Genomic DNA, 134,263 nt, shown 5'->3' on the forward strand with positions numbered 1-134,263 from the left:
AGGGACTATTTAATATTTATAATATTTCTCTATCTTAACTCTGGAGCAAAGGTCTGACCCAAGGAAATTCTTAGTTAGTGTACAAGATTTTCGTGACAATAAGTATTTTTTGATATGCTTGTAGAAATTGGATTGGGATTCTTTTTTTGTTCATTGACACATGATCTAGCTAATTATATATGAAAATTAGGTGTGTTTGTTTGTGTCTCTCATTGATAGTGATGTAATGCAAAGTGCATAGTTAAGTCTTGGAAATGGTGGTAATTGGTGTGAGCAAATGAGTTTGAAATTCTGGTTATGGTTCCCCTTCTCCATTCCTTTCCCTAAAGAGAGACTGAGACATTTATCAGAATAAACATCCAGCTAAGCCATCATTTTATCCAGGATGGGGGAATAATCCTTTCTAGCAAACTGTCTCAGGGACTTCCAGAGCTATAATAGGTGGTTGCTATTGCAATCATTAACCCTGATGAAAACCCTTTGCTTTTTGAACCCGGGTAAATGTACCAGCCAAGATGTATTTCTGCAGACTCACCTTCTGCCTGTTTTTTTAACCTATCATCTTTGATCTTCACTTGATCCTTGTTAATCTTTTTATGAAAATGTTTTAGAAAGGTGAATAGCTGCTCCTTATATTTTTTTAAGTTGTTTTAGACCACAGTGGCATCACCATTGAATCTTTCCTTTTTGTAGGCTGAAGAATCCTGTTTGTTCAGTTATCATACGGGTTTCTCAGTCCTCTTTACTGACTTCTGTACTTTTAAAAATTTGACAATATAATTGTTTTGAGATGAGGGGGTCAGAAGACGGTGTAATAATTATATTTTCTGGTTTATTCCATATTTTCCATAAGGCAAATATATTCTATTTCTATAGAATATTCTATATTCTATTTCTATAGAATCCTAACATTGGGGGTTTTGGCCATTGTTTACCACTGAGAGGCATTTTATAGAAGTCTATAGTATCTCAAAATATCCCAAAGATATTTCTTCAGTTATATGAACTAGTTTAGGTCCCCCAAAATATATACTTAAAACTAGAGGTGGGGGATGTTTCTTGGTATATGTCTCTTTTGAGTTTTCCTGTATCAGGCTTCACCTAACATTTCATCTCCCCATCATCCTTTTGCTACACAGGTTAATAGGATCAGGAAATATATGATCCCAACATTTACTTCTGTTTTCAGGATGTTGAATAGCATTTTACCCAGGAATCATGGGTATTAGGAATTTCCGTCCAAAGGGAAGTTACAAAGTGAATTTTCATTCTGTGCAACCTGTTACTGTCTATTTTGTTATGCTGTCCTGGAATGTCTGTAATGGCTTGAAACACTACCGGTAATTTCCACATAATACTGTGTTCTGATTTGGAAATGTCCATACTCTGTGAATACACAAAAATTCTCTTCAACTGTTTGCGATTACCTCATTTTTTCTGCTGCTTTAAGAAATTTTCTCTCCTACGGGCTTCTTTTTAGGTTCACCTGCTTATAAGGCATTCAGAAAGGAATATAAATTTTATACCTTTACTTTAGAGATGCTTTAGCTTTATTTTTGGTCTATGTTGTTAAGTTTCAGATCCAGCTTACCACAGTTTGATTTCCCCTCTGCTTCTGGCATGGACCTTTGGAGGAGTTGATGGCTTCCTTGAAAAGGTTTACTCTACTACCTGATACTTGGGGAAGGTTTTTACTTTAAGGTTTGGATAATGTTTAATTTAGGTTACTTTTATTTTTTTAGTAGTCTTTTTTTGCTTAGCTAGGGATTTTTCACATTTTCTGGCCAATGAATTTAAAAAAATCACTATATTAAAAATATCTTCCCAGGTTTTACTTTGCTTTATAGGTGAGAGATACAAATGAAAGAAAGAAAAAACCGGTTCCTCTTACCCTCATGTCAGTAGGAAGTTTATCTACTTCTGAAAAAGTACAAATTCTTCAGTTTTATCACTTAATTAAAAGGTTAAAGGAAATAAGTCTGCTGTTTACTTTGCTGTTTTACAAGAAGAGATGACTGAGTTTCTAAGTTATGATAATCTAATGCAGTCTCTTTCTCTCACTTCTAAAGCTCAGAAAGGCCTAGTAAGAGTCTTGCAGATGTTAGTGAGCTTTGAAACAGAAGTGAGCAGGCACAAGTTCAGCTCTTTTCTTTTAAAACCCCAGAAATCACTGCAATTAACTTCACAATAGTTAATGAAAGACAGCTTTGAACTAAAATTTAATACTTCTACTACAGTTGTTTGCATGGTACAAGAAAGATGTTTAAAATGTATTTTCAACTTAACCAAATGTGCTGAGACACAAAATTTTCAGTTAAAAAAATGAATAAACCAATGGAACATCATAAATCAAAAAGGAGAGATCAGACCTTATAAAATAGTTTCTTAATGTTATTCTGGCTTAGATTTAACCCTTCATTGCTTTTTTTCATCTGTTCACTTAAGTAAAATCTGTGAATTGGAATAATCAAAACTAAACCTATTGTGTTACTGAATTTTATATTTGGTTGGGCAGATGATATTCCATTTGTAGTCATTAACTTCTATGAAAATAAAAATATCTGCTGAAAGACTTAAAATGTGTATGTGTAAAGTTGTTATAACTAAAGGTTTTGAAGGTTTTCACTGAGTAAATTGCTGCTGTTATTTTCGCAAGTTGCACAAGCAAGTAGTGAACAGTCAGGTTGGAAATAGCCATTACAAATACTGAAATCTGATTATAGAATGGGAAAAAGTGCTAATTTCCTTTTTTTATTCTGTTTCATATCTCTGTGAGGATCCTGATATTTCTCTTTTCAAGTCAATTCTTTTTAGAACATTTTCTCAGAACCAGTTTTTAGTTCCTCATTTTAAACCGAAGATACTGTTTTGTATCAAATGCAATTTAGAGGATATTAACCTCAAAACTTGGCAAGGTAGGCAGATATGAATGAATTTACAAATGAACAAGGCAAACTATTCATAGACAAATGGGCATACAGATTTCAAAATCAGAAAAATAGTTTCTGAATAGGGAAAAAAATCAATTTCTAAATTAATAAACTACATTTCACTAATTTCCTGGGCTTTGTCCTGCAAGGGCAAAGTTAAGTTTTATTTGTAGCTATTACTGAAATGTTACTAGTGTTTTTAACTGAACTGGTATACTAATGCTAAAAAACAAATAAAAGCACCTAATGAAGGAAGCTAGGTCAGTCCTGGTTTTCTTATTGTAATTATTTTTTATATTTGCTTCACATATTCTTCCACATTTATTTCCTGTGGATTCTGTGTGTGTTCCTAGTTCTGTAATATGAAACACCTGTACTTCAAATTCTTAAAGCGCAGAAATATTCTGTATGAATTAGGGAGAAATTCATGTTAAGTCTGTTCCAGTGAATTTTATGTGTCATTTCTGTCATACCTTGTTGCAATTATTAATGAAGTCAAATGCTTTTCAGATGACAGCATGTGGAACCAGGGAAAATTGGATATCTGGTAGACATTCTACTCAATTAAAGGCTGATGATACAATGGGACTATGAGGAATACTTCAGCTGATCATTTAATCAGGATAGATACTGCTTTTTGAAGGCAGAATTTTGTCTAAATATGATTTTGTAAAATGTTTGGCTTAGCTTATTTGCTTTAGTTAACTTCATTAAATTGATTATCATTACTCTTCTATTGCCACAGATATGTCTATGTATATATGTATATCTGTGTCCATTTTGGCATGAACTTTTAAATTATTTTATAGGACTTCAGCATACTTTCTATTGGCTTAAATACTTTTCCAATATACTGCCCTTTTCTAGATTTATTACAAGAATTATGAAATGAGGACATTACCGTTAGAATGTTTCTTGCTATTGATGCTCTAACCCAGAAATGTAGTGCTGCTTAGCAGAACTGTAGTGAACTCTCACCCTGAGAAATCTGATTCCTGTGGCTTCTCATTAGCAATCCTGATTCTTCACAGAAGAAACCACAAAAATATTGCCCTTAGAAGAAACCACAGAAAAAAAAAAGCAGCCTCTAGATGTCATAGTAGAAATTGTACAATTGCTGTTCACACAGCAAAACATACTCATGCTGAGCTTCTTAGGAAATAGGGATAAGGGAATTATTTTTTTTTAATAATACAAGGTCTAATCTAACTATGCCATTTTGCAATAGCACAAGAGAATGGAATTACGGAGGATCCAGATGCATCACTGTCGTACCAACTTGAACAAAACAGTTGCTCCAGTATGTACTATGGTTTTTCTAACAGAATATTTGCTATTGCAGTACTGGTTGAAATACACTGAAAAACAGAGTACTGTAAATACTACGAGTGTTTGATACAGCATACAAAAATGAAAAATATTTACCTTTGAGCAGCATTATTATTATTATTATTATTATTATCATTATTATATTTTCAATGAACTTTATCCATCAATAAAATTTAAGAGTTAATTCAGGTTTCTTGTTTGAAAATGCTAGAAAGGAAGTGAGGATTGAAAAATCGAGCATATACAGGAAAAATTGACAAAAAGAAACAGCCAGCTACATTAAGATGGTACTATTTAAAATTAAAAATAAAAATCATTGGTAATATTAAGATGCTAGTTGCTAGTTTAATGCTGTCACTAGCAATTAAGTGATGAGATGTTTAAACACAAATGTCTTGAAAATTGGTTAAAATGCATGAAACCAATGACACTGCTCTGAAATTGGGATGAGTGGACAAATTAGTGAAAAGATAGATGAAAAAACAGTACAGCTGCACTGCAGTTTATTAGTATGGTATATGAGAAAAATCACTTAAAAAGACATATAATAATTGGGGTTTGCTGAATAGCAAAATGGGTAAAATAGTCAGTCTCAAGCAAACCTTCTAACTGGAAAATACTGTCTGTCTTTTCACATGCAGAAGTATCTACAGTCATTCCTTGGGTTCATGCTTCTGTTAGACTAAGAGCCAGAGTGGAACAATGACAATTTTGAGTTGTGAATTCTTGGAGATGCAGGTCTGCTTGTATCTGTAGTTACCTAAGTCCAGCTCAGAGATCCAAGTACCAAGTGTAGATTCAGGATAACTGAAATTGCAGTGGATCGATGTTTTTAGCCTCCCACAATATATGTGAGCATTTAATGTGTAAGTACAGATGTGTGCATATACACAGAAATGAAAGTGCAGTTTTAAAACCATCTGTTCAGCTCCTGTTGGTTTAAAAAAAAAAAGAAAGATAAAATAGTCATTTTTTTGGAAGGATTGCCAGGGCCAGAGTTGATTCCAACAGAGATCATAAGCTTTTTTCTACAAAGAAAATGTTTTTCCCTGGAAGCTTAAAGGACTGAAGAATGAGAGGTTCTGCCAAGGTTAGCCAAGTGTTATCCAGCTGGTGTAGAGCTGGGAAATAGCTTATTGCTTTGATGAACTGCATAAAAGCATGGTCTACAGGCCCTTCACTCTTCTATTTTTGAGACCTCAGTAGGATGTGTAACAGTTCTTCCAGAAGTGAGAGCGTGAGTCATGTATGGCACAAGCAAGTGAGCTCTGGTGGGGTGTGCACTTTTGTATGGTTAAAAGGTACACAACCTGTGTAAACACAGCCCCTGAGTGGAACCAGAATTTCACCCCTTATCTGTCCCTGTTGGTTTGTGGTTTGGTAAGCTATTGTTTGCATCCCATAGGGAATAGAGTTTTTCTGTAAGGTGATGGGATAGATTTTCACTGATGCAAAGGTTAGTGGCAAGTTTTGTCTTAGCCAAGGGAAAACAGATTTCATGCTGGTTAATTGAATCATCTGTGCTTTCAGATACCTAATCAAGAAACAGAATGGAAAAACAAAACAAAAGAAAAGTAGAAAAATAATTAAGTAAAATATGGATGAAAAGTCAGAGACACCAAAGCATGGCTGTATAAAAATCTGAGTAAATTATGAAAGTAATATTTCATGCTTCCAATTTTTGCACTTTTGAGCCTCTTAACAGGTAGTAATTTATGAACAAAACAGAGCAGAGGTCACTGAGGTTCTGGTCAGGATTATGGACGCTGTTGGCTGCAGCCATGATCTGAAAGTTCAGGTGTGTGACAACTCTGCCAGTACACGGGAAGCAGCTTGTACTGAGCTCAGGAAAATGGAAGGTGACATTTTCTATAAAGCTTCTTCCACTCTAGTGGAAATAAGTCTGGCCTTCTAATTCTGTAGTTTACAATGTGTGTTGATGCATTAGTATTCTGCAAGGAGGCCATGGCTTGTCACATACCTTTACAAACTTTTCCTAGCACATTTTTTGATTTAGTTGTTTATATGCTCATTCTGCACAGGCTTCATTAATGCAGAAGGACACTTGGGAGAAGTAGTCCTCTTACAGTCTGGATACCTTTTCGAAACATGGGACAGAAAAGTTTGAGTTTCTTCCTTCATGATTATAATCAAGGTGTAGGTTGCATAGAGATAGAAGGATCTCAGGCTACCAGATGGGTATGTATTTCCAGTTACATTCCATGGTGAAAAAAGTGAAGCACAAAAAGGGAATACTACAGAAAAAGGGTGGCTCTCACAGCAATGTTCTCCTCCCTTGGGATTCTCTTTCTGCCCTTCCTTGAAAAGAATTGTTAATTGTATGCATCGAAGAAGAAAATGGCTTTGTATCCTCACTGAAGACAAAAGCCCTTGCTGTATTAAATCTGGAATACAGCATCAGTTTTCAATTTGACCTGTATATAAATAAGCAACAGAACTGTGACATAAGTCAGTTTATGAGAAAATGCAACAGGGTGGAGCAGAAAAAAGCCTTCTGTTAGACATAAGTAAGGAAGACTGAAAAGATTTTAAAGAAATAGTACATATTTTTCTCTTTTGGAAATGTGACTTGTGCTAAAGAAAGTACATTTTTCTGTCAGATAAACTCCATCTCCCCTGTGGTTACTAGTTATAGCTCAATATACCAAAGTCTTGGGGAAAAAGAAAGGCCTCAACCTCCTCCTTCAGGGCCTTCCTAAGTGCTAGAAATCTGCTTTATTGTCATATTTCAGTATAAAAGATCAAATTATTAGAAAAAGGTAATGAACAAGAAATGAGTATAACAAGTTTGGCCAGCACAGCAAATTACTTCTATTTATTCTAGTGTTATTTATTAATAAGATGAACTCTTAAAGATACCTGTATAACAGTCATTATCCCAGGGCCTACAGACCTGCCTTACTAAGAATTTAAATGTTTATTCAGTTCTGCTGTGTGTATTAATTAATGTTTCAGTTTATTGGAAAATTTTGTAGTTTACAACTGGCTGCTGTAGGATTGGATTGTTGATGTTCTCATGAAGGTAATTATCAAGACAAAGTACTTTAGTAATGCCAGCATCTCTACTAAAATCACTTTGTACAGTAGGTCTCCAGCACATGAGACTTACTATATGCTGATGTTATGATGCATTTATAGAAAAGCCTGAAATCATAAATGATGTAGTGGTGTTTTAACTTATCCTCAATGATGCCATTTTGCACTAAAATTCTCAGTCTCCCTCCTGTGTCACCTGACTATCAACTGGTTTTTTCATACATGTGGCTCAAAGCCACATGGCAGAGAAGTATTGAAATGCTGTGTCCTTTCCCTAAACAGGTTGATCACCTTTGTTCTTCCCACCTTATCCAAGCTCAACTTGTGAAATTTATAGAAATTTCTATTTTAAACCTTTACCTTCTTTTATTTAGGTTGAAACTGGTAAAGGGTTTAGTATGTGAATGGAAAGCAAGAATGCAAGACAGGAAATACAGCTTCTGTCACTGTGCAAGTCCTATAACCATAGGAAAAAAAGCAAGTCACAGGGATCTATGGACAAAGCACAAATACCAAGCCTTCCCTAGCCCAGGTCTCTAAAAATACAAGACATGTTAGGAGATGCTTTTTTATAATAGCAGGACATAGAACACTTCACTGATAAAGCCAGTAAATAGCATGATAATACCTTAAACCTAGTGGAGAACAAGGGCTGCTAAAAATAATAATGACAACAGTTAAATAGAAATTGTAGCCACTGAAGAAAAAGAGCTAAGACAAGTACAGCCTGATGGGGGAAAGTTTATAGTCAGTTTGTCACAGCCCCAAACCGATTAAGGAATGACATAATGTGGTAACTTGATCCAATACCTTGTGATTGGCTGTGATTGTCCTCAGCCAAAAAATTCTGAAGTACGAAAGGGAGCATTTTAGAGATGAGAAAGAAAAAAATGTTTGAATCTCAGACAGAATCAGTTTGTGTAATAGTTCAGGACACTGGAGACCACGATTGTGTATCCTTGCCACATGTCATGTCTGACCAGGAGAATTTTAAGCTTTCTCCAGTTTATTTTCTAGTCTGCAAAATGAGAATAATTCAGTAGCAAATAGTATAAACAAATATTTAGATTAGATCCATTTTCTATGCTCACTTCGAATTTGAAGCAACTATTTCACAGCATTACAGTCAAATGATAAAGTTAAATAATGTCATTAAATTATAGAGATAGATAAAGCAGAAGGACCAACTAGAACAAAAAGCAATAAATATACCAAAGATTTTATGTCACTAGACAGAGATATAAAAATACATAAGACAAACTAATAGGTAAAATAGATGTCAAGTTCTACTGGGCAACTGATAGGCCTGCTTATCTCAACAAATACCCATATATTATTATTACAGGTATTACAGCTATTACAGGTCTCATATTATTTTTACTTACTAGTTCTATAGTTCTCATGGGCATCCTCAGTTTTAAGTGACTTTTGTTTGACTGCCTTTTGTGCCACATGATAACGCCAACTGCTTCTGAAATGCAGCCAGCCTTGAGAGTAGAGCAGTTGCTTTTGTGCAGAATTGCAATCCAAATTAGGTCTGGTTTGGGTTAGCTCAGGTGTCTCCAGCCACTTTGCACAAATACTCCAACTGAGAACACAGTGAATGGGCCATCTTATTGAGTCTCTAATAAGGGAAGAGAAGACAATAAAAATAGAAATATGCTTAGAATTGTAGAAGGAAATGTTTGAAAGCAACACATAAAATATAGAAATATAGAAATAGAATCTTTGAGAGAGTTTAATAAAATCGAACTATTTCCTTATATGTTTGTTGAGAATCTATTGAACCACTTTGGGCATGTTGTGAAAATTATGATTTTCACATATGAAATGTGAAAATGTGACTATAAACTGTCACATTCAGGGTTTAAGCAAATTATTAAAGACCACTTTGTGATAAATCACTAAAGCAGATTAGGAACATGCATGATTTCATTCAAGGCAGTGGAACTGTTAGTATTCAAAGATAAAGAGTAAGTCAGGGCTCCACTGGTTCAGAAGCTCATAGTTCAGTGGTAGTAGTTCAGCTATGGGTAGGTTCTTTTGAGGGTGTCTATTATACCTTTCTGTTACTTCCCTCCAATGCATAAGTTACTATCAAATGCAGGATATTATGATAGATGGACAACTTGTCTGATCCAATAGGCTGTTCATGTTCTTATATTTTCCTCAAGAGCCAATTTTTCAATGTTTTGCTTTTCTTTCTCTGTAGTGCATTGAGGAAAAAGGAATTATGAGCCCTATCTTCTGCACGGTCTGTTTGACCTCTCTGAAAACAGAAAACTTGTTTCCACTGGGAAATGTCAATTACTAGACATGTATATCCTAGGAACAGAAACTTGAAAAAATTTTATATAGTATCCAGGTTTTTTAATAGCCAGGAAAATAATTTCATTCTTCAGCAATTATGTCACTGAGCTTGTACTCCAAATGGTGTTCTCATTCTTGGCAAGGAACGTTAAACAAAGAATGTATGGTTTTCAAATGCTACTCAGATTCAGTAAAAAGCATTTACACAAACAAAAGATGTTGTTTTGTCTAGAAACTGTTGTTTATCTTTAGAATGGAGCCATGTTAATAGTTTTAATATGCTAAAATGTGAGATCCTGGATTCATAGAATAATCAAATTCTGTTCATCTACCTAAAAGCTGTTATCCCGTGACCTGAATTAGGACTGTGCTGAAGCCTCAGGCCCTGAGTAATCTGTGCAAAGTAAATATCATAGAAGGTTTTTTTTTCATTCTTACTTTCTATGGAAAGTATAGTTGTCTCTGGTAGTATTAACTGTATTTTTTTTAATGTCTAGAGAAAATATATGTATAATACATATAATACATAATACATATAATTGTCATCATGCCGCATCAATATATAAATTTACTGATGTATTTTTTTTTTTTTTAATGCAATCTTGAAGAAGGTTTACACTGAAGAGACACTGTGAGTTTTGGTTCAAAGTGATTTATGTCCACATCCAAAAGTATTAAAGTCAGCAGTGGGATCTCAGTACTTTTGGTATTTGTTTTTTTATCAAGTGCTTACGATTTAATCAAAGGGTATGATGGTATTGAGTGTGAACATGTAGAATTACCTTTATATTCATGTCACAGAAAATAAACAGACTGAAACTTTCGGTTGAGAGCTTTATCCCTAAGAGTAGGCAAGAATACACAGATAGATATGAAGTAAAATGAGCAATGTATTCTTGTGATGATTTACTTGACTGCCAACTTGAATTTTCAGTTTTAGCTTTTCTGGGTTATTTCTAAACATTTCTTATTCATTATAGGACAGTGTGCAGTGCCATTTTGCATGAGGCTGTGCTTTTGTACTTGGAAGTCATTCCCAGGAGAATGTTAGAGCACTCTAACAGATTGCCCAGAACAGATGAGTTTTGATTCTCAGAGATACTCAAAATTAGTCTGGGTACAGCCCTGGGTGACCAGCTCTAAGTGGCTCTGTTTGGCTGAGGGAGTCTCTACATGATTTTCAGAGGCTACTTCCAAACATAACCATTCTGTAATTTTGTGATTTAACTTCTTGCCTCTAAAAAATGAAGGGAATATATTTTCTCTTCATTTGAAATAGTCCTCTTTGTATCTAGGTGTCTTTTATTTCAATATCACTGTGACATTCAGAGGAACAGAGGAGGACCATCTGTATATCAGCTATGTACCAGACAATTCTAAAGCACAACCTCAGGGCCATTTGGATAACTGTGTAATTTAGCAAAGCATGTGAGGGTTTATAAGCCATTTCTGAAGTAATATACAAGCAAAATAGATTGTTAGTTTCCATAGGTTGGTTTCTCCTTGCTTTCATTTGTTCTTTTGTGTTATTAAATTAGTCTCAAAAGTTATTGGACAGAGAAATGAGAAAGGAAAAACATAAAATAACAAAAGGGAGGAGAAGGAAAAAAAAAGAAGTAAAATGAAAGAAATGTTAATTTAATACTGTAATAAAAGTAATGCTGTCCACTGAGAACAAAAGACTCTGATGGAATAAAATTTTTCTATGTAAAACCAGGAAGTTTTAATCCTTTCTGGGAAGCGTTTAGGATTCCAAAAGTCTTGTGACATTGACAAAATCTACTCAGTAGTGTTCTGGGCAGAATTAATCAATCTACCTTCATAATGAGTCAACCCATATACAAATACATATATACAAAGTGTGCATTTCCTAAGAAATTCTCCGAAATTACACGTTCTTGGTAGTTTCAGCGGAGTAGAACCAATATCTTTCTAGCTTTTAAATACAAACGAGCACTGCACTGTTTTGAAGGCAAACCAGCAGGAGGAATTAACTCCACACAAATATGTTGCGAGAGATTCCAAGTCAGAACTACAGTTTAATAGGAAAAATTGCAATAAAGGCAAGAGTCCAGAAACACTGGCTTAAACCGACCATGTCAGAATACAGCCTGGCACCCTGTTGGTCAGGGTGGTGGCAGCAGTCCAACTGGAGTGATAAATGTGATCCTGTTGAAGCGGTGGTCCTGTAGAAAGGTCTGGTCTTTCTCTGGAGGTCCAGTGGTAGCAGTTGAGAGCTCTTGTCCTCTGGGCACCCAACGGTGGTATTGTGGTGTCCCAAGCCCCAGATTATATACAGGTAGGAATGTTGGGTACCAACCCCGCAGTTGGGCATTTCACAATGGGATGGTGTAATTCATTGAGTCATTCTGGGAAGTCCTTGATGGCCCCCCCTTTAGGCTGGGTGTGTTGAGAAGCTGATGTGAGGACCGACCCATAACAGCTCATCAGAAGGTGATATAGGTGTGATAGAATACACACCTTACATTGTAACCTAAGACAAGCACTCCAAGGTGCATAAATAGTACTAACAGACTGCAACTGAAGCAGTCTTATGAGACATAGAAGGAAAGGTACCAGTGCTTGGGAGACAGGGAATGTGGTTTTTTTGTCCTCTCCCACTGTGACATACTGTTCTCCTCCAGCTGAGGTAGAATATTACAAATTATTTTAGAATATGAAGAGCAAATCTATAACCCTGTGGATCCCCACCTTCTTGAGAGTACAGAAACCATATCACTTACAATTTGAGGCAGCCATTAAGATGTGTAGATTCTGCACAACTTGCTGTTTAAAACTGTGAGAAGAAAAACAATCCATTTTCTTCCATCTTATTGACTTGTGCTTTTTGTATTCAGTGACAGACTCCAAGATCTAGTTGCTTATTTTCAGTTTTTTATCAAAAAATATTTTTGGTCTAAAATATTAGCAAAACCCAACATCCCCTATTTGGTCTATGTTCAGCAAGTAGATACTCAGTTCCCTGTAACATTTTATACCCAGATGTAAGAACTGAGTGTGGAAAGATGAACCTTTGTTTTAACACCCCTGTCAGCACAGACTAAGCAACTGTTGTTATAATAGGCCTCTTAGACAAAAATGTCAATTTGCCCGTGTCACATTCCAGTCTACAGACTCTTCCCAGGGATTAGGAAATAATAAACTTTCCTAGAGCATGATACATAATATTTTTATCCTCTATAATGCAATCTTCCTCATGTAGATCTGAAACTTCTGTTTCTGAGAATCTGAGGCAATTGTGTATGATCATTTTGGAGTTTGCTATGCCAGTTCCTAATTTAGCAGTAATATATTTTGAAAAAGTGCAAAATAACAAGCAGTGATGCTTGCTTCATATTGTCAGGAGAATTAACCCACAAACAGCAGAGGTTTATGTCCAAAAAGGAGACAGAGGAGTCCTTTTACTTTATTTGAATAAAGGGAGAGGCCATGGGGTCTCTCAAATTTTTGGAGGACACAGCCTCCTTTTTATCCTAATTTCCCTAATTTTTTTATCCTAGTGTCCCTTCTCTCTTTCCCCATTGCCTGAGGTACTTGAGAGGTACAGACTTCCCGGAACGCCTGGTAGCTAAGATTCCCCCCTAATGTATAACCCTCCCTCTTAATTTTTAATTCTTATGGAATTTATGTTTTTTCCCCCATTGTTTCTTTCATCTTTCAATATCCAATTTCATTTATCAGCAAACCTGCAGTTTGTTGCTACAGGCAAATATCTTTTTTTCCCATTCATCAATCAGTGGAACCCTTCCCATTGTTTCTTTTATCTCTCAGTTCTAGTTTTATTTACTTGTTTGTAAAGACAAATCTGTCATTCCTCTCAGTATGTATTTATATCTCAAATTTGGACTGTCAGTTTTTGCCCAAAGTTATTCTTTCTCTCACTGGCTCCCTGTCATGTAATAATTCTCTGTCATCTAATTAAGTAGTAACCTGAGATCAGATAAGGCCATTCAATGTGTCTATTGAATTTGGCCCAGTCTATGAAAATAATGTATGAGAGAGATGAGTGAAAGCACTAGGAGCAATTTAATTTTGTTTTAAAAAGTATTTTAGGCAATCTAGCTTCCTTTTTGTCTCTATTTCTTTATTTTTTTAGCCTTTGATATTTGCCCTAGAAGAAGACTTCTGATGTACAAAGATCAACTAGATCTACCAGTTTAACCAGAAATCACTCAGCAGAGTTAAACGTAAAAGGAAGTTGCAATAATGCCTATGGAGTAACACAGAGCAGGAATGGGTAATTTTGATGTGCCAAGCTAAAAACTGGTTTGAAAATGTGACAGTGTGCAGAACAAAGTAATGTCTGACACATTCCCCTGACACTAGCTCCCTGGGATGGAACAAAATGCAGGAACATCACCGTGGGAAGCATTTGCCATTCATTGCTAAGATGGGTTGGGTATTTTATTGTGCATAGAACAGTATTTACCTCATGATGCGGTGTGGCATTTGTACTTGGAGTTACTGTGTTTGGGTAGAGAAAGAAGGGATTTCTAATAGAATTCTTCACTTATAGAAGTTTCTTCTTAGGAAGACTCTTGTCTTTTGGAAAATTCTTTCATCCAGTATTGTATGGTGCACTGAAGAGGTGGGTAAACTGATTTTCAAACTTTCACTAGAGGGAAATAAGCATCTGTTATCAGACACCACTGAGTGTTCCTGATGCAGCAGTTTAGTAGAAGCATAACTGGTGGAGAATTGAAGCTTAGTCTGTGCTCACAGGGATGTTAAAACAAAGTTTATCTTTCCACACTCAGTTCTTACATCTGGGTATAAAATGTTGCGGGGAACTGAGTATCTACTTGCTGAACATAGAGCAAATAGATTGGGTGGAGAATGGACACTGACATGGCTATTTGATTTATTGGAATGATATTAAATGGATGTTGGTTTTTGCTAATATTTTAGACCAAAAATATTTTTTGATAAAAATGTTTTTGTTTGAGATACCCTGCAAACAAATCTTTAACTCATTGCAGTCTCAAATGATTGCAGCAAATTTTAAGTTAAAAAAAACAAGTAGAAAACAAACACACCATTTTTTTATATGCGATGGTGCTCAGTTGTATTATTATTTTGACTGCTAAAGGCCAAAAAGCTCTTCACTCATGTGCACAGCTCTTATTGACAAAGCCCCAGCAATTGCCCCTAAAATATTCTGATTTTCAGCCTGTTGCCTTTCATCCTGCCTTGTATCCATGCCAACTGGACTTACGGCTGTACGGATGCTGTAACAGGAACATGCTCCCCTCTGTCTGAAGTAGTTTTCAGAGCAGTATTTTCCAAGTGTTTGTGACACTTACCATATGGTTTCCAACTTCAGTGCTGGCCAAGGCCTGGCTGTCACCACAGACATGAACAGCACAGCTTCAGAAACTCACGTTCTCTATTCCTTGTGTCTTACATCAGTTCCCTTTTGCAAAATATCTGCACTCAATTACTCTTCATTAAAAGAGGAGAAATTGAAATCAAGCGTTCTATGCACGTAAAACTGCTGCCCACACACAAGACAATGACCTGCATCTTCTCTATGAGCCCTGTTTATCCTTTTACACCCCTTGAATTTACTTTACAGTTCTTTTGATGAATATCTTAGGGTTGATACTGATAAATGAATGAAAAACCAAAGATAGTAAGAGGGGGTAAGCAACTCAACTATTATTACAAACAAGACAACTTAATTCTGTGAATACTGCCATCTTTCTGTTAGCCTGTGCTCCATTTGTGTGTTTACCTCTCACTGCAGTTTTCTGTCCTAAATTTTAATCAGGAGTATTTTGGCCCATGTATACTTTTGACCTCTAAAAGGAATTCTGTTTCACATTTTATCCTACATGGTGGAGTTTTAAATACATTTAGGTGCTAATTCATGTTGAATGCAGAAAGAATATAAATACAGCAACTCAATATAAATAATAATTAGAAATTTATCAAATACATTTGGAATATCATGATCCAGACAGTATTTTTTTTACTCATTGATTTTGCACCATAGGGAGCTTTCACGGATGGGCTTAGGAGACTTGATATCCTTTAGATAATAGAAAATGAGTATCTGTTTGGGTCAGGCTTTCAGGTGACTATGAGCCAGTGTTTACAGAGACAATACAGGGTAGTGGAGCTGGCTGTGGAACACTGGCTGTGGGTATCACTTAAAAAAGGTAACTGTAATGAATGCAGTTATTTTTAAGTAAAATTCTTTCATAGGGAAGGAAAATATTCACAGTTAAATGCTTTTTCCTTGAAAGTTTTTGCAAGAAGTTTTTTTATCTGGCTAGAAAGGGTTCAAATAATGATATGAGTTTTCTTCTTAGACTAGTTGGTCAGGTTTCTAGATTTTCCTAATGAATTAATTAGTCCTTTTTCTGCTATGAATTAAAGAAAAAGAATGAATCATTTGACTTTACATTTTTGGTGAAACCTGTGATTTTGGCTTACAGAATGGTAAATTCCAGTTAAAGTAAAAGCCAAGCAATCCAGTTTACCACTGATATAAATAGAATCATTAAGGTTGGAAAAGGTCTTCAAGATCATCAAGTCCAAATCAAGGCAGCTTCATATAATCATGTAACTCTAGAATGTTAAGGGGTTGGAATGCACCTTAAAGATCATATAGTCACAACCTCCCCTACCATGTGCAAAGACACCTCCCACTAGACCAGGTTGCTCAAGGCTTTATCCAACCTGGATTTGAGCACTTCCAGGGATGGGGCAGCCACAACTTCCCTGAGCAACTGCCTTTCTTTCTTTGCCGTATTGCCCTTTGTAAACAGTTGGGTTTGGAAATACTATCTTGTTCCTCTTTATAATGTGCAGTGATCTGTTCCATGCAGAATTTAGTTATTAAATAATAATAAAAATTAAAATGGGGAAGCCTAACTCAATATGATCTACATAGAAAATCAAGAGACTTTTGCCTTATGGGTCTCTGGGTGATCTTTCAGAAGATAAGTGCAGTTGTGGACCATGTTGTTTCCTGCATTTTGGCCACACTAACCCCCTGCAACTTTATAGGCTATTGTGGCCAGCAGGAGCAGGGAGGTTGTTCTTCTGTACTCAGCACTGGTGAGGTCACACCTCGAGTTCTGTGTCCAGTTCTGGGCCCTCAGTTTGGGAAGGACGTTGAGACTCTTGAGCACGTCCAGAGGAGGCAACGAGGCTGGTGAGGGGCTGGGAACACAAACCCTGTGAGGAACGACTGAGGGAGCTGGGGTTGTTTAGCCTGGAGAAAAGGAGACTCAGAGGTGACCTTATCACTCTCTTCAACTTCCTGAAGGGTGGCTGTAGTCAGGTGGGGTTGGTCTCTTTCTCCAGGCAGCAACTACAGAGCAAGAGGACACAGTCTCAAGCTGCTCCAAGGGTTGGATATTAGGGAAAAGTTTTTTATGGAAAGAGTGATAAAGTATTAGGATGGTTTGCCTGGGGAGGCAGTGGAGTCACCATCCCTGGATGTGTTTAAAAAAGACTGGATGTGGCACTCAGTGCCATGGTTTAGTTGAGGTGTTAGGGCGTGAGTTGGACTCGATGATCCTGGAGGTCTCTTCCAAGCCAGTCGTTCTGTGATTCTGTGTTATTTCAGGCCATAGTCTGTGTAGATATGCCGTGCATTTAAAGAGGTCTGTCACTGAGCGCTTTTAAGAAAATTAATTGGCACAGATCAAAAAGTAAGGTCTTTGCTTAGCTAAACAGTCACCTAAAATATTGACTAAGGAGGATAAGTCCAAAATGTTGTTTTTACAATGAATCATCATTTGCAAATTTCAGGAGTGGTCTGTACTAAGATCTACTCTCTTCAATGTATTCATAAATAACCTAAAAGCAAATGTGAACATTGAGATTAAAAGTTTGGAACATACTAAGTTATTCAGGAGAGAGAGAAGAAGAGAAGAAGAGAAGATGGTAAAGAAGAGCTTATAGAACTAAATGACCAGGCAACAAATTGGCAACATTTCAGAATATATAAATGTGAAATCAAGCACATGGCAAAAACAACTCTGGGGTCACATAAAACTGAACCAGCTGTTCCCACTTATGAGCAAGATTCTGAGGTTATGATCTTTAGTTTCATAAAACATTGATTCATTGCTCAGTGACAGTCATAAAACCAAATCAACTGTTAGACTTTTCCAGGACTGAAAACAAAACAGAGAACACCATTATGCCACCTTGTACCATTTTAGTTCAATCATGGCTTTTTGGATATAGTGCAAGTTCTGATCCCTTGATCTCAAAAAGGAATGTATTAAAACTTGAAAATATTCAGAGAAGGCAAAAAAGGTAACAAAAGTATGGAGTTTCTCTAGAAAGAATGGACTACTAGGCTAGCCATTTTTAACTCAGAAAAGGGTAATTTAGAGGGCTGATAGGAAATCCACAGAATCCTGGCTTTCACAGGGATTGTTGATGCAGGTCAGCTGTTCACTATCTCTTTTCTCAGAAAAACTAAAGACCGTCAAATGAAGCTGACTTCAGAACAAATACAATATGGCAGTTCTTTATGCAAAGAGTAGTAGCCCCATGGAACTGCTCACCAGGAGGTATTGCAGATGCTCATATTTACATGGATTTTAGGGGGAAAAACACTTAGAAGAAGAATCCACTAAAGATTACTAAACAGAAAAAAAAATCCAGCAAGTTTAGAAAATCATGTGACCTGCCTATAATTGGAAACTGGGGGACTTCTGAAAGAAAAGTCGTTTTTTTCTCTGTTGCTCTTCACTGAGCATCCACTTACAGCTATTGCTAGAAAAAGGATACCAGTCTAAATGGCCTCCTGGCTTGAATTCCTGTTCCTAAGAAATGCAAATAAAGTGTTTCTTTTTTAGAAGCAATGAAGACCAAAATCACCTGTTTGGGGCATGTGGTGTGCTGTAATTTTAGACTATTTAGATATCCGAGCAAGAATTTAGAGCTGATGTTTTTCACAAAATACTAAGGAACTTAATGACTTCCAAAATTACTTAAAAGGACTTACTTAATGGCTTCCAAATCTGACCAAATTGCAGTTAGACCTGGTTTAGACATTTCATTGTATTTTTGTCCTTGAAAACTGGGCCATAAAAAACTATACAGACAATATCAGAGAGTACTGATCACAGTAAAAATTACACTGACTTTGACATTTTAATTAGGGATTTATGTCTTCTGGGTTTTTTAAGGTTTTGATCTGCCATACAAACTTTCAGTATAGCATGAGTAGAAACTCTTGTCTCTGTTTTAAAAGCCTGGTATGAGAAAAACTAGTTCAAAACCAGTTGATGTAAATTGTGATTTTCTGAGAAACATGACTGTTCCATATAAATGTATTATGTTGCTCATTCAAGCAGAATAGTGCTTTCTTAATTTGCTGCTATATTTGCTTCTCATTGAGGCTGCTATAACACTCTAGGATGGGAAACCCTTTTGAAGGGTTATTTCTGAAGGATTCAGAAACCTGAAATTCTGAAGGATTTCTGAAGAACCAACTGAGGCTTGGGGTTTTTATGTTTCAGCTAAAACTCAACAAAAAAATTTGTGATTCCTTAAGGCATATATTTCTTAAAAAACACCCAGTTTAAGGTTGAGAAAAATATTGCTGTACAAGATTATAATAATGCTTTCAAATATTTCATCTGAGAATTTATGTATGAATGGGCATTCCCAAAGCACATGTGTTAGATTAACATTCAGTCTACCACAGCCACAATGCAGTTTCCTTTAATGGATTCCAGGGATTTAAGAAAAGTATGTTTTACATTATTAAATTCAGCTTAGTTCTATTAACAGCAATTAATCCTCTTTTTCGTTCAACTTCATGTGATTTATGCAAGTTTAGGATTTTGAAAATAATGTTGTTATATTAGCATAAAGCTACTAAGGTATAAATAGGGAAATCACTCTTCACTGTCAATTCAGTGAAAATTTCCTGCTGCTAGCATGCTGTCCATCATTAACATACCTGCTTGATTTACAATTAAATGAGCTTATAGCTGCCACCCTAGGATGCTGAATTCACCTAAAGATTCCTGCTGACTAATTATGAAATTAATGTATTTTTATATATGTACAAGTATATGTTATATCTAGCAATTCAAAAGGTAGGGATTTTCTTACTACACTAATTCTTTTACTTATTTTTTGTTTGCAGAATATATTTAATAATAATAATAATAATAATAATAATAATAATAATAATAATAATAATAGTAAATGTTCTGTAAAGTTAGCAAAGCACTTTAGTTCTTAATGTCAGACTGATGTGTAATGAAATAAAATCATGTTGTATGCGCCAGCCTATTTCATGGTCTACCTATCTAGTAAATAATAAAATGCAAGAATACAAAATTTTTAAGTTGGAATAAGAGTATTTTTGAAGCTTGGAGTGAAGAAGGGAATATTCACTAAGAATTTTGCTCCCAACATCAGTGCATCTAAGACTCGAGTCTCAATTACAAGCAGCATAAATCATAATTTCATTATTTTAATTTTTTCTCATCCTTTAGCTATGATAAACAAAGGCAGTAGCCGTTTTGCAGCTGGCATTTAGTTTTTTTTTTATTTTATTTTTTATTTTTTTTTATATTCTAGCATATTAGTTCAATCCTCAGACAGGTCGCATCACTTCCTGTGTTTTGAGCATGCAGTCATTCATTCAAACAAGTTTTCTTGTTCAGTTAAGAGCACTGTTCAGATACTTTGGAGCCTCACTTGTGTTTAAATTCCTGCTGCAGAGGTTTGTTTCCTAAAGTAACATATGCCACTTTTGACATAACCAAACCATTTCTGTCTTGCCAACAGATGATATGTGTTTGGATTCAGGCAAATTGCCAAAGAGGCTCCACTATATTACCTTTCTTGTACTGTTTAAAAGTTGTCCTGAATACATCAGAGGGGCTAGGCTAATCTGTTTGAAATTTAGATTCTAAAGGGGCTGTAAAGGGCTGGTTTAGGAGCAATGAAAATTTTAGTCTAGAGAAGAAATTGCATTTCATTTTCTTTGCCCCACAGGAGAGATTGGATACCTGTGCCTGTGTGGATATCTTTTATGAACTGAATGTAGTCTGAGAACTACATTTCTGATCAGCATAGCAGATTTGTTCTCCCTGTTCCTCACTGGGAAGCCAAACTGGCTGTTTAGGAGACACAATCGGTACAAACAAGAACATTTATTTTGAGATGTTTTGGTCTGTTTCTTCTTTGCTTTGTACTTCAGGAAGTTTGGGAGAATAGTAAGAATGCAATGATGATTTTCATTCTTATGGTAATCTCAGTGTTAATTTCTGTAATGAATTTAATGTACAACTCATAACTAATTGTAACTTCTACTAATGCTTTGAGCACTCTGGATGCTTCAAAGCTAGACATAGCACTCCTCCCTAAATATTGAAGAGGAGATATTCTGAGCTTCAGAGAGTACTTGGGGCATTTATTTTGAGACCCTGAAATATCCTCTGAGAAAGCGTAGTAAAAACTTAGTGTCCTTACTTGCGTGTTCTATGCAATGGTTACAAGAAGATGGCAGATTGCTTTTCTCCATTTCACATACGTTGTTAAACCTCCTGAGCTCTTCTGTTTGGAGACTTTATATGAATCCAATACAGAACCCGGGGATTAAATGAACAGAAAAATTACAGAATAGTTTTAAAACAACATGAAGATGACTCCATGTTAGAATTCAGTCGCAGCTTCTGATTGCACTAAGTGAAAAAATTTACATTGATTTTCTTTTAAGAGAAAAACTCAATTTTTTGGTGGAAGTTAATTTCAAGTGCTATCTCTCCTTCTCCTGAACTGATGCTTCCAAAGGGATATACCTTCCATAAAGACCAGTGGCTGCCTGGCTCCCACATTACATCACAGTATGCCAAAGACCTCTCTAACAGGAAAGGGAGTCAGAGCCTCTGGTGTTACCTGTCAGAATAATTATAATGAGCTATGGATTTGGTGACAAAAAGTGATCTTGAAAGCAAAAATGGGATCTCACTATTTAAAACTTTTCTTTTCAAAACTGGTGATTCAAACATGAATCTTAATACTCACAAGACCATGAAATTAAGAGTAAAAAGAGTAAAAAGTTAATAAATGACATGTTAATAATTATATGGTTAGTTAGTATATGCATACGTATTAACTACCTGCTAGTTTTCATTTTATTTGAAGGGCAGAGTATGTCTAAAGTAATCTCCACAGCAGAAAATGTTTCGTATAACTTGGATTGGACCATATTTCCTATGAGGTAAGGAGAATTTAGCAGTAGATTTCAGTGGACCCAAATTCTTATATAGTCATTTGAGACAATGTAAAGAAAATTAAAGAAAACACCTACTGTTTTTCTGTCTTACTCACAATTAGCACCAGGTCTAATGACTAACATGAAACACAAGGAAATGGATAATAAGGCTCACAAAATACTGTCTTTGGGAGCATGCCAAAATTTGTATGTGCAATTAGATTATTGTATTGTAGGAAAAAAGCCTTATAAATTGGAAATAAACATTTCTAATGGAGCACAAGTGTTAATATCTTAGTTAAATAATTGGCCCATAGTGAGTGCTATCTAGCAGTTTCAACCACTTGAAAAGTGTTGAGAATTGTTAGTTGACTTCAATGGTCTCTGGACTAGGCTTGCATGTAAATGGGAAGAACTGTCTTGACTATTTGTAATTTGATCATTTTATTTTTTAAAGACTAGATTTCAGATTAAGTGCTTGTGTTTTAACACAGTGTTTTAAACCTGTGGGCAGGAATTATTTCTGTTTATACATTTAGTGCCACTGTCATGTACTTCGCTCAGTCTTTCTACCCTTGAAATTAATGGCAACCTTCCTCCTGATTCCAGCACCAAAAGCAAGTCTACATCATAACTAACCACAATTCTCTTTACTCCTCCTTCTCTCTCCAAATATTGTGTTTATTAGAAAAAATTAATTTTGAAATGTTCTTGAACTAGTAATCTGCTGAAAGACATGTAACTCCTTAAATTTAGTTTTTAAATGTCAGATGTTAAGAAACAAAATACACAGATTAATGTACTTCTCTTTTCAATTTGTGCTTATGCTGAATCCCTGGCTAGAAGGGAGATATTTACCTTGTACTTGGTATGTTACAAACACTAAGAGCTTTTAGAAAGATCTATATTAATAGAATTTCCCTGCTTAAATGTGTCCTCTGTGCTTTGTGTGGTACCGGTTAAAGCTTATTATCATACAACGGAATGAAACAGCCCAGTGAAACAGGCTGTTGTCAGTTCCCACATGATGAATTGTAACTTCAGGCATCTCTGCATAAATCTCTCTGCTAACCTGTTCCCAATTAGTGACATCTGGGACCAGATTTTCTTGTATTTGAAGCAGAGGCTGTAAGAAGTTTTTACTCTGAAAAAAAAAGACCAAAAAAAAAAAAAAATTAAAAAAGGAGGCTGTAAGAAGTTTTTACTCTAAAAAAAAAAAATAACAGAAAGAACTTTAAATCCAAGTCCTATATATGATTTTACAAGCAGTGTCAAATACTTTTAAGCGTCACATCTCAGTGTAGTGCATTATACCTTGAAGTGTTAAAGGTCTGACTTTACGGTGATTGGTGTTATTCCAAGTTTCAACCTTTAAAAGGCTTTTTTTTTTTAAATAAAGAGATGAACTACAATATTTTTGAGGATGCACTAATAAACTTCCTGCCTTACATATAGAAATTCATGGGATACTGCACTTCCTTTGTTTCCAAAGAGTTGGTAATCCTCTTCTGTTGCAAATTATCACAATTTTGATAAAAAGAGTGGAGCTGTGATGATTTACATGAGCCACGACACTGAGAATCTTTACATATAGATATTTGTGCTTCAATTACATTTTTGGTTATGATATAACTTTTGTTTTTCTTCATGCCATGGATGAGTTTTTTGACTCTGTATATGTTCAGTCTTTCCCTGAAATTATGGTTGGAATGTAGGAGTCTAAAGGCAAAATCATGTAACTTGCTGAAATGTACAAAGGGTCTTTTAAACAAGAATTTTTCATTTTGAGAGACACTGAAAATTAACCTCCTGAGCTTTTCCACTGAAATTTGGGATATGTTGAAGCAAGAACCAGGCCAGCATAACAATGTATATATAGATACATAAATAAACAAAAAAGGAAATGAATACATGCTCAAACTTTGCACTTTTGTGGTGTTTCACTAGTAATTATGTGTGCTTTCCATAGGCATTAGGGTCAAAAGAGAAGGTGGTTGTGTTTGTCCCAGAAAACACATACCCTGTTCTTGAGATAAATAAGAGTGCCTAGACAATTCAATATCTAAATGTAATTATATATGCTATAGTGACAGTTCCTGTTCCATGTTACAAAGTGCAAAACATGCATTCCTTTGCTGAGTCCTCTGAAGTAGAGAGGAGCACTGTGAAAATGCCTCCAAACAAAATACAACTTGGGTGGTACATAGGAATGCCAAAGCCAAACTTAGTACAAACACAAAAATGGGAGTCAGACAAACCCACACTGCCTGAGCATTTTCTTATATTCTAAATAAATTTTGAAAAAGTTTACATTTTGAAGAGTGTCCTGTGGGATAGAGAAAGAGAGGAATCATTGTGTGTGCATTCTGGTTCTCAAATGCTTATAATACAGAACTTAAAATTGCTGCAGGCTGATGTGTATGTTGCTCATCTGCGTCTGTCAATGTGTTGGTTTTGCACAGCCTGGTTTTTGGTAACTGTGGTTTCTGTGAGAAGCTGCTGGAAGCTTCCACCACATCCAGCAGAGCCAATCCCTGATGGCTCTGAAGATGGTCATGCTGCTGGCCAAGGCTGGGCCAGTGAGAGATGATTGGTAATGCCTCTGTGATAACACACTTAGAAGAAAATCAAAACAAAGGTAGTGGGGAAGTTTTAATTCCAGATAGACAGGAGGAGGAGGTGAGAACATGTGAGGGAAACAACGTGGAGACACCAAGGTCAGTGCAGAAGGAGGGGCAGGAGGTGCTTCAGGCACCAGAGCTCAGATGGTGATCACTCTGCAGGCCGTGGTGATGACCATGATGAAGCAGCTGTGCCTCTGCAGCCCATGGAGATCCATGGGGCATGCTGAAATCCACCCACAGCCCCTGGGGATCCATGGGGGGTGCAGAGATCCACCCACAGCCCCTGGGGGAGGTGCCCACACTGGAGCAGGTGGATGCCTGGAGGAGGCTGTGATCCAGTGGGAGACCCAGTGCAGAGAGGGGGCCCTGCTTCCAGGCTGGAGCAGCCTGTCCTTGGAGGATGCACCCCATGGGAAGAGAGACCCACGCTGCAGCAGTTTTGGGAGGATTGTTTGCCCATGGGAGGAACTCCCATTGCAGCAGTTTTGGGAGCACTGCTGCTCATGAGATTGGAACCACGCTGGAGAAGTTCATGGAGAACTGTCTCCTGTGGGAAGGGACCCCACGGTCTCACAGGGGAAGGACTCCTCTCCCTGAGCAGTGGAAGAAAGCCTTGGGTGATGAACTGACCAAACCCCCACCTGTCCCTGCTTCCTTGCATTGTTGGTGGGAAGAAGGGAGGGATTGGGCGAACAAAGGTTGTTTTAAGGGGTTATTTTACTTCTCATTATCCTCCTCTGATTTTGTTAGTAATAAACTCACATTGTACCTCTAAGCCAAGCCTGTTGGAGTGTTTTTCTCCTGGTCTGTAACTCATGAACCCTTTGTTTTATTTTCTTTTCCCCTTCTCTGCTCAGCTGTGGCAGGGGAGGGCAAGAGAGCTGTCATGGGTGCCTAACATTTGGCCAGTGTCAAACCACAACAGTTAATAAGACTGGAAACAAAACTTGAAACAGAACAGAGGACCTTCAAGGGACTTTCTTAATCACTGTCACAAAAGCAGAGAGTAACCATGGAATAAAATGGTTCCATGACAGCCAAAGCAATCATCAAAATGAGTGTAAAAGGGAAGAAAGGGTAAAACCCCCAAAGAATAACAAGTATGAAATAATGAAACATCATCCTGAGGTGGAAGAAAAGTACAATTTGTTGTTCTTGAGCTGTGTGGCTCAATGGAAGCTTCATAGATGACTGTTCTTAGACAGGACAGAACTTTTCTCTAGGACCTACCAGTTAAAAAACATGTAGGAAGATGTATTTTGACATTCCTCTCTCATCATATGTCTGGATGGAAGGGTGATGTGGGACATGGCACTGTGGGAAGGCATTAGAAAATGTTTTAAAAATTCACAATAAGCTTGATAAATAATATAATGCTGGAAGTATTATAAAAGATGATAAAATGTTTCTGATAAGTACTTTATGACCTTGCCATCCTTCTAGTAATATAGTGAGGGCTTTCTGAAGTCACATACACAATAAAGTCTCATTCCTATCCTGGTGATGCTATTAAGAACAAACTTGTCCTTCTAGCAGGAGAGATCCCTAATTAATCTTTCATCTCAAAAGCCATCAATCTGATGAGAAGCTACTAGCAACTCTGACAACTTAAAGCTCTAGTATTTTATCTGGTGTCTAAGGTAAATATTAATTATATTGTATGAGGAGGAGCCAGGGAATTTAGAAAGAGAGAAGAGATGAATTCTTTAGGCTTTTAATAATATTTCATAGACCCTTACTACTGCTAGTTGCTATTTATATGAAGGCAATATCTAGGGGTCTGGTTTCACAAATGTCGCTCCACAGTGCTAGGTCTTCTAGGAGTGACCAGCTAATGCCCACAAAAGCAAATAAAGGAGTGATTCCACTCTGTAGGACTATGCCTGGAAGAGATGACTTTCAACTAAAACACAGTGAACAACAGTCATGGGGATGTGACAATGTGTTAATGTGTTTGTCTGTAATCTCCTGGAAGTCCCTATTCCTGTGTCTTCACTCATGAAGAAAATGAATATGGGATACACTTGCCTGAGATACAAACACACTTTTGTGTGTGTTCTCCATGAAAGTAAGTTCTGAAGAAAAATTGAATGCTAAGACTGCTAGCTCTTTAAAAAGTCATTGACTTCACAGAATAAATAAACTCAGAATATAAGGAGGAAATTTTCTTCTTTCTTTTTCTTTTGAAAATCTACATATGACTGGCATATGAAAGCATTGCTGACATTACTATTTGGGTATTCTTCTTCAATGTTGAGTTAAAAAGAAATCTGGCAGTGAAAACTCCAGAATGATTTTTTTTACTAGAAACAGAACAGCAAACCAAAAGAGAATTTACAGACATTTCTAGTAAGGCTGGCTTTACTAAGAAAGGAAACAACTTGCCGTGACAGGCAGTGAAATGAAAAGGACCTCAGAATCTGTGAGCTGTCAGAAAATACAGAAGGAGGTATGAATAGCATGTGTGTGAAAAATAGTCTTTTGACCCATGATGGAGTCTGGCAAATGCTGGCTTCAGAAATCATAGTGAAAGACTACAGTTCTCAACATACATTTTGGAAAATGAAAAACATGAGTGGATTTTTTTTTTTGGACACTTTATATAACCCAGTTCAATAAAGAATTTAAGGGCATATATAAATTAAGGTGTGTGAGTAATCCCAGTGAAGTTAATAAGCCTGTTAAATAATGATGAAGTGTTTGGCTGTATTGAAATCAGGCTACATACCATCCCATGGGAACAAGTCCTACAGCACTCCAACAGAAATATTACCAGTTTTTTCAGTGGCAGTTCCTTGTAAAGTTATAGCTATTCTTAGCTTTGTTGCTTCAGAGAAAACAGTCCAATTTCTTCCAGCTATGATCAGAACAGTACTTGAATATGTTCTGTGAAACTTTACAGCATAAAGCACTATCACAATGTTGCTGAATTTTCTGTTCCACATTAAATTCAGTTCCTTGTGGTTTTTTCCTATTCAAAAAGTCATCTTTGTATTTTGATGGGAGCAAGGAAACTGAATGGTTTGGTGTAGTAAATGGTCTGGAATAGACATATATTTAAATCTTTTAAATAAATTTAAATAAAATAAATGAATGGTCTGTGTTGGAAGAGGACTTACAGCCCATCCCATTTCACTCCCTGACACAGGCAGGGACACTTTCCACTACCCCAGGTTTCTCCAAGCCCTGTCCAACTTGGTCTTGAATACTTTCAGGGCTGAGGCAGCCACAATTTCTCTGGGGACTGTGTGCCAGGGCCTCACCACCCTCACAACAGAGAATTTCTGCCTAATATCCAATCTAAACCTACTCTCTCTCACTTTGAAACCATTCCCCTTTGTCCTGTCACTCCAGACCCTTGTAAATAGTCTCTCCCCATCTTTCTTCTAGGTTCACTTCAGGTACTGGAAGGGGCAATTATGCCGCCCCAGAGCCTTCTGTTTTCCAGACTGAATAATCCCAATTAACTTAGCCTTTCCTCACAGGCTATAAATCATCCATAATTCTGAGAGTTTCAGAAGATACAAAACAATATACTTATATTTAAACAAATTTTATGTATTTTAGTGCCTTTATAATGAAATGTCAGACTTGGAGGCAGAATGTTTCATCAGTGTTCATTTAATAAGCATGAGTTTCTTTTTGGAAATAATATTTTTTTTTAAATTTCTGTTAAACTGTCAGTGAAACCACTGGAATATGGAAGTCAACATAGGTGCTTTCATTTATAAAATGAGAAGGTTTGTTTTACTCCAGGGTAAAAGTTTGGGGATAATTTATTATGCTAGTTTTGTCTTGAGGATTTGGCAAATTCTCAAGAATAACAGCTTTCATAATTGTACAAAATCAGTTCAACTTGTAAGCAGTCTGGATTGAGGTCTTAGCAGAGGCAGGCCAGCTTCCTAGGCAATCTGGATTTTCTTTGTAGGGAAGAGTTAACAGCAGCATTGGCCCCACTGAGGTCAGTGGGAATTTTGCCAGTGATTTCCTTAGAGTCAAACTTTCACTTGTCTTTAGAAGAGCTATTAAACACAGTATATTGAATAAACTGAGATGAATAAAGGAGCTTATTTTTCTGGATTCAGGTAAATAATTCTGCAAATGCTCTTCATACGACCTATCTGCTACAGGAGAGTTAAGACACCATTTGTATGGCCCCCAAATACACCTATTTGAAAGAACCCTGTTTTCTGACTTGCAATGCAACTATTACTGACTTGCACAAGTTACATCTCCATAATGATAGCCTGTATGTTTGTGGAATATTTCAGAAGTAGAGTACAAATTACAGAACAACTATCCAGCAAATGTCTTTATCTGCTATTTGGCTGGAAATCTGCCTGTCTGTACATATCTAAGTTTGGAGAAAATATGAGAGCTATTCTGAACACTAATGTTCAGAATTAAGTAATGTTAACTTATTTTACTGTAATATAGACTATATAGGATGTTGCTTTGAAACAGGGGATATAGAAGTTAAAATTGGCCCAAATTACTTCATACCACAATCTTGGGAAGCTAATGGCCTAAAGTTGCTAGTTTCTAATAACTAATTCTTATGCACCTTGTTTAATTTTATGGAGCTCAAAACATTTTACCAATCAGGTTATCCCTATAGACAACAGGAGGCACCAAGTCCAGTATTTTGCCAGAAGGTATCTCAGAAGCCAGAGACATTGAGCTAGAAACAGAGTATCTATTAAAGTCTGCTCAAACTTGCTGTTTAGCAGACCACATTTCTCCTGGATAATTAATTCCTACATGTTTAGGACTTTCAGGGTGTGGGGGGTCATTTTTGTGAGCAGCCTGGATATTTATTCTACCTCCTTTTGGTGTAAGCTGCCGCTGTCTGTAGGGCACATCCTATTTTCCTATGTTCACTTGGAGGCTGTTCTTCCCTCTTGCAGGAATATCTCATTGACCCAATCCCAAACTCTATGACTATATGAAAGAACAGTTGTGAGATCAAAGTCAAAAGAAATAAGAGTGTGAGGAAAGGGTAGTCTGGAAAAGAAAAGATCAGTTGTTCTCAAAAAAAAGATCTCAAATTCTTTCAGGTAGAACCTAAACTTTTTTGCTTCCTCTGTTTCCAGAGCTCACCCAGGAGCTAAGAAAGGAATGACAAAGTAATCCCTGACGAACAGAAAAGCTCAATGTTATTCAAATAACTATCTCTCCAAAGACTGAGCCAGCCTCCTCATCCACAGAGGCTTTGGCTGATGATGGAGACATACAAATGAAGCTTTCTGTCCTGACAACAACAGGGCACACGCAGCATGGAACATGAAGTTCATTCAGTATTTGCATTTTGCAGCTGTACATAGATCTTCTGATCCATTCACCTTTCCAATTAAAACCCAGTGTGTACAAATTTCACATACACCAAGTATCAATCAGTTTCTGTGGAATTGTGCTAGAAAATATGGAAAATATATAATTTTATTCTAAACAGTTTGCTACACTGCAATAACTTTCAAATTAATGTTTATTAAGGTACCCTCTCATAGCCACTGATCAGAATTGTGTCACCATTTTGTAAATGCAAGCCACACTCCCTGTAAATAGTATTATTAACATGTGTTTGTTGAATCAGGCCACCAAGAATGATCTCGGGTTCCTGGGACAAAGATATTAAGCCAAAGGCTGTGAAGTTTAAAGGATGTGGTACATGAGTAAATAAAGTTTGAGAACCTCTGATAAGGAAACTGAGACTGAGGAAAAGAAACAGGCTGTCTGTAAAACTGGGGGAGAAGGAGGAAATGAGTATACATTAATTTGTTGCAGAGTTTTATCAGTGTTCATACTCTTTCCACTGACTGCCTGCTTATGTTATACTGTTTTAAATCATAGTTTCTACTGGTAAGATAAAGGTTTTCTGGCAGGCTGGGACTGTTTGCAGATGGGTAGGATGGGTTCTTGTTTATTAGAACTGTGCAAAAAGACTTGTAAATAATACAGCAAATTCATGAAACAATGAAGAAGCACTGAATGATGCAGGTCTTCAGTGACCATGAGGAAACAGAAAACCACTCCTGATCTGAAGCTAGTAGGTACAACTGACTCTGGGATTTTATTTATTCAAGACTGAAATGTCTTACATTCATTTGTGTATTTTCTGGTGCCCAAAGATTATTGGGTCACATACTCAGACATTACTTTTGTTTGGCAAGGGATTGGAGTTCAAATTTACCAGGGTTATCAGGAGGGGAAATGGCCTTTACCAGAATAACCATTTACTTTATTGATGGATTTTCCCCATCCTTTATAATGAGATTTTATTTAGACTGCAGCTAAAATAGTGGCTGATCCCTGCTGTTGTTGGATTTGTGGAGGCTCCAAGCAGAGTCTGAAGCAGATGCCATTGTCCCCTCCTATGTGTGTGTGTATGACTCACACTGTTCTCCAGCTTATCCAAAGGATCACAGCCTTCCTAGGGCTCAAGTCATGGAAAACACCTTGCAGATTCACATATCAGGCTAGTTCAGTGTGTGGGGACATGAGAAAGTTTAGAAGGGGAAAGGAAATTTATGGGAAGTGAGAGATCTGAGAGGCTGGGAGGATGCATCTCTAGAAGGAAAGGCAGGAAATGCCCTATGAATGTCAGACTGAATTATTCCTGAATTCAACAAATAGTGCCACAAGGGAAATTACATGGATCATCAAAGCATTCCTTTATGCCCATATAAACTCCCCCCTAGTCTTAGAAGCAGTCCCCATACATATTAATGGACAAGATAGCTATATCTATTTCCCTAAATCAGACAAGAGAGAAAAGAAAATGTAGGCAGGGTGTAAAAAATGGATATAAACTCCAAAATGGGCAAAACCTCAACATGCTTAGAAGCATGTTTTGTCTTTTACAAGAAAAGCTCTTTAAGATAAGCCAAACCTCTTCTGACAGTCTTTAGACTTTTGAAATGTATGCCCAGGTAGATTCTCTTGTTTGGATACAAGCATCTGTATTTCTTGTATATGCAAATGGAATAGTGGCTTGGACTACTGGCATCCATGTAATCATACATATGTATTTATATTTATATTTATATTTATATTTATATTTATATTTATATTTATATTTATATTTATATTTATATTTATATTTATATTTATATTTATATTTATATTTATGTGTGTGTGTGTAATATGACTTGTTTATGTATTTCTATTTATATACAATACAATTTATCTAAAGAACAGTCTAAATTAAGGATTGTTATGAATGACATAGTAATTTTTCTAGAAGGAATTCCAGCTCTGCTTTTAGCTACAAGATGCTATAACAAGCCTAGTGGTGGTGGTGTCTGGGTTTCTTGGAGGTGCAGTTTTGGACTTGCAGGGCAACAGAGGAGGCTCCTGGTCCTCCCATTTCCTTTTCTTTACCTAGGCTGGGAACCATTTGATATGGATGTCCTATAGTTTGGGAGTTGAGGATGGGGATGTGCCTGCATCCTGGTTTATTCCAAATTAATCCCTGACAAGAATATGGAAAGTGCATATGAAGTGTCCCCAAGTGATACTATCCTAAGGGGCTTTGGTGATCAGTAGTGATGCACAAAGTGACAACTTCAACATGAATACAAGTCCAGAGAGCTATTAAAAATGAAACTGCATTTATTTAGACTCAAAATAAGCAAGCAATTGTTATCTGTTATGGCAGTAGCAGTTTCAAAAAAAATAACTAATTATTACTGCGCATCCATCTCTGAAAACTCTGCTAAGTTTATTTTTCTTTTCATGCTCCAGGCAGGAAAGAAGCTGAATGTCAGTTGTACCATGCTCATACTAGTGTTTGGAGCTAAGCTGAGTGGTCATATGTACTCCAATAGCCATAGATTTACCTATTGTAGAGTTTGAGGTCTTATATTTACAGTGGGAGAGAGTAAGATCCATGAATCATCTTAATTCTTGTGTATCAATCAGTGATGTATTCTTTCTGACAAGTAGGAGAAGAGGCCTTTTTATGCATTTTTAATGTGGCACATACAAGAGCCAATATGTAGCTTATTTTTTTGCCATAGGGCCTGAGCAGTTTCCCTTTACAATTAGAAATTTACAGTTAGATTTAACTTCCAGGTGAGTCTATTAACTTCCTTGCAACATTCCTCCTGAAAACAGGAAAGAGTGCAATTTCATTTCCCTCTCTTTTGCTCAACTTCTGGGACAGATAGGTGGAGTGGTAAAAAGTCAGGCTTTGGGAGCTGCAGTTAAAGAGATGAGCTGGGAGGCACAGCAGCTGGGACATCAGGTCAGCTTTGTTCATTACACAGAGGTTGATGCCCTTATAGAGACTTTATCAGGCCATCTCAAGAATTCCTAAGTAGCCAAATGGGAGCTGCTGCCATAGATGGCTGGATTTGATAGAGTAATCCTAAATTCTTTGCCAATCTACTTGTGTGTATCTACTCTCAACAGGACCCTTGGAAATGACTTGCGCAACGATTTGTTACGCTGTCATTACTCATTAATCTGAGCTTCTGCAAATGATTTTGATTCTTCTGAAGTAGAAACAAAATCCTCATTAAAGAATTTGTTTGTTTTAGAGCTACACAAAAGATTACAGAGCCTTTACAAACAGATATAAGAAAAAAATGTGGTTATGCAAAATGTTTCCTCTCATAAGCCCTTGCTTTTCATTGACTCCCAGGACCTCTGGATTGAGCCTGAAGTGCATGGCTCAGCTCATTACAAAGCTTGGGGTCAGTAATTGGAATCACATGTAGTTGAGGCCTCTCAATCTGACTGTAGGTGAGAGTGCCAATTTATAGGAGAAATGTGTATTGAGCAAAAAAAACCCCACCCCAAACCAAGGAAAAACCTTTTGTCAGATCTGCAGATGACCGCAGCCATGATGTTTCCTAGAAATATTTCTTAAACCTTATTTAAATTTGCCTCGTTTCTGGTTTGTGATGGCCAGCTAAACAGGAACAAGGAATTCTTACTCTGGAGTAAAAATGTCCACACATGGTGTTAATCAGGGTAACTCCATGTGTGGACAGGCTATTATGTATGACTTTACACTGTTTCAGGTATGCTGGGTGACGTTCTTTCTATCCACCTTTAATCAATTAGGGGAGGTTTTAACGTAGAATGAAATAAGGCAATGTTGAACTGAACCCAGAGTTTCTATAGAGGGGATTCCTCTGGTTCAGTAAACTGGTATGGATTTTAGACAAGGTGTAATCTTTGTTAAGTGTTTTTTCCAGCTGTCTGCTACATGAAAAATGGTAGCTGGGAGGTTGGAATAAAACACTGGCAAGGTCCCACTGTAACTAACGTAAAATCCTTTTAAACTGAGTTAGGGCATTTAAACAAGAGAGAGAAATAGACATGCTTATGTAGAAAATCCCCCAATTAAAATCCTCCCCAAATAAAATTAGCCATCCATCCTTTTCCACCTTTTCCATCTGCCCCTTCCCAATAAAATACTAACAAAAAACCCCAAAAAACCCAAAACAAACAAACAAACAAACAAACCAAACAACAACAACAAAAAACACCAAAAAACCCCACCAAAACCCCCCTGGCAGTTAAAGGAAGATGATGTTGGCATTTTGAGTGTGGATGGAGGTCAGTTCTTGGATAACTCTTTTTGCAGTATATGTGGGAGGCAGCACCAGAAGGGCATTGGAACCAGGTTCAAATGGAACAAAAGGAAATGGCCCTTCACACAGTCACTGGTAAATCCATGAAACCGATTGCCAAAGGGTACTTTGGATGATAAAGTTTTACAAGAGCTCTTGGGGAGACATTATAAATACCTGGAATAGAAATTCACTGAGGGCTACTAAGTACACAGACCACATTTCACTGAGGAAATGCTCCAAACTCAAAGGAACTGAAGGCTGGGAGAGTAGTTGGGAAAATTATCATATGTGTTTTTCTTATTCATGCTCTTCCACTACTTTATGATTATGGTTCAAGACAGGCTTTTGAGATAGTTGGGCTCTTGGCCTTATGGCTGTATTTATGTTCTTGTGTTAGAAAAGTACAAATAACTTGGTGCAGAAGAAAACACAAATTCAACCCTTGCTGACTTAAATACTTTTTTCATTTGGACACTTTGAGGAGAGATACTCAAAAGTTGCATTATTGAGTAATGCAACAAGAGGAATAGCCCTATCAGAGTCCGTGGGGCACAACCTTCAAGTAAACACACAATGACTTCCAACTCTTTGTTTGTGTAAAATCGAGGGCAAAGTATACTGGGGTGTTGAACTCTCTGTGTGTTTCCATCCCCATTTGTCTGCAAATATTATCCCTCTCATTATCTTAAAGATCTCAACAACAGCATTGCCAACTGGGTCCTTTGACCACTATCAGTATTTGTGTTCCTGTTTAAATAAGATAAGGAGGTTAAAAAAAAAAAAAAAAAAAAAAAAAAGAAAGAAAGAAAGAAAGAAAAAAAGAAAAAAGAAGGGAGGGGAGAGAGAGCAGAGCTGCCTCATTTGCTTTGAAATTCTCATCCTGATTTCTTAAGAGGAGGGGGAGGGAAGAAGAGATTTTCATTTTCCCTGCTGAATTTCATTGAAAGATTCTAGAATCTCTCCTCTTTTTAAAATCTTATTTTATTGACAAAAGCCGTATTGGGATGAAATCCACGGAAAGACCTAGCAGGGGGGTTGAATATCTCCCCTTTAGAGGTTAAACCTCTGCTAGGTGGTTTCTTTTGTTTTGTTTTGCTTTGCCTTGCCTTTCTGGTTTTCTTGGAAGCCAGAGAAGTCGCTGCACTTCTCCTTCACAGAATCAGTCACGCCGGCCCGAGGTTCACGCTGAGGATCTGCAGTTTTCCGAGCTCAAGGGAGTCACTTTTAGAGCGTGTGGGGGCGGCGGGGTATCATAAGCAACAGGGTTCGTGCCTCCGAGCTGCCGTGACGGCTCTGTTCTGCCGAGCACTTGCAGGCTGTATAATTAAGCGGGCAGGCACTGAATTAAATCTTTGTAAAGCCCACCGAGTGGGGGGTTCCTGCAAGCTCTTTTCCAACCGGTCTCGGGCGGCTGGGATAGCAGCAGCAGCAGCAGCAGCGGCAGCAAGCGAAGAGGGGGAGCCCAGCGGACTCCGCAGGAGAGCCGAGACCCGCTCGGAGCGAGCGCTCCCCGCCGATGGACACCCCCGGCGGGGCCCGGCCGCTGCGGCTGCTCCTGCTCCTGGCGCTGCTGCCTCGGCTCCGGGGACAAGGTAAGTGCGGGAGCGCTGCCAGCGCCCCGAGCAGCCGGGCTCCTTCCCGCTGCCGGCTCCGGGGCCGCGGGGCTCCCCTTGGGGCTCCCTTCTTCCCCGTGTCCCTGGACGTTCCGGGCAGGCTTTAAAGCGCCGCTGCCACGTCCAAGTGAGCGGGAAGGTGCGGTGAGCACCGGCCCCGCCGCTGCCCCCGGACAGGCTCGGTGCAGGCTGTGCTGGGACGGGCTGCGCCCCGCGGAAAGGGTGACTGGGTTCTCCCGGCGCACACCCCAGCCGGGATCCAGCGCAGGATCCTGTGGGTGTCACAGGAATCGCACGGTGCCCCTCGTCCCCAGCCCGAGGCGGTGGCACCGCGTGGTGATGGGTCCGAGCCCGGCGGAGCGCAGAGGTGTCAGCTCTGATCTGCCGGAGACACGACGGAAAACATGGGAAACTGCGCCAGCAGTTAATTGGAATTCCAGAGGAGCGGGAGGAATAGCGAAGCAAAGGATGCGAGCTTTTTGGAGACGAAATGTGGAGCATTTATGAATGATACCATGTGATGTGGTTGCTTTTGAAAGCAGGGATCTGGACCCGGGCCATGACTCCTTTTCCGTGTTGCACGCTTTTCCCCATCTTTTAGTACCATCTGAAGAGAGGATGTGAACTTGATTTAATTCATTGTAGAGGTATCATGCAAATCTTAATTTGTAGGAGATGACAAAGAAAGTATTTGTCCTATGGTGATAATGAATTTATCACAGCTAACAGGTAAGTGACTTTTCCATTAGAGTAACCCCAAGGGGTCCATTGAGGTTTCATTACACTCTGAGCAAGTACTTGGAAACACTCTTTGGCCTAGGCAGACAAAAGCCAGTGAAGTAAATAATTTGTTACTGTCACAGTGTCTTGAGTCTTGGTTTTTCTTAAAGCAAAGCACTTGTCACAGATATCTGTCAAAACACTTGCTTTTCATAAAGAGATTGTCACGCTCCTTTAAAAGAGGGACAGAATAAGAAGGTCAGAAGAACAGCATTCACCTCCAGAAACAAAATAGCTCCTACTTTGCCTTAGACAACAGAGTACATCAGCAAAACTGTGATGTGTCACAGTGAGAAGACATAGTAATTTTAAGCATTCAACATTATTGTAGAACATGAAAAATTTTGCTTTGTAACCTCCGTACATTTAACCTTAGTTACTAGATAACTTGTTAAAAAACTGGGAAGTCATTAGATCTGTAAGTTCAGTTTTTTTAAGTTTTTTTAATACAAAAATCGGCAAAATTTTTTTATTCCCGAATTAGAATCCATACTCTAATTTGACTGAGAATTTCTATTTCTTAAAACTGAACAGTACACTGGATAAAAGTAGATTTAAATGTCTGAAAGCAGGTGAGGATCCCTGTTTAGAAGACCAGCAGTTAAAGAGTTGGCTTCTCTTGGGTGAAATAATTATTGAATATTGAATAGTAATCTGTGTTTTGGAGGTAAATTGAATAATTACATGGTGAGGTCATGTTGTTCAAGCCTTTGGTGCGGAGTCTGTGCTCCCCCGCAGGTCGGGAATAAGGGGCCTTGGAGCAAAGAGGGGCTCTTAAGTGCTTTAGTGATACAATTGCAAATTGTTACTAGGACAGCGTATTTATGACAGTTTTCTTCTAAACTTGTTACCATCAGTTTTCTTAATTGCTTTTCCTTACTAATGAACCACTAGTAAACCTACCATCGGTAGCTCTTAAAAGTCTTCATTCTGAAGAAACTTAAGGGGCAGCCTTCAGGGGAACTGCCCAGTGCACATGAATATAGGTATGTACATCATTCTTTGCAAAAGGATCTTAAAATCTTAAAATATTTCATGATGCAACTTTTTTTTTACTGTAAACATTGCATTATTTAACACATATCAGCTACCATAAACTGAAGAAGATGAATTACATCATCATGGCCAGATTAATAGTTCATCCCGTAGCTCTCCCTTTGGCACATCTTGGTACTGCAGGCACAGTTTTAACTCACTAAACATCTGGAAACATGTCTATTCAGGGGAAGCTTACTGCTGTAATAAAAAAAATGTTCCACTGACTTTGTGGAATGAGTTTTATTTTAAGATTATGATTTTTACATGTGCTTTTATAACAGTACATTTATAAGAAGTATATGGGTGGAGGTAGGACACATGAAAGACTAAATCTGTGCTTTCTTGTGTGCTATTATAAATAAAATCTGCCCCCAAAAAATCACATACTACTACTTCTGAAACATGACTGCTACCTCTAAAGTAGCTTTTAGTTGAGTTTTGTTTTAAGAGGCCATTTTCAGAAATGAGATTTTATTGCAATCAGGAGAAGAGCAAGATGTTAAAGCTCTTTGTTTTTCATCTGTATAATTGAAAGCAGACGTGCTAGTGAAATCCAAGAGAAACCCCCATAAACCAGCTTATCAAGTTACTGCCAGTATATTTATATTGTTCTCTTAGGTTTCAGGCATTATCGGAGTATTGGTCAATGCATTTTCAAAAGTTATTTATTTGTCATCCTACTTTAGCCCATTCTGCAAGTTTCATATCAACTTTACATGTGTTTTCAATAAATAGTTGTGTTAAGACTAGCTTGTTCTACAATACTTCTATTACTATTTTTTGAAACTAAAGATGGGCTTTAGCCCTCTGGGACTTCACTGAAAGAGTTAACTGGGACCATGAAAGATTTTGAGTTTGGTTTTTAGAGTTACACATACTTCTAAAGAAGTAGGTGCTAAAATGAACTCAGTAAGCAGAGATCTGGGTTTACTTGATGTAGTAAAATATCTGTACAGAATAAAAGATGAAACAGAGAAGGTCAAGAAAGAGGGAGCTGAAATCCAAATAAAACAACTTTAGGGCACAGGCAAGAATTTTAATGGTAACATAGAGTGGGTTAGTAGGAAAGAGAAAAATGAACAAAAGCTTTTGTGAAAATGTAGCAGGAAGTGATGGTTGACAGTTACAGGAAGCAAAGAAAATTAGTAAAGTTTAGAAATAACAAAGTAAGTAGGTAGTTTTAGCCAAAATAGGCAGAAGTTTTTGCAATAATTCTGAAATGTTAGGCACTCATGTTTTTGTGTAGGTTCTATGGAAGGAGATAGGCCAGGGGTGAGATTTTAATAGTTAAGTCATCACACAATTAAATTGGGAGGTTGGATAGAATTGCTCCAAGATAAGATGTAGATGTGTAAGCAAAAGGTTGAGAAGATTGCAGGGTAAGAAAGAATAGAAAATTGTCTGCAAAGAAATCCATGCAGGAGTTGTCAGGAGCAAGAGAGAAAACATAGGAAGAAGTGACAACAATCAAAAAGCCCAAAAAGGAGAGAAAACATCAGTACAGATCAGTGAGGAGTTCTAGAAAAATGGCTGGAATTACTGGCCATAATGTTTTGTGAATAAAACTTAGCTTAGAAATGCTCAGAATAATGTCTAGTAAGTGGAGAAGGAGTAGACAAGGACCTACTAAGATGATATACTGGGTGATTTAGAGTGAAAGAGTGTACAGTGAGCAGAAAATTGTGACAGTCACTTGCACATTTATCAGACTTGGCAAGGCTACTTGTCCTCTGCTAAGACACAGAACAGTCCAGAAGAAGTTGTGTTGAAAGTCTTCTCTGATCAACAGGATGCAGCATGTCTTAAACATCTCCCGTGCTCGTACTCTCCTCAATATACCAACAAAACTTTGGCTAAAGCAGTTCATTCTGTTTCTTCTGTTCACGTTTTAAAGCAAGCAACATTTCTATTTTCCCCCAGCATTAAGGAGTACTTTGTCTCTGATTTGTACCTATTATAACCTACTTCAGACTTTAAAGCTTTTAGAAGTTGCCTTTTGGATTTGAAGTATGTGCTGCTGTATCTTTAGAATAAAATAAATTTCAAGATTCTCAGGGATTTTAATTCATACTCTTTTCAGTTAATCAAATTATTGCTACATTTTCATTCAAAAAAAGCTGATGTAGTTTTGGGTCCTGAGTAGACAGGTATGGGAAGTACATTGTTTTCTGGGTTATGGTTGCACCATAAATGAGCAATGCTGCACAAGGGTGCAGTATATTCCCCATTAAATGGTTTGTTTTTGAGTCTAGTCAAAATCTGGATTGAGACTTCAATCTTAGTAATAAAGAAAGCAATACCAGAAAAGATCTTTTTTTTTATCAGTGCTGAAGTGTACAGATGTAGGAATACTTTGTATGGTATATTCCAGCTTTTTAGGTGGTTTCCGAGGATTTATGAAGCTTTGGAGGGATATAATGTGCAAATGCTACTTGCAGTACATCCATTGGAAGTACTACCACTTCCATCTTTGCTCTTGTCACTGACCAAATTTCAGGTACTGCGTACTTTTACCATAAATGCTTAGTCAGAGAACCTGGGAGAGCTAGATACTGGTTTGTGGCTCAGTATAGATAATTTCAAAATGAGGAAAGTCTCATATAAGAGTTTTAGTAATGTTTTCTCTAAAATGAAATCTTCCCTAAAGCATTGCTATATAACTATAAGCAAAAAAAGGATCTGTATTTTCTTCCTGCTCGGTAAGGTCTGTGGTTCCTTCCATACTTGAACCTTGACCCATTGTGCTATAAATTTTATCCCATCTGCTTAGTGTTTCTTGACTATTCTTTAAATGTGGCAGTACTAGAATATCAGAAGCTTTCATCGTCTATTGTTTTTTTTATATTCAGCAATAAAGATGCTGCCTACAGAGTAGATACATTTCACTTTAGCAGTATATAAAGGCATAGTTATTATTGTTAATTTTCTAGTCAGATGAAAATACAGAAATCCCAGTGTGAAAATGCTTTTCCTGCAATAATTTTACAGGAATAGCAATAGAAATAGAAATCATAGAAATGATTGAGCATGTATGTTTGATATACATCTGACACATTCTGCTCTGTCACATTCTAATATTTTTCTTATTTAAGTAGCTTTATTTGGGATATATACATGTACTTGGACTCAATCCAAAGCTCTTTAAGGTCTACCTAAAGACTATCATTTACTGCAGTACATTTTGGGTCATGGCCTTTATACAAATAGCAATAGGTTAATTTTAATACCCTAAATAAAACATTCTAATCACACAGTTTTCCATTATTTGAAATGAGAAATCAAGACAAGAGTAAAATTTGCTCTTAAATGAGAAAGCCTTCTGTGCCACTTTTCCTATCAACATCCTGTGAAGTTATTTCATTATCTGCATGGTTTTCTCACAGGGGGAAGAGTGAAGGGCAACGTTTAGCACATGTTTGTCAGCCAGAGTAGTTGCAGTTCTCCCAGTTATGAGGTTTTTTTCCTATGTCCTTCCATGTCACCTTGGTGAGTCTGGGTTCTTCAGTCCATCTGTGTCCATCAGAGCTGTGAATGCACCATCTTTTTTCATATTCTTGTGAGTATGTAAAGTCTGGGACAGAGACTACGTGTACTGTAAGCTGTTTACACAATGCTCATTCAGTGGACTCCAAGTTTCTCTCAATACTTTCATAGATTCCAAAAGTTTTCAGGAAAGTCTTTGTTGTAGCCTTCATGTCTTTTGATCTCCAGCCTCCTCATGGAAGCTCAAAAAATAACCTGTCCGGAAAGATGAAAAAATTGGTGTTAATTTGTTCCCAGAAAAGGCATCCTCAGGGAGCAGGAGTCTTCAGGCACAAAGAAGGTTTGGTGTATAAGAGGTACTAAGAAAAGAATGAATTGAAATGTGCTTTTGGAGTGAACAGTGAGGTAATACATTACTAAAAATTTATCTTGTTGCTGAATGCATGAGATCTTGGAGCACAATAGCACATTTCCTAGACAAGTTTGGGAATCAGCCTCACTTGATATTGATTTTAAACAACTACGTAGAACTCTGCCCACAACGGACTGAATTTTATCAGTATGTGTCAGTATGTGTCCCTGAAAGTAGTAAGACAAGATAACCTCACGAGCCTTCTACATCATTATTTTTTCTGCCATTTTGATACAGATATGGATATATATATATAAGATGCCTTATTCTGCAATAGATGGAGTTGTCTTTTCTAATTTTCAGTAGCCAGTTGCCTACTTTTAGAAAGATTTTTATTAGACCTGAGGCATAATAAAAAGCCTGCAGTAAAGCATGTGCATTCTCCACTAAGGACATAATGGATGTTGTAGCATAGCATTGCCTCCATGAAGCCTGTCCTCCTCACCAGCTATTGCCATGGAAGGTTTTAAGAACTTGTTTTATAAACTGTACACAGATATGTCATAAAATGAGGTTTGGCTGTATCTGAAAAATCCCTCCTCTAGTTGTGTGATGGCCATTGTTGGTGTTACCAGAGTCACATTCCCTATAAATGAGTGTTCTCCTGACCTAAAACAATTTCCAGTAAAATGTTGGCCGTTTTCAAACCAACCACAAAACACACTAACATACCAGGCATTTCCTTTAGGGTGCTGCTGCTTTAGTTACTGTGCTAACTGGGTTTCTTCAGTGATTTCAGCTGTCCTGAAATAATCACTCTCAGCTGGGAATCCATCTGAAAGTAAAGGTTCAAACTTTAAACATGTTTAGAGAGGATGTTGTAGTTTTTAGCTGCATGTGAATTCTGAGTGATTGTCTATCAGCCGGTAAAGGGAGGGAGGGAACTCAGTAACTGCAGGTGAAGAGAAAGCAGAGGTGCTCAACGCCTTCTTTGCCTCAGTCTTTAGTGGAAGACAGCTTGTCCTCAGGACAGCTGTCCTCCTGGGCTGGGAGATGGTGTCAGGGAGCAGAATGGTCCCCCTGTTATCCAGGAGGAGGCTGTCAGAGAACTGCTGAGCCACCTGGATGTTTATAAATCTATGGGCCCAGATGGGATCCATCCCAGGGTCATCAGGGAACTGGCAGATGAGCTTGTGAAGCCACTCTCCATCATTTACCAGCAGTCCTGGCTCACAGGTGAGGTTCCAGATGGCTGGAAGCTGGCCAATGTGACACCCATTCACAAAAAGGGTGGGATGGAGTATCCTGGTCATTTTAGGCCAGTCAGCCTGACCTCAGTACCTGGTAAGGTAATGGAGCAGTTTGTCCTGAGTGTCATCGTGCAGCACTTACAGGATGGCCAGGGGATCTGACCCAGCCAGTGTGGGCTTAGGAGGGGTAGGTCATGTTTGACCAACCTGATCCCCTTTTATGACCAGGTGACCCTCCTGGTGGGTGTGGGAAAAGCTGTGGCTGTTGTCTGTTTGGACTTCAGCAAGGCCTTTGACACCGTCTCCCTCAGTAAACTCCTGGAAAAGCTGCAGCCCATGGCTTGGACAGGAGCACTCTGTGCTGGGTTAGGAACTGGCTGGATGGCCGGGCCCAGAGAGTGGTGGTGACCAGTGCTGCATCCAGCTGGGGGCCAGTGAGCAGTGGTGTCCCTCAGGGGTCTGTGCTGGGGCCAGTCCTGTTCAATATTTTTACTGATGACGTGGATGAGGGTATTGAGTCTTTCATTAGTGAATTTGCAGATGACACTAAGCTGGGAGCATGTGTTGATCTGTTGGAAGGGAGAAGGGCTCTGCAGAGAGACTTGGAAAGTTTAGATGAATGGGCAGAGTTCAATAGGATGAAGTTTAATAGGTCCAAGGGCCAAGTCCTGCATTTTGGCCACAATAACCCCCTGTAACACTACAGGCTGGGGATGGTGTGGCTGGACAGTGCCCAGGCAGAAAGGGACCTGGGGGTGCTGGTGACAGCAGCTGAACATGAGCCAGCAGCGTGCCCTGGGGGCCAAGAAGGCCAATGGCCCCTGGCCTGGATCAGGACTAGTGTGGCCAGCAGGAGCAGGGAGGTCATTCTTCCCCTGTGCTCAGCACTGGTGAGGCCACACCTCGAGTTCTGTGTCCAGTTCTGCCCCTCAGTTTGGGAAGGACGTTGAGACTCTTGAGCGCATCCAGAGGAGGCAACGAGGCTGGTGAGGGGCTGGGAACACAAACCCTGTGAGGAACGACTGAGGGAGCTGGGGTTGTTTAGCCTGGAGAAAAGGAGACTCAGAGGTGACCTTATCACTCTCTTCAACTTCCCGAAAGGTGGCTGTAGTCAGGTGGGGTTGGTCTCTTTCACCAGGCAGCAACTACAGAATGAGAGAATGCAGTCTCAAACTGTGCCAAGGGAAATATAGGTTGGATACTAGGAAAAAGTTTTCAAGGAAAGAATAATAAAGTACTGGAACGGTTTGCCTAGAGAGGTAGGGGAGTCACCATCCCTGGATGTGTTTAAAAAAAGACTGGACGTGGCACTTGGTGCCCTGGTTTAGTTGAGGTGTTAGGGCATGGGTTGGACTCGATGATCTTCGAGGTCTCTTCCAATCTAGAGATTCTGTGTGATTCTGTTGAAAGCTCCAGCATGACCCCTAACACTTGGAGGAGAGAAGCCCAAAGTCATAATTTCTGAGGGATTAGAGCAGGACAGGAAAGGGACAGCTGGTGAGGAACACAGCCTTGCATCCTACAACATATGCATCAGAGAATTCCTCCTGGCCCCTGCTGCTGTGGGTGTTAGAAGACAGACAGTGTCCTGGCTCCAAGTTTTATGCTTTTATTATGAAGTTCAGGCTGTTGTAGTCTTTAAGGGAACCTGTAAGAACAACTGAGTGGAATGACTAGGAGTATCTAACTGTGCAAAGATGACTAGTGCCGCAGTTCAGCTGTCTGTTCACTGTACACCATCAGCATATTGGTGTATTTGATGAACAGTCTTGAGGTGAACCAGCACTCCTCTGCAGAAGAAGAAAAGTTCCTATTTACTTTGCTTCTTTCTTTTAATACAAAATGGAAGAGGAGCATCTTCATTCCAACTCCATTCTGAAGAGATCCATCACATACTCACATTGTCACAGATAAAGAATGGTAATGCTCTCCTGCATTTCTCCTTTACTTCCAGTTCAAACTATTTGTTTCAGGGAACCATGGGGCCAGATTTTCTGATGTACATCTTTCCCTTTCATGGTTTCAGGTCTCCTTCACCCTTTCCCCTACTCTGTGCCCAATCCCTAGGTTTATACACAGTATGAAGATGCAGCAAAGCTGTATTTGTCATGTTATTTGTCATGTTAGTCTATTAGCAGTTGGACCTTTGAAGTCAGCTGGCTTCCCTCTTGTCTAAACATGTCTCCAGGTCTATTGAATACTTTAAGTGGCCAGCCAGAGTGTGTTTGCATTGTCAGAGACACCATTTCTGCAGTTTGTAGTAAGAAGAGTGAAAAAAACCCAAGAGTACAAATCCCAGCTGCCAGCACTTAACTGGTGTCCCTGCTACAAAAGCAGCTGACTTTGTCCACCTGATAACAGCCAGGTGTCATTGTTCAAGAGGAATTCATTTGGTGTAGCAGATCAGGCCAAGCATACTTTCCTTGTCCTGAATGTTGAGTGAAGGGGAACCTTGGTTAAAGGGATATGCAGTTGCTGTAGTTTTGTGAGAATGCAGATGTAAAGGGAGATTGGAAGATGAAGAATGTGACTCTGAGTATTATGGCTGGCCAGTCTGTCATTCTGAGGATCAAATTCTGCAAGTGCTTTTTGAGTTTTTTCCAGCTGGCAGTTAGATGGACGAGCCTCAGTAGTGAGAGGGTTTTCTGGACAGGACAAGAGAGGTTTTATCAGAAAGGTACATGGTGGCTGTTGAAAGTGGTTTTCTTACTGGAAACCTAAACCAGTGTGTGCTTGTTATAATCACGAGTTCCAAAAATTCTCCATGACATACTCTTACTGAAACACGTTGGATTAGTGTCAGCCTCTCACAGAGTCTATCTGTTGCCTGTATCCTCATATGCTGAGAAGGGATACTCATGTTTTGTTTTCTCACATTCCATAGTGCTGAGCCTCTTACGCAGTAAACTGAGTGAAGGGCGAGACCTGCACTACGTTTTGCAAACATAATCAATTCACATGCTTAAAGGATTATAAACATTTTAAAGGTGTGATTTTGACCCCTTGACCTGGACTCACTTCCTAATCCGTACCCAACTACAGCTGGTTATGTGGGCTGGGAAATCGAGGTGTTTGAGGGTCAGATTATTGAGTGCCCTGAAGAACAGGCAATCCTAAGTGGCACTGGCCTGGTGAGGCCACCTAGGCTCAGGTGTCACTTTGGTTTGGTTTCACCACCAGGTTGATAACTGTTCCGTAGATCAGTAATGAACAAAGCTGAGTAATGAACAGCTATCCAATCCTGGACTCTATATAGGCATTTCCATTAGAGGCAGCTGTGCAGAATAGCTGCTATTGTAGATTGTTACCTAAAAAAAAAAAAAAAATCTTCCTTTTTGATCTAGCTGGAGTCCTGCTGCTATGAAATTTATCCAGTTATTTTTGTTTCTGCTTATGGTTTGCACAAGAAGCAATTCTGGGGTTCTCATTCCAGGAATCATGCTTTTGGGTAACCTTCTTCAGCTTGTCTTTCTTTTGCAGAAAATCTTTACTGCAGCAGCTGAATAAGCAATTATTACATCATAGAAGTCTAAGGTTATTAACCTTATATAATCCAGATATTAACTTCATTTCTTGCTTTGAACTCCCGCAAGTTATGGCAATCCTGTTAAAATTAGCAAACTACCTTTTTTTTTTTTTAAACAACCTTTGCTTGTACACATCATGTCTGTGTAAACACAGTTCAGAACTAGCACACAAATGCATCATGTGCACATATTTGGATATTTTTGACCTTAATCATGCCCTATCTGATAGATTTTCTTCATGACATCTTTTGTAAAATTAGAGAACTTAGTTCCAGCTGTGTTTCTGCTATCTCCTCCCCAAGACTCTTGAAATGTCTCTCAGAATCCAGCATACACCAGATATCCATTACAACAGGTATCCTTGCTGTTATCATACTAATAGAGCTCAAGTTCTCTTGGATACCCTGCTGCATATACTTTTGTACAGGAACAAAGCAGTGATAAAGCTGCTCTAGATTTTATCCAAAATAAACCTGGGATTTTCTGAACAAATCAGTTAGCATGCAAAATTACTGTATCTGATGAAAAGGAAGTTAACATGCTCCTCTATTAACAGAGCTCTGGTTTATCCTCATATTTTTCTGTCTTGTGATACCAGAAAGCTGAACCAATATTCCTCAGTTTTACAAAATGGATCTGGCACTGTGTTCTTGCATGTTACAACTTTCCTGTAAGGTTTCTCCCTCCAAATAAAAAGGCACATTTAATCTGAACAAAGATGATGTCATCAGCATTTCCCATAAGGGCTTTGTCTTTAGGATGCCTGAGATTTCTCTGGCTGATTTGCATGAAACATTGTGCACTTGCAAAGCTGTTGAAGGAGCACCAGGTTCAGTGGAGCAGTACTATTATTGCTACTCGATCATCGTTGGCACTGCCATGATCTGAGGTGTGCCAGGAGCCCACCAGCTGAAGTAAGAGACATGTGGTTACAGTCAATAAAAAAACCCCATTCTTTCCAGTGAGATTCCTTGAGATGTCATAGTTAGAGGAGTTTCTACCTTCTGCTTCCCACTGCCTGATTCTTTGCCTACTCTGCAGTAACAGCTCGTAGGAGAGGCTGCAGGGAGGCCACAGCCCCTCCATGCTGTTGGTCCCCTGAAGAGGATGTAAGAAGGCACAAATGGCTTCTTGCTTACTTTTTGCTTAAAGATTTCCAACTGGGAGCCACATGAATGTGCACATGTGCGCAGTTGAATCAGCAACAAAGCTGCAGCTGGGAGGTGGTAAGTCTGTCTCATTTCTAAATACTCATTAGCAACTCTTAATGCACAAATAGAATCATTTCTAGTACTATCAGAAGTTGACACCCAATATGTGATACACACACTCTGAGATTTTGAAACAGTAGGGATTTGCCCATGAATTACTGTTTTTAAACCAAACTGCAAGGCCAAGAGAAAATGTTTTTTACTATTTAATTTTTACGTTTTAGAAGAATGGCCTTGAGGGTGGAGTGCTTTTTTTACTGCTTGTTTTTTACTTCTCTCTATTCTCAGGAGATGTTTGGCAGGATCTTTAGAGGATGTGAATTGTGATGTCACCAAAACAATGGGCCTGGACCACAGTTCTCCTTCAACAAACTCTTCATGATCCTTCTTTGTCTGGATGCATTCCTTCAGACAAGCTTCCTCAGCTTGGCCTGCTTTGAATTCTTGGGTTATTTGGTTGGAGTAGAGGTGTGCTGCCAGGACTTGGAGGGAAGAGCTGGTGTCCAGAGCCAGGGATTGTCCTTCTGGGGAGGAACTTGGCTAAAAGGTCATTTGTACAAAGCCCTGTAAAAACCTACAGCCAGCTCTGCACTTCAGTTAAATGTGTATCATTTTTCAACACAGTTAAGATTGATTGCAGACAGTAACACTAAAAATAAGATTATTTGTAATCCTTTGTATGAAATTTGATGCATATGATGTTTGTCAGGCAGAGGGCCCCAGACAGAGTCCCTATTCCCAAAGAAGAGCTTAGACACAACTGCATGGATTTCAGGCAAAGTTATTTACTAGACTGGTTTAATCTGAAGCATTATAAATTGCACTTAGCTTTCAGTCACTGGCATGAATTCTGGACACACTGAGGGATTCAAGAGAAATATTTCCTTGGCTTAGCAATGACAGAATTTTGACCATTATTTTGGATAAGGCTAGAAGAATGACTGGCATCATAGAGTACAGAACACTGTAATAAACTACTACTTAAATGTAATTCTGCTTATAAGTATAATGGTTTTCTTACTAGAACATGTTTGGTTTACTTGATCCCATAATTTTGATTGTTGTTTACTGTAATAATACTATAATACTGCAATATTTGTTAATAGGAACCATGTCCTTTCACAGGTTTTACTTATCTATGCCTAAAATGGTCGGTTTCTCCCACTTTCTCCTCATTTAGCAGGACTTTGATTCCCTTGATCATCCTAATAATTCTTTACACATTTTTAATTTTGATATAATCTTTTCTAAGCAGGGAAAGCTGGAATTCTGTGCAATACTACAGAGCTTTACACAGTAGAATTGATAACTGCATTAAGAGTACCTACCTCAAAATGACTGATGCATCCTAAAATCTCATTTAAATCTTTAATTTTTGCTTTGAATTACAATCACCAGTTGGGAATATGGGTTGTTCCCTGAGAAAAAAACCCTGAATTACTGGAGAGAATGACCTTCTCTGTGTTTTCAGCTGCTTTTACCTTCCTCACATGCGAATATCTACCAGTTGAGCAGATACAAACTCTATCTGATGTGTGCCAAAGTAAGAGTGATCATGAACAGTTTAAATATTTCAGCTTTTTAAAATAACTGCAACAAATTAGGAGGTGGGTATGTAGACAGATGGAAGGTGGCTGTAATGGCCATACATCAGGTGCACCTAAGAATGATGGCTTTTCAATTGGTGTAGCCAGAGGAGAGAGATGCTTGTCCTTCCAAAACTCTGCACAAAGTAATTTGTGAAGATGTAGTCTTGAATATAATGTGGCTGGCTGTTGAAATGTGCTCGTTTCAGATGTGCTTGGACCAAAATGAAGAATGAGGCAATCATGTGTGCTCCCTGTTTGGCCACCAGCTTGATGTGTAATTTGGGCATATAATTTCATCCTTCAGTACTTCATCTTCTCCATAAAAATAAAGTACATGATCTTTGCCTTCCTCTGTGCAACAAACAGATGGAAGGCTGTTACTTAATTTTCATTAAGTAATCAATCACAGGATCATTTCAGTTGGAAGGGATTTCTTGAAATCCTCCAGAGTTTAGGCACTCTTACAGTAAGGGAGTGTTTTCTTGTGCTCAGATGGAACTTCATATGGTGTAATTTGTGTCCAGTGTCTCTTGTCCTGTCAGTGAACACTATGGAGGGGAGTCTGGCTCCCTCTTCATCCCTTCCTCTCACATGTTTATAAAAACCCATAAGATCTACCTCCCTAAGCCTTCTGTTCTCTGGACTGAGCAGTCCCAGCTCTTCTTGTCTCTTCTCATATGAAAGATACTCCAGTACATAGATCATCTTGGAGGCCTTGCACCGGACTCAGTACAGCAAGTCCATGTCTTTCTTCAGCTGGGGAGCCCAGGACTGGACATGGCATTTTAGATGTAGTTTCATCAGTGCTCTGCAGAGGAGAAGGATCACATTCCTCTGTGTGCTGCCAATGTTCTGTCTAATGCAGACTAAGATGGTGTGGGCCTCTGCTGCTGGGAAAGCACATTGCTTACAGTTAACTTGGAGTCCATCAGGACACCAAGGTCCTTCTTTGCTGTTTTACAGCTGGCAGGTCCTCAGTGTGCACTGCTGCATGGGCCTTGTTCCTCCCCAGAAGCAGGACTTTGCATTTCCCTTTGCAGAGCTTCCTGAGGTTCCTGTTGGCCCATTTCTCCAGCCTCTTGAGGTTCCTCTGGAAGGCAGCACGACCATGCATCAGCCACTCCTGCCAGACTTGTGTGATCTGTGAGCTGGTGAAGGGTGCACTGCTTCCCCATGGCTGCCTCACTGTCTGCTTACCTAAAGTGTCCATTGTCAGCTTGTCTGTGATGATATAGGAGATGGTGCTGAAAGTCTTTGTCATGGCAAACAACATCAGCTCCCTCATCTGCTAAACTAGCCACCTCCTTATCAAAGGCTGTGAGATTATTAACTAATCATATGCTTAACCATCATGCTTAATGTATGATGTACTCTTCATAAATCCAGACTGACTTCCGCCAGTCACATTCTTGTCCTTCATGTGTTTGGACGTTGTTTCCAGGAGGATTTTACTCCATCACCTTCCCAGAGAATGAGGAGAGTGTGCCAGATGGGCAAAAAGCCAATGGCATCCTGACCTGTATCAAAAATGCTTAGGCCCTGCTGGTCAAACTAATTTTCCTTGGCACTGGGTGGGAGCACACCTTGAGTCCTGCATCCGCTTCTGGGCCTCTCACTACAAGAAAGGCATTGAGGGGTTGGAGCATGTCCAGAGAAGGGAATGGAGCTGGGAAGGTTCTGGAGCATCAGGAGCAGCTGAGGGAGCTGGGACAGACTCAGCTTGGAGAAGAGGTGGCTCAAGGGGAACCTTCTCGCTTTCTACAGCTCCCTGATACGAGGGTGCAGCCAGGTGGGGTTCAGGCTCTGCTCCCAGGGAACAAGGAACAGGATAAGGCCAATCAGCTTCAATTTGCTCCAGGGATTGTTCAGGTTGGACATCAAGAAGAATTTCTTCACTGAAATGGTTGTCAGGCATTTGCAGGGACTGCCCAGAGAGGTGGTGGAGACCCTGTCCCTGGAGGTATCCGAGGAATGCCTGAACATGGCATTTAGTGCTCTGGTCTGGGTGACAAGGTGGGGATTTGGCACAGGCTGGTCTGTAGTCAGAGGTCTTTTCCAACCTGAATGATTCTGTGATTCTGTAAGAGGATGACCACCTTGTAGTTTCCCAGATCTTCTCTCTTGTCCTTCCTGAAGTCAGGGAGACGCTTGTTCTCTTTCATCCTTCAGGAACTCCTCTCATTCACCATGAGCTCCAAAATCATCGTAGGTAGCCTGGCAGTGTCACCATCCAGATCCCTCAGCACTCCTGGGTGAAACTTGTCAGGGACATCAGTCAAAAAACTTTGGAAACAGAGAGAAATCATTAGAAAGCTGTCCCTCTGGATAACCAAATAGGGTTTTTACGTACTTTGTGTATTTGTTATACAAGGAGCTGCTCAGTGTTCAGACTACTGATAGTTAATAGAAAAGTGTGACTCGTGTTTTATTCCAAGTTCTGATACACCTGCTGTGCAGTGAACTTTTGCACTTGGAATATGAAGCAAACCTGTAGTGTTTTCAGTTCATTAACAGTGATCAGTTTTATTAAATTAGAAGCTTGTAAAAATATGCTCTACGCAAATAATTGGCTTCGGTGTGGTTTTCCGCTTAGTTTCAGAGTTTGTATAAGTTGGTAACAGGATTAGTTTTCTTTTCATATGTTAAGTGATCAAAATACTATATACCTTTTTGTTCCTCTCTGCAGTACTTTGGCATTTACAGGCATACTTTTGAGTAAAAAATTGAAAACAGATTAACTGGATAATAACCTCAGGAAAAAAAATAATTCTGCAAATTTGCTTGTAATGAGATTCATCTGTTTTTCATATCAGGTATTTGATTTATCCTGTATTCGTCAGGATTTTAAGAGGTTGCTTATTGCTACTGCTGTTTTTGGTAATAAAGGAGTGCAATCCCAAAGCTGGTTTTATTTGGCAGGACTATCTGAGCTGGTTTCTGCCAGTGTATCAGTCCCTAGGCTGATACACTCTCTCTGTGTGGAAGGTTAGGAGAAAATGCAGTTTGCTTCACCAAGAAAGGAAAACCTCCAGCACTGGGCTTTATTGCAAGGTGCTGACAGGTGCTTTCTTTGGCCACAGCTGCCTTTTGTATGGGTGCCCTGTTCTGTGTGTAAGTCAGGGAGGGAAAAACTGACTTGCTTGTGTTTGGCTGTGTTTTTTTAACTGGCAGATGCAGTACCATTTATTAAGGTTGTATTAAATATATTATGTTTTTCTCTCTTTCCTCATTTCTGCAGATCTGTCAGTGGAAGAATGCTGTGACAAGGGTGTTGAATGGGCAAATAAAAACAGAATATGTACTTCTCTGCCGTTAATATCCGAGTCTAGAGAATGCAGGTACATAGTTACATATTATATATTAAAACACAGTTTATACTCTAATGTTGTGAATCCATAGGAATGGCAGGTATTAAAGCTAACCTAGAAGATGAAGCACCCAACTTACATATCCCAGCTTTTCAGCTTGCACATGGGGAGTACCTCTTGAGTGCCTACTTTTCATCCATCAAGTCCTTTTAATTTTTGCTGTCAGTCTAGTGTAGATTCACCCAGCCCCAACCCATGTGGCATGTACTGTCTCTTACTCAGAGGTTTTCCCACTGAGCTCTGCTCATGGGGCTGGGGCTCTGCCTGCAGTCAGGATATGACTCAGTGTGGCTGCACAAATGTCACCAAGCTGATTGTGAATCTGGCCACGTTTCTGGGCAAACGTTTATAAAGGAACACGGCAGATCCTGCATGTGTCCAACCTATGGTTTGAATAAGTACATATGTGTGAAGGCATGTGAGGCAGCCTTCTGTGGTCCTACACAGGTAATTGTCCTGCAGTCCTTAGATGACTTAAGCTTTAAGTTCCCCACAGAGTGATTCAAGGACTTTCCTAGTTAGTCCAGCTTAGGAAAGGCACCCACAAGAAAGATGGAGAGAGAGTATCTAAAACAGCTTCACACTGAGAGAGAGAAGGTTTAGATTAGATATTAGGAAGAAATTGTTCCCTGTGAGGTGGTGAGGTCCTGGCACAGGGTGCCCAGGGAAGCTGTGGCTGCCCCATCCCTGGAAGTGTCAAAGGTCAGGTTGGGCAGGGCTTGGAGCAACCTGGGGTAGTGGAAAGTGTTCCTGCCCATGGCAGGATGGGTGGATGAGATGAATTTAAGGTCCCCTCCAACCCAAACTATTCTGTGTTTCTATGATTCTATGAAATGTATTTGACTGTAGAAAATAGAACTTTTCAGTTAATACACAGATTTCTTAATTCTACTCAGAATTGAGAGGATGTTTCTGTTTGGTAATCTACTAAATGAAATAACGAAGGCAAATGTTTAATTAAGATTTTGATTCTACTGCATGTCTTATGTTATTGTGGCATTTGTATTTTTTATCTCAATGGTAGTTTGCATTATTTTTGCTGTTACATGCGCATGTTACGTTTAATTAGTGGAGCTAACAACTGATAGTTTGAGAGGCAGCTTCACAGAGAAATTTGTATTTAAAACACTTTACTTTGCTCCCCTCTGCTTAAATGATTTACAAAGTGATTTAACTTTGGTAATTGTAGAAGTGTTGGGTTGATTTTTATTACAGAAAGAATGTGTCTTCCAGGGAAGTCTATCCATGTTTTCTGACTTTTGAATTTATACTGGCATTGAAAGCAGCCTCTTATGCAGAAGAATTGACAGATAGGAAATAAATGCCAATTTAGGAAATACTTGAAGAGTCATAAGAATTACAGACAAAACAGAGGGAGGAAAAACAGGAAACCAAGTTTATTGAACAATCTGGGACTGAGTATCTTGATGATTTAATCATAATTTGATTAATGCTAGTTGAGATTCTGCTTTAAATAATTTATTCTTCAAAAGATTTTAATTTTAGAGACTCGCTAGGACTTCATAGGAGCTGGAAAAAAAAATCTCTCTAATGATTCATCTAGCTTTTGTGCATAACTGAGATGTAGTTAAGAAAATTATACTAGTAAAATAAAAGGCATGTATTCTGTGAGAGATATGAGCACTTCTTGACAAAACCCTAAGTTGGTAAACTCAGTTTGGTTGCATTTATTCATGCTTGCATGTTCCCCCTGAACCCTGATTTCACTCTAAGAATGACTAAAATTGGCACCTTGGAGCACTTTTTTAAACATCAATATTATTTTACTCCAGTTATGATTGCAAACTGACCTATCTGTGAGAGGTACAGAAAAAATCACTTCAGGATGCCATTTCAGACAGAGGTCAGGGCCAAATTCTACTCCTAATTGCTGGTGTAATTTGGGCCAGAATGAGTACTGAGGGAGCATGATTCTTTTTGCAGGCACATGAGGGTAATAACTTAGTGGTGTCTCAGATTCAGTCTCTCCCTCAAAGGAAGCCCACTGCTAGAGTCTCTTGTTTGTGTGAGGAACCAGCTGCCCTATTGAGTTTGAATTGCATCCCCTTTGCTGTTTCCCAACCATTTAAAATATATCCAGAGTAATGATAGAATCATGGAATGGTTTGGGTTGGAAGGGACCTTAGAGATCATCCAGTTCCAACCTCTGCCATGGGCAGGAACACTTTCCACTATCCCAGGTTGCTCCAAGCCCTGCCCAGCCTGGCTCTGGACACTTCCAGGGATGGGGCAGCCACAGCTGCTCTGGGCACCCTGTGCCAGGGCCTCACCTCCCTCACAGGGAAAATGTCTTCTGTACTAAAGAGAGAATTTGTTTCCAGCCCTGTAATTCTCGTATCTGCCATGCATCCCAGGAACAAGGTGGCAGTTCTGGGTTCTAGCATATTTGTAGTATTCTTCTCCCAAAGTCCCTTGTGGTTCCTGAGGGACTCATCAGCTGTATCAGTGTCACTGACTGAGTGTGGTGTGATTCAAACTACAGACATTTACTTTTCTGTCCTACACAAGGTGAGACAGACCCTGTATGAAGTTCACAAGTTCCAAAGATCCCTCTGGTTGCTCTTACTCCATTTTGTTTAAGCTGAAACAAGGCTCTGGGCCCAATGTCTGCAATCTCTTACTGTGGTTTCTTGCCCTACACACGAGTTAATCTCATTGCATTATCTCTTTGGACAACGTCAGTATTTATCTCTGTGTCTTTGTGACTCAGTAAATACAAGTGTAGACTTTTAATGAGTAACATGTCTGCTGCTTTTAATGAGTAATATCACAGTGGGTCTTTCCCCATTCATTCATTTTCTTGTGGTGTGGTTAAACTCACAGCAGCTGGAAAGAATTGACATTTAATTTTGGAACTAAACCTGTCCAATAAGTAGTCTTCCTTTCTAAGTGAAGAGTTTCCCCTGCACAGAGCTGTTAGCAACTGAACTTAATTCCCATGCCAGAAACAGTCTATCTCCATATGGTATTGCGTGCCTTTAACAATGTGTAGCCTTTCTGGAATTACATCAGGAATAACATTATCTATTAGTGCTGCAAGAATGCAGACTGAAGAATCTAAGGCTGGAAGACCCAGCTTGTTTTTTGCAAAATCATTCTTTTTAATTTTGATATTTTGTTTGAGACCTTCCACTGTACACATAAATAGACCTGACATAGCTTGAAGGAAGTAGAATGAGAGAGACAGAGAGTAGTAAAAGTAGATTTACAGGACATTTTTTACAGAAAAAATGTAAAATTTTGATGATTTTATTAAAATAAGTGAAATAAAAATTAAGTGATTATGAAATTTGTGCTGGATTAGGAGTGCATCCTCTAAACAGGAGAATAATAAATATGAAAATATTGTGGATGTAATTGGGTGTGTAGACTTTAATTTGGAAATTAACTCAATGAAAATCAGCCACATTGGTTAAATTTTAGCAGAATGTAAAAGTGAGAAAGTAAAAGTGCTTAACTTGATTTATAATCAAACTATCTAGTAGTGAAATAACTTTTAGATCAACATCTGAAACAACAAATAAGGAGTTTTTTTAGTGTCTTGGTGATTTTTGTTCACTAGTGAGCCATGAATAAAACTCATCCTTCAGAAATGCATTATTTTACCTGAAATATCCTGAATGAGTTACCAGTTATGAGGCCTCATGCTCCTAAAGATTCAGTATTTAGTGTTATACAATATCTGCCATATTGTGAATACCTGTTTATTTTCAGAAAAAAATTATTGCTCTCTTTTAACTGAAAGTCAGAATAAGGCAGATAAAGAAAAAACAGCTTTTGGCTTTTTTAAAGTATTACTCCTTATTAAAAATCTCCAGACTCATAGAAATGTACTGCTTTACTTTCTTTGTTTTAAGAGATCAGTATTGAATGGTCCACAGACTGTTAATGGTACACTTGGAAGCTTTTACACCAAGAGACAAATCTTAATGTCCTATCAGCCAGGAAAGAGGGCTCCTTCACCTTGCTGGGGAGTGGAAAGTGAGCCTGTATTAGCTGAGGCTGTAATCCAGGGATACACTTGTGATTTAGGAAAGACAGGGAGGCACACTGCTCATCTCAAACTCCCTGGAGCCTGCCAAGTTGGCTGTGGTGAGTTCTGGCAAGCAGCAGCACCTGGGCTGGGGTGCAGATGGAAAAGGGAGACCCAACACTCTGCAGGTATTTCTAGCATTTTTCTCTGCCATTCTTCAAGGACTTCTGCCTCTCTTACTGCCACACCAGTGTTTAGAGTCTCAAGCAATATTTGCTCCCAGAGCAACTTGGCTGTAGGATTTGGGCAATGAAGTGCGATTTTATCATTGCTGTTCTCAGACTGAACAAATAGTATTTTAACCTAGTATCCAATTGATGTTTAATTCCTTATTACAGTTGGGGTGGACCACATGACTTATGAATACAGCTGTGGGAAACATTTTAAGGAACTTTCTTGTTTTGGTTGAAATTGCCTGTTTTTCAGAGATTTCACAGAGTTGGCTTGTGTTTGAAAAAACAAAGTCACATCAGGAATCAAACAGATCTACTGAAAGACTGCTGTTGTTTGTTTATTTGTTTGCTTGTCTGTGGCTAACATATCTAGCTCCTCAAGAGACTATGGAGGGGTAAAGAGGCTGGAAAGTCTCAGCTCCCACACTGTTGGGCTTGGACTTCAGTTTTTAGAGGCTTCCAAAGCCCCGAAAGTCAGACCACCCCAGAGCTGGGCAGGGAATGGAAATTCTGCTTCAGAGGGAATTTCAGCAACAAAAACCTACATATTTCTCCAAACTGGAACTAAATCAGATATCAAAAACTTCAAATATCCTGCCAAATAAAGTTACTGTCCTGGGCTTAACTTCTTGCTATGATTTTAGAGTCTATTTTTGAATAATTTGTTCATGAATTTATCCTGGTTTTTGTTCCTATGCATCTAAATATCATGGCTGTTTTTGTCCAAGTGAGAACTGCACAGTCAGACCATTACTAATCATGGAACTGTAGAATTATAGAGTGGTTTGGGTTAGAAGTGACCCATGTGCAATCTAATAAATAGTAATTGGAATCTTCAGGAATGTATCTTGAGAACCTTATGCACAGAGCATAATCTGAGCCCAGTACTGACATGACCCCTGCTTTTAGTTGCCTGGCCTTAGAGCTCAGGGAGTCCCTCATACTACCTGGGAGGTGAAGGGTCATCCTGTGGTCCTGGAGAGCAGGAAAGGTCCTCTAGATGGGATGCATGGTAAGCCACTTACCTCAGGTGATGTTGGGAGAAGCCTGTAGTTCAGTAGTATCACTAACCCATTCCTTTTCCAGATATTATCAAAATTTCAAACAGTGGAATAGAAGATTTTTAGGAGCAAAAGGGTATTTTCTCTGTTTCCCAGTGTCTGTAACAGAAGGTAGTGGTGGAAAAGCTTTATTCACAAAACTACTGAGCAAAGCAGAGTTACACATAAAAGCAGAGTGGAGAGAGGTCTTCACTGGGCTTTGTATTCACATGACAATAGCAACTGGACTGGAGAAGTTTAAAGCCTCCTCATGCATATTTTTTTTCCCCTGCAGGAACAAGTTTGCAGTTTTTTCACTGACGTTGAGATAAAATAGCATGATTTAATGAGCAGTGTAATGAAACTAAGTTTTCTGCACAATTTTATCCTGTCTGCTCTTTGCATCTCCCTTCCCTGTAATTCTTTTTTCTTTTCCTTGTCTTTATTTTCCCTTGCTTGCAATACAGCCTGCTGTTTCTTACCGTGACTTCTTTTGGTATCTTCATTTATCTCCAGGTATCCCACAGAGCAATGCTCTGATCTTCCTTCCACATGCCATCCCTGTTGATTTGGGGCAGCAGGTGCGAGGGTAGACTGGGATTGCAGGCTCTCCCAAGATCCAGAGCCTGACTTCTCCCTTCCATCACACTTCCCAGCCACCATCTCTCACAAAACATGCCAGAATGCAGCCCTGAGGACTTTGAGCCCTGAGGCAGGTTGTTGTTGTACCCATTTGTTTAAAAAAGTTGTTAGGACAGACTGCAGGGTAGATCAGCAGTGAAGCTGTATTAAACACGTCACACAGACAATCTGCCTCCTCCCGGAGAATATCTTTATGTTCTAACAGTGCTCCCACAGAAACCCCTTTCCACACGACTAGTACAAGTACTAATTGTCAAATCTTGCATCATCTTGACCCATATGTGACATTGTTCTCCCCTTTCTTCCATGCTGTTGGCAGCATGACCCAGGTGCAGTGCTGCCGCAGCCAGCTGGAGAAGCAGTCCTGTTCCGACGGGGTTGAATTTGCCAACGTGCGTGAGGAGTGTGACTCACATATTGCCAAAAACTCCACCTGTGAAGCCGAATACTTCAAGGTGAGACTCTGAGATACTCCTATTTGTCTCTAAAAAGTGGAATTGAGGTTATTTAGGGTTGACCTTGATGGTTATTAGACTTGGTTTGCTGCACACAGTTTTTTCCCCACCTGCACCTCGTGTCTCTGTTAAGGTTGTTTGCTTTGTCCTTCTCTTTGAGAAATGGAGCCCTGTTTAGCAAAGCAGACTGTCACATTGCATTTTAGCTGAGGCAGAGGGGAGAATGCAAAAGGGTGGAAAATCTTGAATGATTAATTGGCCATGAAACTACTTTTGCATGAAAAGAGGACATCAGTGTGCTAGTGATGGATGGGTGAGAAACTCAGACACATTTCAGACTTCAGCTTTCACTAAAGCACTGTGGCCTAAGGTCAGGCTCACTGGTTTTCAATACTGGTAGTCCAAAGGGGTAGGACTGAAGCTAATCCTCTCAGGGTACTTATAATTCCAGGTTGCGTAAGTGTTCTAATTTAACATGACTTTGATTTACAACTGGATGGAGAGATCTGTAAGCCTGTGATACCAGCATCTGATAGCAGAATAAAAGTGCCTGTTGTTGGCATCTGCAATTGATCTGTGCCCTGCCCTCCACCTTTATTACTGTCTTTGTCCCTCTCGACCTGGAAGGAGCATATTCATACCTTTCTTCAGCATATTTTTGGAAGAAAGTTCCATCAGTAAGATCATGACCTTGACCATGAACCATGACCATGAACAGCTTTGGTCCTGATATGGAGTTCTTTCCATGGTGATGACAACAGATGAGAGGGATCTTAGCTCTTCCCACTGCTTCAAGATGCTGAATGGCTCTTCCAGTTAAAATCAAACAAACTGCAGAGGATGGCAGACAGTGCCTGACTGACAAGTTTCATATTCTAGAAAGTGCTGGCTTGATCTGCTTCTGTCAGTGGGATGCCACTGATTACAGGGCTGGGAAGTAACCCAGAAAGAAAACCCATGCTAATGAGGCTGGGTTCTCCTGAGTCTGTCCACATGTGCAGTTTTACCTTGTCCCACGGTGGACCATGTCTCCCAGAGGGGCCATGCATCACTTGTTGATAATGTCCAGGGAATGCCCTGGTCTTGGCACAGGAATTCCTGTGTGCAGCCTTTACTGCTGGGAGGCACATCCCCCTCGATCTGAATGTGGCACAAAATAGTATTCCACCCTCTGTGTCAATATTTTGAAGGGCTCTGAGCAGATGGACAAGGACTGATGGTGAGGACTCTGCAGATCCAAGTGCTTGTTACCAAAGGCAGGATTTTAGCAGCTGTACTGTTTTAACCACATGCCATAGGACAATGCTAAACCAGAATGCAGCTCTTCAAGGAAACCCACTTACCCACCAATTGCCTGATGTTTCCCTGTGTAGGCTTGTCAGCATGAGGAAGAAGACTTAATGGTATTTTTGTAAACAGCCAGACTTCTTTAAAGATGGCAGATTTTGATAGTGACAGTTTTATTATTAAACAAATTGGACTGGGCCTTGATCTCTGGCCCTGAGAAGAAATGGCTCAGCACAGCTGTCACGTAGCTGCTGTCCTTCCCCTGCCACACACAGTGCAGGAGGGCTGTGCTGGCCTCAGAACACACTTCAGCCTTGTCTGATGGAGTGTTACTTGCCATTAGAGCTTGCTGATATTTCAGCATTACAGGTGATTGTGGGGTAATGCCCTGAGCCTACATTCTGCCCCTGTTTAATTTACTGGTAAAAACATAGTCTGAATTAATTAATCTTCGTGAGACACATTCTGCCCTGCTACTCCCTAGCAGGAATATCCTACACCTAACAACTTCACTGAGGTAGGAGTATCCTTAAAGGTAATCTCTGATCCATGGTGGACATGGTGATCATAAAGTGACTTATTATCTAATACCAGTGAATAATTCAACATTTCTTCTGTTGACTACATTTTGAATTTGATCACCTTGAGACATACAACATCTGGAAGTTGTGCCTTGCTGTGGTAAGCAAACTTGAATCTCATTTTGCCTAAGTTGGTCCATTTTTTTAGCTCAGGTCATGTCTCTTGGATCTTTTTTGTCTCCTTCAAGGAAGCAGAAAGAATGATTAATTCAGTCAGAAGGATTAATTACAGCCCTTTGCAACAAATGGGGCAGCTAATCTTTCCTTTGAATCCAAAACTTGGGATTGGAAAGGAGATAAAAAGACTTAATTTTGAAAATATTTGCCTTAGATTTTACACATAACACAATAGGCATAGAAAATGATCAGCAGAATTTTCTCTTCTGGTTATTTGGAAGAACAGTTTTTCTAGCCTTGGAGGGAAAAAAAAAGGATGCCAAATGAATGATTAATATCTAAAATCTTCATCAAAAGAAAGCAATCTATTTCTAGATGTGATGCTGGTACATGAGATGTAGCAATTATTTTCTGGAAGTATGTACCACAACAGCCCTGCAGAAAGGAGTGCAGCTTCTAGAAATTTGACTACCTTTTTTGGCATTTGGACATTTTCCCCAAAATTTGTCATAGGTACTTTTCAAAGTCTGAGATATGTCCTTATCTCAGAAGTTTTGTCATGAATACTTTTGATTGTGTGTAGCAGGTGAGCACAAAAGTTTCATTGCTTGGACTGTTGAAAATATTTTAAATTTTTGTTTATCTGTTTAAAAGTTCTGGAAAATTCCTCTGAGTTACTAGTGGGTTTTTGGTTACCATCTAACAGATTTCAGCAAGGGAGAGACCTCTTGTGGACAGATACCAAAAGCAGTGTTACTACAGGATTCACACCAAAACTGACTACTTAAATCTAAACATAAATAATAAGAAATATTGTAAAACAGTTGTAAACTTTACATAATCAAGAGACCTTATTCATCTAAGGAACTTCAGGTGCTTCCTAATCATACCAAAAATAAACCTTCAAATTTCTCACATGTAACTTTACTCCTTTATTCCTTTCTGTTAGAAAGCAGCCAAGGGACTTCAGGTAGGACACAGCTGTCTACTCTCTATTCAAACATGAGGAGCAAGGCACAGCTTTGAAGCTGTGTGGGATTTTGCTAATGCCAGGGTAAAAAAGTTTGATATTATTGGAGTGACTTAAGAAGCAGAGGCTTACAGGCAGTGAAAGGCTATAATAACAACTTGATTGTTAGGTTGTACCATCCATGAAAGCAGTGATGCTAATCTAGCAAATAAGTAAATGGTCATCACAACTTGATTCCAGGCAACTGGCAGCATTTGGAAAATGGCTGCAAACACCTCATGAACTAAACTAATATGAAGGTTACACTGCACTCCTGACTAAAGGATCAAAGGCTTTCAGAACAGGCCAATAGCCAGGAAAATGGCTGTGTGAAAGGAAACATTGAAATGAATTATAGCAGGATCATGCTAGTGGTAATTCCATGCTACTTTGGAATGTACCAATGTCTTGGGATTCCAGAATGCCCCATGGGTGTGAGCTAAAGTTGCCTTATCACTGCTGTGCTGGTCCCTTTCTGTAGTGGGAGAACTGAAAGTAAAGGTGACTTTCCAAGTTCACAGGTGAAATATGTGAATATGTGGAGCCATGTCAAGGTCTACAGAGTCCTGAATTTGCTCTTTATCAGCTTCTCCATCTTCCTTCGTGAGTCAGTCATGAAATGTTGGCTTTTGAGATTACCAGTGTAGAAGCTGTGAGGGTCAGTAGGAAAATTCAGTTATGATAAACACCAGTTGTTGTGGTTAGACACTAAACAAACACCAGAAACCCATGAAAGTGTCTCACTTGCCCTCCTATGCCACAGCTGGGCAGAGGAGAGTAAAATTTAGTAAAGGGCTCATGAATTAAGGACTGGGAGAAAAATACTCCAAGGGAAAAAAAGGCTTGGCTTAGAGGTACAATGTGAATTTATTACTAACAAAATCAGAGGAGGATAATGAGTAGTAAAATAACCCCTTAAAACAACCTTTGTTCCCCCAATCCCTCCCTTCTTCCCACTGACAGCACAGAGGGACAGGTGGGGGTTTGGTCAGTTCATCACCCAAGGCTTTCTTCCACTGCTCAGGGAGAGGAGTCCTTCCCCTGTGAGACCGTGGGGTCCCTTCCCACAGGAGACAGTTCTCCATGAACTTCTCCAGCGTGGTTCCAATCTCATGAGCAGCAGTGCTCCCAAAACTGCTGCAACGTGAGTCCCTCCCATGGGCAAACAATCCTCCCAAAACTGCTGCAGCGTGGGTCTCTCTTCCCATGGGGTGCATCCTCCAAGGACAGGCTGCTCCAGCCTGGAAGCAGGGCCCCCTCTCTGCACTGGGTCTCCCACTGGATCACAGCCTCCTCCAGGCATCCACCTGCTCCAGTGTGGGCACCTCCCCCAGGGGCTGTGGGTGGATCTCTGCACCCCCCATGGATCCCCAGGGGCTGTGGGTGGATCTCTGCACCCCCCATGGATCCCCAGGGGCTGTGGGTGGATCTCTGCATTCCCCATGGATCCCCAGGGGCTGTGGGTGGATCTCTGCATTCCCTGTGGATCTCCTTGGGCTGCAGGGGCACAGCTGCTTCATCACCACGGCCTGCAGAGACATCTCAGCTCTGGTGCCTGAAGCACCTCCTGCCCCTCCTTCTGCACTGACCTTGGTGTCTCCACGTTGTTTCCCTCACATGTTCTCACCTCCTCCTCCTGTCTATCTGGAATTAAAACTTCCCCACTACCTTTGTTTTGATTTTCTTCTAAGTGTGTTATCACAGAGGCGTTACCAACCATCTCTCACTGGCCCAGCCTTGGCCAGCAGCATGACCATCTTCAGAGCCATCAGGGATTGGCTCTGCTGGATGTGGTGGAAGCTTCCAGCAGCTTCTCACAGAAACAACTTCTGTGGCCCCCCTGTTACCAAAAACCAGGCTGTGCAAAACCAACACACCAGTTAAGAAAACACTTGACATTTTCCATCTCTCAATCATTTTGGCTGAGGTATAGAAACATAAATTATTCTCATTACCAAGATGTTAAATCAAGATGTATTGTGCACAGTTAGAATAAACACAGGCTGGATCAAATAGTTCAGGGCACACAATTATGGAAATTGAAGATAAAGTGTTTTACAGGTATTGCAAGATTTAGCCAGTTCCGTACTTGAAGTTTCACATGAGTTAGAGACAGGTTTTTCAATTTTCAGATGGCTCAACCTGAAAGAAATAAGGAACAGTAGGCTATTTAACACTTCAAAAAGGGCAAAATTAATGATCACTCTTAAAAAAGTCAAGAGAAACTCTGTAACTCCCTTTATGAACAACCTGTGACAAGATAAAGAAGTAGCCTGAGTCTTCCAGCAAATGCTAGTGAGGATATCAAATTTATATGATGTCAAAATTTGTCAAGGCATCAGTCTATTCAATAACTTAAATAAAATTTGGTTATCAAAAATATGCAGGTTTAAGTCAAGTAATGAATCTTTAGCTCAAATTCATTTTTTGTCTTCTAATTTATGGTTGAGAAATATTGTCACATTTAAGAACATTGAGAAGGATGCCTCAGGAAATTGCTTGATATGTTAGAATAAATATTGAGAAATATTGCAATCATCAAGGGTTTATTTCTAAAGTCATCCAAAAATGTCAGAAAAGGTGGCATTATTCCAGACATAATAGGATGAAATTGGAGCATCTGCCACTGGATGGAAGTATTTGGAGAAACTAGTAAAAAAGTGGGTAGTAGGAACCACCTCACCTAACAAGAGAAAATAAGGGAAAACATGTCTCCTAGAGATTGGGAGGGTGTGAAAACAGCACCCCAGGAGACGAGGCCAGGAGAGGGGAGTTCCAGCCCTATAGCAGCCTGCAGCACAGAAAAGTTTTTGTTGTGTATTTAATGATATCATATAAAATGGAATACTTACATGTTTTAGGATGCTGTTACTATCTTGCCTTCATGTTGCTCTAAGTTTTAAAAGTGCCGTTCAGTTCAGGGAGAAAAACATGTAACTTCTTACAAGGGAAAACGTAAAAAAAATTCTTAAAACTTAAGAATATAGGCAAGGATAGACATCTCAAAGTCATGAAAAGCATTTCATAGCTGCCCTCTTTTCAGCATGTGTGGTGCTTAAAGCATCAAGCTATAGAATTTAAGCATCAAGCCATAGAAATTTAGTTGAAAGTTTCATTACTTTATATCCATCTGTTCTGTTTAATGGTGCAGGAAATTTTCTTCAAGCAAAATAGAGTCTGGAAGAGTAACAAAACTAGTAAAAAAAGCTTAAATCTGTTTTCATGTGACAGTAGCAATTGGCAGACACCAGTTCCAGAGAATCAAAAACTTTTGCTGCTTTCTGACAGCAAGGCAGAAAACTGAACAAATCAGCAGCATCTTCTCTATTTAAAATAAAAGAAGCTTCCATGGGATTAACTTGTCCTGTCCTTGCTTCTGTGGTGTATTCCAGGGTTGCAGTTCAGCAGGTCTCAAAGAGGCAGAAAATGTGTTACTCCTGGAAGCCATGTCAGGACAGTGATGCTTTTAAATAATGTCTGACTATGCTTTTCAGAGTAAAATCCTCTTTATGATCTACTAGCACAAACCTTGGATGAGGTGTGCTTGTTTATTCAAGGAGGAAATTGAGTAAGCAGCTCCAGTCAAACTGAGCCTTGCACTTCATTGAATGTATCCCATTTTAATTAAACTGGACACAAATGGGCAGCAGGGGTGTGAAGAGTCCTGACTTTTGGCTGGAGATTGAACTCAAGCTGTGTGGGTGGGGAGTGATGAAATCCCATATACACGTGGGGAGTGCTGTGGTCTTCCACATCAGCTTGCACACACCTTCACACATGCAGAGAGCTGGACCCAGGTTCTGTGCTTGGCCAGATGCATTGCATCCACAGCAGGTTAAGAAATTTGAGCCCAAGTATACCAGGAGTTCTTAAAGAGTTTGCAGAAAATTTTCCATCAGTTCCAAGGTGAGATAACTGCTGACATCATTGTCAAGGCTCATGTTACTTTGACTTTGTTAATATTTTCATTTTCTTTTTAACAGACATGCTGTAACTGTTGTTTGCTGGGAAAGGCTGCCCAACTTCGAGGACAGAGTTGTGAACCCAACCCAAAGATAGGATATCAGTGTGGAATTGTCTTCAGAACTTGCTGTGGGAAAGGTCAAGAAGGCATTGATCTGTCCATCAGTGATTATGCTCCTAAAAAGGAGCCAGGTATTTTATTGCATACTTAGAAGAGTGAGACACAAAATGATACAGGGTACAAAGAGTGTTTTCACTTTAAATTATTTCTGTTAGAATTCCTCTAATGTGACATCTCATCTCAGCAATTTAATGATGCATGTTTTGGAGCTCATGTTTTTGGCTAGTGATACCTGAAAGGCTGTTGTTAAAAATAAGGAAAGAGGTCACTTAGTTTCTGGTATCAGAATTTAAATGTATGAGAGCTTATTTTGGCAACTAATAATCTTATCCTAGAAGCTGAATATTAGCTATAAATTAGTTTTAATGGCATTTTTCCCACTGATAAATGCTTAATTAAAAGGAAAATCAACAAACAATTGAAAATTTGTTGAAATTGCTAGAGGGCTTTTGCCAGCTCAGCAGAATGCAAATGTTGCCATTATGTCAGAGGTAAATGCCCACAAACCAGGGGTTTTTGAAATGCCTATAGTATCTGGGACAACTGAAGATCTACAGGAAGTGTGGAGCCTGTTTCTTTTGATATTACCAAAAAAGAGGGTTACGTAGATGGCAGCAGCTCTTGACACCCTTCTCTATACCTAATCCACAGAGCTGAAGAGGATGAATGTGTTCAGATTGACCCTTATAGACTGTTTTTCCCCCCCTTTTTCACTTAGCACAAAGACCTGAAGCTGCAGACAAGTCATGCTGTGTGGTGTTGCCCCCTTCATGGGCCACCGAGCACTGCAAGTGTGCCATCTGGCTGGCAGATCACAAACAACAGATTTTGGGGGACATCATCCCATCAATCATTTAAACACAAGCCCCATCACAAAAGCTTGCACTGGTCTGCTTGAGCCAGCATGTTATCAGACTTGTTCCAGGTCTTTCAAGCCTGTCTTGTCTCAGTGTCCCCCTTATCAGGTAACATCCAGAAATGCCCTTTTGGGTGGTTTCTGTGTGTGTGCTGTTGTCTCAGGAGGGGAACTGCCCCTGTCCATTGGCACTGGCTGAGGTGACTGGATTAGCAGATCCCTTGTACTCAGACATCTCTGCTAATAACAGAAATTTGCATACTCAATGTACCTGTATGGCATGAGAAATACATCATCCATGAGAACTGTGGGCACGGTGTAGAGAATTTCCCTGCTTGCCTTTGTGGGCAAGTGGCACACACAACAGCCATTGGTATGGTTATTGTGGCACACACCAGAGCCACTGTGCATTGCAAAGCTGGGGCTGTGTCCACATGCAGGGCAGGGCAATGTTCTCATCATTCAACTAAGAAACAAGCAGGTGTTTGAACATACATCAAATAACACTGTTGACAATAAAAAAATGCCTGCAGAAAGGCACAACAAATAACACAAATAGACATTTTGGTTCATGGTGAAGGGGACATGAGGCTCCATTTTGCAAGGCAGATTTTTGGACTAGAACCTTGGGTTTGTTGTGCCACAGCAGTGCATCAAGGGCATTCTGCTGCAGGGGTAAGGCAAGCTGGCTCTCAAAATCACATAAAGTGTTGTCCACAGGTTGAACTTGATGGTCTTGGAGGTCTTTTCCAGCCTAACTAATTTTGTGATCTCTGCTGTTGTGTCCCCAGAAGCCTGTACAAAATCCAGCCAGACTTGGCCAAACTGATTTAATCAGCTCTGCATAATTGAAATGTGCCCCTATGGCTTGAGGATTCAGTGAACTAACCCAGCCTCATGCCATTGCACAAACATTGCTTTCACATCCTCTCTGCATCACTTGCTTGTAAGTGACTGCTGGTGGAATAGGCTGATGGGCAGTCACTGAAACAAGCCTAAGTTTCCTAGTCAATAAGCAGAGCATTTTGGGATTGTGTTTTTGCACACTACCAACCTACCTTTTCCCCTGTGTTCAAAGTAGTGGGGTTGGAAAAAATCCATTAGCTGGTTCTTTGGGGAAGCAGTGGGTTCAGGATGTGTTTGGCCCTTGTATGTCCTCATGTGGAGAGAATGGGCTCTTGGGATACGTACATGTGGCAGGAGCATCACAGATCAAAACTCTCCAATGTGTATATTTGAAAGAATGCCATAAGTATGTGCCCAAAAACTTAGGTGTGGACTTCTTTTTGAAATGAAGTCTAAATAAATAACTGAGGTTAATCTGGTTTTCATTAAATCTCTGAGCACCCCAAGCTACTACAAAGTCAGTGGAAGCCAAGCATGCCTCAACAACATGCCTTATGAAAATGAGGTTAAGCTTTGGTTAAAACTCTGACATTAAGAATCTGCATTTGAAAATCTCAGTCCATATATAATCTATGATCACGGTGTGACTTTCATATTGAATCAGTCAGATGGAAAATGCCCCATGGCCATGTGCCTTTGAAGGTCAAATTTAAGCAAGAAATAGCTGTAAAATATGTAAATAATGATTATTAATTTTGTTCTAGTTTGTCCAAAACCCTGGTGTGAGTTCTATCCCATGCACACAGTGTTTTACCTTGCGAAGAAAAGTGCTTTCTCCTCTAATGCCTATCTCCCCTCTTTTTAGCTGAAATTTCAAAGGAGGAACTAGACCAAGAAGATCCTTATCTGCATGATGGCTGCAGAGGTGAGTCAGGTGACTAGTCCTGCTAGCCAGCTCTTTTGTGATTGCTTTCAATAAAGTGAAGCCAAATTAGATCTAGAGATTACCCAAAGCCTTTTGCCTAGGATAGTTATGGGTAAAAAAACACGAGGAAGAGCCTTTCCAAAGAGTAATGGGCCATTATGTGATTCCTAAATAGTTACTAAATACAGGGGAGGCATTGTCTCTCACAGTGGAGTCTGTCCTATCCAACTGAAGCTGACGCAATGCATTTAACTTCTACTTAAGTTCTAGTGGGTAATAGAAGTGTCACCCTTGAACCTCTGGAGTACTTTCGATTCTTCAGAAAATGGTGATCCTAAATTAAATATGTGCATCTTTTATTCTTCTCTTGGTGCTTGATTATCATGGTGATTGAATATGAAATTAAACTTGTTTCTGTTTGAGATGCATCACCTGAAAAAAAGGAAGACAAAAGTTGCTATAGTCCTGATTAGTCATGCTGCTCTGACTCTTTAAAAACATGCATTTGGAATATTGCTCTGCTAATATTGCTTGTCACATGTGATTTACATGTCTATAAACCTAAGCCAGCAGTGATTCATTGTTTTCTGCCAGCATTTCAGAACTCAGAAACGTATTTAGGATAAAATCAATTTAATAGGCTTATATTCCAGTTGCAAAATTATTTACTGTGCTCCATGTTCTACAGCTGTTACACTCTGGAGAGAATGGGAATATCTATCAGGTCATTAGTGAACCAGAGTCAACAGTGCCTCTCCAACAGCAAATCCAGTTGCTGATTAAGAGAGATGACATAGAAATATGTGTTACATATTTTCCTAGCATTATTTCTTCATGTAATCAGTTGTTGTATTTCTTAATCAGCTGCCTGCGGGAGATGGATTGGTATTGCTCATTGCCAATTGGTGGTTCTGTCTACAGCATATTTTCTGATAAATTTGGCATGCCAAAAGTACTTGTAATTTTTTGAACAGGGGAAACTGAAATTTCCTAGGCAATGGAACTTCCAGCAATTTGTTTTGGAGCACCTTCATGTTACATGGGGAAATTAATTCTGTTCATCTAACACTTCCACTACAGGTTTTACTGTGTCAGGATGGAGCTCACAGTATTAGCAGAGATTCAGAGAGCAGAGGCTGTTGATCTCAACCACAAAACTATGGTTCCACCTGATTTTCAGTTCCCACCTAATTTTCAGTGATTTAATGGCCCTGTCCTCATTAGAAATTGTTGTACTTAAAAATTATTTATAATATATAATTATTTATAATGTAGCTGCAATTGCTCACATGGATTGTGCCTATCTCAAACCTCTTGTTTAATACCTATCCAGCCATTCTAAAAAACAGGACATGGGTTCTGTTAGTGCTAAGGATATCTGCAGCCTTACAACAAATATTTGGTTTTGGAAATATATAACCTTTTCTTTATTTTTAGAATATGAAACATTTTTAATATTCATCTCTTTTTTAACAAGATCAGAAAGTTTTCTTAAAGATAAGCCAAATTTTGTGTAAATTCTATGTAGTATTCTCTTTCTGTTTGTCAGGATAACCCTTCTTGTATACATTTTTAGAGCTTTCAGTGCTTAGCCCTTTCTTTCTTGTGTATATGTGTATTAACTTCTTTTCTAAATAAATCAAGTGTCCTGTAAATTAATGGTTTGTTTCAGTTTCTATGAAGAGCCTCTTAATTAAATAAGACCTTGTAACATATCCATTAGGTGGTGGTCCCTGCTCTCAGCAGTGCAGAGACACAGGATCCAGTTACGTCTGCTCCTGCTTTGTTGGCTATCAGCTTCAACCAGATGGTATCACCTGTGAAGGTAAAAGAAATAAAGCCATTGTTTCGATTATAAACATTCTTGTGTTAAAATAGCAAGAATAGATACAAAAATACCCAGAGAGAAGAGACCAGAACATGCTTATGTCAGCTAGGGAAAGAGGTGAAGTCATAAAAAGTTGATTTGAATAGAGTGCTGAAATGAGAATTGTGGGAAGATGAAATTAAGGAGGGTCAGGGGAAAAGGTGGAGAATTTAGAATGGAGAAGAGACAGAGTTTGAATGTTTTGCTGTGAATAAAACCAAAATAGAATACCTATTCTCTCTTGTGAAAGTGGATTGTTATTGATAAGGCAGACAAAATAAATAGAGTAGGATTCTTTAGCATGTTAAGGACAGAACTGACAGTAATGATTAATGTTCTAGATTCCATGAGTGGCATGGGAATTGTCAAGGATTGTTAGTTTCTCCCAGAAGAACTGGTTCTTTCACACCCCCCCCACCTCTTGAGTGTGGTCATACACTGAACAGGCTCCCAGGAATGGTCACAGCTCCAAAGCTGCCAGAGCTCCAGGAGCGTTTGGACAGTGTTCTCAGGCACAGGAGGGGATTGAGGGGTGTCTGTGCAGAGCCAGGAGCTGGAGTGGATGATCCCTATGGATCCACCCCAATTCAACATATTCTAATCTGTGACATCAAATGAAATGGGCTGGGATAGAGGTGGATTTGACTTCAGGCCATTTGGTTCTGAGCTAGTGAGCCCAGGCTCCTTGTTGCTGAGGGATATGAGCCCTTCTAGGGCACAGTTCACCTTGCCCATCCTGCATAGCTATTCAAGGATGACGAGTGCTCCAGATGAAGAGCACCTTTTTCTGTCAGTGACTGGAAATGGAGTCTTAAGTGGCTTAGATACAAACTCCAGAATATAAAATAAATATTGGTGACTGGTCAGATTAACACTAACCTAGCTGGACATACGAAAAGGAAGAGCTTTTACATTTAATACACATGGATGTCAGATTTTCTTGTGCATTCAAAGTTAGAATGAAAAAAATTCACAAAGGAAATGTCTATCAGTAGCTGTGAAGTATAAAATCCAACTTGGCTCAGGGAGTCCCTAATCCATATATTGGTGGGATGCAGAGCAAGGCGAGGATTTCTGAAAGTTTACCTCATTCATATAGTCACTATTATCTGACCATGAAATCACTAAGTTTGGAAAAGACACTTAAGATCATTGAGTCCAACATAAACCAAATACTGCCAACTCCACTAGCAGACCATGTCTACACATCCTACCTCTAACAACCTTAGACATGTCTGGAGACATCATGTACTGCTAGACTCAATCAGATGATGACTCTTTGCTTTCACTCAGTTGACTTTCCTCTTCTTAAGTACAGTGAATCAGTGAGTCCTGGAACCAACAGGGTCCAAATCTCTTTGCTGGTTCATGTCCTGGCAACAGCTGTGTAGTGGGATGTGAGGCCAAATCCACACCATTGTATTCTGATGCTCAGAGGAGTGCCTGGTTGGAGGTGTGCCCATAGCTAGCCTTCAGATTCTTCTCTTCCCATCTTCATGCTTCTTATTTACTCTCTCTTATTTCTTTTTAAATAATTTTGCATGCTGTAGATATTAACGAATGTATCACTGGGACACACAACTGTGGGATTGGACAAACCTGTGTCAATACATTAGGATCCTTCCGCTGTCAGCGGGACACGAGCTGCGGAACTGGTTATGAGCTAACAGATGACAGTCGTTGCAAAGGTATGTCCTGTGCAGAGAAACTAAAATCTTCCAGGCTTAAGTTAAAAATGAAGCACATCATCATGTTGTGCTCTTTGGCTTTTGGTAAATACACATGTAATTGAGACATACACACTTCAAGGACAGCAGTTTTTCCACCTATTGCCTTGCAGATTACCATGCAGCTGGGGGCTGCTGCAGAGACTTCCAGGAGAGATAACTCTATTTCACATTGGCAATTTGTGTTGCATGTTAGGAGCTGGTCTGGTGACCAAAACCAGTGATTATGAAGGCCCAGAACTCACACTATGCACAATACCCTGGAGATTATTTCTGGCTAGCTCCAGTCTGGTATGCTGATTTGATTGCTCATGAGTGAGTGGAGTGCCTAAGTCCTGCTCTTGGAGCATAAATAATGGTTTAGATGCACCTGAATGAATCAGGTTTGCACATTCTGGAGTGTGAACCAAAGTGTGGCAAGTGGAGAAACCAGGTGATTCAGTTTGGAAATGTGAAGGTAGATGCATCTTTAGAAAAAGAAAGTAAGCTTTTATCCTAAGGAAGTTACAAAGGGATTAATTTCTTAATCACAGCATCCCTAGGGATTTAAAAATGTAAAGAGGCTAAAACCACACGAACATAACAGTCTTTCTTACTAAAAAAGTTACTTATTTCAAGTTCCATCTAGCTTAAAGAATGCTGTCATGTGCATCTGTAACTTCACCTGGCATGCTGCATTTACAGAAATATAAATTAGCAGCTAACCCCGGTTGATGTGGAATTGGTTTTCACTAATGAGAAAGTCTGTTCTGCCTAAGCTTAGAATGGTTTATAAGTAAATATAAATGTAGTAAATGAGTAAATTAACTCAACTGAAATTTTAGGTAAGGTTTTACAGTAGGAACTGATCAGTGGTTTATAAATAGATTAAATAAAAAAGCTGATGAGCAAACTCCAGTGCAAAACCTGCAGAATATCAGGCAAGGTTTTTTGAAAGTATCATCGTGTAACTGTGGTCCCTTTGAAGTAACACTTCTGGTGGTTTGAATGACATCAGACTTAGGCCAACAAATAGCTTGCTGGCAAGTATTAACATATTTTCCTGTTGATAAAAAGGAGTACAGATAGTAAATTATACCCACCACTTATGTTAGAAAGTTCTTATCTGGGTAAGATATGTTAATAACATTATTTATTAATGTTATGTTAATAGTGATAAAAATTAAAAATGAATAAGATTCATGTATGGTTTTTAAATGCCAGGTAACATGACTGAGTTGTGCTACATGTAGATTCCTGCTGAACCCAGTTCAGTATTAACCCAGCCTAAAATTCAAATGGTGTCCAAACTCATTTTTTAAGTCCCACAAAACTCTAGGGCTACTTTTGTATCAACTGCATGAATGAGAAAGCTGACGTATCCTGTTGCTGGAGGGTTTCTGTATTTTGATAGCTTTAGGAGATTTCATCCCATTTCCAGGTGGCAAACACTAAATTTTAGTTGCTTTATGTAGACAAGACTACATTAGTGAATGAAGCTTCATTTGCCATTGTCTCCTTTATCTGCTTTACATGAACAAGAATTTATTCACAAGTATTTATTGTTTATTCTGAACAGGAGTAGAATATTAAAGTAAGCAGAAGTCATATTTATGTGCATTTTAAAGCATGATAATGCAGGGATATTGCAAGCCTTAATATGGATGGAAATCAAGGCAAATTAATTCACTTATGAAAGAAATGAACAATATCTGCATTGGATCTAAATTAAAATTAAAATTGCACTTGGGTAATTAAATCTTCCTGACTTCAAAGCTAAGCACACTGCTGAATCAAGGCTGAGCAGTGCTGAATGTGGTGCTTTAGGTACTCTATAATAGCCTTGAATCATTTAGTTGTGAGAACTAAACTTGTAAAGCATAATGTGCACAGACACACCCCTATATATAAGATTAATCATAAAATCATAAAAAAATCTTAACCTACCTGGTTTTACTGAGATCTTTTTTGAGGTAGTAAGTCAGATTGATCCTAGATCACAGAATTCCAGGAAGATATGCTGAAGTTTAATCTATGTGATGATTTTAACTATGTCTTATGTTTTAAATGTAATTAAAAACCTGTCAAATTCCTGCTAACAATTTTTTTTTTGTGGTGTACCAGATATTGACGAATGTGAGACTGGTACTCATAACTGCCCCCCCGATTTTATCTGTCAGAATACTCCAGGATCTTTCCGCTGCCGACCCAAGCTACAGTGCATGAGTGGGTTTATACAAGATGCACTAGGCAACTGTATTGGTAAGGCATGTTCTTATCTTGGGAAATGCTCAGGTGTTGCCTGGGAGAAAAGTTGTGGTTTCACTGAGTGGGCTCTGAGCTGCTCAAGCTATCCTTCATCTGTGCATGCATTGCTCTTTCCTTGATCCCACAGGTAAGAGGGACAGATGAAAGCCATTTAAATAAAAGACTTAAATATTAGATCGCTATATTTAATGAGATTGCATTACCTAAGGTGGTTAGCTGCTTAAGGCTTTGGGTGTTTTATCTGAAACAAAATTTGTAAAAATTGTGATATATTTTATCTAACTCTATCCAAAAGGCTTTAGCTAAGGCTTTGTGTAGAAAGCTGACATCCTCTGCAACACCCTTTGGTGTTAGTCTGCTTGGTTTTACAGGCATGTAGGTCTTCCCAGACCTGTCCCACATTGCAGCCTATCAATAATCTTATTGTGTATGAGAAAGACGGGAAAGTTATATCATACTGTGGAGAGGAGTTTTACTTTGAAGGCTGATGACAATCTTGTCAGGCCAATGCATTTTTTCCAAGACTTCCCAAAACCAGAATTATATCCTGCATATAAATGCATTAAAATGACTGGTTTCCAGCAGACTCTTTATGGATTTGTCTAATGTGACCTACAAATCTATCAGTTATTCCCTTGAGTATTATTTTCAAGTCTCAACTCAACTTTTAATTCCCCCATTGGCGTAGCAAGTCTTGGACTTGTGGAACTGGCCAAGCAGCAGCGGCTGCCAAGTTGCACTCATTACCAGCCCCTTGTTCTCCTGTAGTGTTGAAATCTGACACTGGAAACAGACTGAAAACAAAACTGCAGCCTTTAAAATGAGGGGGGGCCAGTGCCTGTGCACAGCAAACCCTTTGAAGGTGTACACCTGCCACAGGTAGTGCCAGGTCCGTGGCAGCTTTTGATTAACTTGCTGTTGTGGGCATCAGTAAAGCCACATCAGTTTGCAGCAAGCCAGTGGCTCATAAAATACATTTGCTCAAAATATTTAGGCAGTTTCATAGCCTAACTTTACACACGGGGAACAAAATGCTGCTCTGTGTGAAGCTGAGGGGATTTTGTTGTTGGATTTGTGACTCTGATCATCCTGTAGAAGCTAAGAGCTCAATCAGAACTCAGAGAGAGAACCAGTTAAGCTAGTGAATTGAATTGCTGATTAGCTCTTTTTATGTTTAGCAGAGAATTTTAAAGGCTTTGAAACAAATACAAGATCTACACCAATTTCCACTGCTTTTCTGTGGTATCAATGGCTTTTGTACCTCCCAGTCTTCACTCTAGAAGCATTCTATCAGTGAAGCTAAATGTCATGAACAGTTTTCTCCCACAGGCAGAACTTTTCTCTGAAGGGTTATATAATGAGAGCATCTTACCTTAAACTTCTTGAGACTGGAAAAAGTTACACTGACTTGTGCTCTTGTAGATATCAACGAGTGTCTGAGTACCAACATGCCGTGCCCAGCTGGGCAGATCTGTATTAACACTGATGGCTCCTTTACCTGCCAGCGAATCTCACCCAGCTGTGGCCGAGGTTACCACCTCAATGAAGATGGAACAAGATGTGTAGGTGAGTGACAGTCGGGAAGAAAAAGCAGTTCTAAGAGAATAGCTCACATATATAATTTATGTTTACCAGTTTTTTGCGCTTTGCCTAGGTTTTTATCATTCCCACAGTCAATTCTTGATCCTGTTCTTTCCCTCATGGCAGTGCCAGCAAGTGAAGAATGACAAGCATCCACCCTCTGTCCTTCATAAAACTCATGAAACCCTACATTTTGAGAAGAGGAGTAATGATTATCAGCCCCCATAAATAGCATTGGCTGTGACTGCATCAATGGAACAAGGCTGTGTGGTCCCAAATCTCCTTAGTACAGAGAGATAACACAGGCTCAATTTAATGCCCTACAGAAGCCATTCAAAAAGCACTGAAAGACATTTGGCTGGCTTTTAGCTGAGGTGGTTTTTGCAAAGAGAGGCATTTTTGTATGTGTTTTCAATTTCTGTGAGTGGCTAATCAAAGCACTACTGATGACTCTGGATCTCAGACATCTTAGACTAGATGAAGATCTGATCCACAAATACTGAGTATGCATAATAAAACAATTTTGCACCTAAATTCCTCCAAAGATTGCCTGGTTACTTCATCGCTTTCCTCCCAAGTCCATCAACATTAAAGACACCTTAGAGCTAACCTGCTTTGGTACAAATAGTTTGGATTTGTGACTCTGATCTTATAAAACCTGAGAGAAGGATAACAGCTTGTTTTCTGTTTCAAAATACTTTATAAACACCAGGGGACAAAAAAATATGTTAACTTGTTGCTGTTCTCTCAATTTGCATATTCAGAAGTGTACTTCAAATCACTTTTTGTTTTAGATGTGGATGAGTGCTCATCCTCTAACCAGCCCTGTGGAGAAGGACACGTTTGTATCAATGCCCCAGGCAATTACCGCTGTGAGTGCAAGGCTGGCTATACTTTTGATGTCATCAGTAGGACATGTATTGGTAAGTTACAGCATCAGACTAAATACTTGCAGCCATGGCACTTACAGAGTGATCCTGTGTAAAGAATGTTACTGCTCTCTGCATGCCCTCTGTCATCAGAATGTAAAATTGACTGCTAAATTATTTGGCTGACTCTAAAGCCATATTAACGAACTGCTGATACTTCAAAGGAAGCTCTGTTAGTATTGTCTACATGTTATCTGCTATCCTGTTAAAAGGTGTGAGAGTGTGTGTAATTGTTTTCTGTGATATTTTTATAAGTGAAAGATTGCTTTGGAAGATCAAAGCAACTTTCTTCTGTATAGATCTAATCCAATTATACTCTGGGGGGAGCTTCTAAATAAGCATTTTGAGGATTTCTTCTCTCTTTATTATGAAATTTAAATCTGGAAAAGAACAATTAAACTTTTATAACTACATTCTTGTCCAGACTGGTACCACAGTGAGCCAGCCAATCCACAGACCTCTCTGTGTGTTCATCATTGCAGATATCAATGAATGCAGACGCTACCCAGGCCGCCTCTGTGCTCACAAGTGTGAGAACACTCCTGGTTCCTACTACTGCACTTGCACCATGGGCTTCAAACTTTCAGCTGATGGTAGATCCTGTGAAGGTACGGCTGTCAATGCTTTGGTTATGGAGTGTGAGAAACAGCTCATTGCTCTTTCAGCTGTTTTTTATTTTAGCTTGCAAGGCTGCACTGGAATGGCACAAGAAATCATCACAGTGCAGTCTCTTTGATTACATAAACGCTGCTGCTCTTAGTCGAGGCTGCTATAGCCCACAGCTTGAATATATCGCCCTTAGACTGCCTCATCTGACAGGAAAAGATGACAGAGCCTCAAACTGCGCCAGGGAGGCTCAGGCTGGACATCAGGGAGACTTTCTTCCCTGAAAGGGTGGTCAGACATCAGAAGGGGCTTCCCAGGGAGGTGGTGGAGCCCCGCTCCTGAAGGTGTCTGAGGAACACCTGGATGTGGCACTAAGTGCTCCCATCTGTGGTGACAAGGTGGGGCTTGCTCACAGGCTGGACCCGATGGTCTTGGATGTATTTTCCAACCTGAATGGTTCTGTGATTCTGTGATGCAGAGGTGTATGGGTCTGCATTTCTTGCACTTTGAAGGGTGGCTCAACTCAATCAGGTTCAAAACCTTCAAAAAACCAGCCTTGCTGATATCCAGACACATAAGTGGTGGCCTAAACATTCCCTCCCAGTCTCACACCTTGAAATGCAGTAGGAAATTACAGCACAGTGCAGATTAACCTATATTGCCAGACCCTGTTAAAAGCAACACTCAGAGACCCCTATTTCCAGCTTAATCAGTGATGTATGCCATCCCTTTTTAATATAAAAATAACAAAAAACCTTCTAAAATGTTGTCTTATTCCAATATTAGGAGTGAAGAATATTGCAAGAAATTTGGGGTTCAGGTTTATAACTTTGCATTTCAGATTTGAATGAGTGTGAGAACAACCCCTGTAGTCAAGAGTGTGCCAATGTGTACGGCTCCTACCAGTGCTATTGCCGCCGTGGATTCCAGCTCAGTGACATCGATGGCATTTCGTGTGAAGGTGAGACCCATGGCACTGCAGGGAGAGAGACGTTGGGTGGGCATTTCTTATTGTTGCTGTAACAAACATGAGCAATTCCACATAATTTTTTCATTTAAATATTTGAGTCTCTTTGGTTTTTTCTTGTGAGACTGTATTCAATGAAGGTCTCCCACCCATGTCCTTTTCCAGAGGCATCTCTTTGCATGTGTGTTGTCGTTTTTGCTGCTTACACTGAACTGTAGCTTGGCACACTTTTGTAACTTGACAGAAATTTGTCTTTTTCCTGAGGAACTACCAGAATTTCTAGTCTTCAGCCAGTGAAGATATGAGCATATTTATGTTACATATGTAATATATGATATTACCAGGTATTTAATGTATGAAAATATTCTATTAATTTATTATTGAAATATATATATATAATATATATTTTATATATATATATATAGCTATAGCTATATATAAAATTGAAATTATTATATGAAATTATTCTTTTTGTGGCTGGTTCTGAACTAATGTGTTCTTGAATACAAGGAGGATGTGGCTGTGACCTCACGGATAAGATCCTGAACTTGGACTTAGGTCTCCAAGACTTACTAAACAGTGAGGCCTTGGGCAGAATAGTTAATTTTAATTTCCTTTTGTGAAAACAAGCATAAAAATATTCCTCTGCCTCCCTTTTATAAAGCACTGCAATACATATCACTGTAATGTGCTTGCCCTCATCCATTACTTTGTCTCTTGGGCTCTCTTATAGCTTTTAATTTTCTTCAGAGTTCCATTTATTCCTGAAAATCTTTGCAATTTAGTTGTTGTTGGCTAAAGCTACACCTATCTGATGATCTTCTTCATTGCCCAGAAATTAGAACCATCAAATTGTGCTTGAAGCTCATAGCAGGAACACTGTACATGTGCACTGGGTTGAATGTCATGAACACATAGTAAATGAGTGGTGTTTTTTCCTTGCAGATATTGATGAATGTGCATTGCCCACTGGAGGACATATCTGTTCCTTTCGGTGCATTAATATTCCTGGGAGCTTTCAATGTACTTGTCCCTCCACTGGGTACAGGCTGGCACCCAATGCACGCAACTGCCAAGGTGGGTTCAAGAGCTGCTGGGAGACCCCACTGGATTGTGGAATTCTGACAAGTTCTAGCAGTTTTTGTGTTTAAAAGATGCCTTTCCTACGAAATTATAGGTAATGCAGTACACATCAGCCAGACATCTGAAGCAAAAAGTCTTTTATAATAAATATACAGGACATTTCAGTTACAAAGTAATTCAGTAGAGACTACTTTTTAAAACATTATTAAATAATAATAAAAAATTCTTACGATGAAGATTCCAATGGTGAAATGCTATGAGTTAGTTTAGCCATCAAAAGGAAATAGCCTGCTGTAACCTGTCAGCAAATATTTAGGTCTTGTCCACTTAGTGGCACTGCTGCTCTTCCTTTTCTTCCTCTTGCTGGTTGGTTGGGTTAGTGTTCTTCTTTGTTCTTCTGCCCTCCCCTTGCCATCCTGTAGTGATGTTTAACTGCGCCCCACGTCCTGTAGTATCTAATAGGACACTGTCATTGTCTGGCATCTGCAAGGAGAGGAAAAGCATGTGTTTAATCCAGTCCCCTGTTTCCATTTGGCAGATATCGATGAGTGTGTTGCAGAAAGCCACAACTGCTCTTTCAATGAGACCTGCTTTAACATCCAGGGCGGCTTTCGCTGCCTGTCTTTGGAATGTCCCGAGAATTACCGCAAGTCAGGAGATACGTAAGTACTTTATTTTTCAAGGTCAAACAGTTTTTTGGTGGCATGATCTCCTTAATGTCATGCCACTGATGACTGAACGCAGAGCAGTTTCTAGCAAATATGTATTGTATTGGCAGGCCTACCCTATGTTTTGCACACACAGGTCTGGTTTCTTTCTCATGCTCCTCTTTCTAAGATTTGCACCATAATGATCCCCACAGCCACAAGCAGATACTCTCTGGCTGGCTCCCTTGCAGGCAGCATGATGGGCTACATTCGGTTTTGAAATCCTTGGCTTTTATTTCAGAATCACACACAGTCTTTCCTTACTGTCACACTTCAGCTAAAGGAATCTTTTTAGCTCCCTCTCTGAATTCTCACCTGTACTCTTGCAAAGCATTGCAAGAATGTCATATTTTTGGTACCATTTAATTGAATCATAGAATATTAAGGGGTTAGAATAGACCTTAAAAATCATCCATTCCCAGCCCTCTCTGCCATGTGCAGGGACATGTCTGACTAGACCAGTTTGCTCAAGGCCATATCCAGCCTGGCCTTGAGCACTGCCAGGGTTGGGGCATCCACCCTCACAATAAAAAATTTCTTCCTAATATCTTATATAAATCTCCCCTCTTTCAATTTGTATCCAATTTTCACCTGTATTACAAAACCTGGGAATCCTAGCAAGGGTGGTAAGTTAGCTGCAGCTCATAACTGTATCTCTAACCTTGCTCATAGATAGTCTGTGCATTGTGGTGCAGAAAATAGGAGACAGCTCTGGGAGGAGGGGCAGCTGGCAGCTCTTTTATACCTATCAAATAGTGCCAGCAGAGAGAAGTTGTTGAAGACTCTCAGATGTGTAGCTAAAGTTTATGGCTGGTGAAGGTGATGCTTTACCTCCTGCCCTGTGGCTTTCTGGCCGCTAGCCATTCTTCCAAAGGCTGCTTTATGGTCCCCCTGTGTGTCCTGTACTCAGGTAAGTGTGTGCTCCACCAGCCAGGGAGGAAACCAAACAAATCACATTTGTTATCAGCCCACTATTGCTTTTCCCAGTCAGTGTCGGTATGGCCACCATCTGTTAGACAGACCTGAGTACTTTGTGCCTCCTCTGTAGAATGAAACCAACACTCATGTTCATCTTAGGAATTTTGTGGGTATTAGTTAGTTTGCATTCGGGCCTTAGTCTTTGAAATGTCATATAAGTGGCACAGCAAATTTATTTGATCAGAATGCTGGAGAGAAAGTTTGTGTGTAAACCCAGCTATTTATAAAATATGCTTGTGTTCTGAGAAGGCTAATAGGAATTAAATTTTAAATTACATTTGTCACATCAGTGACCAGGCAGTGCCTCATGATGCAGATGTTCTCTTTATTTGCAAGACTGTGGCTTCATTGGTATCCACATTTTTTAAAAAATGCAACATGCAATGGTCCACTAGGCAGAATTAGCAGATTTCTACTCTTACGGAGTTCAACTTATAAAATACACATCGCAGACACATTCCATTTCATTTTATCTCTTATCTGTATTTGACATCATTGGCTATTTGCAATCTTTTGGGAAAACAGTAGAATGTCTGAATTGTTTTTCTGTGTTTAGGTTGTTGGGCTCTGTAAATTAGGTTCACTCTGCCTAACTCAAACCTACTCATAGGGTGAGATCTTTCTGATGTGTTCAGGCTATAATTAGTCTGAGTCAGACACAAATCCTACAGCTGCTCAGTGAAATTCTAATTATTTTAATTCCTTTAGTTATAATCTTGTTGAATTTATTAGGTTTTCCCCTCTCAACAGCTACAGGTAGTTACTAAATGCATTGTTGAAAACATGTTTGCAAAAAGAGAATGTGAGTTCATTGTTACCACCGATGAAGTGCAGCGGTTCTGCCAGGTGCTCTCAGCTGGGACACGAATGTTGTACCAGTGTGCTGGAGTCAGGGTTTATGGGTGAGATTACCTGGTGTTCACTGGGGAGCACTTTCATAAAATAGCTCTTTAGCACCCTTTTTACATCCAAACTACTTTACATCTCCTTGACTGAATCAGTTCTGCATATACACCCCAGCAGGGATGATAGCCAGAATATCTTTGTTACGTTCTGCATGATAATGGCATTAAATTGCTTTTTCACCAGGCTCTAGAATCAAAGGAGTTGGCTTCTTATCACATCTAGTACAGATACCATTTTTTCTCTCCTTTTTATTCAAAACACATTCCAGTTTCACCAACTTGGTACATAAGAAAGACAACATATTGTTCCATTCCCATCAAGCTGGCAACTCAGGAATTTTTTTTACCCTGTTCCACATTACTTTCTTTGGAATAGCTATAATTTAATAAGCCTCAGTCCTGTAAATCCAAGCTTCTTTCTTCTTATTTTTCTTTAAAATCCTTATGTGCAGGCAACAGCACACAGTGATCCAGAAGCTTCTTTACCCAATACCTGTAAAGGAGAGTTTTTTGCATGGTGGCTGCTGCAGGGGTGAAGTAATTGCAGTATCATCCCAGGCTATGGGCTGAAACCTCAGGATGCTGTTTAGATACTCTGAGCTCCAGGAAGAAAGAGTCTGTGTTATCTTCCCCAAAGACAGTAAAATGCCTGGCCTGATCTAAATGGTAACAATTTTATTGAAGGCCTTATCTCTTTTACTTAAATTCTGCTTTTTGTTTTTCATTGATCAGTCTATGGGCTTGGTTTTTTCCCCAGGATAGATAAGATCTGCTGCTCCACATAATAGAATTCAACTTGCTGCAATGCCTTGCCAAACAATTTTTCTTTTCAAATTGCATAACAATTACCTTCTCTTTATATGGCATTGAAACATTTCTAATATTTATGCCAACAAAAATAGGAGAAAAGATAAAGAAGCATTTATGGCAACATGTCAGGTGTGTGCTGCATTGAGCCAAATGGGGAACTATTTGTATTTTCTAGACATGCCTGCATATTATTAAAGTTTCCTGGTGCTTATCATTATTAAGACATGTTTTTAACTCCTTAAAATTTTGCCAAAGTGTAACCAATGGTTGAAATTTTAAATGCCAGGTGTCTGACTCGGGCTCAAGTTTTGGCAAATTTCAGCCAGAGCTGTTCTCCCATTTCCAAGAACAAATGTAGAGAGGAACACACTGTTCTGTGTATTTTAAAGAAATTTTGGTGATACTTTTTAAAAATTATTTTAACAGTTTGCTGTCATGGTATGGAGCAGAAATCTGAAATTTGCTAGGAAATTGCTTTTGTGCTTTTTGTCATCCTTACCAAAATCCTCTGAAACATTTGAAATTACAAACTTTGTAAAATTGCATTCAGCCCTTTTTTTTTATAATCCTTGGGAAATTAACAGCTTGGGTAAACTTAATCCACTCTTCTATGCCAAAATAGGCTCAGATGTACCTGGAATCTTTCTGAGAGTTCTTTATTTAACTTTTCCTTCAAGTCCTTGAATGATAAGGATTTCATAGCCTCAGTTGCAATCAGTCTTTGTGTTTGGCTATCTGCCTTACTGCAATTTAATTCTTCCTATCACTAGAGAGGTCTTTTTCTTCCAGCAACAAAGAGTTCACTTCTGATTTAGTGATCCTGAGCTTCTTATTGCCCTTCAAAGCAGTCTGAGACATGCAGGCCTAACTCCCCAGGCTGTCTGAGCCTGCTCCCACATGAGGAGAGGAGCCCAGTCTGTCTGTCCTGGGCCAGACACAGCCCCAGCTTCACAGATAAGCGAGCTGCTTCTAGCAGAGGTGAGAGGAGCCAACTTGGTAAGAAGAAATGCATACTTTGAGATAAGGAGGCTGAATGTAGGGAGGGAAGGGTCTGAAGGTATGTCAAGGTGAGGTGAAGGAGCCTGGAGATGCTTCAGGGGTAGCAGGTAAAATGGGGTAAAACTAGAGAGAAAGCGGGCAACCATAGGGGTAAAGACGTTATGGTCAAGGGCGATTGATTCCAGGGAACTAGTGACAAGACAAGAGGACATCAGGAAGAATTTCTTCACTGAAATGGTTGTCAGGTATTGGCAGGGGCTGCCCAGGGAAGTGATGGAGTCCCTGTCCCTACAGCTGTCCAAGGAACCCCTGGACGTGACACTCAGTGCTCTGGTCTGGGTGACAAGGTGGAAATCAGTCAAGTCTGGACTTGATGGTCTTGGAGATATTTTCCATCCTTAATGATCCCATAATTCTATTCCAAATTTGGATGAGGACCATCAGAGGAAGGAATAATCCTTTGTGTGGGATGGCCACACAAAGATCCTGCGGGAAAGGATCTGTGCTTCGGGCTGTGAGGTGGATACTGAAAGAACTATATATCATCCAGGAGAGAATGGAGCAAGAAAAGGAGGATTGGCACTGGCTGAGTAGACAGTCCTGATGCCAAATATTTGAGTGAGCAGCAAGGGCCATAGTCTAGGAAAGGGGATAGGGAGAAGAAACTAGATTAGGAAAGATAGATGAAGGACACAAAGATAGGATGTAAATGCTCAGTGCTGAGGCGAAACAGAATATAGTTCTGTCTCCTCTACAGCTTGAAATGTTCTAGAGATTTTCCATCTCCAGACAGAAGGAGCACACAGGGTGCTTGTCCATCCTCACTACTACTCTCCTGTATCCTGTTTTCCTTCCTGAAGCAGGGCTCCAGATTCTCCTCTGGTTAAGAATTTTCTATGAAGACCAACTATCAGTTGGTTTCATTTCCTTAAAGTTCTGGTGTGTTTAAGGCAAAAACCACTTCCCTGCACAGCTGATCATTAGCATCAATACCCATGATGTGGAGAAGGCCCACTTGGACCTCATGGTGTGTTGAAACCTGCTGAAAAGAAGTGCACACCAATGATAGCACAAGCAAGAGCCTTTGTAGTGGAATATATTCTAGGAGGCCTGGAAGACTGTTCTGGAGCTCTGGAAATCTGCAGCATAGAATGTATAGTGAGGGTATAGCTCACTTACAAACTTGGTTAGTTGCTCAGCATGTTGAGCTGGTTTCCCTGTAGGAAGTAAATCATAAAGCCATAAATATTGCTAAAAAGTTTGTTTTCCTTCAGTACATGAGGAAATGTTGCATACCACTCAACTCCTTTGAGCACAATGAAGTGAAAACTCGACTCAGAAATTAACGTGAGGGAAGGCACAAAATATTTTTGTTCTTGTTTTTTGATTACAAAATGTTCAATTTATTATCTACAAATGTAATTCCTCTAGTTTTGGTATTTTATTTTTTTTTTTTGTCAGTGTTTGGTACATGAAATTCAAACTGGGAGTAATTCTTTGAAACCAATATTTCAGCCACATAAATAAACATAAGAGAAGAGAGTAGAAAGTGAGCTAAAATAACTGTGTTCAAATCCAGGAACAAACATTTAGCAACTTACTTTTGTAGCCCATGTACCTGATTTCAGACTTTTGCAAAGACAGCTGGCCCTGGGCTCTGGGCTGGTTTTCTCTGGCAGCACTTTCTGCCCCCTCAGTCCTCCCCTCTCCTGCTGGGCTCCGTCCCGTGCTCACAGTGTGGTGGCAGGACACAGGAGCTCTACAGGCAGCTCACCTGTCCCACGGAGCTGGGTGGCACCCGGGGCTTGAGCTGCTCTCCCATTAGTAGCACCTTGTTGCATGCCCCCACCATCTGATTTCCTCCTGCCCACTGAAGGTCTAGAGAGTACACTGGGGTTGAAATGCTCTTTGCTTCTTGCCTTTGTGGTGTGTGACCCCAGAATGAACTCTGGTTCTTGAAAGGAATAAAATTTTCTATCTCTCCTTTGTGGTTATTTGATGGAACAATTACTGCATTAACTGAACCTACAGTACAGTGTGCAGTGTATACCACCAAAGCATGATATAAAATTTGAATAATTTTAGCTCCTAGCTGGAGGCACATCTATCTTCACAAATAACTTTCTGAATCAACAGAACGTCCTTTTTCAAGTCTTTGAAAGGTGGAAGCTTTGGGTTTTTGTTCTCTTAAAAAATTCTGGCAATAGTTTAAAAATGTGTCTTACTTTTATAAAATAATAAGGGAGAGCATCTTTATGAGAGTGTAAGTGCTCATAAGCATGTACATGCTTCTAAGAAGTTGTACTTGAAGAAAATATTTCCAGTTAAGGAATTGTCTCAACTTGCTCCATGATTTCAGCAAAACCAAGTAGCCTCATGATTTCAACAACACCAAGTCATTCTCCTTAGTGGAGTTATTAATGATGTTTCAGAAAATAATGCAGAGCTCTCCATACCTAAAAGTACTTCAAGAGTATCCACACCTAATTAGCTGGCCATCTTGTGAGGACTTGTGTGTGATTTTTAAACACATGAATAAAATTAAGAATGCATTCAAAACTTCAAAGAATTGCTTCAAAGAACCACTTATGTTTGCAAGTAGTATTAAAAGAAAACATGCAACACATTAATTGAAGAACTGAGGGTACTTTTAATTAGTCTTCTTGAAAGTGCTGATTTTGCATATAATGAGAAGTTCCTGGAATTCAGATCACCGTGCACTGGCAGCAACGTGGGGCTCGCTTATGAGCCACAGTTCTCTTGGTAGCAGATACTGCTGATAGGAGCACAAACTCATGTCAAAATAAAGTAATGAAATGGACACTCAGATTTACTTGAGGTGGTAAGAAACAAACCATGCTTTTATGCTGGAGCACTTCTTGGTAAAGAAAGAAATTGTTTAGGTTCCAAAACTTCAACCTGTGGACCAAATACTGCTTGGTGTAGAGAGACTCTTGCACATAATTTAATTGATTCATAGTTTTGCACCAGGCAAGTTTGGAGCTAAATGCTTGACCTGATCATGATGAAATTCTGCAAATTCATCATCCAGCTGAGATTGTTGTTGTCTACCTTTACTTCATACCTGCCTGGAAGGATGTTTGGATACCTATGTGGTGATTTGGGCACATCTTTAATCTGAAATGCATACAAACTTTCCCAGTATGCAATCCTTTACACACTTCTCAAACCCACCTGGTACCATGGCATGTCAGATCTTCATTATGTGCTAGTAAAGTATAACACACACAGCAGTGACTTGGATGCCCATAGCTGTCTACCATATTTTCTGGACAAAGTTCACTTCTCTCTGGAACAGAATGCATGAAGACTGTGAATGCTGATGTATTGGTTTGTTGTTCCCTGCCAGCCTGCATGGGTGATCTCATGCTAGTGCTCTGGATTTTTCACTGTGACACAGTGCTAAGGGAATGAAAGAACAGAGGGCAAATTTCTCTCTCACCAGAATCATTCCCATGACTTAGGGCTACATAAGAGGGGACTGAATGTGTAGGCCACATGCTGGAGACATCAGGCCACTGGATCTTGTTTTCAGAGCTTGCCTAGATGGGTGTTAGATTGACTCTTGTTGGTTCTGATAGTACAGAGGAATACTGTGCCATATCAGCAGGAAATGTTCATCTTCAGAGACCAACTCCTTGGACATTCATGGTTTTCAGAATAATTCACTCAGTCTTAAAATACAGCCAGACATCCCAAATAGGACACAGACAACTCCCTAACCACTTAGAATCTCTTCCTTTACTGAACATACGTCAAAACAGCAAAATAATAAAACTTGGAGGGGAAAAAAGTGCCAGTGTTCTCCCTAGGAGAGCTTGGCTGATGTAAATGAAAATAAACTCTCACTCCCACTGAGGTGCCAGACTTGATCCATCTGTGCGTGCAGAGCAAGGGCAACACTTCTCACAATGGCAATGCTTCTCCCAAAGCTCCAGCTGCAGGCAAGTTCATCCTTATTGAATTTGTATCCCTTTGCAATATGGGTGAGGTGCCAGGCTGAAGAATGGATACAGGATGCAAGTCAGCCTATCTTTTCCCACCCCCACTGCCCTTGCTTTCCCTCCCACTCACTAAATGTGCATTAATCTTCCTCTTGTCTTGTGTTCTCACTTTTCTTGCAGTCACTGTGAGCGCTTGCCTTGTAATGAAAATAAGGAGTGCCAGAGCCTGCCTCTGAGAATAACCTACTATCACCTCTCTTTTCCTACCAACATTCAAGTACCCACCGACATTTTCCGCATGGGTCCTTCCAATGCTGTCCCTGGGGATAAAATTCAGCTGTCCATCATCAGCGGGAACCAGGAGGGGTTTTTCACCACAAAAAAAGTGAACAACCACAGTGGCCTTGTGGTCATGCAGCGTCAAATCACAGAGCCCAGAGACCTTCTTCTGACAATTCAAATGCGACTTTCCCGCCATGGAACTGTCAACACATTTATTGCCAAACTTTTTATCTTTGTCTCTGCAGAGCTTTGATCCCTAACTTACAGTCATCATTGGCTACTCTTTCTCTTCTAGGAGTAGCTTTTTTCCCCCCCAGTTTTAATAAAGTTTTAGTTCATCTGTTGCATGCTGCACTTGCATTTTATTTGCCATCATCATTACAGTTTTCCACTCTACCCTATAATTGAACATCCTAATTTGTGGAGATTCTTCTGTGTACTCTGCATCATAATACAAAGCAGAAGTTGGTGTCTAAGAGTTCATTATGTGAACATCCTGAGGACTGAGAGCTATTAATTTCCTTCACACAGTAGGGGAGTCATCTGATCATACACAGTTACATACGTTTAGGTCTAAATTTTCCAAAGGAAATAGGTACATATTTTGGACTGTCTCAACTGAGACATCTCTAGAAAATTTCATCACTTACGTGGCAAATAGTGTACATTTTCTGAAAATCTGTTAAAAGGGCATAACTTGGGCCCTTAGGACCCCTGAGGTGCCCCAGCACATCAGTCAGTATAAAAGTGTGAATGAAGCCAGATTCTCAAGCTGTCCTAATTATTGTTGCTGTGTTGTATCCTGTGAGCTAATGCTGATTTCCACCAGGTACAGATCCTTGTTCTTGCTTCTAAGGATGATACAAAATATAATCTCCTCTAAAGAACATTTATTTGAGCTATTTCATTTTGCTTTCTGTGAAATTTTTGCTGAATGGGAAAACTAATGACAGCAGAACAGCAATCAACTTCATAACAGCATTCAGCTACTAGCAGAGAGCTCCTTTCTGTTTCACAAGCTATATCCTGAAACAGTCCTGTCTTCAGGAACATTTGAAAAATATATTTGATTTGTCTCATAACACTTTTGTCTCTCCAGCTTTCATATTAAAATGCATAAATTTTGACCATTAAAGACTTTATCCACAACCATTATCACACCAAACCCTAAGTCCCCTGAAAAGTCAGTCAGAATTCCAACATCCAAATCTTTCTTCCTTTACTTTGACTTTCTTTGTTTACTTCTAGGCTGTCAAGAACAATGTAGACAAATACAACTGGAATTTCTTTGGAATTCTTTTGTTTTCTGAGTTGGAATAGGATTTATTTATTACACATAGTCCTTGTGCTGATAAATATTAAAAGCTCAGTCCCAGAGATATGATCCAAAAATTAATGTTCTACATTACCCTGGGCTCAGTTATCTCTGCTGCTCATTACACAGGCAGAAGAGTCATTCCATAGAAGAACAGGGAATAATCCATGCAAATGCATCTATAGGAAAAATACCTCACTGTGTATGTGCTGACAGCACAGTCAGGGTACAAGGGTAGAAACTGGGAACCTCCTAAACCAAGATCAGATGCCTTAGTCTCCTGAGCACAAGGAATTACTCCATTAACTGGAAGCTGCAGGCTCTCAGGCTCATCATCAGCCAGCGCCTGGATGGGTGCATGATCACAGCACTCTGCCAGAATATTACATGTTCCCCAAGGCAAAGTTTATCCCAGCTGACTGATAGGAGTTCCAGTCACATAAGGAATGCCAGTGTTTAATAAGCCTGTTGACACATCTTTATAAAGCTGCCAGAAGTTGCCAGTGGGGATAGAGTCCCAGGTTTGAATACTGAGAGCACAAGCCTGTGCTGCTTGAGCTAATGGGGTTTATTACTACCAAAGAAGCTGTATGTAAATGCCCTCTGGCTACCAGCTCCTTATGAGGCCATAATGAAGTAGGATAAATATTCAAAAATAAACTTAATTTTTACAAACATGAATATGTATTTTTTTGGCAGGAAAAGAAGGGAGTTTGAGAACTTGGCCCTCGGTGCTGTAAAATGCTGCTACATTAATTGTATTTAGCAAGGAATTTAAGAACACAAAGCTCACGTTCCCCTGTGTTAGATGCTTGAATGTTGCAGTGTCACTGGGACTTTCAGGAGCATGTATGCAGTTACATAGTGCTATTTATATTTTCCAAATGAAAATGAAACCACAGCTCCTGGTCCAACGAACTTACTGATTGAATCTAACAGACAATATGAAAAAGAATCATATCAGGACCCTAGAAGAATGAAAAAAATATTCTCAGGAAATAATCAGAGAAGCTGAGATGTTTCTTAACTTTCTTCTCTTTAAATGAAAATGCCTAGAGGGAAGCTGATCTCCAAAGCTGCAATTTGTGCTAGGGGCAGAAAACTTGAAGGAAAGATGCAAATAAAAAAGTTCTCAGGACTGAGGATAAAATTTCTGCCAGTCACAGTCCCCACTGAAGGAGAACATGAGCAAAAAGGAAAACATCAGCTAATCAGAAGATGAAATGCAAAGATGATGTGTAAGGATAAAATTATAAAGTATTATGAAAACAGAGCATATAATTTATAGCAAATACCAGGATTTGAAATAGATGTTTGTTGTCAAAGAAGTTAGTCCAGTTTGGAGATGTCCAAAAGGTGAAGCAATGGGAAAACAAAGTGTTATCAACTGCACTTTGGATATGCTGGCATGAGGCAATTAGCAGGGATAGTAAAAGAAAGGAGATCAGATAGTGAGCATAATGAAAGAACAAGTTCCAGTTTAGCACTGTGGATGGAGCATGCAAAGAAAAAAAAAAGAGGGATTTGTAAGAGGAGAGACAAAAGGTGCAAAGAAATAGAGTTGACACAGACATTTATCTGTAACATGTGTGGTTATGAGTTAGATGGATCTAGAAACTCAGTTTAAATGAGAACTAACACAAATCACTTGTGACCATTGTGATCCTCTGATCTGTACCAAAGTCATGTCAGAAGGCTTTATCCCACAAGTGAGAATCATGAACGCGAGTCTTACTTAAGACTTCATCTTACACAAAATTATGGCTTTATTGGCAAAGTATTTCAGAAATATTTGTATTTTCCTTTTGTTCCAGCTGAAGTCAAGAGTAAAGCTCCCTTATATTCCCAGGAAGAAGCAAAAGGAAACCACTACTGAATGCCTGAGACACTCCCACCACAATGTTTTTTGCATACAAATTCTATTACCTAAATACAGCTGTGGTAATTCAGGATGTTCTATGCATTCTAACAGTGCTTTATCAGTAATAGTGTCCCAAAATAGGTTATGCAAGCCACTGTTTATAAATGAAGTGTCTAGGATGTGACAAGATTCTGTAGACATATAATGGTGGGAAGTAAAAGGTCTCTTTGGCCTGTATATCCTGGCCAGTCTCAAAGCATCAAGTTCAGAGTGTGAATATCAGGCTCAGCTGGTGTTTATTAACTCAGCTCTGTTGCCTCCTTATGGACTGTGACAGTTCACATCTGTTGAAGCACGAGTTCCTTGATGTTGTGTTTTCCCCTTACTTAACTTCACACAGTATCAGCATGTTTGGCTCCGTTTTCTTTGATGAGCAGAGGTGGGAACATGTAATAAGAAATTACTGATATATTGATTATAAATAGAGCCATAAAGACCATTTGAGCATCAGAAAAAAGATGGTTTGTAGGTGTGGGCTGGGATAACACATTTTGAGAATAACAAGAATCATTCTTTTTTAGAGGTATATAACAAACTAAATCTTCCCTTTTTTGATTTCCCTTTAACTCAGTAAATTTTTCTCACTTTTAATCTTTCAATTCCCCCCTCCAACACTGCAGTATTTTCTTTTTCCACTTAGGAATATGTAGAAATGGGCAGGTCAAAGTTGAGATAATTTGTGGGGCTTAGTCCCATTTTAAGTCCCAGCACAGCCCTTTCATCTCTCGTGAACACAGAGTGGGTATTGTGTGAAGTTCTTGAACTGTAAGTGACTTTAAATTCACTCTAGTGGACAAGGGTGAGAAGTCATTTAACTTTTAATAGACTTTCAAGGCCGAATGAGCAGCTGGTTGAGATGGAATATGAAATGACCTTTACCATTTCCCCAAACTCAGAATTCAACCTTTGAGGTTTTAAATAATGTGGTTAAGTTTTTTCCTCCCCTAGTTTCCCTTCCTTTCTGTTTTCTCACTTCTTTCAGATGGAAAGGGGGGGGTGTGAAAAAAAGACTTAAAAGAGGCTCTTATGGCTCTTGCTACACCAATAATCATGAAAGTTGGCCCTTTACATATTTATGCCAAGTTTCTAAAACAGAAACAATTCTTTCTGTTTTACATGACTGAGTGGAAAAGGCTGGTGCAAGAAAAAGGGGCTCCACTGAAATTGCTGAAACCAGGCCAGCTGAGGGTCTCATTGTTGTCACTGTTTGTTCTTGGAAAGGGACATTACACGGCATCTTGGGCACTACAGTTCTTGTTTTCATGTGCCTGGCTTGAAGAACTGGGTTTGAGAAGGTTTTGACTGCAACTCTGAGGCAAACCAAGTTCTTCAGGGATCCTGAAATTCTGATGATCTGCGTTTGTCTAAGTTTTTGGGGTGAAGAATCAACACTTATATCAACTATTGTTTCTAGCTCCCTAGTTTGCAAAACACAAAGTATTTAATATTCAGTCTATATATTAAATACTTTTTGCTTCTCCTAGTGTCAGACTAGAAAAGACAGATACCATCCGTTGCATCAAGTCTTGTCGACCAAATGATGTCAGCTGTCTGTTGGATCCTGTCCACACAATTTCCCACACTGTCATTTCACTGCCCACGTTCAGAGAATTTACAAGACCTGAAGGTAAGTGGTTTGTTCCTTGTTCTGTTTAATAGACTACAGCATATAAAACCTCCACCGGAAATCCTTGCCTAAAGCCAGACTCGCTACTGATGCAGTAAATGTTTGCACAGCTTCAAATTATAGCTTACTATCCATTTAATTAAAACATCTGATATCCAGGAGTTTTAATTTTATGGAGGAAAGAAAGTCATTCTGAGCTCTAACTCATACTGCTTTCCAATCTAAGGAAATATTGACTCTAAATTCCCATGTACCACATTTACTCACACAATAACCATATGCCCCATGACATTTTTTCTTCCCTTGTTTGCAGGTTTTGCTGTAGGAACAAGGTACTAAATATATTTCTCTCATCTATCTATGACCAGTTGTTTGCTACTGACAGGTCACTTGTTCCAAGAATAAAAACCTTACATGCAAACATTAATCACAAAATAAATTATATTGATGAAAATATATGATGATTGGCTGATTTTTGACCTACGAACAAAGTGTTGTTTGTTACAGATTAAAGGAAGGGAAATTCCAAGAACTTGGCAGAATGTTTATAAGACAAGAATTTCAAAAAGCACCTGAGTGGCCGTCCTCTGCAGTACCTGCAAGTTTTTAAGTCCTGTAGATTTATACTCACTTTTCACTCACTTTCTTAGTTCACATAAAAACTAAAGACTTACAGATCAAGAGCCAGTTTTTGCTCCTTGCCATTTGTATGGATTTTCTGGCAATGCAGCCATCAGTGGGATGACTGCCTGCAGCTCTGCTGCTCTCAGCATCTTACTGAGTGGCACAGACACAGAGAAAAGGGTATGGAGGTAGGAAAGGTTCTTTTGGAGGGGTTTCTAAAGGCCCTAAATCCTTATTTCTGTTGTACCCAAAGTCTCAGCCTTGCTGTTTCAGAAAGTTGTCCTAAATGAAAGCCAAAGTTGATTCTTCCCCTCTGCACCAGGCAGGAGTGGGGAAAAAAGACATCCCAGTCCTTGCCCAGACAGGAACAATTTAACCACTGATGTAGAGCTTGTGTAGGTTCTGTCAGGCCTTGGCTGGCCCTGCTTCACAGGGAATGGAGGAATGCCCCATGGCCACTTCTGCTCCCATACACACCCCTTCAGCTTCACCAGGTGTACTGGCAGCAGAGCTAAGGGTTTCGCCCAGGATGCTTCCCAAACCTCATTAGTCCATCCTCATGTTTTAATAAGAAGAGATGAGACCTAGTGATCTGAGATTACTACTGAAGCCCAGAAGATGTAAACTGTAATTCAGTGCATGGCCTCAGGTGAATTCTTATAGCTCCAAGTCTAGTTTCATCATCTATAGAGTGAGGATAATAATGAGGGTAATAATAACTCCATCCCTCACAAGGGACATGAAAATAGTCTTACTTTTATTTTTAAACTTAAACACCTCCTCCAAAGGACTCTTTAATCCTTAATAGCAATACCTTGTGTAACTGCCTAGGGGAATTGGAGTGGAGAGATTTATCTCTTTGGTCCCTTCCTCAGCCCAGCCTGTGGATCCTTGGTGTTATCCTCTTTGGGTACATACTGGAAATCTGATTGGCTTCTTAAGAGCAATCTTTTTGGATTTTAAAAGTAAGAGTGTTTTGGCTTCAGGGCATGGTGGAAATAGGAGTAGAAAACAAATCTATCCAAATCCTCGCTTCCCTTAGATCTTCTGCCTTTCCATTTTAAAGGACAAACTGGGAGTGGTAAGGGAGGGGAATGTCTTCCACCAACTGTGAGGACAAGTCGTTTTGGATCAAATTTTGTTTAATTCTTCAGTGATGTTTTCAAATACTTGTCAGTGACATTCTGTGACATTCTGTGATACTCTACTTGCAGAGATTATTTTTCTTCGTGCCATCACACCTACATATCCGGCCAACCAGGCAGATATCATATTTGACATTACAGAAGGAAATCTAAGAGATTCATTTGATATCATCAAGCGTTACATGGATGGTATGACAGTGGGTGAGTAGTGTTTTCTGCCTACTTTCTTCTTTTAACTATACTGTAGGACAAGGTCAAAGAAATTAATTCAAGTAATTAATTCCTACCTTGATTTTCAAGCCAGTGTTGATTTCATATTCTTCAGTCCAATGTGTTATTTGAACTAATATCACAGATAATTTTTTATTCAAGATACCAGAGGCCTATTCCTTAATATGAGAAGTATTTTAACTTTTTTTTTCAGAACTGGCTCTAACTAAAAATGCAAATGGCTTAGTTCTAAAATGATGAGGGACCTAATGTAACCAGGAGCAGTTGGCAAATGATTTAAGGTCCCAGCTGATGTGTTGCTCTGCCCAATGGGAGCTGCTTGGGCAGTGGCAGGGGAATACACTGGAATTCTCATGACAGGTATTAAAAAGGAGCATTTGATTGCTCTCTATTAAGGTTTATTTATGAAAACAAATGACTACTGTTCCCACTGAACACTTGTGCTTTGATATGTGAATGTGCAGATTCTGCTCAGGTTCATACATGTGCTTCAGCAGGACTTGTCCAGTGGAAAAGAAAAATCACTGCAGCTTTCATATGGAGGGTTGTGAAAAAGCCCTATTTCACATGGTCTGAAGGTGGCACTGGTGTATTTCAGAAGCAGGATAGCACAACATCAGCTCTGCAAAGGCTTTATGAGCTGTAGATAAAAATCCTAAGTCATTAGGTTTCTATTTCTTTCTTGATCAAACAGAAGTATACATGTGAATGCTGAGAAAAAGGGAGAGTCTGTTAAAACAGGATGATAAGATTACAGATTTCAGTTATTGGGGCATTTCTTTAGCAGAGCATAAATGTTATCAGATCCCACAGGAGCTACAGTAGTTTGCTTTTCGTGCCGTGTGTTTCTGTCTGTCTGAAATAAGAAAGAAGGATGTGTTTGGAAATTCGACTGGCCGAGGTATTTGCCTGAGGGAAGGGTTTCCATTTTGAAGAACAGGTCTGTATTTCAGTGGTATTTTACTCGGTAAACTGGATTATTTGCCTCATGTTGTAAAGAGAGAAAGGATGAGTTGAGAAGATATGATACATGCCCAAGTATTCCCAGCTCTGTGAAAGAATTGGGTAACTCTTTCTTCACCTCAGTTCCCCCTATGCAACATGGAGATGATAAAACATGCCTACTACTGTCTTAATTAATTCTTGTGTGTAAGATTCTTAATTAATTCCTCTATGTAAAAGTACTTTGAGGTTAATAGGTGGAAGCTGCAAAGAAAACTGCCTGCAGCAGAACTGGAGAAGGAAAATCAAAACAACCCCCCAGCTTACCTGGAGGGGCAGAGGTTCAGGACAGCAAGTTGTCTATGTGATATTAGGATTGCAAATAATTCTGCCAGAAGCAGTTCTGCTGTTCTCCTCATAATATAATTTTTATTATTATTAATAGTTGGAATGTTAGGTGTTTCCTTAAAAAGTGCTGGGAAGTTTTCAAGACAAATCAGCTACGATCCTAGTCCATGAGAATTCACAAAGTCTGTCTTGTAAAGAAAGGGAAGGGCTTGTATAAGGGAGGAAAACCCCAAAGGGCATAGACAGTACCAGAAGGCTTTAGTGGTTGTTCCACTAAATCACAGGGACATCAGAACTGTGTGGAAGATAGCAGCTCTAGCAGAGGAAATGCCCAGCTAAGCCAGTAAGAGAAGGGTTTTCAGGAATCTTTCTGCAATTACAATGTTTCAACTTGTTGCAAAAAGTAATTTATGCCGTTCTGGGAGAGCACACCTGGACCAGCATGCTGGATGACCACATACGCCACTGGGATCCATATAGCATATTTTTAGGGTTTTTTTTAATACATACTTTTTAATGTCTTTTTGCTGCCTATATAGGAAATAATAGATTAATTTTGATAATAAACCATAAAAGCATTGGTAAAAGAAATAAGAAGCACACTTCATTCTGTTGCACTGTTTCAGGAGAAATTACCAGAATATCAAAGCTATTTTGTCTGCTAATGGAAATTAGATCACCAAATATTTTTTTTACAAGACTAATTTTCTCTACACAAGAAAAGATTGAAAATTTCTACAGTAAGCTTTTTGTTGGCTGTTTTTTTGGTTTTTTTTCTGTTAAAGAAAAGACACAAACTAGTTCAGAGTGTGATGAAATGCATAAGGGTATGTGGAAAAAAGCAGGAAAATAATTACTGAAAGACCTTAGTGTAATAAACCTTGACTCAGTATCACACTAGAGGAAGCCAATGAAGGGATTCAGAGAGAGGAGGGAACACTGGGTAAAGAGAGCAAGCAAGGACAGGCCAATGAAGATGCCCTTGCAGGAAGACCCTCATTAGTAACACAGTTTTAGCTAGGCTGTCACTAACAAGGTCAGAGATGATGCCTTAACAAGGACCTGCATGTAACCTGTGCTTGCATGGATGCAAAAGAACAAGATGCTCTCAGAAGTGCAACTGGGGGAACAAAAAAAGTGAAAAGATACAGTTCTTTTGGGAAAGGTTTAAAGACTGAGAGGAGATGTTAAAGATGAAGTTACAGAAGAAAAGTGGGTGCTTCAACACTGAGAATTTTGGGCTGAAAAGATTCAGGTTACCAGTTTCAGCCATTATCCCTCTAAGCTGATGCTGAGACTTCAGGGAGATGTTAGGGAAGCTGAGTTATGTGTGAGATGGGCTGGAGAATGGGTGATCAGGCTGGTTTGTGCTTTGTTGATGGAGAGGTTGCAGCTGAGGTCATTGGAGGAGATGAGTGTGAAGGAGCAGGTCGTGAGAGAGATAAAAGAAGAAAATTGAAGCAGAGGAAAGCGCTGCCCCAGGGAATGTTATGAGAAGAACACAGTCTCCCAAAAGGTATGTAGAAGAAGCAGGCTCAAAGGTAGGAGAAGAAAGAGGCAAGGACAGTATTGCAAAATCAAGGAAAGAAAACATATCAAACAGGAATCAATGATCAGGGCTACCAGACATGGAGGAGCCAAAAGAACTGAGAGCAAACTCCAAAAGTAGCTCTGCTGGCCTACAGAAAGTATCTTCCAGCGTAAGAGGAGGAATGAAATCCAGATTCCTGGAGAGACAGTGTGTAGACTTCATGCAATCTGATGAAAAATAATTGTATAAAAGTTGCTTCCAATATTTTTACCCTGCCATATTAAAAAGAGATGCAAATCCCCAGTCTTTCCTGGTTCAGGAAGTGCTGAAGACTCCTTGTTTCCTGGTGTGGTTACAAGCCAAGGTGGCAATGAATATAAATGATACTGTTAAAAACCTAACATCACTTACTAGTATGGGTGGGAGAAAAACAGAAGTGCAGACCTATCCAGTTGTGTTTGGTGTTTTTTTAAGGCTTTTATAGACTTCACTGCATTCCTCCTTTAAACAGCTGTCAGTGAAAAATGAAGAATGCATTTTCAACCTGTGCAAAAATGTCCTATCAGTGCCTAAGGTATTATCAGTTGCTATAAAACACATTCCCCTTTAGCTATGCATTCATTTTTTAAAACAGTAATCCCACCTTGTAGTCTGATAAATTTCAGGAAGGTTTTAAAATTTCATAGTATAGCTAATAGGAGTTTTGATGGGCTGAAATCTTCCATATTGCATTTGGTAATAACCTATGCCTATATTTTTGCCTATTAAGCAGAATGGTGCTATTCTTCTGAAAAACAAGCAGAGCCAATATAGCTATAAAAAGTCACTATAGAGTTTCTGTGGGGGGCTGTGCTGGTGCTTGAATGCATTTGTATCTACCCTGCTATGTACTACTGCTCTCCATTGTTATTTGCAAGGCTTACATTCAGGACTCTGTCCTGAATTTCCAACCTTTTTTACGTGGGTGAGAGTTCACAATGTTACCTTTGAACCATTAAAGTATCTCAACTACTGACAGTACTATGCTGGATTGATCACCAGTGCAATTGCTACTGTGGTATCATTGTTCAGTGTGTTCCAGAGTCTGAGGAGAGACTTGTCAGAAATGATAAAGAAGATAAACAAAACTAGTTACCATGAGCAAGTGTGTGAGATCCCATGTTAGTTGGGGCAAGAGAGGGAGACTGGAGGTTTGTTTGACTTCTGTCAAACAAGAAGTTTATAGTACAGGGGTAGTAGTTTTGTATCTCATCAGTAGTTTGGCTATTCACAGTGTGGCAAAGTCTTTTTACAGTCCTCCATGCAAATGTTGGTATGGTCTGACATTAAATTCAGTCATTGGTCTGCAAAAGATTTGGTTCTGAACTTTGTCCCTGGACCCACTCTCCATTGCCAGGCAAGTACCTTCTTATTTCCCTCTGCTTCTCTCTCCTCTGTTGCTCCAGACTATCTTTAGGGCCAGAGGCTGGCTGGTTCTTACTGTGCACGTGTTTTGGTGTTCAGCAATGTGAGTTTCCCAGATTGATGTGGGCTTCCTGGCACAGCTGGTGCTGAAAGCAGCAGTTCACCTACAGCAGGATTTCTGTGAGGCAGGGGAAGTGTAGGCAGAGCCAGGGAATCAAGGCAAGCTCTGCTGTTTACAGGGGCAAGGAGAGAGAACACTTGTTATCTCCTCATGTGGATCCTCTTTATTGAAAGTAAGCAGCAATAGGAACACTTTTTTATGATTATAATGTCATTAGCATGAAACAAAAATGGTGTCTGGCCATACAAAACTGGTGCTGCCCAGTCATTACCAGCAAACTCCTGGAGCAGGACATAATTCAGTAGGTTTTTCAACAGGCTTTTGCAGCTGTACATTAAAAAAGACACAGTCCCTTTTAGTATCTTTGCTCTGGTTTCATCTCTAGAGTTTCCTCTCTCACAGGAGGACCTCCTTAGAAAAGAATATTTTGTGAGTTTTTCTCTGTGCCGGGTTGCCCTGTTGAAATTAGCAGCTGTCCATTCGAGGTGAGGTTGCCCAGAAGCCATTTGGTAAATAGGATGCTAGATTTACTGCCTAAACCTGCCCTTTCAGGGTGCTGCTGACTGCACTGCTCAGTAGTCAAATTGCTCAACAACCTCCCTCCCCTCCAGGAAAAAAATGAGGATGAAGAGCTCCTCTGGGGGAAAAGGAGCACCTTGAGCAGGAGGAAAATTTTAATTTCATGTCTGAGAAATGCTGAAGGTGTTTTTCTGATGAGAATGAGTCTTGATCTCAAGTGGAACTACCTTCCTAATGCCAAATTTCACTCTAGCACATTGCAAGTGTCTGGTTAATCCAACTCTTCTCCTTGATCTGTGTTCATCTCAGCTCTCAGGTGGTACAAGGCATTACAAACCCATTCATACAGGCCACCTTTGGTTACAGTTTCCATAAGGCTCAGAAGGCAGATAAATTACACTGTGGCTCTGATGAAGTTTTGTGAACTGTGGTGTGAAGTATAAAACCTGACAGCTTGGGAAAGAAATGGATTGAGTTAGGGGCAGCAAAGAGCACCAAAGTCCTTGGTTCAGATTGCATAGCATGCATTTTCTGGTATTCATGTTAAACAGTGGGCTGAGATGCTGCATAAATCAGCAAATAAAGCCAGGTTTGAAATCCAGTTCACCAAGAAACATACTATAGGAATTCCTCTGACAGATGTCTATGTGAATCCAGCTTTCTGAGGTGCTCTGTCCCAGTTAAAAGTAGTCAAAGACCCGCTTTTATGATGATCTCCGAGCATGAAATATAACTGGAAGTGATACTCAGAGCTCTGGTTTAGTTGAGACAGTGGTGTTTGGTCAAAGGTTGGACTCAAAGGTCCTGAAAATCTTTTCTAGTCTAAATAATACTGTGATTCAGTTGCTTCTGCTGCTGCATCTGAGTTTGTGTATTGATAGCAACCATTTTATTCCTGCAGCAGTGCCTGCATACCCTATAAAAATGGAAAAGGAAGATAAGACCCAAGGCATATTGTGAATCTTTCCCAGTATGTATATATATGTAATATATACACACAGATGCCTGGCTCACTTAAAAACAACCCTATTTTAACTTTTGTTTTTAAAGGGGCAAAATGTAGTGAAGTGAGCCCTTATTTCAGCCTTTGAGAACTGGTCAGGAATTGACACACACAAAAGTTCAGGAAGCTTCCTTCTCAGAATTCTGCAAACAAGAACAGCAGAGCTGTTGCCTCAAGGTGATAACTGAGCACTCTTACAGGGGCTTCTGTGTCAAAGCCTCAGGATTAGGTACTTTTTCTTCCATGGCAAATCAAATCATAGAGCCATATCATACTGTGTGCCATAATTGTGGCTCTTTGCCAAGAAAAGCTTTTATCATGAGGGTTGCAATAGTTAATTGTCCAGGTGTTATGGACCCAAGTGTGGCTGAGTTGGAATAATGCAATTGTGGGACAGGCAGGGTAAACACAGCCACTCTCACATGAAGCCCCCTGTAAATCAGATATTGAGAATAAAGTAGCAGGAGGCTGATTTATGTGATTTTGCACATTTTGAATGTTCATTGCTGAAGTTTTCCCACCTATTTTTGTAATATGTAAGGCTCTTCTACTACATAGAGCATCTCGCATTTTTAAAGAGGGAACAGGAAAGATCAAAAAATATATGATGGAAACTATTTTTTAATGAGGCTACTTCAAGTATAGTTATTGCATTTTAGGCATGAGTGATTTCACAGCATTGTCTACATTGAAACCCATTGCAAGGTTTGGCTGGAAGGCAAACCAGACATCTAAAAGCACTTCAAGTTTGCCAAACCAAGATAACAGCACATCTCTCTGAAGTCATTCAGCATCCTTAATAAAGATCACAGCATTTGTCAACTAGCCAAACCTCAGTAAAATCAAAGATTGTTTCTAATTCTTTCATAATACCAAGGCTCCATATGATCCAATATGACAGATAATAGCTTTGAAAATACTCAGCATTTGTTTCTGACCAAAAAATGTATTAATGTGATGACGCCTCTTTATGGCCTCTTTATTTGATGCATTTCAGCAATCAAAGCTTTCTAGAGAAGCCCAAGCATTAATGAAATTAAACTTCATGGAGTTGTTGAATTTATAATAAATTGAATCCTAAATTTCTGATCTGTTGAATAGTGCAGAAATATCCTTTTTCCATGCTGAAATGTAATTCCTGTACTGTAATTTCATTTTTTCCTTTGGAGTTGAAGCAAAAGGGAAATGAGAAGAAGATTCAGTTTTATCTAAACTTAAGCTAACACCTGTACCCTGGGTGGAAACTTCAAAGGCTATGAGTACCTGGAGAGTTTAAGACAATTGTTTAAGCAGTCTTTAAAAGAGAGTTTTGCCTTTACATGGTTTATAAATTATTCCAGTGGCCACAGATCTTCTGCATATGGGAGAGATAAGAGCCAGAGGCAGTGGCTGTGGTCCCAGACATGGCCCACCTGGATACACTGTTTTTCTCAGGGGTGTCTTGACATGCCCCTGGTCCTCTTTGACACTTCTCAGAGAAGCATCCAGTACTGCCTTGAGCTGCACTGTTGGATAATGTTTGTTGAACTGCTCCAGGGACACACACACATATTTATCATATATATATATGTGTGTGTGTGTGTGTGTGTATACACACATATATATTATTTTTGTGTCACTGCAGTCAGCACTGAACCAGCAGTCTGGTTGCAGGGCCTGGGTCATTAGGAGCCCTGTTCATGCAGTACTCACTGTGACAGCACCAAAATCACTTCAACCTTTCTATTCCCAATAGGAGGAAGACAGAGGTTGTGTTCCATGTTATGGAGTTTTGTGGGTGCTCCAAAGGGAAATCCCCTTCTCCTGTCCCCCTCAGAGCACGCACTCCACCCTGTGGTCAGATGAGTGCTTGTGTGGCAAGCTGTGGTTTTGGTACTTTCAGGTGTTCATCCAAGGAAAGGGGTGAAGGATGTAACAGGACCACTATTTTTGATCAGCTTAAACCAGCAGTGAAATTACCTTGAGTGTCACATAGCTTATAAAAGTGAATTTTATGTGACCAAACTGACTCCTGAAGTATTTTATAAGCACCTGGTTGCTCAACAATTGAAGAACAGGCCTTTTTCCTAAATAAAGATCTGGTCATGTTTGAAAAGTATGCTTCTGAAAACCTTGTCCCCAGATACTTCATCAAAGATATCTATAACCATACATATACGTATGTGCTACATTCCTGTGAAGCAGCTCTCCATCAGCATGGAAACCTTGTTAACATCCAGCTCTAACTTGATTCTCCAAAACTTTTCTTTTGCAAAATGTTCACCGTCAAGCTTGAATGAAGGTCTAATTCACAATGTTATGAGGGGAATATACTTCAAAGCAAGAGGAAATCTATTTTGGTAGTTGTATTTTGATTAATGAGTTTTCTGAGTCCTTTCACTGTAGTTATGTTTGTCAGGTGTGGCAACTTAAGGATTAATCATATCTTCAGAGCTATTTTTCTACATATGATTTGATGCCTGAAGTGATGAATACCAAGAAATATTTCATTTTACAAAGAGCAACCACTTATTAATAAAGCAGATTATATCAGAAACTATAGAGCACTACATTGCAGGAGCCACATTGTTATTGTGACAAATAATTGAGAGAAATATAAATAGCTTTCACACACACACACACACACTCACACACACACAGACATGCACACAAAAGAAAATGAAAAAGACTAATCAGCTTTTGAGAGATGGAGGAATCTCAAGTATACATTAACTTTCTGAAGTCAGCAGACAGATATCTGGTGGTCTGGGAAATGCCTGCAGTTTGACAGCTAGATTGTTCCTTTAGGCACAGTCATGAACTGGAGAGGAGTGGAGGAAAATAATGCCTGTGAGGCTGCCCATGGTGGCAGGAACAGGGCAGGAGAATTGGTGACAAAAGGCATGGAGAAAGCTGAAGTATTCAATGCCTTCTTTGCCTCATTCTTTGTTGATAAGACTGGCCTTCAGGAGTCTTGGGGTTCTCAGAGCAAGAGGAAGATATGGAGCAGGAAATATTCACCCACAGTGGAGAAGGTTCAGGTTTGGGAACATTTGAACAAAATGGGCATAACCAAGTCCATGGGTGCTGGTGGGGTACTAAGGGACAAGTTTTGGGGGAAATGGCCAATGCCATTGTAAGGCACTCTCAACTATCTTTAAAAGATTGTGGTGATCAAAAGTTCCCACGGAAAAAGGCAAATGTCACTGCAATCTTCAGGAAGGCCAGAAAGGATCTAGGGAGGTACAGGCTGATCAGCCTCACCTGAGTCCCTGGGAATGAAGAAAATCCACTGGAAAACATTTCCAAAAATCACAAGGACAAAGAGGTCACTGGAAGCAGTCAGCAAGGATTTATGAAAGGGAAATCATGCATGACATCCTTCTACAAAAAGATGACTGGATTAATGAGAAGAGTGGATGTTGCTTATCTTGACTTTAGTAAGGCTTTCAACACCATTAGTCCCTTAATGCCCTCACAGGCAGCCCAAGGAAATGTAGGCTGGGTAAGTGGACAGTGAGATAGATTGGAAAAAGGCTGAACTCCAGGCTCGTAGGGTTGGGATCAGCAGCACATTTCACTGCCACTCACCAGTGGTGCATCCAAGGGGTCGACTTTGGGGCCACTTTCTTTATTAAGGGCCTGGCCAATGGGCCAGAGAGCACCTGGACAGGGGTGATGAACCAGAGCTGTGCTGCCAGGCAGAGGGACCTTGACAGGCTGGAGCAACAGGCTGACAGGAGCCTCGGGAGGCCCAGCCAAGGCAGCTCTCGCTCTCCCAGGTGCAGTATGACATTCTCTGCTGTGCAATGTTTGAGCACTGCATTTTCAACAGTAGGACACATTAGGCAATTAGGAGTTGATTCACTTCCCTGGCACAGTATAGGTCAGTAAATACTTGAGTAGCTATGTTGGCAGAGCAATTTATGCATTGCAAATCATTACTCTGGCACAACCTTTTGTGTAATAAGCAGAAATCTTTAGGAAAAATAAATATTAAACTTTAACACAAAGCTTTTTGCAGAACAAAAATATTGCTAAAATATCCTAAAATACATATTTTCTGTTTGTGACCAGGATGTGAATTATTTTCCAACCCTACTAATAAATTTGTAATGAATACTGAATAAGAAATTACAACTCTTACCATGACTTCTTTTGAGTTAAGGTCTGAAAAGCCAAAAATTTGCTATGTAGTTTTAGCTTCACACTACAGATATGTATTTACATGTTGTAAACTGAGAGAGCTTGGTGTTCAAGCCTAACCTGCAACTCCTACGATTTGATCCAAAGAAACATTAATTCATGTCTGGATTTATTTTCCTCTTGCTTATTTCTGGAACGATACTAACAATTTACCTTTTATAATAATCACTGCCATGATCATTTCCCTAATCCTAAATTTCCTAATTGCCTGAACATCTCTTCTGAAACTATGACAACACTCCTAAGGTAACACTGATGCAGTAGAGATGTTTTCTCTTAATTCTGTAAATCTTGGCCTGCATTATAAAGCAAAAAGCCTTCGGGAGAAAACTAAACTTGAAGTTATAGTCCAGGATCTCACATTAAGATGAGGAAATTGGTCTTGTATTGCTTAAGTGAAACTCATAAACAACCTTTTCTCCTTCAAAAATTGTTGGCACACATTGCCACCCGTGTGCCAGAGTTTTGGGCTCCTTGTCTTTAACAGCAATACAATGGCTGTAGGTTTCAGGAGGAACAACCTCCTTTGTGATACCCAAAGATCCATTACTTAGAAAGGGGTAGTTACTGTTGTGTTGTGGTAGTTAGGACTATTCATTTCTGACAAGGCTGTAAAAAGGACCAGAGTTTTCTGTGGAGAAACAGAGACCCAGGAAACAGCCATATGTAGGACTTCAGAACATGGGCTGAGATCATTTGGAATTTAATACAAAAGCAAATAAATTACTTAAGCTTCGGTTGAGTTTAGGTTCCAGCTCCACAGGTCTCATCAGATTTTCTTATGCTTGATTTTTTCCTAATTGATCATTTCATGTTTCAAGTATCCATTTAAAGCATAATAAAAATAGCTGGAGGAAAAATTACAAGGTGGGATTTTTTTGTTGTCATTGAAATCTCTCTCATGTAGGTGTCACAAGCAGCTCATCCCAAAAGTTCCATCTGAAAATAGCACTCTCTTACCATGTAATAGCATGTTCTTTTGACAATCCTTCCTGTGCTTCTTTTCAAAGGAGGAAATTTTCAATGGGTTCACAATGGTTTAAAAGTATAGAGAGGAAATTCAGGCTGGATGTACAGAAGAAATTCTTCCCTGTGATGGTGGTGAGGCCCTGCACAGGTGGCCCAGAGAAGCTGTGGCTGCCCCATCCCTGGAAGTGTCCCAGGCCTTGGAGCACCTGGGTAGTGGAAGGTGTCCCTGCCCATGGCAGGAGAAGGAACTGAATGGGCTTTAAGATCCCTTCCAACCTAACCCACTCTATGGTTCTGTGATTGTATTTCATGATGGACTTAAGCTTTCACTTAAAATCAGGCCTGCAACAGCCCAAGAGTTCGGAAAGGTAGGGGAAAACCAGACATGCTTGATCTCACATAGGATTTTATTTATCTAATGAGGATTAGACATTAATATATGTTACTTTCCGATTCATGTAAGTTAATTTTTATAGTGCATGGCCACTGCAAACCCCAAAATATCCTGAATAGCAGTGTGTGCTTATTTTGAAGGAAATGCAAATGATGAGCTATGATCAGACTTTGTAGCATCACAGAATTATCGAAGCTGGAAAAGACCTTTAAGCTCATCAAGCCCAACCATTAACCCAGCATCACCACCATGTTCACCACAAAAACCATGTCATTTGTTTGACTGCCTCTGGTATTTCAAATATATATCCCATTCTTATTATTTTACATAGTTTTTCAGAGTGTTTAACTTAAAATAGATTTTAGAATTAATAAAAATATATCTTGTTCCATTTAGGATCCCATTAATAAGTTAACTATAGATTAATGGTTCAGAAAAGTGGATTTTCGTCTTTTCATCTCTTCATGCTTTCTCAGTAACTCCTTACCATGTATCCCACATTTATTCAGTCCACGGTCAGTTTTCAGGTGACCACAGATCATACAACTAAACAGTGATAAAAAAAAATTGCAAACTGTCCTAAATCGATTGTTTGTTCCTAGAAAAAGCTGCTAAATTAGTGTTTGCCTGTAATGTCAAGGGTGAAGTGTTGCACTAGTGAAAACTGGATTCACCCAACAGTAACCAACCACACATCTCTCTGTTAACTCGCCTCCCGAGAAGAGTTACAGGAAGGACATTGTGTGCTTGCTGTGAGCACAAAGGGAAAGAAAAAGGTGTCTTTTTACTCTCCTTTGGTATGTGGTGACAGGGAAAAACAATATAGCTGTAACCTCATGGGATAAGCGATGGGAAAGGGGCAAGAGGAGTAAGAGCTCTCGTGCCTGTTGCTTAACACAAAGCTTGAAATATGGTTGAGGGAATTGATCCCAATTTTGATAACTGTGTTTATTGTATTTCCCTGAGCATAGCCCACAGGTTATTTGGAAGAACAAGTTTTGATTTGGCAGCAGCTGTGATTGTTTATATATACACAAATACATATGTCTGCATATGCCGGCAAGGCAAGGAGTTTACTGCAGCACATCCCCTCTTCCAGCAGTCACCAGATACAGCCCCACTGTCAGTCTCTGATTCCTTGCCTGATCCACTAACATTTTTCTGCTTGACTTTTTTTGTGGGATCCTTAAAAATTTAGGATCTCTGAAGCTCTCTTTTTGATGAATGGGTATAATTCATGTCTGTTCTGTGCTCTTAATGATGATACAGATTTAAATATTTGACTAGACTCAAGAACCAATCTCTGTGGAAAATCCTATGAGCTTCACTTCTGAACCATAAAATGTAACAACTGCAACATCTCTACCAAGCTAAACTAGTTGTTTCTTATGGCAGTATGAAAATAAACTGCTTATTTCTGCTTTGCTTTTTGTACACTAATGTAATCCCTCTTAGAGGAACTTTCTCTAGAGGAAATGCAAATGCAATGTGAGGAACACCATGATCCAGATCCCCTGGGAGTGTAATTGCAGCAGATTTTGTGGCTAGCAGTGAAAAAAAGAGGAAGAAAGGTTCTTTTAAGCAGGAGTATTTTAAGGAGCTTAGCACAGGAATCAGAATTAGGAGTCTGGAGGGAAGATGTGAATGCGTGACAAGGCAGGGACTTGTCAGCCAGAATGGGTTAATGTGGTAACAAAACAGCAGCTCTTCTCCTCAGCCAAAAATGGAGCTTCTTAGCAATTCAGCTGCTTAATGCAATAGTACAAGCAGAAACCAAACACAGAGGTGAATTGCCTGAGGGTCTCACATATTTCAAAGCAGAGAAATGTAATGATATCTTTAAGAGGTATAGACAAGCCAAGGAATACCTGTGGCATCTAGAGAACATGCCTTATGAGGAGCAGCTGAAAGAGCTGGGGGAGCTGAGCCTGGAGAAAAGGAGGTTCAGGGGGAAACTTCTCAATCTCTACAACTCCTTGAGGAGGGAGAGGAGGGTGCAGCCAGGTGAGGGTCAGGCTCTGTTCCCAGGGAGCAAGAGACAGGACAAAGGCAAACAGCCTCAAGTAGTGCCAGAGGAGGCTGAGACTGGATGTTATGGAAAATTCCATCACTAAAAGGGTTGCCAAGCATTTGAACAGGCTGCTCAGGGAAGCGGCTGAGGCACCAGCCCTGGAGGGATTTAACCAATATGTGGATGTGGCACCTGGGGACATCAGTTAGTGATGGCTTTGGCAGTGCTGAATTAAAGGTTGGACTTGATCTTAGAGGCCTTTTCCAATCTAAAAAATCTATCATTCTCTCTGGTTAAAATACTAGAAGTGCTGCTGAAATGTTTAGGAATATTAACAATATTATCCTTGCTATCTTATTTATCCCATCTTCTCTGATAAAAAAAGCTTTGGTAAGTCAGTGACAGTTACTCAGATTATTGGCTGTTATCATTGCTCTGACTTAAAAATATGTATTATATATTATTTAGGTTATTTTCCTCACTGTGCATGGTGACATGCTTTACCTTAGAAAAAAAATAAAAAAACAAAACATGAAATAATAAATAGGAGAGGAGAGTAGCTCAGTATTTTAATTATAGAGCTTTAGGAGCTAGGTCATGGTCAGGCCATGTGACATACAAAAACTTGTTGCCTCTCATTCTGAGGCTGTTTGCTTTCACAGATCAGCAGGTAGAAAAGATTGTCATAGATTCTTTTTACAATAAGGGTAAAGTGTGCAAGAGAAAGAAATAACTGCTTTTTAAAAGGAGGTCACCAAATCATGAAGATACCCAAACAGATTTGGGACATGTGATGACAACAGCAAATCCAAGCACAGGTGAGGTCATGGAAGGCGATCTGCCTGGCCTGTGACACATGGCATTTTCTGCAGGTTGAGTCTGTGTTCGGGTCACAGATGATGGACCAAAGAGAATGAACAGCACCAGCAGCTCATCAGGCTGGAGGGTACCAACGCTGGTAGTTGTACCTGCAGGCAAGATAACACGGACACTTGAGGTTGCCTGAGATATTGGATGCAGCAGCAGGGGGAATCTCTATATTCATTTATGATCACATTAGGATCATGTTGTTGTTGTTGTTGTTGTTGTTGTTCCTGTTGTTCTTCTTCTTCTTCTTCGTCTTTGTCTTCTTCTTCTTCTTCTTCCTCTGTGCTAACTTAACTGAAGTCTAATACTGTTGGAAAAGAATTGGGGTGAACTTGCTTAAATGAGCTCACCTTCTTTGCCAACTGTAGAGCCTGTAGCTTTTGTCCCTGAGAGGACCAAATGGTGGTATGTGAGAGCCCTCTGTTTTCAAGTAATTTCCTGAGCAGCCCCAGTGGTGCTCCTGACATCCTGCAGACAGTGACTCACAGAACACTGCCACAGTGCCACAGTGCTCCAGGACCAAGTCCCAGTCTGCAATTATTCCCATGGCAAATCTGAGTGGCTCCATCCAGCTACTTTGGATGTAGATGGGTAAAAAAGAGATCAAAAAGCAGCTGCTTAATTTTTACATTCCCTGACTTCTCAGTGCATTTAAAAATCGTAACCTTCCTGCTCCTATAAGGTATGCTTTTGTACTTAGTGTTCAGCTATAAATGCTGACAGCAGCCAGACCACAAATCTGGACCCATTAGTTTGCCAAAAAGGGATAGTGAAACAGCATGTTTATGCAAATGTTTTAGTGTCTCACAAATCCATGTAACTTAAAATTACACCCAGAATTACTACATGTGGCTTCTTCAAATGTGTCCTGGGCTAAATGCTTCTGAAATACTGACTGATTCATTGAGCCATGTATGTGAAGTACATGGGCCAGGCCTAGATCTCAAAAATTTTCTTTAGTCTTTTGTATGAGGCAGCCCAAGGGACTGCTGGCCTTGTTTGGGTCTGGCAGAGCTATGTCTCCCTCCTAGGTGATGTGAAAGGTTTGAGACAGGAGAAAATCAGACCCAGGAAGCATCTTGCATGATTTCCACCTGATTTTGTCCTTGACTTTGGTGGAGAAAAATACTCAAGTTTTCCATTTTAACACTTGTCACAAAACAAAAATGCAAAGCTCTCAAGGAGTGAATCTGCCAAGTGCAGCAAACCTCTCATGATTTTGTCCAGAAGAACATTTAAAAGGTTTCTTCTAACTCTTCTTTTTTCATTCTACCCATTCAGAATGGATTTATCCTTACTCATATGCTGTAGGACAAAGCCACTGCCTGTATTATCCTGTATCGTCCTCATTTAATTAATGGGAGAGAAGGGAAATAGTGTGATGGTCATTTCAGGATCTCTAGAATATTGGCACAACAAACTATAGAAATAGCTATTTTCAGAGTATTCTTTCTACATTTCTTTCTTCAATATAGCTGTCAGCATGTGTGACATTCACTTCTCAAGCCATTTTATAGGCTGGATTTTAAAACTACAGCAAGAGAACTGTGTGAAAAGGCACTGCCACGTGGACTGCCCATTGCAGTGTTTTCCCATTGCATCTTTTTTCCTGCCTTAGCAGGGTGCACCTCAACAGGAAAGAGAATGTTACTAATGGATTTGAATGCTGCATCACTGATGTGTGAATGTTTTCCATACTGTGGCATAGCATAGCAGAGAAAACACCACTTGCTTTCCCACCTCCAGAGCAGAGTAAACTAGTGGAGTAGTGCAGAAAGTGTAGAATGCTATAACAGGATTGCTAAATGAAACCAGCAGCCTTTGCTCTCTAGGGCTTGGTGGTTGAACTGCAGAAGCTGCTCAAGGGGTTGGTTAAAAATTGCCAGCAGTGAGTGATTTCAGTGCTGTGCATTTCCGTGGTTCTCAGTTAGAGCAGTGCCTGCAATAATGTGATTTGTTGTTAGCAAAGTGCTTTAAATGCTACCCTAAAGGAAGGCCAATTTAAGCAAGGCCTTTCTGTTTCAATAAATCATCTGCCAAGCCCAGTCATGTTTATAAGATACAGGAGGGTAGCCAAGAAAGCTAAAGAAAATAAAATGTAAGTATATATATATATATATATATATATATATATATGCATATAAATTGTAGGGGGCAGGATGCTTAAAAAGTGTATCCATCAAATATGTCAGGCAAAGTGACTGTGGTGAGAAGTTTGCAATTTCACTTCATGCTGAAGATACTAGTTAGTGTTTGAACAGGACAGAACTGTAATGTCATCACTGCCTTAGGAAAAGGTGCTGACAGCCTGCATAAGCAAACGTTTATGTCTCCCATCAGATCTCAGGGCAGTGTTCGTAGGGATCAGCTGCAGCTGCTTGGCAGGGACTCCATGATGGTACTGGTGTGCTGTCTTGTGAAACACAGTCCCCAGCATGCAGGAGGAGTATATCTCAAATCATCCTTCCTTAAACTGTACATTTCCTTCTGAATCAAACACACAAAACACTGTCAAAGCAGTCTGTTGTCAGAAGGAGGTGTCTGTGGAGGGGAGTCCCCACCAGACTCCCTGTGCCTGCTGGTTGACCTTGGCTTCATGTGATTTTGACATTTGGGGACATCCTTTCCAGATGAGAGCAGTTTGGTAGCTGCCTACTCTGTAACACCAGGCCTGGAAAATAAACAGGAAGTGAGAATATATTTAGAACCTGATCTGGAGCCTTTGGAGTCAATGGCAAAGCTTGTGTTGACTTTGTTTTGTAGGTCTGAAGCTGTATCACTATTCTGTGTAGCCACAGTGCTTCAAGGCACAGATAACTCCTCTTGACCCAGATGTGCCTCCCCAGGGTCCCCTCACACACCCTACCTAGAGCCCAGAAGCCCAATGTCAGCATCAGTCCCTACCTGAACACTGCTGGAAGAGGGCTGGTCTCTGGTTGTAGCACAGCTGAGGATCTGCTTGTTCTGGACCCTGCCCCACGTGTTGCCTCCTCAGTTTGCCTCCGGCCCAGCATCATCCATGAGCCAGGCTGTGATGTGGGTCTCTGGATGAACCTGGCTGCCCCTGGCCTGCCCTGCCACCTGGCTGGGATGTGGACACAGCTTACTTCTCCCTTACAGCTTCCTTCCTTACCTAGCCCCAATGTTGGTGAAGGAATGGCCACCATTCACATGAGGATGACATGGGAGTAGATGCAGAGATAGCCTCCTTTTCTCCTTGTGTCCAGTGGGGTTGTCCATCCATGACTCAGCACATTAATGATTCACAGATTGGTGTCATCTGATGTTCACAAGGGAAGGGTTGATTTTAGTGATGCAATACAGATAGTTTCTACTGTTCCAAACAAAATGAGGTTTTCAACACGATGCCAGGAATTTCATGGTGTTCTCAGGTGTGCTCTTGTACTCCTCCAAGCAATGTGTGTTCTGGGTTACCAAGGGAAATATCCTTCTGCCCTATGTAGAAGCAGTGTCACAGCATGCTTATTGAATTTATGTCCCCAAATAAAAAATAATGTACTGATTTTAGAATGTATAGGAGGATTTTACCATTTGCAACACTTAAGTGTATCATAGATCTTCGAGATATTTTGTCTAAAAAGTTGTGTTTTATCCTTCTTTTACAAGCTTTCTTGCAAGCTATTTACAGACCCAATAGATAAAATACCTTTCCCTGGGCAGTACTGAACACCAAGGGTGGTGTAGCTCCCCCGGAATTAGCTAGATTCTCCTGCTAATCTCAGCAACCTATTTCTGTCCCAACAGGTGTAGTTCGCCAGGTGAGGCCCATAATTGGACCTTTCCATGCCATCCTGAAACTGGAGATGAACTATGTCATGGGTGGGGTGGTGTCTCACCGCAACATCGTCAACGTCCACGTCTTTGTGTCCGAGTACTGGTTCTGAGGGACACCCACAAGCAAGTGCTCCAGCCTGAAACATTACCACAAGCTATTATGTCATATCCTTGTTTTTAAAACCCAATAGTGTTCTTTCTTGTTTTATTTTTAAATATTTGGTTTATAGTTTAAGACAAATAACAAGCTATTATGTTGATTAGACATAGGGTGGAGCAAATTAAGTGAGCCTGATGTAGTTGTTTGTATAAATATGTAGTGTGTAAAACTGCTCAGCTGCCTGGTGAAATTTAAAACATTTCTAAGTGTTTGGACAGATATCAAATATTGCTCCTTGGCCAGATAACATGAGTGACAGGCTGTGGAACAAAATAGATGTCAGAATTCATTGGGATGAGTATATGGTACCTTTGGATGGAAGAAATTGGATAAGGATTAATAATTTCACCTCAAATTAGCTACCTTGAAGAAGATTGTCAGAGAGTAATAAATAGTTAGGTTTGGGCCCTCTGAAGAGGCTCCCAGAATTGCTAATTATTCCTGAAAAGTTAATCCTGGATATCTAAGAAGTGACATTCAGCTGCAGCTACCAGAGGAAGTGCAAAATGAAATAGAAATACTTAGAGACTAACAAGCTATTGCACATATTGAAAAAATACTCCTTCTTTCTGGTACTTATTATTTCATTGTAAGATTATTTGATTCTAATTAAACAAGTACCTCTCGCTGAAATTATTCTGTTACAGGAACACAGAATATTGCTTAAATTCCAATCTCACCAGTACTCAGCAATACATGGGAAACTCAGACCATATCTCCTCTGTGTTATAAAGCTCCATGCCTTTTTAAAATTGTTAATAAAATTAGCATGTTAAACTGTATATTTTCTATGCACCAAACCAAGGCATATGTAATAATATAATGAAAATCTCACAAATAAATGAATGTTTAATGTATTTTCTGGGCATCAAAACACTGTATCTTTTTTATTACAGAACAGGAAATAAATAACTCCATGTTTCATTTTGTTATGTTTCTTAAGATATGAGGAAATAAAGAAGGTCAGATGGGAAATACTCTGAAATATGCCATGGTTTCTGATTCCCAGGAAAACTATATGATACAGCTTTTGTAAGCAAATTCATCGTACACATACTCCTCACTCAAACCAAACATCCTCGGTCATTACTGGCACTAAGCATGAAACAGGCTGCTGTGAGAAGCTGTGGCTGCCCCAGCCCTGGAAGTGTCCAAGGCCAGGCTGGACAGGGCTTGAAGCAACCTGGGATAGTGGAAGGTGTCCCTGCCCATGGCAGGGGGTTGGAACTGGATGAACTTTAAGGTCAGTGCGATCCTGCTACCTTTACTTTTTAAATAAAATGTTTGTGGTCTGTGTCTGTTTGGGAGGATGTTATTGATGCAGAAAATAGCAGATGCCATTTTGCAGCAGAAAACAAGAGTGTGGGTTCTGAGGGATGTTTCTTCTGAGCACCAGCTTCTAGCAACCCTCTTGCAGTATTTTAGCAGTTTGCATTTAGTATGCCAGAAATGGCTTTTACAGGGATGCTGACACATGACTTTTCTATATTCTGTGGTGGTGTTAAGCTACATTGGGTAGGAAAACAGTATTTATGTTTGCATTCACGTGCTGGACAAGGATGGAGACGTTCATGCCATGCCCATATTGCCTTTTTCCTACCCATCTGAGCTTGAAAACTCATTTCAAGTCTCACTCTTGACACCAACGAGATCACTAATGCAGCTGGATAAGTAACACAGCACTGGGATGCCCTCATCACTTAGGATGGGTTTTCCCAGCTTGGTGGGCTTTCACAGAGGTTAAACAAAGCATCAGTTCCCTTTGCCATTGGCTACGTCACATACAGAGCCAGTGGTGGTTTGCTGTGGTTGATGTGGTTCATTTAACCTTTTTTTTCTTGTGAATTGTGATAATACCACTCTTAGGAACAGCAGGGAAAATATTAACATAGTGAAAAATATGCAGTCTTATCTACTTTTTGCACAGTCGTCTCAAGACAAACAAATGATGCTAAGGACAGCAGAGTAACTTCTTTTGGGGGACTTCAAAATTATTCTGAGGTGATTCCAAGTAGCTACATGAGACAAGGCTGTTGGAATTCAGTAAAATCAAAATAAATAAGTGTGCTCCGTAATATAATTTAAAAAAAAATTCAGCAAATAACAGCATTCTGCAATTTCTTTCTACTGTGGACAGATTTGTTATCTTGGTATTGTGTCTTCTCATCTATTTTCTGTAGCAAGGTTTGAGTTTGGGTCCACTGGCTGCCTGTTCCCTTTTGATTTTTAGCACACTCAACATCCAGAGCTCAAGGAGCATTTCAAACACCCAAAGGCACATGAGGTGTCCTGTTCAGGGCCAGGAGCTGGACTTCGATGATCTCTGTGGGTCCCTTCCAGCTCAGGATACTCTATGATTCTGTGGTAATTAATTAAAAATACTTCTTTTGATTTGTAGAAAAGGCATTATCTCTGAAAGAAACAACAAAAGAAAACCTGTCTCTTCCATAAACTGGCATTTTTGCTGGCTCTTCAAAAGGTATCAGCTTCAGTCTTCCAGAGATGCTCATTCCAAGGGCTTGCAGCCAGTCACCTTCAAAGACAGCAGTTGATTGTTCTCTCTTGACTAAAGCTGATCAAGAGAGCTGGAGTGAGCACGGTTTTGATGTGCTAGAGCCCCTCCAGGCTGGCCAGCATGTGCCTAGCCGTGGGTTAAGGAATGCCGCTTTCCCTAGGGAAAGGGAGAGGGACTAGAATGTGATTTATATTTCAGGGCCCCGAGTTTGGCTGAGGTTTCCAACCTGCCTACAGGCACACCATGCCTCTGTGCCCTCAGCTCCTGTCCTCCCAGACAGAGGATGGGGGGAATGCCATTTCCTCCAGCTCCCCTCTGGTCTCTCCAGAGCAGGGCTCTCTGCTCTGACACAGCAAGTAATGTCAGAGCCCTTCCCACATCACTTCTGCTCTCCAAGTGCCTTTGTTCCTGCAGCCTGTGGTGAGAGCGGGAGGTGTGAGACTGCCTGAAAATTGCTGCTCTGAGACAGAGACATAAAGTACACCCACCAAGTCTCCAAAATTTTGGCCTGATGAAAGATCTTTTATTCCTGCTGTGGCTAAGAATGTGGCTATCTGTTCTGTAATGACCTCCTTTTTTTTGCTTTCACCTTATCCTGTTTCACTGGGGTTTTCCCCTCTTTTTCTTTATTGAAATCTCCTCTCCCTCTCCATATTTTCATTCTCTGCATCCATCTCTTTATTTTTTTCCTATCAACAATTGTTTACATGTAACTGAGAAATTGAAGTTAAACATGATCACCAGACCAAGGAGAGAGATCTTGAGCAGCTGCAGAGGGAAAATCCATCCTGGGGTGACTGCAGACAGACAAAAGCACATTCGCCTTCATACCCAAATGTTTTATCATGATACTCTGCATCGTGGCCAGATCATGCCAGGAGGGACACTTTCATAGGACAGTTTCTGGTCACCTTATTTTAAACTTCATTCTTGGACCACATATTCTCTGAGGAAAGGCTGAGAGAATTGGGATTGTTCAGCCCAGAAAAGAGAAGCTATGGGGTCACCTAATTGCCCCTTCCAGTACCTGAAGGGAGCCCACAAAAAAGATGGAGAGAGACAACTTACAAAGGCCTGGAGTGACAGGACAAGGGGGAATGGACAGAAAAGAGGTTTATCCTAGATATTAGAGAAAAAATTCTTCTGTGTGAGGATGGTGAGGGCCTGGCACACATTGCCCAGAGAAGCTGTGGATGCCATATCCCTGGAAGTGTCCAAGAACAGGTTAGATGGGGCTTGGAGCAACCTGATCTAGTGGAAGGGGGTGGGACTGGATGAATTTTGAGGTACCTTCCAACCCAAGACATTCTGGGACTCTATGATTTTTACATGGTGTTTGAGCCTGTGAGGGCAAAGCACAGTTACCCCTGTAATCCCTAATCACACCTAGCTTAAGTCTGGCTTTGCTTGGATGGAAGGGGAGTCACCCCATTTAAATTAAAACAAATAAATCAAATGGAAAGTGATGCCTTTTTCAACCTAGAAATGAAACTCAAGATAGTTTTAATATAGGAGGCAATATAAAAGTGGATTCTGTATTGAAGCTCCAGGAGCAATTATAGAAGAATGTCCAAAAAAGTCCACCCCCACAGTGGTGCATACATTTTTATGGGTTTCAGGAAATTTGCATAATTGATAAAAAGTACCAATTAGGTGGACAAGTGGTGATGCAATTCCCCCCAAGTCAAGCCCCTTCTCTGGAGCTCCACCCCCACTCCCCCCTGTTTGGTACTAGCTGTACTTTGTTTATGAAAAAAATGCTGTTTTCAGCCTTGGTTCCCAGAAAGAACTAAGGTAGGATAGGGGCCTTGTACCCTCTGGGCTTGAAGCTCTGGAATTTGTTTTGTCTTCTTGCCTAGGGAAAGGGCAGGGAAACCACCAGGAAAACTAGCTATGAATGCAATAATAAGCTACAGAGCTCATTAAGCTAATAAGCAAATATATGTGTAAAGAATACTGAGAATATATAAAAGAAAAGAAGGTAAAAACCAATAGGCATCAAAGAAAAGCAGCTGTGGTGTATCACACCATAGGTGATGGGTATCTTGGCCTGGCCATGCTCACAGAGCAACATTTGCAGGTTGATCCTGAAGATGGTCGTAAGGTTTTTTGTTTTGTCATTAGCTGACCTCACATGAGTGAGATCTGGTGCAGGTCATACAGTGATGGGGCCGGGGGAAGAGCTGATAAAAGATTTTGGGTTCCTCCACTCAGGCAAAGCCAAAACCAACTTTATCTAAAGGCAGCCCACAAATGACCTTGGACCTGATGAGAACAACCACCCTTGACTCTGGATGTAAGTTAAATTACATGTTGCTGAATTGTCCTAATATTGCCAGCATTTGAGCAGAAATTGTAATGATAAAAAAGCACTACTGTAATGGATACCATCATAACTCTGTAACTGCAGTTTAGGTTTTGAAAATTACAAATATGTGTTTAACTAAGGCTAGCCAGAAAGTACTAAATGGTGCTTGAACTGTGGCCAGCTGTCTAGAAGCTAGAAATTAGAAAAAAATTGGGGTTTTTCTCTTCCAAAGAAAAACTGTGTACGTTTGTACCTATTGAGCTGGTGACCATTTGTTCAAGCTCTACCAGGAAGCACCAGATTTTCTGTGGTATCGAGAGGATGAAGTAGTCTGTAAAACAACTGCCAAAAACTTTAAGAAAAATGGACTGTCTAGCCTTCAACCTATGATGCACTTTACATCTTACAGATTAGGGATCTCATTTGCAGCCACTAAATCTCATACTTTTTTTTATCAGACCCCATCAGTTAACAAGTCATGGTAAACTTTGCTTTCTTTAGCAATGGTGAGGTTAATTTTGTCTTGAATTATATTCATTGATTGATTTTAGCGATGTTTCTTCAACTCATACAAGCAACTTGGTTTTTTCCAACTCACTGTAGAAAAATCCACAATGTAGAAGAAGCTCTGGCTACCAAGCTCTCTAAATGTTTATGATTGCAATTCTTTTTTACCTCTCCCCTGAGTAAGATTTACACCTGACCCCTTATCCCACTTCCCTCTCCTTAAGTTTCTCAGATGGGGAACAGCTGGGAACATGGAAAGAGTATTTCAGCTGCAGATGCCTGTGTCAGTCAAAGAGAAATGAGATGTTCTGCCTCATAAGCTACTGTGCTGTGGAGCTGCTGCCTCTGTGTCAGAGACCAGAGAAGGTGGTCATGAGGGTGAGATGGGCAGAAAGAGGCAGGAAAGTATCTGTGTTAGCAAGCTGGGAAGGGAATATTAAAGTGGTCTGAGAGCATGTGGGCTTCCCTGAGCTCCTCCCAGGCAAAGGTTACACTGAAATCACTGGTGGCTGAGGCTTGTCTTTGGTTTTGATGCCTGGCCAAGTGGAGTTATCTGATAGGTGTGAGTGGCTACAAGAGTGCTCCCATTAAAGGGCACTGAGAAAATGAGCTGCTTTTTTTCTCCGCTAAACCCACAAAATTTCCCAGATCTGCAGATGCACTGCTTACTGGAACAGGGTTAGAAAGCTGCTAAGCCAGAGTTCCATGGACATGGGCTTACCTGGGCAGGGTCACAAGGACTCTGACCAGGTACACATAGTCAGGAGGAGACAGGATCTGTAAACCCCCTCTTTAGCAGTAGTGTTGTATTTGATGCTTGGAATAGAGGCTGCCTCTGCAGGAGCCTTTCTGTTGGGAGAGAAATGGGAAAACAGCAGTTCCATGAGGTCAGCAGAACCTCTCTGGTGTCTCTGCAGCAAAGCTCAGCCCCCTGTTCTCTGGACACCCATCTCCTCTGAGACATGGAGGCAGGGCTTTGGCAAGAGGGACTGGGACCTACCTGGTCTATGCTCTTTTCCACGGTGGTCGAGTATGACCTGGTGAAATGGAGAGGCTGTGGTGCTGGACTGATGACCGTGTTCAGAGCCAGGGATGTCCAGCAGCCTGAGTGCAGCTGTGGGAACCCACAGAGGGGAGGAATGCCCTGGAAGAGCTCCTTGTGCCTCTGCTCTCACTCACACTGGGCTCAGTGTACCTGCCCTGCCTTCTATCTGCTCGGCTGAGGCAAGGCTAGGTGGTTTCTCTGGGGCTAGCCAAGGAGGTCCAGGGGCTGGAGGGTTCCAAAATTATCTAAAGCAGAATCACCCAATTACTCTCTGCAACTGCACTGGGACATTTTAACTTTTGTTTCATCTTCTGGCAATAACATTAAAAGCCTAAACTGGTGTCTATTAAAGTCGATGAAGAGTTCTTGATTTATCAGGCACACAGCATTTCAAAGAGACCTTGGGCAAGTGTTTTACTTCTTCATGTTTTATCCATTCCTTCTGTGTATGGAGATTATGTAGATAGTTATCTGTAAAACCCACATTCTGATATTTTGTAAATAAAAGCCAGTTGTACTGAACCCTCAGGTGGCAGATGCTTTGAGAGAACATGGAAATATTATTAACTGGTTTGTCTTCAATATGTATCTTTAGCTGTATAAAAATGTTAAGAGAGGTATTGGAAGTGTTTTAAAGTCATAACCCAGAAACTTGACAGAAAGAGTGGAAAGGCTATCTGGAACCACTGCAAGGTGGCAATAGCTACTGGGGAGGTCAAAAAGAAAAATATTTTCAGCAGAGGGCACAGCTCTGCCCCCATGTTGTAGGGGGTGGGGGTGGGTTCATGGAGTAGCTTCCATTGGCTCTTGCTGTGGAATATCCTGAGCTGGGAAGATCCTGAAGGGTTGGTTTGATCCTGCAAAGCCAGTCCATGGGCTCAGTACCCTGAAGCGCTCCCACCTACAGCTCTTGGTCCCTAGGTCCTTTCCTTGAACTGTCAGAAGCCTATAAAATGACAAATAACAACTTTGGGGTGAGAGAGGTGGTTTTCTCCTTATGAGTGGGAGAGAGAAAATACCATAACAAAAAAAAAAGGTAAAGCATAGCTATAACCAAATTAGCCAATACTAATTTACAGGGCTGTGTTGGGGGCTATCAGATACATATCAGTTCAACAAATCACCTTCAAACACAGAGGCCTCACTCAAGGCTGTAAGTCTCACATATGTGAGAGTAAAGGAAATCCAAGAATGCAATTATTTGCAGTATGTGAAAGAGTATACATCAGATTTTTTGAAGGAGTTTGTAAAAGCAGTCTGATTATTTGCAGCGATGTTCTGCTCATTTCACCTCCTTTGCAATTGTAATTGTATACATGTTTTCCTCCCTGCCCTCTACAGTTGTTTGGCACCTGCCAGGCTCTTTGGTGTTTCCTTTTGGAATATCATGTAAGCCACTGGGCTGATGTAAACTTCTCTGTTTGTTTGTAGCTGATAATTGTTCATGAAACTGAACTCATGCACAAATAAGGATCATTTGGGTAAATGCAGCCTGGTTCTGACTCAGAAATGCACCACATTGAAATAACTGGGTAGCAACTGTCTCTGAAGTTACACTGCATGGGTGTCTTGTCTGCACAAGTTTTTTTTATTCTCTTTTAGTTGTAGTTAATGGTCTGAATTTGCTTTATTGAAGTCCATGGAGCATTGTCATTAGTTTTGACCAGTAAATTTCATTAATGACTGAACATCTTTTGCTAGCTCTCTCCTCACCCTCTGTTTTCTTTTTGATTCTTCTACAATGCTTAATGCACTAGATCCTCTATAACATATCAACTGTATTTTTTTATTTACCAAAAATGAAACTCTTGAGAGGGGGTAACCCAAGGAATATTTGACAGACTCTATGGATCAAAAGCTGTTTTCCACATGGCCAGATTCCTGAAGATCTGCAGATGCCTAGAGACATTGTCATAAGAGTCAAGACAGATTAGCTATCTGTGGTATTAGGTATATCAATGCTTTTTATTATCTACCCCTTAATCTCCCCAAAATTTGACTGTGTAACAAATAAGAAAGTATGTGCTAAGGTATTTACAGAAAGGCATTTTTTAATGTCATTCTTCTGTGACTAGAACATGAAAAAACATACTGAACTTGCTAGAAAGTAACATTGTGTTTTGCCATTGTCCATCCTTAAATTTAAACCAGAGATTATGTATGTAAAGCTTGCAGCAAATTGAGTGTAGTATTGACCCTTCAGTTGGGACTGAGGAATAGAAATGTCAGTATTTCACAAGAGTCAGAGGCAACATGATTCAAATAAATACAACCAACCTACACAGAAGAGCAGTCACTCAATAAAGAGTGGAAGAAAGTCACTGATGAATGAGATGCATCCTCTCCACCTTGAGCTTGCAGTCAATAAATATCACTTCAAAAGTGATATTGCCACTTATCTTATCAGCACCAAGCTGTATTATTTCCTGTCTCACAGGATTTGTCCTGCTGACGTATTATTAGCCACGTGATACCAGCATCCATGGCTAGGTTTTATCAGAAGCCAGTGGGTGGAAATGTCCCAGGTCATTGTGGAGCATATTGATGGAAACAGAAGCACTTTTCTGTGGGAAAGAAAGATGAGAGGGATGGGCCTATCGGATGGCTGGTGTCTTGTCTGACTGCAGCTCGTGGCAGGTCAGATGTGCATCCTGATATGAGGCCATAAGTAGCCCCAGATGCGTGGCTGCAGTAGGTTATAGCTGTACATGTAATTGTTATGTCATCACACTGCTCTTGATGCTCTCTATGCCCTTCAGCAAGATGTGTAGGCTCTGTCTACCCTAGCAAGCAGTAAAGCATAAAAGGATCACATCTGGAGACTGAAAAAGTTGAGGGAAAGGAGTTGATGTTCGCCTCCTGCAAACACACAAGCTCTCCAGGCTGAGTGGTTTTCCCAAAAAATGGTCTAGTCTGATCAATTGTGCTGAACATTCATGAGGCTGAAGCACAACAGCATCTTGCCTTGGTTTCACCCAGTGTGAGTCCAGCTGTTACTCTGTGATCTCTTTGCAGTATAACCCAAGGTATGGTAGCTGAAGACAGCCCGGGAGATGAGCTTCAGGAGTGCATGGTGCAAGCTGCTCATGCAGATCACCCTGCTACTCCTGATGCCTCAGAAGGACCTGAGAGGTTCATTTATGTCCGACCTGGTCAGCACAGTCCAAACATAGTTATGTTCTTTGTCCAATTCAAAATGAGGACTTCTTATCAAGTGGTGGTTTGAATCTGGGTGGCATCCCAGGAAATACAGTTTCACCCCTTCTCCATAGACTGGGAAGATCTGGCACTTTTTTCTTCTGGGGTCTGTCTGTCCCAAGCTGTAAAACTTGCTGAGGGTGATGACTAGGAACAACAGAAATGAAGCAGGTAGCACTATCTATTGCATCATAGGGATTAAGAAATTATAACAGAACTTTAAAAACAATAATGTCACCTTGTGAGCCTCCTAGATGGTAAAGCCTGGCTAATTTTTTTTTTTTTTTTAAACCTGCCCTATCCATTTAGAGTAGTTAATCTCTGCAGAAAATGGAGATGGAAGTTAAGACATTTTCTAAATTACCTGAAAAGAACACTGCTTTGTTTCATTCTTTTTTTTTAATCAGTCTGTAAGAATGGAAATGCTGCACAGATAAAAAGCACCCTGGGCTGCAAAATAAGAAAAATGCAGTAATTGTTAGCAAAAGGCAAACTCCAAGCTTGTTTTGAAACAAGCTTCTGTTTTACAGGATGAGATGTGTGCAGCTGTTCCGGCACGTGCCACGAGATGCCAGAGAGTGACCATCGTTCTCGGGCCCGGAGCACGCCGTAGAAAATGCTGACAATTTCAGACAAAGGGATGGGTTCTCGTTTGGCAATCCAACAACCAGTTGTATTGAACACAGCCTCGAATAGGTGCAGGGACAAAAACCAGAAATTGGGCTGAGGGCACAGGGTTAAATGAGGGGCAAAAGGGGTGGATCTGAGGGTTGAGGTCCAACAGGGACAAGGGAAAGTGATGCAGGGGAGTGGATGAGGGTTGGGAGAACCAAGGGATAACAGGAGTGGAACAATGTGGCAAAACAGAGACAATGGAGCTTAAGGGAAGGAAGAACATTCCAGGAAGGGTAGATGAATGGTAAACGGGCTGAACAAGGGTGACATCAATCCCCACACACTATCAAAGCACCAGAAGCCAAAAGGCACCAACATGTGACTGCAAAAGGCCCATGGGAGGGAGGCCTTTTCTTACTCTGTTCTAGAGGGGTGTCTCTCCCCTTTTGCCTCTGCCCCTCCAAGGTTGAGGCATTTTCATAACAGGCCCCTGGGACTCCACATGCAGCTTCTGCTCAATATGCCCTGTTACATGACACTCATTTCAGAACTAGGATTTTGGCAAAAATGTGTTTGGTCAGAAAATTTCTGTATCTCAAGTCAGTTTTTGTTTCTTAGCCTAAACAAGGCTTATGTTCTCAAACTCAAAGTTTTGGCAAATCAGAATGAGCGCTGACCTGAGCTGATGGGTGCCAGAAGAGGGGGAAGGGTAAACAAGCCTCCTGCCATGGAGGAGCAGATAATGTGCTGCCTGTAGCTAAGAAAAGGTCTAAATTTGCACTGTTTCTATATTAAAGCATGCATGGATTGATTTATTTTTGTAATTATTTTTTCCTGTCATGCTGAGCAAGTACTCCCTAGTTCCCAGGTGGAATGGCCTTTCTGCCATGCAGGCAACTTCTTCCATCTCCAAGAAAATCCATAATACAAGAACTGACAGTCTTGAGAACCAGACACCTGAAAATGCTTGGACAAGAGGGATACCTTAAGTTCCTTTTTAAGTAGGTAAATTTTAGGTGCACATATTTTAGGTGAAATCATCAGATCTCACCAAGGCTCTTTGGTATTGAACCATTTTAAATTTTCATTATTAAGTGCTTAATTCTCTGCCAAACAGCATGCCCTGAGGTGTTAACCTGAGCTTCAAAATTCCCACCTCCTGCCTTGGGTCATGAGGGATTCATGGGTCAGGCATCGCTGCAGCCTCTCAGTTCCCTGGGGAACCCAGTGTGTCAGGTGTGCAAGGCCCTTTGTTTCTCAGGCACTAGACTAGACCAATTAGATGTCATCTCTAGAACAAACCAAATATTCTGAAGGAGGCCTGGTCCCCGTTGTCATACAAACTTTGAACAAAAAGGTGATAAAAAGATAAGAAATCTTAGAATGGAAAATGGAGTTCGAAACAAAATTGTTTGCAGCCAATGGCATTATAATGCTCATGAAATTAACTGTTTGTGTTCCAAGAAAGAGAATTTATTTATACAAAATCTCCCAAATCCAAGGCAATTCTGTCCCACAGGTGGCCAGGTAAATGTGGCATTCAGGCTGTTCTGCTGCAAGGGTCTGCCTTCAGCTATATTGCTTGAAAGATTAAAGGTATCCTACTCAGCTGAGCAGCATAAAGCTGTGACTGTGCTCACTTTGAGATTACATTTTGAAACAGGATTAATGAATTCAGAGCAGAGCTGGAGAAGCTGTGTGACTTGGTTGTAGTTGTGTAACTGGATTAAAATGGCATTGCAAAATACTAGACCTGTAATTGACATCCTAATTTTTCTTCCTTAAAGGGATTTCCATGCCTTCAGCTGCTTTTTTTCTTTTTTTTTTACTTGTGGTAAGAGTTAGGATGCCAGTTTGGATGGGTTAGATATGTGTTTCAGCAATATTATGATTACTTTTTCTTTAGCTTTTTTTTATGTTGATATATGAAATATAAACGTTTACAAATTCAACAAAACAAATTGGCTTTAAAACCATAATACATGCTCTTTTTAGCAGCAGATCTGTAAGAAAGGCAGGATAGTATGTTTGGTGTTAAAAACTGCTGGTAAAGAGATGCACACAAAAAGCTACTTGCAATGCATGGAAGGAAGATCTGGTCTGGGAGAAATAAGTGCCATCCACTGGGAATTCATCCATCAGCAATTAGCATATCTTCACACACATCTCCCTTCCAGGATGTGCCCATTTTCTGCTCTTGTCAAATGGAGCTGTGCAGTATGGCAGAACATGGCCAGATGCTCAAAGGAGCTAGCACAAACCAGAGGAATCAATCTGGAGTGGAGCCCTGGGACTGTGGGAGGAATGATGCTGTGGTTCCATTGCGTCTGATTTTTATGCTGCAGTGTATTTCCCCATGCATTTATGAAGTATTTTGTCTTGCCAGCATCTCAGGGCTCACAAATTATGGGCAGAAACAAGAGCCAGACTATCCAAGCCAATTGCAGAGATAATGTTTTTGCATTTAAGGAATTTCACCTCATCCCAGGCAGGTAATGGAAACCAGGTCAGGCAGGCCAGCAGCTCTGCTCTCCATATTGCAGCAGCTTTCCACAGTTTCACCCTTGCTGTTGTGCTGCTCTCCCAGTCCAAGGAGACATTGGGTCTCTACTTTGGTGTGCTGGCTCCTTGCTCTCTGCATTCCGAGGACAGCCCTTCCCTGGGCCCTGTGCTCAGTTTACTTCAGCATTTTCTGGGTATCTGCTCACTCTCTGTGCGCTGAGACAGAGCACTGGTCTGCCCCACAGGTGTTTGTTGCTGTCCTTGAGCTCCTGAGCTGCCCGTAACAGCGGGATGTGCATGTGAAGAAAGTGGGGCTTGACTGCAGATGTGAGGCAGGTTTAGGAATCTTAGTCCAGTTAAATTCCTCTAATGAAAATTTGTCTTTTATACAAAGTCTAGGTAATGCTAGAGTTTTTGCTAAACTAAGATAGGAGAGAATCCTGAAGTCAAAACAATTCAAGGAACAAAGTTTCCCCTCCTCTGAAGAGTTTAACCCACAGGCCAGTAGATTTAGTTGACAGAGGGACTGGAAAATCTGATACATGCAGACCTGTGTAAGATACATAAAGTAGTTACCTGTAGGCATAAGAGTTAGATACAAACATACTGAGATTTGTCCTTGAAAAGATGGGAATACCAGTACAAACACTGAAGTGATGGTTTCTATACATCACATAATGATTCATTTTTGAATCTTGATAATGTGTTGCCCAAACTTACCTATTCTGTGTATGAGCACAGAATCAATCTGCCCCTCTGATGGCACAGGGCTGCCTGGACAGGCTCAGGCATCTGAAACCAGCTGAGATCTTGTCAAGGCTCTTGTACAGCCTGCCTGGGCTCTGACTGCCTCTCCAGAAAGGTGTGTACCTTCCACAGCTCCTACATCACCTCTGCCAGGCTTGTGTGGGTACCATGGGTAGCCTAAATCATCTACTGCACATCTGTGTTCAGGTGCCTGAATTGCTCCCTTCAGGATCCTTGCTGGAGCCTGTACTTAGAGAGAATTTTCACCATAGTGGATTTTTGCCATTAGGAAGACCAACACACTGTGGAAGGAAGAAAAAAATTAGAATGGATTACATAGGGATTGCCTGACTAAAATGCTACCAGCTGTGTGTTGGAGCAGGGAGTTCTGTTACTGCAGGGAGGAAAGGGAGAAAAATGTTCACTTTGTTAGCTGAGAAAACCCAATTTGTAAAGTTCAAACTGCATTCAGACCAGAGTCCAGGGTTATTTTGATCAAAGGGGTAAGTACAGTTTGCTGAGAGACAAAAACGATAGTCAGGCTGGGCTGGCAGGGAGGGAGCCAAAACTTTCAGCCACCAGCTTTTCATATCTTTATAGCATTGAGCATGGATATGGCTGTCTGGGAGTGAATAAGTGGACAAAGGAGCTATATTTGGGGGCACTGGAGGTATTTGGGGGCACTGAGGCTCTGGTAGGTAGATAAGGCACTAGGAGGAGATTAGATTGCAGTGTACTGATGGAACATGTGTTTTGGGGAACAGCAGGAGGAACAGGAAGAAAAAGAAAATATAATGTGCAGAAGATAAGGTTTTGACAGTATTGTTAATTATTTGAAGTTTTGGATTTCTAGGAGAGTTCTCCTTGTTCAACCGTTGGTGAACTTCCCTGCTGCTCCCTGCTGGCAAGGAACTGTGTCCTTGCAGGAGGTGCAAGGAATTTGCATATGATGGTTGCTGCAGCAGAGAAGTGCCACACTTGATTTAAGGTAGTGAACCATACCAAAGACAGGGTTTATGATGTTGTAAAAGAAGCATCTGCATTGCTCAGGGTTATTTAAAACCTGTCTTTACTGAATCACTGTTTGAGTCAACAATATTAGTTTAACACAAACCACTCCTGCTCACCCCTTTTTCATTTTTTTATCTCTCTGCATGTTGTGCTTTTGTCCTGAAAAAAGAAAAATAAGTGCTCCTAACAACACCAGCCTTTTGAAGAAATGAAAATGCTTATAGGATGGAATGGTTCAGCAGCAGAGACCAATTTGGCACTTAGGGTTGCAGAGGCTACAGAGAGCTCCAAGTGCTGCATCCCCAGTGAGGAAAACACTAATGACTTATTTCATAACTTCACCTGCCTCTCACTGATAGATGGCTGCTTATTTTGATCCCTGGAAAACAGTTCTGCACAATAACCTAGGTGCATTGAATGCTCCAAAAGGTCAGGCAGCTTGAGCATGGGAAAATATTTGTGAATGAGGCCCAAAAAAACTACTGAAAGAAGTGATTTCTGGCTCAAAGGTTAGTCTTCATTTAGAGACTGAGAATTTATTGCTGCCCAAACCAGCATTATCAGCTTTCTGTCAGCAACAATCATCAGGATTTCCTTTCCCAATCAACATGAGCTGTGACCTCATCGCTGCAAAGGTGAAACCCTGACAGGGATTAAAGGCTAATAGAAAGAAATGAGGTAGCAGGGCTGAACAAAGAGGAGCTTGTTACACAGCAATGGCCAACTCAGGCAGAATGTTACAGCTGAAACACGAGCCACTGAACCGAAGGCGAAAAAGAGTATTTTTAAGAGCCTGAGTAATGCTGGGTCTCCCCATCTTTCAGTGGAGAAGGAAGGCAGACTGCCATCCTTGCCATCAGAAATTTTTGAAGTGGGATTAGCATAGCCTTGTGGTTTGTCAAGTGTTTAATTGCAATTCTGCAGGGACACAGCCTCAAAGACACTGGAAGCCAATTTAACAATTATGCCTATCATTATATATACCAAATTGCTCCCGTGCATGTATAATATTCAGTAGTCTGAAACAGAGTCTGAGTCCAGGGCAAGGTTTAGAACGTGAAAAGTGATGAAAGGAAAATACATGTCTGATATTCATCAAAGCAACATAATCCATGCTAGAAGAGTGAAAAGAGGTAAAAAGGGGTTTATGTTGTTGATCTGTGAGTTGCTAGTTTTTTCACTCATCCCTCGACTTCCTGGAACCAACAAGTGAGGCCATTTTTTCGGGGGGAACCCTTTTCTCTTAAAGGTCACTGTTGGCTGCCACAATATCTTCTCATTTTAAAATCTACCACAGACTTGGTTCAAGTCCCAGTGCAAGCCTTATGTATCATAACTTTCAATGGACTCTAGATCAGTCCCTTTGTCAGTCACCAACACATTCCTGCTTTGTCCAGCAGAGGCAGATTTGTACTGTAGTCCACATCTAAGTTTTTGGAAGTTTATGGCATCCAGGATGCTTTCTGCATGTTTCAAATACATTCAGCCCACCAACACAGGATAGCATCTCCTTGTGCTGGGCTCTCTCAAAAAAGGACAGGAAAATTTGACCTCTCACTGGAACACAGAAATTACCTAACAGTGCTGAGGGTACTTGACACCTCATGTCATGAAGTCTCTGGTCTGCAGTCTAGTCTGAGGCTGCAAGTGGAGGATTAGAAACCAAATCCATCTCAAACATACAAGAATATTATTGAATTTTATGTGGACCAGATACTGTCATATTTGACATTGTGTACTTTGAGTACCTCTCAATCCAGCACAAAGATTCCAAATGAATCTTAAAAAGAAAGGATGAAAGGAAACATTCTTGTTATAAGTACATGCATAAATGAGGTTCCTTGCTGATACTGAACAGGCATCAGAAACTATTCAGAATAAAAATATCTCCAGCCTAACACATTATAGAGCATTCTATGAGGAATCAATGCATCTTTAAAACCTCCAAGGTGCTTCATTCTTTATATTTTAGAGATTAATGTCAGCCACAAATACAACAAGGTTAAGTCCTTTTCTTGTAAAGAAATCACCATCTCAAGCAGTTTGGTTGATCCCTAGCTCCCAAAAGGTGGAGCTGCAGGAACAGCCTTCAGCTGCTTCTGAAATGTTTGGAAGCTTTCTCCCAAAGCTGAGCTTGAGCCATTCAAATAATCCCCAGACAGCATTAGGATGCAATGTTCATAGCTGCAGAGGGTAGCCTGGCTGAAATTCAACTAATGATGAAAACCTCGCAGCAGCTTTTGAAGGCTGGGAAAAGTCAGTGTCCTTTCTGGGCTGATTTGGCTGGAGTTTGACATGGCTAAAACTCAATGGCAGTAAGATATTTAATAGTATGAAAACATTAGAAGTATTAGATTTAGCAATTCTATGGCTTGAATTCCTTTCATTTAGTACTCTCAGCCTAAAGAAATATGAAGCTGATTGGGGTAGAGGAATTATGAATCCTGTAGCAAAACCCAAAGCTACTACCCAGCATTGAAAGGCAAGCAACAGGTTTCAGGTTTGTCAGACAGTTTTCAGAGAGGAAAACACATGCAAAATGCTGAACTGAAGAGGAAATTTATGTAGGGACAATGTAATTACCAGGCCAGGAAACTTGGCTAGGATCTTTATTCTTTATGAAAACTGCACGGATTGATGCTTGCCAAACTAATTATCATGAATACTTTATTAATATATATGATCTCTTTTGTTTTCAGTTTTATTTTTAGTGACTGACTACCTGCAAACAAAGTTATATTTTCTCTTTTTTTTCCTCCATGAAGTCCTCAGTGGTGATCAAACAGGATCCATTTCAGTTGCTGCCTTTCTTGTGAAGTTCTTGCTTTAATCAACCCAATTTTGTTCATGTATTTCTGCTTCATGCAGAAATAGCATTGGCTCTCCAGGGCAAGAAAACTAAATAGAATGTAAGGCTTCAGTCTATTTGAAACTTGGGTTTGAACATTTTTACCAACACCTGAATAGCAGAGGCTTTGCAGATTTGTATAACATGGAAATATTTTAAAGACAAAACCAAAAGTCTCATATCTCTTGTTCCCATGTCTTTGTCAGGAATGAACACTCAGTGATTTCACACTGGCATGTGGCCTAAGGCACCTGTTTCTCCCTCAGCTCACCAGGCATGCTGGCAGTCCTACCAAACCTCTTATCCTACTGAATTAAGATATGTTCCTTTGAGATCTTTTCCTAGAATGTTTGAATACCTTTATATTATAATCTACTTGAAAGCACACAAAGGGAAATAGCTGTGCCTTCCACAACAGGACCTATTAAGGCCAGAGATCAGCATTATTCAGCTACAACTATCAGAGCCCTCTTCATTTCCTCCCTTTCTCTGCAAACATTCTCTAATCTGGAGTGAGATAGAACTATTTTTTCCCCCTGCATACACTGAAGACAGACTTGGTGTTTGTATTGGCACAGAGCCTGACGTGGCATTTGTGAGGATGAACCACAAGCATGTGTACTTCAGCTAGGCTGAGCTAGGGAAATATGCGCTTGAATCAGGAAAAACCTTCTTCCCCTCTCCCTCCAAACCAATAAGGCAAGGGGGAAATCACCCTTCAGGTTTCTTCTTTCAGCCTGTGGCCACAACTTCCTCTCACCTCTCTTGACATGCACACATGAGGCCCCTTCACAGTGCTGGGGACCCTCATGGCTGCATGAGCAAGTTTTGTGACATGGCTTTTGCAGGGGTGCGAGGGGAGGAAGATAGAAGTGGCCATACATGGACAGCACTTTGGCTTTCTTTTCCAATAATATGTGAGGCAATGCTGTTAAACTTTCATGGAAGAGAGGATAATATGCCCCTAATATTGGTTGGACTCGATGATCTTGAAAGTCTCTTCCAACCTGGTCATTCTGTGGTTCTGTAATATGGGCAGTAATTGAGAATATTCCCAACTAGAACACAGTGGAGAGATCTATCCAAGGAGGCAGTTAAAACTCTGTATCTGAATTTTGTCTCTGGTGAGCTCCTGGAGTAGGCCTGCTCCAAGCCCCAGCGAGCAGTAACCTACATGATGCAATGAGCAAAACTCTACAGCATTGTACAAAGACGTATTCTGTAGTAAAGTGTCATGGAGTTACTTTACCTTTAAGAAAGTTTAAGTTGCTGGGATCTGCCTGGCGTCTTTTCTCCTGACCAATTATCGGTCATTGCTGAGAATTGACAGCAGTTTAGGCCATTGAAAAGTGGGATCAACTTGTGAACCCTACCTTAAAGTGTAAAACCAGAGCTTTCTTGGTTCTCTTTGTTTCCTGGCTGGGAAGGGCGGCAGAGCCCCAGGCTTCCCGCTCCCTGCCCAGGCCATGCGGCCGGGCGGGGACTGGGCTGGGCCCAGCGTCTCCCGGCCGGGGGATGCGGGCCCTGTGGAGGGGGTTTTCTCCGGGCTCCGGCCGGGCCGGGCCGAGCCGATCTCTGGCTCGGCTGCAGGTTTTTTGCTGTGGCTGGATTCACTGGAGACTGCTGAGTGAAGAAGGAGAAGGGCTCTGGGCCTGCAGCGGGCTGGGCGCGGCGCCTACACTCTCCAGAGCAGCCATGAGGAACTTTCCATCGCAGACGGCTCCAGCTCCTGCACCGGCCGAGGCCACAGAACTACCTACAACAGCCTGGGCAAGATTTTAACTCTTTCATTTCCCAGATGAGACTTGCGGATTAATCTTTTTATCCAGACAGAGAAAAGAGAGTGATCAACATGAAAAGAGACTTTATAAACTACTAGTGACAGGAAAGAAAAGAAAAGGTAGAGAATTAAGAAGATGCTTTAATTAAGCTGAAATATCTTTCTGTTAAAACTATGGAAATGGACAATAAGGTCTTGAAAACGCTCCTTTAATTCATGACAGTATATAGGGAGGAATAGAGTGTTCAAAGTGTAAATTTTGAGTAAAAAGTAGAGTAATTATGGTACAGTGAAGTGCTGGAAGATTTGAAGCCTTGAGAGGCAATGAGAAAACTGTTTTCTGGTGAAGCTCACGGAAACAGATGAAGAAGACTTTTTGCCTTTGAATAACTTATCCTTAAAAATCCCATCCCTAGACTCATGGCCCATACACACTTGGGATGTGAAAATGGGAGGAGTGGGCTCTAATAACAGCAGCTCTGGGCAGCTAACATTAGAGCAATGGAAAACTATAAGAAAAATAGTTTTTCTTGTGAGAAACTCCATAAATTAACAGGAAGAAACTTCTGTTTCTCTATAAAGACTGGTGAAAAGACTGTAGCAAGAATTGGGACTGTTTTAACCATCAAAGTTCCAAAGGTTTTGTCTCTTTTGTCATGTGAACAAGGGAATAGTGGGTAGACAGGGGATGAAAAGGTTTTTCTGGAAGTTTATTCTGGTGTTCTTATTGTAGTTTGTCAATAAACTTTCTTTTTTTTCCCTTTTAAGTTTTATGCCTATTTTGCTCTTGTTCTAATCCATATCTCACAGCAAGAAATAAGTAATTTTCTTAGTTATTGGTTTAAAACCACGACATAAAGTTAATCTGAAATGTACAAACGAGAGTTTTGGTGTGTGGAACAGGGGATGAATTGTGGGACCTTTTCACTTGATAGTCATCAGCGCAGATCTCACCCCAGCTGGTACCAGCCGAACAGACTCTAATCTCTTGGGTATCTTTCAGAGGGAATCATGGCTTTCTCACTGCTTCTCCAATATCCAGTACAAACAACAACTCCCTGCTTGGTAACTTCCCAGAGACAGACTGTCCCTATACCAACAGAGCTAAGAACTGATCCCTTTTCAACAGGCACCGTTCTACAGTTCTACCTTTGCTGAGGGACATCAGTGCTGGAAACTGAGTGCCAGTTGAGCAGGCTGTCCCTTTTTATGAGAAATGCTCCTCAGATACTGCCCTGGTGGTATTTGTGTTGTGTTCATTGTAGGGGCAAACACAGACATAATATTCCAGTAAATGCAGACTGATGTAAAGAGGAGATGAAATTTGTGTGGGCATATGTGAATCATGTCTGTAGAGTGTAAGGGCTTTTCAAGGACCACTGTAGAGCAAACTGTGCCAAGCTCAGTCCCTGTGCACTGGCAGAGATGCTCGGTACTGCAGCAGTTGGACTGAGAGGTGGGAATGTGCACAGGGGTCATGGAGATGCTTGTCCTTGTTTGAAGTCAATGGCAGCTTCTTGATGCCATAGTAATTTTTGTTTTCAAAATCATCTGCTTTCCACCTGGGGTCAGCAGTATGCTTTTCATCTCCTGGAGGTAACTCCTACAACATATCTTGATTTGCAGTGTGACTGGAAAAAATACTGTCACTTCAGCTCATTAGGTCCTTTGAGTAATTAATTGTATTATTTCTGCTGCTAAATCAGCAAATTGGGTGTGTATTTTTACAATATTCCTTGCGACTGTAATGCTGCCACTTAGTATTTGCAGTATTCTGTACTTAAATTGTGATTGTGAAAGTAGTTGTGTGTTGTCATTCCTACCCAGATTAGGATACACCCTATTTACTACTGTTTTGTCCAAATGCTGCAAATCTTTTAATAAACTTTTCTTTCCTCCTTCAAATTAAAAAAGCTCAAAAACATTTTTATCCTCACTTCAAAACTGGGAAAATTTCAGAGAATAATCTAACCAAAGAGGAAAAAAAAATTGTTTACTGTTTTTATAAAAAAAAAAAAAACAATGAAAAAAACTTTATTTGATCTAAGTTCAAAAATGTGCTAAGATGACATCATCCAA

The 134,263-nt window shown here is 40.1% G+C and overlaps 1 protein-coding gene across 2 annotated transcripts; it reads left to right on the forward strand.

Annotated features, from left to right (window-relative positions):
• Window positions 1–34,944: 34,944 nt before the first annotated feature.
• FBLN1 (fibulin 1) lies at window positions 34,945–114,032 on the forward strand. Of its 2 annotated transcripts, XM_005526997.3 has the most exons (17): window positions 34,949–35,655; window positions 52,145–52,244; window positions 58,503–58,638; window positions 65,616–65,787; window positions 68,284–68,343; window positions 70,067–70,168; window positions 71,761–71,898; window positions 74,041–74,178; window positions 75,607–75,750; window positions 76,560–76,688; window positions 77,177–77,302; window positions 78,142–78,261; window positions 79,213–79,344; window positions 79,889–80,012; window positions 92,717–92,859; window positions 94,698–94,829; window positions 112,919–114,032. In XM_005526997.3, the coding sequence occupies exons 1-17, from the start codon at window positions 35,580–35,582 to the stop codon at window positions 113,056–113,058; spliced, it is 2,112 nt and encodes a 703-aa protein (XP_005527054.1). In that variant the 5' UTR covers window positions 34,949–35,579; the 3' UTR covers window positions 113,059–114,032. The 2 variants fall into 2 exon arrangements, with proteins under 2 accessions (XP_087911916.1, XP_005527054.1); XM_088055790.1 differs by lacking the exons at window positions 92,717–92,859; window positions 94,698–94,829; window positions 112,919–114,032 and adding an exon at window positions 87,895–88,340 and having other exon boundaries at window positions 34,945–35,655.
• Window positions 114,033–134,263: the final 20,231 nt, after the last annotated feature.

The sequence above is a fragment of the Pseudopodoces humilis genome, chromosome 5, assembly GCF_049639895.1.
Source record: "Pseudopodoces humilis isolate 2021_Gansu_Grassland_sample_001 chromosome 5, ASM4963989v1, whole genome shotgun sequence".
NCBI lineage: Eukaryota > Metazoa > Chordata > Aves > Passeriformes > Paridae > Pseudopodoces > Pseudopodoces humilis.

Coding starts and splice junctions, on each gene's coding strand:
- FBLN1 (XM_005526997.3), top strand. CDS start 35,580: ATGGACACCCCCGGCGGGGCCCGGCCGCTGCGGCTGCTCCTGCTCCTG. Junction 71,899..74,040: donor AGATGACAGTCGTTGCAAAG/GTATGTCCTGTG, acceptor GTGGTGTACCAG/ATATTGACGAATGTGAGACT. Junction 80,013..92,716: donor TACCGCAAGTCAGGAGATAC/GTAAGTACTTTA, acceptor TGCTTCTCCTAG/TGTCAGACTAGAAAAGACAG.